We start from the raw sequence: 144,179 nt of genomic DNA on the forward strand, positions 1-144,179 counted from the left end.
TCTGGACCTTGCACGGCCATGCAAGGTCCGCCGAAACCGGCGCTCAGGTGACAGACAGAGGGACAAACGGACACAGATGATGCTCACCGTTGCCAATCTTGTACTGCGCTCTTCCTCTTCACTTACTGGTCCCTGTAAGGAGACAAACAAACAACAGTCGTGCAGGGCCTAACTCTACCCTAGTGTGCGTCCGCTACACTAGCTACATGAACAGAGCCCTCAAACTAGCTCAGGTGTGGGTGGTGCAACACAAACTTTATGCACAAACTTTAAAACAAATACTTTGCCCTGCACAGTAACAACAGGCATCACAATACAAGATCAAACGGTGCAGTCCCTTTACTCTCTGGGGAGTGGGCGCCGTACAGCCTACCCACCTCCCATACACTTACTTACCAGGGGCTCAGGCCATATGGGCTTGCCTACTTTAGTCACTTTGGAGTGGCCTGGGCCTAGCGCCCAGTACCACCCTTATTTACCTGTCGAGCCCTCCTTTTACACTGGGCTTAGTGCCCTCTTACTAGCCACAGGCCAGAGGCCTGACTTTACCCTCGGGCCTAGCGCTCGCCTAACTTGGAGCCCGTTGGGTGACCTAGGCCTAATGCCCAGGGTCACCTTATATCCCTAAGCAGCCGCAAATTAACTAGGGCCTAATGCCCTCTAATGTAGCCACATGCCTAATGCCTGATATTACCCCACAGGCCTAGTGCCCGCCTGCTGCGCCACAGGCCTGTGGCCTGACTGTCCCCATGGGCCTAATGCCCAATCCCTGATGGTCTAGGGAAGGGGGGTAGGTGACAGATGCCCTCACCGAGGGCCTACCTGTCCGTTGGGAGATGCACCAGGGGGGAGCTTTGTTAGCTCTTTTTCATTCCTCCCCTGGTGGCCTCTCCGGGTCCTCAGCCGCACTCTTCTGCCGCTGGCCCGTCCTTGCCAGCGGCGCCGCCGACTTTTCTTTGACGCTGAACATCTTCCTCCTGGATGCAGGCATCTTCTGGCCTGTTCCGCGGCCACCGGAGCTCTTCCCGCGGTATCCTCTTCTGTTCGGTGCCGCCCGGCTCTTCTGCGCCGTCTACCGTCTTCTCCTGGTCCCGGCAGCATCTGACATCACACGCTGGGGCCTATGACACGGCGAGCGGCGATTGGCTCACCGTGCCCGCTTCCCATTGGCCGGCACCCCGCAAGCCATGATTGGCTCACGGACGGCGCCGGATTCAAAAGCCCTCCGCCGGAGCTTCCAATTGGCTGCCAAAACGGTGCCAAGTTTGATGCACCGCTGCGGCAGCGCTGCCCGTCGCCGTTTCAGGTCCGGTGCAGAGAACCAATACGCGTTCCCTGCACCGGACACCCACCGCTGCTGCTCCACCAACACTGGGGACAGACAAGCTGCCCCAGCGCTGTCCACAGCCAGGAACTGCAGGGGACACAGATCCCCTGCCCTCTGCTGGGAGCCTGGCGCTGGGAGCGGACACACCGCTGCAGCGCCTGCACACATTCCCACAGGAGGAGATTGGAACACATGGAGGAAACCCACGCAAGCACACGACAAGTATGCAAACTCCACACAGTTAGGGCCATGGTGCAGAGCCATAACTAGACATTTTGGTGCCCTGTGCCAGATAGAGAATTGGTGCCCCCCCCCCCCCCCCCCCCCCTCCTCGATATGCAAATCAGGGACAGTGAGCGCCGTAGGCACGTGGCAAAAATATGGGGGGCGTGGCATCATGGGGAAGAGGCATGGTCACAAGATAATACCAATTCCTATTACGCCGCACAGTAGTCTCCATTATTCAAATTACACCACACAGTATTGTCACTTATACACATTATGCCAGGTGGAGTCCCCTTTTATGTATTATGCCAGGAAGAGCACATTATATATATTACTCCAGGTAGAGCCTCCTTATACACATAACACCAGGTAGAGCACATTATACGTATTACGCCAGGTAAAGCCTCCTTATACACATTACATCAGTGCTCCTTTTATGCATGACGCCAGACAGGGCCACCATTACAATGCCTTGGAGGAGGGGGGGGGGGGGGGGAGAAGAGATAGAGAGAGAAAGAGAGCGTGTGTGTGAGTGAGAGTGTGTGTGTGTGTGTGTGTGTGTGTGTTAGTTACACTTACGTTTGGCTCCGTCTTCCAGCCGGCTGTCTCTGTCCTTCTCCCCCGCCCTAACGCTATGGCTCTTCGCAGCACAGGGCACTGTAGGTGGGCTGGAGGCGGATCTGCCAGAAGACGTTAGTGGGGGGGAAGTGAAGGGGGAGGAGGGGGGCAGAGCCGGAGACAAAATCCTGCAGCACTGCCTGGCTACCTATGTGAGAAGAGGTAGCCGGGGTGCCAATGCAGCTGAGTTCAACATTGATCAGGGAGGCGGCCGGACGGACAGATTCCATAGTGCAGCGGCGGTGGCGGCGCAGCCGAGCGGGTGTTGCCGGTGGTCCTGCACCCACAGTGTATATGCATATGCGCTGTGTGCCAGGCACCACTGGATGGAACCTAGTTACTGCCCTGCCATGGTGGGACTTCCCATGCTGCAGCCCCCATAAGCTGCACCACAGCATGGCGGGGGGGGGGGGGTGTAGTGCAGCATATTAAGGGAGTGGCATTGGCCCCACAGGCTGCGGGAAGCTGTGTGCAGTTGCAGTGGGGTACAGGCAGGTGGTGGCTGTCTGGGAGACATGCCCACTCTTTTGGGGGGGAGCACCACCTGATTTTCGGGAGGCACCAATCATTCCTGGGGAGTAGGTAAAGTCTGACTCAACGATGTGTGTACCTGGCGATATCGGGGGCAACGGGACCTGGCGGCAGTGGTGATCAGGGCCATGCTGTGTTTGGCAGCATGGACTCGCTAGCGCCATCCTCCTAAGCACTAACTATCTGAAAAATCACACCCACGTGGTCCACCTGTGAAGCTGTGATGTGACTGCACTAGAATGTGGAGGAATAACCCTGTACACAGCATATACCTGCAGACTCTCCCTAGTGCTACACAATATTCACGTCAATGTCTTTCATTTGTGCATGAGTCACTAAATATCACACAGCCCATGTGTCCCATGACGGTAGCATACAAAGTCGCAGGAATGTGCTGGACATTCTTAGGCAGTGATGTGGAGGTGGCGATTCAGCTGCACAGAGATGTACCATATTATGGGGGTGTTATGGTGTGTCACGAGCATCCTTGGTTCCTGGAGATACTGCAAGGGCTGAAGTGGCAAGACTAGGAGAGGGACTGAATGTGGGGTTTGAAGGAGAGGGCTGAGCCAAAGATAACTCCAAGACAACAGACTTGCAGTATAGAAGAGATGGTGAGGCTGACGATGGACAATGAAAGCAAGGGAGGTGAGGGGACTTGATTGGGTGGGAAGACGATAGACATGCTAAGTTTAAGAAAGTGAGGAAAGAGCAGAGATACAGCTGGAGACATGAGTGAGGATAGAGGGGAGAGATCAGCTAGGAGAGGTCCATCTGAGTATCATCAGCAGAGAGATGAAAGAGCTGATAAGATCACCCAAATCACAGCACACTCACCTAAATTAAAGCCAACCAAATTATGGGTATGATTCAGACCTGAGCGCTGGGCTGCTAATTTTGCTGTCCTGCGATCTGCGTCGCCGCCCAAGGGGAGTGTAAATTTGCCCGTGAAAGTGTGCGATCCTATGTGTACACCGTGTTACAAATATTCCTCAGTCAGCGGACAGCTGCAAATCCGTTCGCACCTCACTCACCATCTAATGTTTTTTTCCACTGTGTGCAGTGTGTACGCAGCCCAGGACTTCCTCCTACAGTGCGATGAGAACAGGCTGATGGGGGCCGGAGCTGACATCACACACCCTCCCTGAAAACGCTTGGGAACGCCTGCGTTTTCCCTGACACTCCCAGAAAATGGTCAGTTTCCACCCACAAACGTCCTCTTCATGTCAATCAGCATGAGAATGGCTGTGCGATTGAAATTTTCGCACCAGCTTGTCGCTGTTCGGCGATGCCTGTTGTTATTTGGCGATGTGCATGCACATTGCAGGGCCTATGCATGCGCAGTCTATCAATAATCACCTGCTGTGCGAAAACGCACAGCAGCGGTCAGGTCTGAATCGGGCCCTAAAGTATGATCTAATTGTATGCATTAGCAATAAATCCCAAAACATAATCACTTGGAATTCATTGCACAATTTATATTGTTAAAGTCTGAAAACATGCCACAATTTCCAAAGAAGCAATACTTAATATTTATGAGAAGGAGCTCGGTACTCCTCTGAAGTTCTGCCACAGGCGGCCACTCGTATGAATTTCCTTGAATACAGAGATTTTTGATGACTGATTCCGCACAGCTATTGCCTGGTAGACTACCCGAGAAACTTATCTAACTTTTAGGAACAAAGGGTCATTACACATTCAGCATTATTGCTACTCCTGTTTTTAATTATTTAGTAATTCTAGTGTGGGTGGTTGTGGAGGTAAGAAGGAGAAAGGGATTTACAGTAAGATAGCTCTAGACTTCCCTGCACTATACTATAAGACTATAAAAATATATTACAACCTAATGTCCTGCCAAACGCACAGTCTACAAAACTATCTGCAATAATCATTAGCCTAAAAGATAAAGGGGTCTATTTATTAACATTATTTTTACTAAAATAATGTGAAAAGTGGTGTTTTCACACCCTTTCCACATTATTTTATTATCTTCTGAATGTATTAAAGGGCATTTGGAGCAGTTTTCATGGAAAACTGCTCCAAACCCTTTTTTCACTTTTTTTAGTAACCCACATCACATTCCCCATACTTATTATAATGGGAATTGTGATGTGGCCAAATTTACTAAAAAAAATTTTTTTTTAAAAATACTGCAGTGTGCCCTGTGACAATCTCGCCAGCTCAGGGCAGCACTGCGATAATGTGGCATTTGCCCAGCTTTCTCTGCCCCTGGCAGAGAAAGCTGAGCGGGGACCCGGCAGAGTGATCAGCTATGTGTGTCCAATGGACACACAAGCTGATCACAGTGTAAAAAGGAAAAATAAACAAAAACATACTCACCTGCCCAGGGAGCCGATGTCCGCTGCTCCGGTGAGCGCTGCCGGGCGCCCGGTCCCCATACGCTGCAATGTGACCCCGGTGCAGTAAAGTGACGCTGCAAAGCAGCAGCGCACTTTACAGCACCGGGGGTCACCGCAGCGCACAGGATCCGGCGCCGGGCAGCCCATCAGAAGCAGCGCGGACCGGCTCCCTGGACTGGTGAGTATATTGATCTTCTTGGGGGGAGATCCGCGGAGCGAGGGGGGTAGTATTTCCAAAAAATACCCCGATGATGCTGCGGAGTATCATCGCAGGGACAGAGCTTGACAGAGCGTCCCTGCACGCGTGTTGATAAATAGGCCTCTTAGAGGAAATACAGTATGTGGTTCACGGGCAAACACAGTGTTTCTACCAAGGAATTTCCCATTTCCAATACAACCATCTGGTAAAAGGTTACAGACGGCAGCCATTTTCTAGGTGCACTAGTGGGATGCAGGCAAAATATCGGCGCCGGAACTCCGACATGACTCCGAATGCCAATGCCAGAATCCCGACCGTCTACATCCCGAACACAAGTATGCCACAGAGTCCTAGGTTCAGGCTGCGGGTGGGAAGTTAGGTTTAGGCTGTAGTGGGAGGGTTAGGGTTAGGCTGTGGGGGAGGGGGGGTAGTTAGGGTTAGGTACACCCAGTGAGGGTTAGGCTGCAGAGAAGGGAGGGTTATGGTAAGGCTGCTGTGGGGGGGGGTTAAGGTTTAGGCACCACCTGGGATGGTTAGAGTTAGGCTGCAGGGGGGGGGGGGTTAGGGTTAGGCTGCAGAATGGGAGGGTTAGGGGGAGAGGGTAAGATACTGAATATCGGGATGCCTGTGTCGGTCCTATGACCGCCAGCACCCCAACTGCCGGTATACAGTATCACACCCGCACTGCTTACTTGGCTCCGTGATTTGACCAGTAATGTTACACTAGTAGAGGTACAGTACCATCCTATAATGGGTGTCACAAGCCTGACTTATTATTCTCATATTCTACTAGTTGTCTTGTGACTTACCACTGCCACCTGTTCTGCAGGCTAGGATATCCACATCTCTGCTCAGCGCACAAGCTGCTGCATGTGTCTGTATTGTTGTCTGCAGAGACTTAATTACAGCAGAGGTTGCAGTCCAGATAACAGTGCTGGTACTGAACTGCAGAGATCATGTGACTGTATTGCTTTCAGCCCTGTGGTGCTTGCTGCATATTCACAGTATGCTCCACTCCTGAATTCCCTACAGAATCAGTGATGGGCACATCCATGACAGTCTGGATCAGGTCATCGGTCAAACACCAACCAGGAGTCAGTCTGCGATCACATGATACTCCTAGCCAATCCCTAGTCAGCCAGGGGTATATAGGGAGCATCCTGGACACTCCTTAGGGGGCAGAGCAATGTTGTCTACAGCCAAGCTGTAGCCTTGCAAGTAAACTCCTGCATTTTACCTTGCTCCATTGCTCTAAGTGCCCAACTCCTCATTGCTGCATTATTGCTGCATTACTGCTCCTGTATCTTTGGTTCCAGTCTGATATCCTGAATCATCAGTTCCAGACCGATATCCTTAATCATTGGTTCCGAGTCCGATACCAATTACCATGGGTTCCAGTCCTATACATGCTACCATTGGTTCCAGTCTGATATCTAGCTCTATCAGTTCCAGTCTCCAGCTCACAGTCTGCAAGCTACATTCCCCAGTTTATCCAGTGCTAGCTCTGAGTGACCCAGACAGAGGGGCGCGTCCTGCTCAGTGGGCATGGCGAAGCCCAAAACTTGCTGGGGCCCCTAGTGAAAACCACCAGCGGGGTAGACTTTGCGCCCTTGCTCATGGTCCCACCCACCCACTCGGTGCTAGTTCTAATTCTCTGACCCTGCTGTACAGAATCCTGCTCCAGCTCCATACCTATGCTTACCATTCCACTGGCTGCACAGGTAGTTATAGCTCGTTCCTGGTTCCTGATTCTGCACCATACAGGTGGTACCAGTCCATCCTGGTTCTGTTCCAGATTATCCAATACCATCCATTTCGTGTTGGTCTGCATTCCAGTTCTGTTTCCATCTGGATGCTCCTGGGTCTTGGACTATAGCAACAATCCAGTACAAGCCTGGTCAATACACTGCCACTCCAGTATTTCTGGATTACAATCAACAAGCAAAGAGAGTGTTGTCATAACTACAGTATCAATCCAGTATCCAGCCTGGTTAATCTACTGCCACACTCTTCTCAGTAACATATACCATCACTATCATCAACATCTTTGTTGGTCTATAGGGGCATATCTGGCACTGTGGGGGACATATTTGTATCTGACACTGTGGGGGTGTATGGGTATCTGACACTGTGGGGGCGTATGTCTATTTGGCACTGTGGGGGCATATGTGTATCTGGCACTATGGGGTATATGTGTAACTGGCACTGGAGGGGCATATGTGTATCTGGCACTGTGGGGGCATATCTGGCACTGTGGGGGACATATTTGTATCTGACACTGTGGGGGTGTATGGGTATCTGACACTGTGGGGGCGTATGTCTATTTGGCACTGTGGGGGCATATGTGTATCTGGCACTATGGGGTATATGTGTAACTGGCACTGGAGGGACATATGTGTATCTGGCACTGTGGGTGCATATGTGTATCTAGCTCTGTGGGGTATATGTGTATCTGGCACTGTGGGGACATATGTGTAACTGGCACTGTATGGGCATATGTGTATCTGGCACTGGATTTTTTTGTAAAACCAATGCTAAAATGCATGGTTAAAAATTTTTAGTCTAAAAAAGTTCTTGTAGTAAGAATGTTTTCTACTTACATTGCTGCATACTGTATGCACTGCTTTGAGCTTAGAAGCTATTAATGTGGTGACTACGACTGTCTATGTGGTCTGTTTTTTTTACTTTTTGCGTTTTCTTTTTCCCTACCTTGACGTACAGATTTTTCATGCTCCAATTTTTGCCTGAGACCACAGCTGTTCCTGTCTGCTCCGTTTGAACAATTACTGTGTGTTCAGCTAGATTTCTCTCCTAGCAGCTATCTTCCCAGGAGGTTCCTGAGAACCAGTTCAGTTTCTTCACACTTGTACAAATTAATAATACCACGTGAATCTCACCAAGATGATACAGTAGCCTGATAGAGTAGAACTAACAGTTGGTATGGGAAAATGAGCGAGAACAGTGACCCGTACTAGGAAATGAACACAACAGTAAATAGCATTTGATGTCAAACTACAGTATAGGGCACATTTATAAAACAGGAGTTTACACCGAAGTGACTAATTGCCAGTGGTAAGTTTAGTCAGTAAACGCTTGCAGGGAGGTTAATAATTGAATATATTGTATCACTTGTTTTACCTGTTCTGCAATCACCATCTCATGATGATTATAACACACCAGGATCATTAAATACATGCTTTAAATTAATATTTATATACATAATTTTTTTTAGACATAGTAATTGGATAAACAGCGTAACTGTAACCACAAGCTGATGGTAACTTCATTTGCTGTAGACAAACATAGGCAAAATTGAGCAATATATATATAAATTTGCACTGTGCTTGTGCAGAAAAGTATAGCCCATACTTTTCTGCACAAGCACAGTGCAAATTTACATATATATAGCTCACAACAAGGGGGCATAGAGTTTACCCGCGGAGAAGGACAGGCAATCTCTCAGCACATGTGCACGCCTCTAAACAGTGCGGAGAAGACCCTAGGGACAGCCCAGCAGCTTGGATGGATCACTGGGCATGCCCCCAGAGTGACAAGGAATAAGGGCAGTACGCCATACTCATTTTATGGGTACAAGCAGAGGGCCCTAGCTCCGGTTTTAAGGATGTTGGGAAACGCAGCAGATATCTGACAAATCTCCTGTGTGTACAGCGAGGTACACACCTACAGATGTGTGCTGAGCGATCTATTACAGACCGCTCAGCACACATCTCTCCCCCCCGCTCAGCACTCAGCGCGATTCTGCATCCAATCTACACGTACACACCTGTCAAATTTTTTAGAATATCCCCAATCAGCATCTGCTGAAACATTCTGATGGAAAGATTGTATCACTGTCCGCACAGTTCCAAACTTTGCCACTCTCACACACATTTACCAGTGCCATAACTAGCAGGGCCGGCAACAGAAATCTTGGGGCACCATACAGTGACATCACTGGGGCCCGCCTCAGATTTTATATATAAACTGTTAAAAATAAGAATTTACTTACCGATAATTCTATTTCTCGTAGTCCGTAGTGGATGCTGGGGACTCCGTCAGGACCATGGGGAATAGCGGCTCCGCAGGAGACAGGGCACAAAATTAAAAAGTTTGACCACTAGGTGGTGTGCACTGGCTCCTCCCCCTATGACCCTCCTCCAAGCCTCAGTTAGGATACTGTGCCCGGACGAGCGTACACAATAAGGAAGGATTTTGAATCCCGGGTAAGACTCATACCAGCCACACCAATCACACTGTACAACTTGAGATCTGAACCCAGTTAACAGCATGATAACAGAGGAGCCTCTGAAAAGATGGCTTCCAACAATAATAACCCGATTTTTGTAACAATAACTATGTACAAGTATTGCAGACAATCCGCACTTGGGATGGGCGCCCAGCATCCACTACGGACTACGAGAAATAGAATTATCGGTAAGTAAATTCTTATTTTCTCTGACGTCCTAAGTGGATGCTGGGGACTCCGTCAGGACCATGGGGATTATACCAAAGCTCCCAAACGGGCGGGAGAGTGCGGATGACTCTGCAGCACCGAATGAGAGAACTCCAGGTCCTCCTTAGCCAGGGTATCAAATTTGTAGAATTTTACAAACGTGTTCTCCCCTGACCACTTAGCTGCTCGGCAGCGTTGTAATGCCGAGACCCCTCGGGCAGCCGCCCAAGGTGAGCCCACCTTCCTTGTGGAGTGGGCATTTACAGATTTTGGCTGTGGCAGGCCTGCCACAGAATGTGCAAGTTGAATTGTGCTACAAATCCAACGAGCAATCGTCTGCTTAGACGCAGGAACACCCAGCTTGTTGGGTGCATACAGTATAAACAGCGAGTCAGCCTTTCTGACTCCAGCCATCCTTTAAATATATATATATATTTTTAAGGCTCTGACAACGTCGAACAACTTGGAGTCCTCCAAGTCGCTAGAAGCCGCAGGCACCACAATAGGTTGGTTCAGGTGAAACGCTGATACCACCTTAGGAAGAAACTGAGGACGCGTCCGCAGTTCTGCCCTGTCCCAATGGAAAATCAGATATGGGCTTTTGTACGATAAAGCCGCCAATTCTTACACTCTCCTGGCCGAAGCCAGGGCCAGTAGCATGGTCACTTTCCATGTAAGATATTTCAAATCCACCGATTTGAGTGGCTCAAACCAATGGGATTTGAGAAATCCCAAAACTACATTGAGATCCCACGGTGCCACTGGAGGCACAACCGGGCTGTATATGTAGTACTCCTTTGACAAAAGCTTGGACTTCAGGAACTGAAGCCAATTCTTTCTGGAAGAAAATCGACAGGGCCGAAATTTGAACCTTAATGGACCCCAATTTGAGGCCCATAGACAATCCTGTTTGCAGGAAATGTAGGAATCGACCCAGTTGAAATTCCTCCGTCGGAGCCCTCTCCTTCAGGATCCGGCGTTCAACCGCCATGCCGTCAAACGCAGCCGCGGTAAGTCTAGAGGTAGAGTGCACGGATCCTCCGTGCGCATCTCTTGAAGTTCCGGGTACCAAGTCCTTCTTGGCCAATCCGGAGCCACGAGTATCGTTCTTACTCCCCTTCGCCTTATAATTCTCAGTACCTTGGGTATGAGAGGCAGAGGGGGGAACACATACATTGACTGGTACACCCATGGTGTTACCAATGCGTCCCCAGCTATTGCCTGAGGGTCTCTTGACCCGGCGCAATACCTGTCCAGTTTTTTGTTGAGGCGGGACGCCATCATGTCCACCTTTGGTTTTTCCCAACGGTTCACAATCATGTGGAAGACTTCTGGGTGAAGTCCCCACTCTCCCGGGTGGTGATCGTGTCTGCTGAGGAAGTCTGCTTCCCAGTTGTCCACTCCCGGAATGAACACTGCTGACAGTGCTATCACATGATTTTCTGCCCAGTGAAAAATCATTGCAGCTTCTGCCATTGCCCTCCTGCTTCTTGTGTCGCCCTGTCTGTTTACGTGGGCGACTGCCGTGGTGTTGTCCTACTGGATCAACACCGGCTGACCCTGAAGCAGAGGTCTTGCCAGGCTTAGAGCATTGTAAATTGCCCTTAGCTCCAGTATATTTATGTGAAGTGAAGTCTCCAGGCTTGACCACACTCCCTGGAAATTTCTTCCCTGTGTGACTGCTCCCCAGCCTCTCAGGCTGGCATTCGTGGTCACCAGGACCCAGTCCTGAATGCCGAATCTGCGGCCCTCCAAAAAGGTGAGCACTCTGCAACCACCACAGAAGAGACCCCCTTGTCCTTGGAGACGGGCTATCCGCTGATGCATCTGAAGATGCGATCCGGACCATTTGTCCAGCAGATCCCACTGAAAGGTTCTTGCGTGGAATCTGCCGAATGGAATCGCTTCGTAAGAAGCCATCATTTACCCAGGACTCTTGTGCATTGATGCACTGACACTTTTCTTGGTTTTAGGAGGTTCCTGACTAGCTCGGATAACTCCCTGGCTTTCTCCTCCGGGAGAAAAACCTTTTTCTGAACTGTGTCCAGAATCATCCCTAGGAACAGCAGACGTGTTGTCGGGATCAGCTGGGATTTTGGAATATTTAGAATCCACCCGTGCTGTTGTAGCACTACTTGGTATAGTGCTACTGCGACCTCTAACTGTTCTCTGGATCTTGCCCTTATCAGGAGAACGTTCAAGTAAGGGATAATTAATACGCCTTTTCTTTGAAGTAGAATCATCATTTCAGCCTTTACCTTGGTAAAGACCCGGGGTGCCGTGGACAATCCAAACGGCAACGTCTGAAACTGATAGTGACAGTTTTGTACCACGAACCTGAGGTACCCTTGGTGTGAAGGGCAAATTGGGACATGGAGGTAAGCATCCTTGATGTCCCAGGACACCATAAAGTCCCCTTCTTCCAGATTCGCTATCACTGCTCTGAGTGATTTCATCTTGAACTTGAACCTTTGTATGTAAGTGTTCAAAAGATTTCAGACTTAGAATAGGTCTCACCGAGCCGTCCGGCTTCGGTACCACAAACAGCGTGGAATAATACCCCTTTCCTTGTTGTAGTAGGGGTACCTTGACTATTACTTGCTGGGAATACAGCTTGTGAATAGCTTCCAACACCGTCTCCCTGTCGGAGGGAGATGTTGGTAAAGCAGACTTCAGGAATCTGCGAGGAAGAGACGTCTCGAATTCCAATCTGTATCCCTGTGATACTACCTGCAGGATCCAGGGGTCGACTTGCGAGTGAGCCCACTGCGCGCTGAAATTCTTGAGACGACCCCCCCACCGGACCTGAGTCCGCTTGTAGGGCCCCAGCGACATGCTGAGGACTTTTCAGAAGCGGGGGAAGGCTTCTGCTCCTGGGAAGGAGCTGCTTGCTGCAGTCTCTTACCCTTTCCTTTGCCTCGGGCAGATATGAATGGCCTTTTGCCCGCTTGTTCTTATGAGAACGAAAGGACTGAGGCTGAAAAAACGGTGACCTGAGGTAGGAGGTGGGAGGTGACCTGAGGTAAAAAAGGTGGATTTTCCGGCTGTTGCCGTGGCCACCAAGTCCGATAGACCGACCCCAAATAATTCCTCCCCTTTATACGGCAAACTTCCATATGCCGCTTGGAATCCGCATCACCTGACCACTGTCGCGTCCATAAACTTCTTCTGGCAGAAATGGACAGCGCACTTACCCTTGATGCCAGAGTGCCAATATCCCTCTGTGCATCTCGCATATAAAGAAAATGCATCCTTTAAATGCTCTATAGTCAATAAAATATTGTCGCTATTCAGGGTATCAATATTTCCAGTCAGAGATTCCGACCAAACCCCCCCAGCACTGCACATCCATGCTGGGGCGATTGCTGGTCGCAGTATAACATCAGTATGTGTGTATATACTTTTTAGAGTATTTTCCAGCCTCCTATCAGCTGGATCTTTGAGGGCGGCCGTATCAGGAGACGGTAACGCCACTTGTTTTGATAAGCGTGTGAGCGCCTTATCTACCCTAGGGGGTGTTTCCCAGCGCGCCCTAACCTCTGGCGGGAAAGGGTATAATGCCAATAACTTCTTTGAAATTAGCAACTTCCTATCGGGGGTAACCCACGCTTCATCACACACTTCAATCAATTTATCTGATTCAGGAAAAACTACAGGTAGTTTTTTTTTCACACCCCACATAATACCCATTTTTTTGGTACTTGTAGTATCAGAAATATGTAACGCCTCCTTCATTGCCGTGATTATGTAACGTGTGGCCCTACTGGAAAATACGTTTGTTTCTTCACCGTCGACACTGGAGTCAGTGTCCGTGTCTGTGTCTATGTCGACCGACTGAGGTAATGGGCGTTTTAAAGCCCCTGACGGTGTTTGAGACGCCTGGACAGGTACTAATTGGTTTGCCGGCCGTCTCATATCGTCAACCGACCTTGTAGCGTGTTGACACTATCACGTAATTCCATAAATAAAGCCATCCATTCCGGTGTCGACTCCCTAGGGGGTGACATCCCATTACAGGCAATTGCTCCGCCTCCACTAACATCGTCCTCATACCTGTCGACACACACGTACCGACACACAGCACACACACAGGGAATGCTCTGATAGAGGACAGGACCCCACTAGCCCTTTGGGGAGACAGAGGGAGAGTTTGCCAGCACACACCAAGGCGCTATAATTATACAGGGACAACCTTATAGTAAGTGTTTTCCCTTATAGCAGCTTAATATATATTAATATCGCCAAAATATGCCCCCCCTCTCTGTTTTAAACCTGTTTCTGTAGTGCAGTGCAGGGGAGAGCCTGGGAGCCTTCCCACCAGCGGATCTGTGTGGGAAAAATGGCGCTGTGTGCTGAGGAGATAGGCCCCGCCCCCTTCAAGGCGGGCTCTTCTCCCGGTTTTTTCTGTAATCCTGGCAGGGGTTAAATACATCCATATAGCCCAGGGGCTATATGTGATGTATTTTTAGCCAGTAAAGGTAATTACATTGCTGCCCAGGGCGCCCCCCCCCCCAGCGCCCTGCACCCTCAGTGACCGCGGTGTGAAGTGTGCTGAGAGCAATGGCGCACAGCTGCAGTGCTGTGCGCTACCTTAAGAAGACTGGGACGTCTTCAGCCGCCGATTTCTGGACCTCTTCTTTCTTCAGCATCTGTAAGGGGGCCGGCGGCGCGGCTCCGGTGACCCATCCAGGCTGTACCTGTGATCGTCCCTCTGGAGCTAGTGTCCAGTAGCCTAAGAAGCCAATCCATCCTGCACGCAGGTGAGTTCGCTTCTTCTCCCCTTAGTCCCGCGTTGCAGTGAGCCTGTTGCCAGCAGGACTCACTGAAAATAAAAAACCTAACAAACTTTTATTCTAAGCAGCTCTTTAGGAGAGCCACCTAGATTGCACCCTTCTCGGCCGGGCACAAAAACCTAACTGAGGCTTGGAGGAGGGTCATAGGGGGAGGAGCCAGTGCACACCACCTAGTGGTCAAACTTTTTAATTTTGTGCCCTGTCTCCTGCGGAGCCGCTATTCCCCATGGTCCTGACGGAGTCCCCAGCATCCACTTAGGACGTCAGAGAAATATATATATATATATATATATATATATATATTTATATATTTATTTATACAAACATATAAATGTGTATATCTCTCCTTCCTCCCCCCTACACACCACAGTCTGTGTCTTCCTCTCTCCTTCCTCCGACACACCCCACAGTCTGTGTCTTCCCAATGACTCCATGCTGCATTCCCAGCTCCCCCAGCTTACCCCAAAGCCCGGTATCCCCTCACCAATCCACTCTTACCCCGGGGAGCGACTAATGTGTGCTGCAATCCCCAGATCCAAATACTGCACAGCAGACCCTACCAGAAGAGGCTAGTGCAGGGCACGGGAATCCTGGCCAGCGGAGCTGCTGCCATGTCCCATAACTGCCTGCAACAGAGCAGAACCTGGAAGAGCGGATGCACACCCACTCCGCACAGTCACTCTGTGTGAGAAGCTACTGCCGCTCTGAGGCTGCAACCACACTGCCTACAGCTCACTGCCCTATTTGGACAAGATGGCTCACATCCCTGTCCGGTACTTGTCAGCATATACTTGGGGCCCCACTGATGCTTGGGGCCTGGTACAGTTGTCCCCTTTGTATCCCCTTGTCACTGGCCCTGGTAACTAGACATTTTAGCACTGTGTGAAAGAAACGGTATCAGCACCCCCCCTTATGTAAAATAGGGGCAGTGCGTGCCGTGGGTGCACGCAAAAAATAGAGGGGTGTGGCTTCATGGGGAAGGGGTGTGGCCACAAAATAATACCAATTCATATTATGGTGCACAGTAGTCTACATCATTCAAATTACGCCGCACATTAGCGCCACTACACCAGGTACTGTAGAGCCCCTTTTACACATTACGGCGGACAGATTCCCCTTTTTGCACATTACGGCAGCCAGCGTCCCCCTTTTTACACATTACAGCAGCCAGCGTCCCCCTTTTTACACATTACAGCAGCCAGCGTCCCCCTTTTTACACATTACGGAAGACAGTCCCCCTTTTTACACATTACGGCAGACAGCGTCCCCTTTTTACACATTACGGCAGACAGCTTCCCCTTATTACACATTACGGCAGACAGCGCCCCCTAATTACACATTACGGCAGACAGCGTCCCCTTTTTTACACATTACAGCAGACAGTATCCCCTTTTTCCACATTATGGCAGACAGCGTCCCCTTTTTACACATTACGGCAGACAGCGTCCCCTTATTACACATTACAGCAGACAGCGTCCCCTTATTACACATTACATCAGACAGCGTCCCCTTCTTACACATTACGGTAGACAGCATCCCCTTCTTACACATTACGGCAGACAGCGTCCCCTTCTTACACATTACGGCAGACAGCGTACCCCTTTTTACACATTACGGCAGCCAGTCCCCCTTTTTACACATTACGGCAGACAGACTAGATAGATAGATAGATAAATAGATAGATAGATAGATAGATAGATAGATAGACAGAATAGATGATACTTACTGTCTCTCCGCTGGCTCAGGCAGTAAGGCTCCTCGTTGCAGCAGCTGCTGGCAGATCCCGGGCAGGCAGGGAAGGAGGAGGAGGGAGGGGGAGGAGGGAGCCACAGCAGCACACTGTAATTGGTGGCACCGCCGCATGCAGCTGTCCCTCTCCTTCCACATTGGCTGGCCGCCGCCGCTGTGAATGCTGGGATGAGTGAAGTGCATCCCAGCATTCACAGCAGCAGCGGCCAGCCTGTGTGGAAGGAGAGGGACAGCTGCAGCGGCGCGGCCACCAATGACAGCGTGCTGCTGCGGCTCCCTCCTCCTCCTTCTCACCTGCCCCCGGAGCTGCTCCTCTCCTTGATCGGCACACAGGCGGCTTGTAATGAGTCAATTTGACTCATTACAATGCCGCTGACTTTAGGGAATGCGGGCAGTTGCGCCCTCAGGACAACTGCGCTGTGTGCCAGGCACACCTGGCAAACACGTAGTTACGGCCCTGACATCTACATAATAACAGGCAGAACTGCATGGCACAGTATCTGTGCAGGTTTAATAAAAAGATAAACTAAAAAAAAGAAAACAAGTGTGGTGTGCTCTTGTGTCTAAAATACACAAGGGGTCCGCTCTTTCCTGTCACCCTGTTCACTAAGGCAGTTTAGAGTTTCTTTTGCTATCTGGCGCCTGCATTTCCTGAGGTAAATTATATCCAAAAAGGCTTTTGCTTGTCATTAAATGGACTCCCCTGTTGAAAGGTACAATATACTGTCCAGTACTCTTAATAGCTGTGTCAAGTAAAAGGAAGAGCATATCTCTCTCTCTCTCATCTGACCCCTATTCAGCTGTGTATGCAGAGCTGGGTGACTGGGTTTCTCACTGAGGGCATTAGTTGGAGTGTGTGCGTCAGAGGTAGGTACCTGCTATCAGTGGCCTCACCCACTCCCCTCTATCACCTGAGACCTTTCCCGGCAACTTCTCTCAGTACTGGGCAGGCTGATGTCACTGCAGAGTCTGGCGGCTCTCACAGCGGTCTCCTCAGCAGCGCCTCCGCTCTTCACAGCGTGTCTCCTCTCACACACACTGGTGCGAAACCCGCCTCCTCTTTTTCCCGCTCTGCCACAGTTAATCAAAACTCCATCAGCCTTCTCACTCCCTCCTCCATTATAAGTAAGTCCAAGGGTCCTGGCGTCTCCCAGACAACAGCAGAAGGCATTGTTAACCCCTTCAGCATTAACAGGATGGGTAGTAATGGAAGGTCAGCAAGGGTAAAATTAGGGGACCTTACTCATGTCTTATCCAGCCCGACAGTTGCCTGCAATGCATACCCTTTGTAGTACAAATTAAGGGGGTCCAGTTCAGAGTGTCACACATACTGTGTAGCACATTTTCCTGTCTATATTTTGCAATTCTTAATAAAAGGATGAGGCTCACACTCAGAGCGTTTAGACCACATATCTCCCCTCATCTATATAATGTATTTGATGTGGTTACACTACAGAAAAAAAGTGATTATAACATATACTGTAGGTACAACTTCTCACCCACATCCAGATAATGTTATTACACAATGGGGGTGATTCAGACCTGATTGCTGGGCTGCTAAAATTATTGTGCTGCATTCACATAGTCTCCGCCCAAGTGGAGTGTATATTCGCCGTACAAGTGTGTGATGGCATGTGTACGCCGAGCTGCTAAAAATCCCTCAGTCAGCGGACAGTTGCAAATCCGTTCGCACCTCACTCACCATTGAATGATGGTCAGTTACCACCCACAAATGGCTTTTTCCTGTCCATCAGCACGTGAATGGCTGTACGATTGAAATTTTCGCAAAACAGCCTGTCGCTGACTGGCGATGCCTGTTGTTGTTTGCCGACGCACGTGCGCATTGCGGTGCATACGCATGCGCAGTCTATTGTTGATCACCTGCTGTGCGAAAACGCACAGCAGCGATCATACCTGAATCACCCCCAATATCCTTTTAATCAGGTTTTTCTTGCCATGTGGAAATAGCACATTTTCCTGGTGTAAGTACATTTATAATTTTGCTACAAACTGGGGGCTCTTCTCTCAACTTATATTGGCTTTCGGGTTGATCTACTGCATTACACTTAGGATATGTAAACACCAATCGCCTACCTCATTTAGTCAAGTGTGTACTTACAATGGCTCGCCGTCGTTGGTCGCATGTGTCGTCCTCTGGTCACCATGCTGCATAGTCAGTCAGACAATATTGTATGTGGGACTGTGCAGTGTAATTAAGGTATTGTTGCGTCATTCATTACATCGTGTAGTGTGTAGGTCAGTCTCACATGGTTCGGTCTGAATTCCCTTCAGGACAATTGACCATCGCTCTAGTGTGTACCCATCCTTGAGGTGGGCAATCCGGCCGATGGTTGGGCAAATTCCCTACAGCCTAGTCCATGCCAGATTGCCCTAACACTAATTAGCCCCAACAGTGATGCCCCAATGCCCTGTCCAGCTGGCATCCCGGCAGGTGCAGGTTATTCCCATAGACTCCTGATAGCATTGGAAGGGGAGTGCAACTCACATGCTAAAAATACCATTTTTTTTCCTGGGTGATGGATCTCCGCTCTCAGCTCTGGTGCAGTAGGGTAAGCACTGCAGCTCCTTGGGCACCTTTCACCACTGAGAGATCCACTATGTCAGACTCCGTTTATGTATCTCCAAGTGCTGGGCTGCTGCTCCATCCAGGGATCAGTATACTGGTTGGCTGATCAGCGGTCTGGTCTCCTGATTTTTAAGCAGATTTAAAAAATCTTTTGACTGACCAGGGTGGGATGAAAGCAGCAGGGGTCAGGTGAGGGTCCACACTCTTCCAATGTCAGACCAACTGGGTGATCAGGGTTGGATGGAATGGCACAGGAGTCTGACTAGGGCCCTTTGGTACTCAGCGGGCCCGCCATCAACCTGTTGACTTCACAATGTTATGTATTGAAATTGAACTATATTTTGTCCATCAGGGGGTGGGGGTGGTCCGGTTATATGGCCTGTTAAGTGTTAACATGGTTGTGAGCTGTAAATGTGGGGAAGTGAACGTGGGCAGTGGTACAGCAGCTGAGGTCCCTGCAGCTTATAGTCACAATTTGGGGTCCATGTACTATCCGGGCACTTACCGCAGAGTAAAAGCAGCTCCTGCTTTGCGTGCTACCACTGCCATCATTGCGGGACCGATGAATGGCCCTCTCTGCTCCCACCTCCTCAGCTGACTGTCCATATGGGGATATTGCTACAGGTAATTACTACTCACTAGCACCCCTTCCAAGTTTGTCGGCAAGACATGGGGGTCCTGGAAAGCTTCAGATTTTATAAACATACTGTAGTTTAAAAACCAATATTTATCCAGGCGCTAATTACCGCTAGATATCACTGTTCTAGAATGTACAACTTTGATCATTTAGCTGCAAGGTTCAATTGGTATCCGGTCTCTAGGTCGACCACACTTAGGTCGACAGTCAGGTCGACCACTATTGGTCGACATGCAGTAGGTCGAAAGGGTTTCTAGGTCGACACGAGTTATTCACAATTTTTTTTTTAAAAATTTGAACTTTTTCATACTTTACGATCCATGTGGACCACAAATGGGAACGATCGCTCGCCATGCGAGGGGACACGGTGCACTAATCGGGATTCCCCATTACTCTATGAAGAAAACGACACAATTTAAAAAAAACTCATGTCAAACTTTTGTCATGCCGACCTTACTCAGGTCGGCATATTAATTGTGTTGACCTAGTTTGGGTGTTGACTTAGTTACTGTCGACCAATAGTGGTCGACCTAGACACTGTCGACCTAAGTGTGGTCGCCCCTATGAACCACATCCAGTCAGTTTTGCCTGTGCTTGCATAAAAGAGTTTTGTCTCCACAAAACCACATAAACGACTATTAAGATACCTTGTGCTGCTAATTAGAGAACACACTCTTTTGGGTGAAAAGCACTCAAAGAAGCACAAATATTTATATTTTTTGGTTTTATTTTCAAATTTATATATTGCACATACACAAAATCATCCCAGGGTGCCACAGCACACAGTTTGATAACCACTGGTGTAAGTGATATACTGTGGGTCTGTATAGGACCAATTTGTTTATTTCATCAAAAGACTGTGCCCATGGGTCTAATCCAAGGTTGATTGCAAAATAACATATTCCTCTAATAGGCAAACCCATGTGAACTGCAGGTGGGGCAGATATAACATGTGTAGAGAGAGTTAAGCGCCCTACACACTTGCGATCCGCCGCCGAGCTGCCTGACGGCAGATACGGCCGACGGGCGACCCGGCAGTGGGGGGGGGGGGGGGGTTTGCTGCCTCCACACTCAAAGATATGAACGGTATCTCGTTCATTAATGAATAATGAACGAGATCGTCCATATCTTTCAGTTTTATCGCCCAGTGTGTAGGGCGCATTAGATTTGGGTAGGTTATTTTGTTTCTGTGCAGGGTAAATACTGGCTGCTTTATTTTTACACTGCAATTTAGATTTCAGTTTAAACACACCCCACCCAAATCTAACTCTCTCTGCACATATTATATCTGCCCCATAGGCGTGCGCAGCGCATTTTATTAGGGGGTGCACCATCGGAGGGGTGTGTCTAGCACCATCTATTGACGGTCAACGTGATATAAAATATCCACCCTTGTACCAATCCTAATAAAGCAGATACATTGTCAGATGTGGTGGTGTGCACCAAACAAACACCCATGATGGCACTCACTGCAATTACAGTGCTCCTCCTCAGCCTGGTCTGGCTCCCCCTCTCTTTCCCCTGCAAGCTGCAGCAGCTTACTTACAAGTCAGTAACTAAGCTGACACTGACAGTCACAGACTAGTACTGCTGCTGCTGGAAAAACGAGTGACGTGTCAATGATGCTGCCGGACTTCTGCCAGTATTGAATTTGTCTTCCTAAGAGGAACGCTGGCTGCATGCTGATCGTCATCAGTGGCTGGCATTTGCATAGCATAGAAAGAGAGAGGTGGGCATGTGGCAGGTGGGCGTGCGAGCATGTTTTTGTACATGGAGGTGGAGCCGGGAGTTTGATAGCCGGTGGCAGTGGCACCCTTGATTAACCCAGGCGTCCGGTCAGTAATGCAGTCCTGAGAGGATGCAGCACAGAGGGGACAGTAATCAGCCTGCTCGGCGATCATTGCATCAGGCATGTGAGATTGGGGTGCCAGACATTAGGGGGTGCCTGTGCGCACCAGGCACCCCCCCCTGCGCACACCTATGATCTGCCCCCCCCTGCAGTGGACATGGTTTTGCCCATAAGAGGAAAATGTTTTGCAGTGAACCTTGAAATAGGCTCCATATACCAATTTGCCTGGAGTAGAGGAACTTGATCAAAACAAACTTTTTTCCCTACAACTCAGATATAGGCTGACATAGAAATCCCGTTTTTATGCATTTTATCTATTTCTCGTTTGTTACATGCATGCATGGTAATAAGATTAATCCACCTCCTAGGGCGAAGAGTTGTAGTTACTGTCGACAATAATATTATTATTTTTAAGTGTGTATATCACGATTTTGTGTATGTGTAATATATAAATATAAAAATAAAACCAAAAATATAAATATTTGTGCTGCTGTGTTTTTCACCCAAATCAGTGTGTTTTCGAATTATCAGCGCAAGGTATCCTAATAGTCATCTACTGTAGTTTGGAAGCATATACTGTATCTATAGGAACCCCCCCCCCATCCCCAAGCCACCACGGCTCTCATTAGCTATTGCAGCAGATGAACCGTTCCCTGGATCGGCCTCTAATTCCTCTGCTCCCGAGTGACATAATGTAATGTATGTGATCATTTGAGGCCAGTCGACCGTCTCCAAGAAAACATGATTATTTTTAATGAATATCTGAACTCATGTGAGAATGGGTTAAATATCTTACAGAGCAATGGGCAGCAGCAGAGAAGTAAGGAAATTTCAAGAATTCCAGGAAGGCAGATTAACATGATTTAACCCGACCTGTTATGGAATATTCTGGATGCTGAGTGTTCATTTGTGGTCCTGACATGAGACATGTCCCGTATTAGACAGAGCAGAAACGAAATCTCACCTCCTGGTTGTGATAAATGTTACGCTCATGGGAAAAATAGATTATTGGTCTGTGCAACAAATCTCCATAGAAAATCATTTAAACTGCTACATTTCTTAAATAATGTTATTCTGTTGTTTCTCCCCTAGGAAGGAAAGCGGAAAATAAAAGGAATAAATTCATATCATACTGAAAAATAGAAATAAGTACAAATGGTAACTCATTTTTAGTATTTTCTTCTACAATATTACTGCAATGTAAAATTTCTATCTGTCAATATGCCAACGTGTGTGTGTGTGTATGGAATATGGGGGTCATTCCGAGTTGATCGCTCGCTAGCTAGTTTTAGCAGCCGTGCAAACGCTATGCCGCCGCCCACTGGGGAGTGTATTTTAGCTTAGCAGAAGTGCGAACGCATGTGCAGCCGAGCTCTGCAAAAACAGTTTGTGCAGTTTCAGAGTAGCCCTGAACCTACTCAGCGCTTGCGATCACTTCAGCCTATTCGTGTCCGGATTTGACGTCATACACCCGCCCAGCGAACGCCCAGCCACGCCTGCGTTTTTTCAGACACGCCTGCGTTTTTGCAAACTCTCCCTGAAAATGGTCAGTTGACACCCAGAAACACCCCCTTCCTGTCAATCTTCTTGCGGCCGCCAGTGCGACTGAAAACTTTGCTAGAACCTGTGCAAAACAACTAAGGACTTTGTACCCGTACGACGCGCGTGCGCATTGCGGTGCATACGAATGCACAGAAATGCCGTTTTTTTCACCTGATCGCTGCGCTGCGAACAACGGCAGCTAGCGATCAACTCAGATTGACCCCCCCATGTACTGATTACCAGCGGACAGGATCCCGGCTGTCATGATACCGCCAGTGGAATCCTGTCCGCCAGTATGGCGGCAGCGGGGCGAGCATTAGAAAGCCCCTTGTGGGCTCATTGCGCTCGCCACACTGTGGGCACGGTGGATTTCTGCGCCACAGGTTATATTCTCCCTCTATGGGTGTCGTGGAGACACACCGAGGGAGAATAACCTGTGTCGCCGGTATTCCAGCGGCGGCATTTCACCACCTGTCAGGATTCCGGCGTTTTGACTGTCTGGATCCCGACTGGTGGTATTGGGATTGCCTCCCGTTTGTGTGTATTGAGACTTGTAGCTGAAAGCTGTATATGCTGTAGACACACATACTGTGATGCATTGTTTGGAATAGTGTGGGGCCATTTGTAAAGAAGACTGTTCCAGGAACAAGAAAAGATTTGTTGAATGTAAACGTGCCAACGCTGGGAATAAATATGGATGAAAGTCATGCGAGCACTGGTTGACCAGAAACACCGCTCCTTAGCACTTGAATTACATTTTCTGGATGAGGCCTCAGAGATGTGATGCAATGTCTATTGGTATGGACGTACCAATGTGAGCCATGCTATAATTTCCTCACTGTTCAGCAGCTCCTCCCCTCCTGTGTTCCAAGCACCGAGCTGCAGGCTCCACAAGGAGTGTGAATTTGCTGCAAGGCCTGAAACTTCTCTTCACAGGAACAGACTTGTCAGATCCTAGCTGTCCTGCTGGAGTATAGAATAAGAAGAGAATGCCTGGATTAGAGATGAGCGGGCCTGGTTCTCTAAGAACTTGGGGTTTCCCACTTACTTGAATCCCAAAATGAGGCAAAACATCGTATTCCCGCTGTCGGATTTGCGCGGGTTTTGGATTGCATATAAAGGTCCTGGTGACGGGCACTATTTCACTCCAGCGGTGGCGCTTGTGCTGTGTTGTTCATCCAGGGGCTGTCCATCCAGGAGTTTGTGCTGTGTCCATCTAGGGACTGTTGTGCCTCCAGGGGCTGCTGTTGTCTGTGTCCATCCAGGGGCTGCTGTTGTCTGTGTCCATCCAGGGGCTGCTGTGCCGCCAGGGGCTGTTGTTGTCTGTCTGTATCCATCCTACATGGCTCCTGTTATCTGTGTCCATCCAGGGGCTGCTGTTGCCTGTGTCATTCCAGGGGCTGCTGTTGTCTGTGTCCATCCAGGGGCTGCTGTTGTCTGTGTCCATCCAGGGGCTGCTGTGCCGCCAGGGGCTGTTGTTGTCTGTCTGTATCCATCCTACATGGCTCCTGTTATCTGTGTCCATCCAGGGGCTGCTGTTGCCTGTGTCATTCCAGGGGCTGCTGTGTCCATCCAGGGGCTGCGCTCCAGTGTTAAAAAAAAATGGGGAATGAAAGGCAAACCAGCCCTAACGCAATGAACGGGAAGACAGGCTGTAACTTTCCTTACCTTAACCTCCTGCAATCTCGGGTAGTTTTGTAGGCTGCTTCCCTTGCTGTCCACAGCTGGGGACTGTGCATCTGGTCGGTTGGCCGATAGTGATGTCCAGGGCTGCCATCAGAAATTGTGGGGCCTGGGACTAACAAAATAGACAGCCCCCCACCCCACCCAAAATATAAAAAAGATTCTGCCATACTGCTCTACCTACCCCTATGTGATGTTACAGCCCACTGCCTGTGCAGCTCTCCAGGTATAGGCTGTAGGAGCCGGGAGCGGGCCCCCATCTCTATAAGGGCCCAGGTCTCCAGTCCCCGCAGTCCCCCCATGCTTAATCATGCTACAGAATATTATAATAACCCTTGGTTACTTACTACAGCTCTGGGCATTTAATGCTATACAATAAACACACAGAATGGAGAGACAATCAGTAGCGGATCTTGCCACGGGCAAGCAGGACTTTTGCCCGGGGCGCCGGCGCCATCCGGAGGGCGCCGCACCATGGCAAGATCCGCTACTGTGCCCCCTGCTGCTGCTGTGTCCCCCGCTGGTCCCCCGCTGTGAAGGGAACTAGACGCTACCCGTCTAGTTTCCCTTCGTGGAGAGGACCTTTGCTGTGCGGTGCGCGATGACATCATCGCGCACCGCACAGCATTGTGGGACTGGCACAGACGCTAGGGGTCATAATTGTCCTCTAGTGTCTATGCTGTGCTATGGGAGAGACGTCATGACGTCTCTCCCATAGATCTGAGGAGAGGAGCGGCGCCGGTGGAGGTCTGCAGAGGTCGGGAATCAGGAGCGGGGATAGTAAGTATTGTTTGGGTTTTTTTTTTTATCTATCAGCGGCACTACTCTACAGGGGGCACAAATGGGGGGCATAACTGACCACGCCCCATAGGAAGCCACGCCCCTATTTTTTGCCCGGGGCGCCGCAAGGGCTAGAACCGGCCCTGGAGACAATACACACAATAAGAGGAACTGTACAGAGGTCTACCACAAAACCTGCTGCGACAGCCCACAGGCTAAGGAACTAGGGTTACCACCTCATCCCTTTAATTCTGGACACATATTAATTACACAGGTTCTGTGGCTGATTAAAATCAGGTGAAATGGAGTCTAGAAGTCAGCCAGCCACAGAACCTGTGTAATTAAAATGTATCCAGAATTAAAGGGATGAGGTGGTAACTATAAGGAACAGATACCAAAGCCAGATTCTGTTGCTAGATGTAATATCCTACGTCTGTATAGAGCAGTGAATTTCAACCTTTTTTTACTCGCGGCACACCGAACAATATTTTAAAATTGACAAGGCGCACCATCAGTTCCCCACAGAAAAAAACATACACACATTGGCCCTCACAGAAAAAACAATCCCATTGCTCCCCACATAAATCATGTTGCTCACACATAAATCAATCACATTTCTCCCCACATAAATCCTATTGCTCCCCACATGAATTATTCACATTGTTCCCCCCATAAATCCTTATTCTCCCCACATAAATCCTATTGCTCCCCATGGGTGGGCTGGCTGGGTGGTGAGATGCGGCGTCCGTGACCTATGATATCACACCGCCGCGTCATCAAGGCACAGGTCACGGCCGGAGCATGACTGATCCTCTAAGAAGAGCCTGGGCCAACAGGTCACTCTGAAGGTACAGGAAGCTGCTCTGGCTCCGCGGCACACCTTGCAAATGGTCGCGGCACACTAGTTGAAAAAGCCTGGTATAGAGAGTGAGGGCGGGATGTATTAACATACATCGCCGCCCCTCGCCGGTTACCGCAGCGATGTTGATCGCGTATGTACTAACATATGCGATCAACATCGCGATGCGGTGACGGAGGCCCCCCGCGATACCTGTTAGGTGGTCTGCGGGGGGTCTCCGTCACCTCCCCGGGGTCCCCACACTGGCTAGATGCCGGGAAGCAGCAGCAGGCTGTCCCCGGCACCTCCTCCTCCCCCCTGCAGCCGGAAGGACGTCCGGCTGCGTTGCTAGGGGGAGGAGGACACTACCTTCCGGGTCCAGGGCAGCCTGGAGGAAGGTAAGCCAGGGGGAAGGGGGGTCGGCGTCTGCGGCGGGGGTCGACGGTGTCGGCGGGTTGCGGCGGTCGGCGAAAAGAAGCCCATAGGCTTCTATAGGGTTTCGCCATCCAGAGATGGCGAAACCCTGGACGCCGAAAACGCTGCGGTAGGGTCTTAGTAAATATGAAAATGCGGTAAAACCCCCGTTTTCGGGGGTTTTACCGCATTTTTGCTTTAGTACATCCTGCCCTGAGAGTGATGTATTAAAATCAACTTATGTAATTATGGGTATGTGAAGTGCTCCATTGTATACCAGTGTCCAGATCATGTGTAGCTCAGCTGCGTATTATAGAATTCTATTGTGACTCTGGAGACTGCTCATGTTGGGCAGGTGATGTTCTTTAAGTCTTTATGCAGAACTGTATTGCGTAATGATGTGATCAATAGGTAGAATGTACCATGCAATGTCCTTCTCCTCTACAATTCATCTTTGCAATTTGTTTTTCAATATTGGCAGGCAAGGTCATAGTATGACATTTGTACTGGAACCTGCTGAAATTGCAGCCAGTGGTGCTTTACTGAAGACACATGTGTTCTCACATTAAGGGGGGTATGCAATTAGCTCAGTTTTTTCGCCTAGGTGAAAAAATTGATCTTTTTCGCTATTTTTAGTGTGAATAGGGATTCACCCTATGCAATAGCATGGCCAGATTTTCGCCTAGGTGAAAAATGTTACAGGGGGTTGGCTAATCAGACGCAGCTGTAGCGTAGTATGGGAGTGTTACAGGAGTGATATGGGCCTGTTGCTGAAAGTGGTTTTGTACAGAGACCCTGAATTGCTGACACCAGTGACCATACTCAGAGGGATGATCTGCACCCAGCATAGGGCTGGTAAAAGTTTCAATTGTGTGACCAATGGAGGCATCTAAAGACGTACAGAGCCTGATTGCAGCATACTGACAGTGGGCGTCACAGTCCTTGTACATTCGGACGAACAGATGTACACCAGGGAAGGGCTCTGTAGCGGCATTAGAGTGAAGCTGCAGACACAACTGCAGGAAAAGACGCAAGGAAGGCTGCATCAGTGTTCAACGCAGAGGAGGGATCTCGCCCCCATAAGGGCTGCTACCAGGCCCGGCGCTACCCGCTCAGCGAAGGGATGCAGTGCAGGGAGGCGCTGGGACGGATAGGCGCTTCCCCTACTCTGCATCCCTTCCCTGCTGCGCCGTCCTGTCCCCCCTGCTGCTGCTGCTGCCACTGCTGTGTCTGTCACTGTATGACAGGCACTGGCAGCGGGCACCTGCAGCATGATACGCCTCCTCCCTCCCCTCCCCTCATCTGTGTGACAGCGCCGAGTACGGGACAGAAGGGGGCGGAGCTACGTGGGACGGTAGGGGGCGTGGCTAAACGGGTCATAAGGGGGCGGGGCTACACGGACCTGGCTGCTGTACAGAGGGAGACTGGATTAGGTAAGTGGAGGGTGAGAGAGAAGTGTGTGTGTATGGTGGGTGTGTATGTGTGTGTATATATGTGTGTGTGTGTGTGTGTGTGTGTGTGTGTGTGTGTGTGTGTGTGTGTGTGTGTGTGTGTGTGTGTGTGTGTGTGAGGTATGTCTGTGCGCGCGCTCTAAGGACACCACTATGTATAAGGAGTGGACGCTATTACTACAGGGGGGCATTACGTATAAGGACGCTATTACTACAGGGGGGCATTACGTGTAACAACGCTACTACTGGGGGGGCCATTACATGTAAGGACGCTACTACTACTGGGGTGCACTACGTATAAGAAAGCTACTACTACTACTGGGGGGGCATTATGTACAAGGACGCTACTATTACCGGGAGGGCATTACGTATAAGGATGCTACTACTACTGGGGGGGCATTATGTATAAGGATGCTACTACTACTGGGGGGGCATTATGTATAAGGATGCTACTACTACTGGGGTGCATTACAAATAAGGACGCTACTACTACGGGTGGGGCATTACGTATAAGGACGCTACTACTACGGGTGGGGCATTACGTATAAGATTAATAAGATTGTGCTACATTGTGGCGTAATTTTAAATGGGGGTACTACTGTGTGGCCATGCCCCTTACTTGTGAGACCACACCCCTTTTCCCGGCGCGCGCCAAAGGAATATGGGAGGGCGCAAATTTATAGTTTGCAGGGGGGCGCCGAACACCCTAGCACCGGCCCTGGCTGCTACCATAAATTTCTCGGCTGGTTTTGCTCCCCAATCCGGTTCTGGCACCGCTTCATGTATTTCTAATATGCCTGATACAGACATGATTTGGATACGATAAAACAAACCTCATCTACTATAAGCCCACCCGCAGACTCATGTGAGCCAATGGGAATCAGGGAGTGGGCTTATAGAAGCTGATTGACAAGCATAGTGCTGTCTCCTGTCCTTCGGCAGTCCTCAGGTCGGAGATACACACCGCAGCGGCTGCTGATCCCTGAGTAAGGCAGCCAGCACATATATTACATACAACATCACATGCATGTTTATATGGGTTCACTACGATCTGCCGGCGGCCGGCCTCCCGGCGACCAGTATACCGGCGCCGGGAGGCTGGCCACCGGCTTACCGACAGTGTGGCGAGCGCAAATAAGCCCCTTGCGGGCTCACTGCGCTCACCACGCTACGGGCAAGGGGACGCGCTACGCGCGCCACACTATTTTATTCTCCCTCCAGGGGGGTCGTGGACCCCCACGAGGGAGAATAAGTGTCGGTATGCCGGCTGTCGGGCTCCCGGCGCTGGTATGCTGGTCGCCGGGAGCCCGACCGCCGGCATACTGAAGACCACCCCTTTATATGTGCTGACCGGCTCTCCCCTGCAATGTAGGGTCAGAGCTGTAGCCCAGGGGCAGCAGCCATCACTGCTAGTATGTCAGAGAAGGTCCCAGAGAGTATAACAGACAGAAACCCTAACATATTTCTTCCCATCACCGGGATTTCCTCCGAGGGGTGTATCCCAAACCATATGTTGGTGCAGGTAATATATCCATCCCAATTTATTAACAATTTGCACCTTAGTAAACACTTACAAACTACAAAACTTCAGCATTATCATCCAAAGGGGATTTGGTGAAACTCAACGTGTGTATAAAATATATATACTGTATACTGGTAATTCAGATCTGATCGCTGGGCTGCGTTTTTTGCTGTCCTGTGATCAGATAGTCACCGCCTACAGGGGGAGTGTATTTTCGCTGCGTCATCAGTGAAATCAGTTTGTGCAGTGTCTGTGCAGATCAGGACTTACTCTTCGAGTGCAATAGAATCCTGCTGATCGGGGCCGGAGCTGCCGTCAGACACCCTTCCTCAAAACGCTTGGGCACACCTGCGTTTTTTCGGACACTCCCTGTAAACAGTTACCACCCACAAACGGCCTCTTCCTGTCAATCACCTTGCGTATGCCCGTGCGAATGGATTTTTCGCACCATCCCGTCGCTGTCCAGTGATGCCCATTGTAGCTGTCCGACGCGAAAACGCACAGCGCCGATCAGATCTGAGTTACCCCCATATTGCAGAGCAGTGCATAAACTGCTAGATGCAGCCAACTAATTATTAGATCTTTCGGGCATGCTGGGCATTTCCAATAGACCGTGGTTGGTCACAGAAATACAAAGTACAATTATCTGGTTGATCCGCTGATATCCAGCGGATAGATAATTGTATGGTCAGCATAAGAGAAATTGATTTAAAACAACATTCATGACATTTGTGTTGTTTTAGGAGCATGGGTGTAACTATAGTGGGTGCAGGGGGTGCCATTACTGTGGGGTCCAGAGGTGTAGGGGGGCCTTAATGCAGGTTATAAAGTTGCATACCAATTACCCAGATTTGCCTGCTAAGCAATTGGGTCTGACCCATTGTCCAGCCTGGATTGTGTGACATTACATTGTCAGTGAGAGGAGTGTGTAGTGGATGTTATAATGGTAAGGGGGCACTGTAATGTGGCATTATATGAACTGGATGCCACTATAATGTTACATAATAAAAGCTGGGGCACTGTAATGTTGCACAATATAATACGGAGGCACTATAGTGTGGAATAACATGCACTTGGGACACTGTCATTATGTGAATTGGGGGATACTGTGTGGCATAATGTGTACTGGCAGCCCGACAATGTGACATCATTTAAGCTAGGGCACTACTGTGTCTCAGAAAATAAACTATGTCACTACTGTGGTTCAGAAGATGATTAAGACCTGCTGCTGCATAGTTGCCGACATCCCCTCCCGGGGAGCAGCCAGGTCGGCTCAGCAGGGGGCAGGGCTTGGTGCAGGTATGAAGAATCAAGGCGGTGGGGTGGAGGTGGAATGGGGGCATGGTGACCGTGATTGCATCATTGTAGCCACACCCCTGCTCTATAATGCCGAGATTTCCAGCACTATACTGTGGGGGGTGTAGCTATGATGATGCATTTGAGCCAGAATTGCATCATCGACTGGCCGGACCACCCACTTTACTCACTAAGTGGGCAGCCGGGCAGGGGGGTACCGTCAAAATCGGGAGACTTGCCTGTTCGTTCGGGGGGTCGAGAGGGTCACCCGATTTTCGGGAGCCTCTCGGCCATTCCGTCAGAGTAGGCAAGTACGTGCAGCTGAGAGGTGTCTCTCAAGAAGCATTGGGACAGGGGCCCCTTCAATATGTTGCTATGGGGCCATAAAGATCTAGTTACGCCCCTTATTAATGAATTTATTACAAGACACTTGACTGATTTGTCATGCTTCTCTTTTAATACACTGAGATTCAGGATGTTTGAGCCTGATTCAGTGATGTACACAGATCACACCGCCGCTACAGTATGTCTTTGCATGCAGCGGCTGCGCAATAATGTGCTAATGCTGTAAATAAACGCCTCCTGATGGGCTCTCTGATCAGCTGCTGTGGCCGAAGATGCAGCATCGGATCATAGGGGTCATTCCGAGTTGATCGCTCGCAAGCAGTTTTATAGCAGCCGTGCAAATGCATTGTCGCCGCCCACGGGGGAGCGTATTTTAGCTTTGCAGAAGTGCAAACGCCTGTGCAGCCGAGAGCCTGCAAAATCTTTTTGTGCAAAACAAGACCAGCCCTGTAGTTACTCTTCATGTGCGTTGATTCTAACGACGGAGGGACGGCATTTGACGTCACACACCCGCCCAGCCACGCCTGCGTTTTTTCTGCCACGCCTGCGTTTTTCTAAGCACTTCCTGAAAATGGCCAGTTGACACCCCAAAATGCCCACTTTCTGTCAATCTACTTGCGACCGGCTGTGCGATTGGAATCGTCGCTAGAACCAGTGCAAAACCACAATGGACTTTGTACCCGTACGACGCGCTTGTGCATTGCGGTGCATACGCATGCACAAATTAGCCGTTTTTTTTTCACTGATCGCTACGCAGCGAACAACGGCAGCTAGCGATCAACTCGGAATGACACCCCACCCATGTGCGTAAACATTGATCATCTGAGTGACCCTCAACTTGCTGAGGATGAACGGGGAAGATTCACGCTGCTGGGGCCAATGAAGCTGCCTCCAAGGAAACAGCCACTAGCCATGGCATGCCCAGAAACCAAGGCCAGCATGCCCCAGTTTTCTGCAATTGCAATGCTGTCTGTTGCCCCTCCCCCCATTAAACACCAGCACATACAGATGTGTCCTCTTACATCCTTGCTGCAGTCACTTTAAACAGACCTTGAAGTTGCGCCATGCCGTGGCGGGACTCAGTAGCATAATAATATGCACAAGCAGCTTCTGCTGCTTAAAATGATATGCAGCATGCCTATGAGGACGATTCAGACCTGATCGCTGCTGTGCGTTTACGTACAGCGGGTGATCAGATCTGAACTGCGCATGCGTATGCACTGCAATGCGCAGGTGCGATTGTCCGCAGCGATGGGGAGCACTGGGCAGTGACAGGATGGTTCGAAAAATCCCATCGCACCGGCGAACGCAAGGAGATTGACAGGAAGAGGGCGTTTGTGGGTGGTAACTGACCGTTTTTGAGGAGTGTCCGGGAAAACGCAGGAGGGACCAGGCGTTTGGAGGGAGGATTCCTGACGTCAGCTCCGGCCCCGATCATCGCAGCGGATGAGTAATTCCTGGGCTGTGCAGAAACTGCACATGCGATCACACACCTGCACAGCGAATTCCCCCTCTCCCTGGGGCGGCGACGTCCTGATCGCAGGGATGCAAAAAATGCTGCCCAGCGATCAGGTCTGAATTACCCCCACTATTCTGTGTGTAATTGTGGCTCTATCTGCATCCGAAATGCCACGTTTCATGAAAACACTGTAGCATAGCATTTTGTATGCAAATACAGTCGCAGCCACACACAGAATATAGGCATGCAGTGGCGGTTCTTGCCACGGGCAAGCGGTACTTTTGCCCGGGGCACCGCCTACCAGAGGCGCCGGCGCCATCCGGAGGCAAGATCCAGGGCAAGATCCGCCACTGTGCCCCCCGCAGTGCCCTGCTGTGCCCCCCCCCCCCCGCTTTGAAGGGAACCAGACGCGTAGCGTCTAGTTTCCCTTCATTGAGAGGACCTTAGTTGTGCAGTGTGCAATGACGTCATCGCGCACCGTACAGCAAAGGTCCTCTCCATGAAGGGAAACTAGACGCTACGGTCTAGTTTCCCTTCATGTAGAGGACCTTTGCTGTGCGATGCGCGATGACGTCATCGCGCACCGCACAGCATAGTGGCACAGACACTAGGGGTCATAATTGACCTCTAGTGTCTGTGCTGTTCTATGGGAGAGACGTAATAACGTCTCTCCCATAGATCGAAGAGAGGAGAAGAGCGGCGCCGCCGGCGCAGGGGGTCTGCAGCGGTCTGGATCAAGAACGGGGATGGTAAGTATACTTTTTTTTTATTTAATTTTTTCTTTCAGCGCCGTGACCACGCCCCCATTTGAAGCCACGCCCCTATATTTTGCCCGAGGCGCCACAAGGCCAAGGACCGGCCCTGTAGGCATGCCGCACATCATTTTAATCAGCAGGAGCTGCTTGTGCGTACTATTAGAATACATTTTGCAGAAAAACGCAAATAAAGATGCTCTGTGCTGCCGAGTCACATGGCACGCACGCATTATGTGTAACACGACATGTAGCGCACGGAGCAAAGATGTAACAGGACATTTCTGTGCTTGCTTACTCTAAAACCGGGTGGGCAAATCTCCTGCATCCTACTTGCACCCGCCCGCCCCCCCTGTTCACCGCCCGCTCACATTGGAAAAGTGACGCATCATTGTGGCCCCGCCCCCTGCTTTACAATGCCGGTAATATGGTCATTGTATAGTGGGGTATGGGACCACGATGACAAAATGGCATCCACGCCCCTGGACCACCCACTATTCTGGAATCACACCATCCCCTGTTCTGCTGACCAGGCTGCTCCCTCCACTATAAAGCAGGGTTGCCTACCCTCCCGCATTCTACAGGAGGCTCTCATTTTTTACTTGACCCTCCCGCTGCCCCGCTAAACCTCCGAGTCCTCCTGGTTTTTTAGTACTGACGCCGAAAATGCGGTCTGCGCATGCGCGACCTGGAATGACAGGGGGCGGGACCTGCACCGCAACGTCATTAAGTAGATCCTCACATTCCCGCCCGCGGTAGCTCATTTCAATAACATGCCACCCATATAATGCCGGCCTCTGCTTCCCACATACCCGTCCTCTGGTTTCATCTGAATAAGATGCCGCCCTTATCGCCCCCAGCATTCCGGACTCACGCATGCGCACATTGCATTTTTTTAGAGTCCTGAATGCTGGGGGTGAGGCCTGCACGGACGACGTCACGATAAGGGCGGCATCTTATTCAGTTGAAACCAGAGGACGGGTATGCGGGGAGTAGAAGCCGGCATTTAAATAAAGTCAAGAACACCTCATGACGTCACGGTGCGGGACCCGCCCCTTGTCATTCTGTACTCGCGCATGCGCAGGTTGCATTTTTGCGAGTCCTGAATGCTGGGGGTGGGGCCTGCACGGACGACGTCATTATAAGGGCGGCATCATATTGAAATGAGTGAAAGCGGGTGGGAATGTGGGAGCAGAAGCCCGCATTTAAATAAAGGACATCCCCCTCATGACGTCACTGTGCTCCCTTGTCATTCCGGACTCGCGCTTGCGCAGATTGCATTTATGCGAGTCTTGAATGCTAGGGGTGGGGCCTGCATGAGTCACTTAAATACCGGCCACTGCGGGTTTCTGGCTGGGTAGCGGAGCCGCATAAGGTAAAAAATCGATGGTCACTAGCATTGGGTAGAGGCAGGAGCCAGTTGCGTAAGTTCGCCCCAGTCGCCCGGAGGCATGATAAATGTTGGTGCCACCCCTACATACTGTATACACACACACCCCCTTCATATGTAGCTATCCGGCACTCATGTTGAACAGTAGTAGCGTGCTCAGGTGCCTTTCCATATAGTAATATAGATACACATAGAAAGTGGACGCACTCCAAGTCAGTCATTACAATAAAATAGACAACAGCATACCATTATAGCACACCTACAGTACTCCCTCACCCAACAGCGTGTCACAATGTAGATGTTTTGGCGCAGTGGTGTGCCGATATACAGTATATATATATATATATATATATATAAAAAACACACAAACACCTCTTTCACTTAAACACAAACGCCACTTTCACTTAAACACACACACGCCTCTCACTTACACTCACGCCTCTTACTTACACATGCCTCCTTAGCTTAAACACACACATGCCTCCTTCGCTTACACACACGCCTCTCACTTACACACACGCCTCTCACACACACGCCTCTCACTTACACAAACGCCTCTCACTTACACATGCTTCCTTCACTTAAACTCACACACCCGCCTCCTTCATTTAAACTCACATACATACACACACACACACACACACGCGCGCTTCCTTCACTTAAACACACAAACATGCCTCTTTCACTTACACACACACACACACACACACACCTCTTTCACTTAAACACACATATGCCTCTCTCACACAACATACGCACACATACTTCTGCCTTACACGCACACACGCCTCTTTCACTTAAAAACACACACACAAACAAAAACAAACACATGCTACCTTCACTTACACACACACACACACACACACACACACACACACACACACACACACACACCTCACTTAAACATGCACACATAAAACACAGTGCTGCCAACATTTATTAAAGACCCCCCAGCACCCCTCCCCTTTCCAACTACACACACCCGCACAGTGCAGCTTGAGGCAAGTGCTGCCAGTGCCTACCTGCTGCTATCAGCCCTACGGAAGAACAGAGAGCATCACTTGGCCAGCTCATCTGGAAGGGCCTGGCAGGAGCTGCGTTCTGGAGCTCCCCCTAGCTGTAGCCACAACCAGCTCTCTGTATATACAAGGAGGCAGCTTCCGTGTCACTGACACGAAAGCTCCTCACAGCGAACGATCTTCAGGGTCAGGCAGCTGGAGACAATGAAGGTGATCTGCCCTCTTGATGTCAGGAGCCCGGCGGCAGCCGACTCCACTGCCGCCCCTGGCAGTAGCAGAGTGGTGGTCTCTCTTTCACCCCTATAGAAGTATATACTATTATTATAATTAAAGTGTAAGTTAATTAATTTAAACTGCATCATGGAACTGCATGATGGCTGGGGTGGGCTGTGATGTCGCCTGTGCAGTCCCCATCCCTGGCGCATCGCAGTTCGTTTTTTCCGCGAGCTTGGAATGCAAGGGGCGAGTCTTCACGGGCAACGTCATGACGTGGATGGTATTTTATGGAAATGTCTCCCACCGCGGGATTCCGTGCACTGGGCAGCGGTAACCACTTGGAAGCGGCTTTTCTGGTGGGCGGCAGTTTCACCAGCAGAGGAGGCAGCAGTGGGGGTCTCTTCCTCCCCCCCCCATGGTAGTCTCAAAAAAAATCTCAAGATATTAAATTGTGTCACAGTAGGCATGTGCGTTTTCCGGTTCTGGTATGAAGGTCGACAGTCATTACGTCGACCACTATTGGTTGACATTGACATGGTCGACACATGAAAAGGTCGACATAGATTTTTGAACTGTTTTTGGTGTAATTTTTTCTGTAACATGACCAGGAACCCGAATTAGTGTACCGAGTCCCCTTTTGCGGGCAAGGTGCCTCGCTCTGCTACCACTGCGCTCAGAACAGGTTGCTGTTCCCAATCGTAGTCCACGTGGATGGTAAAGTATGAAAAAGTAAAAAATCTAATATTTTCTTTTTTGTAAAAAAAAGCCTTTTCATGTGTCGACCTGTTATGTGTCACCAGTAGTGGTTGACCTAATGACTGTCGACCTTAACATTGTCGACCATCTGAACAGATTCAGAGTTTTCCATATGAATTAATAAAATATATATATATAAATATATATATAGTTTTTTTGCATACTGCTGTAACTCTTGAGTGTAGAAAGTAACGGTAGTTGTCACAGACAGTCGGAGTCGGGAGACTTGTGTACTGGATACGCAGTCGTAGATGACCAAGGCACCATAGAAGCAGAACCGCTAGGCCCACCTCACTCAGCCCAGGTTGCTGAACTGGTTGCCCTAACCAGAGCATGTGAATTGGCTAAGGGCAAGTCAGCCAATATCTACACCGATTCTAGATACGCATTCGGGGTAGTCCATGATTTCGGAGCCCTATGGCGCCTCAGAAATTTCATGACGGCAGCTGGTACACCGGTAGCGCATGCAGCTCACATCAAAAGGCTTCTAACAGCGATACAGGAACCCGACAGAGTGGCTGTTATCAAGTGTAAAGCACATACATATAGCCAAGACCCAGTATCACTTGGTAACAGCCGAGCAGACGAAGCTGCTAAGTTAGCAGCTGGTACCCCCAGACAGACAGACACCACACAACTGATGGTATTTAATACCATCAACACACAGAAGTTGTGTGAAATGCAAAATTTGTGTTCCACACAGGAAAAGGCAGTCTGGAAGGCAAAAGGATATGGCCAGGAGTCCTCAGGACTCTGGACGGATGGACAAGGTAAACCAGTGGCCCCCAGAGCATACCTTCCATGTTTAGCTGAAGCAGCACACGGGCTGACTCATCTGGGCAAGGAGGGAATGTGCAAGTTGGTAAGAGCATATTGGTGCGCCCCAGGATTTTCATCTCATGCAGGTAAGAGAGCAATGTCATGCCTTACCTGTTTGAGGAAGAATATCGGAAAGGCAATACCAACAGAACCATCTCATATCCCACCTACAGGCGGCCCTTTTCAGGTAATACAGATTGACTTTATTCAATTACCCCCTTGTCGAAGTTTGAAATATGTACTTGTTTGTATAGATGTATTCTCAAATTGGGTCGAAGCATTTCCTGCGGCCACAAATACCGCTATGTTTACTGCTAAGAAAATTGTGCAGGAATTTGTATGTAGATACGGTATCCCTAGAATAATCGAAAGTGATAGGGGTACCCATTTTACAGGTGATGTCTTTCAAGGAATGTGTAAGTTAATGGGAATTGATAGTAAGCTGCACTCTCCGTATCGCCCCCAGGCGAGTGCAAAGGTGGAAAGAGTGAACAGCACTATTAAAAATAAACTGAGCAAAGTTATGGCAGAAACAGGATTTACATGGCCAGAAGCTTTACCCATTGTACTATACAGCATCAGAACCACTCCCAGGTCCCCTCTTAATCTGTCCCCCTTTGAAATCTTGTTTGGTCGACAACCGCATGTTATGATTAACCCTCAGGATGATTTGAAGTGTAACAATGAAGTGACTGTAAAGTACCTGGTTAACATGAGTAAACAGCTAAGGAATCAAAATGACAATCTGAAGTTAGTGATTCCTGATTTGCCAGATAGTAATTGTCATGACATTGAACCTGGAGATTATGTAATGATACAGAATTTTCTACGCTCAGGTTGCCTTATTGACAGATGGGAAGGACCATACCAAGTCTTATTGACTAGCACTACAGCACTGAAAGTTGCCGAGAGAGAGACTTGGGTTCATTCGTCCCATTGTAAGAAGGTTGCTGATCCAGAGAGGTCCCGTGATAAGGAACAGACGGTAGAGGAAGTTGTATCACTGGAGTGTCTGTTTCAGGAGGACTGAGGCGGCACCTGAGCATTGAAAATCATAAGATCGAAAGCAGTTGTCGATTCCCTGTTCCCTTTTATTGTTTTTCTCCACTTCCCATCCCCTCTCCCTCAAATTATTTCTTTCCCCCTTCTCATTCTTCTCCGTTTCCTCCTATAAGATGGACTTGCCCCAAGAGACTGTGATCCGGATTTTCCTGTTGACCATGATGTTGACCAGAGCAGTCTGTTCCGGCGAGAGTACCATGGAGGTCGAGAGAGGTTCTGGAATGGGTTCTGATGACAAAGATGGAGGCGTAGTTTTCCAAGAGCAACTTAATCAACAAGTAAAGGCGAGTATCAGAAAACGATCCGATAGCATTGACAATAGAAGGAATTGTGAAGGATTGTTAGCATAGGAAAATTGTATCTGTAGGCTCTGTGACAATGTAGTTGAGGATGGATGCATCAAGAAATGCCAATCCAGTTTTAATATCCACATGGATCGGCATCCATTGAGCGACTATCACTCCTTAGTGGGTAATGTGTTAAATCAGACAGATTGTTGGGTATGCTCTCAAGTACCTCAAGGTCATAGCAAATCAGGGCTAGTACCATTTCCTTTAACGATAGGGGAGGTACTTGAGCTAAAGGGTGGGAGACCGGTGGACAGGAGGTTTAATATCTCCAGCCCTCCTAGTTTGAAGCTCCACCAATATCATGTGGATAGGTCCCTAATATGTTTTAACATTTCCAATCCCCGAAAGCCGGGAAATTGGGAAGTGTCATGGAGTAACCAAACCACGACCTTTTCATATAGAGCAGATAGAATGCCTACAGATACAGAGCTTATACGCCACATAGCCAGTAGAGAAAAATCTTTCCGATATAGGTATACCCTAGGAAATAGGATCATGAGAGTTGGAGAGGTATCACCAGGATACTGTGCACATATCATACAAACAGATACGTGTACTAGACAGATGGGAGAATTAGGGTTAGGAGATTTCACATGGAAGATGTGTAAAATGGTAATGTCCTACTCCGTCCCATATGTTCTCCCCGATGATGCATATTTCATATGCGGGAGGAAGGCGTATAAGTGGCTTGCCCCAAACTCTGAAAGATTGTGTTATATTGGAAAAGTACTGCCTGAGGTAATGACTGTATCACATGCCAAAATGAAAGATATACACCGTGGTGCCCAAGCTCCTTATACTCACACTCATTACGAGCACGTAGTTAAAAGGCAACTGACAGAAAGGACAGAGCATCCGGCCTCTGATCTGATCCACGAATCCACCGGGATTCAGGTTCTACTTGCGTTAGATTTCACTCGCACCGCTAGAGGAGTGCTGAACTATAAGTATATCTCTGCGCTTGCTAATTTGTTAGACAATATCACAGAAATGTATGATGACACTTTTAGGTATACTGGAAGGGAGCTTCAAGCTTATAAAACAGAACTGGTTCAGCATAGAATGGTTCTTAGTTATCTCACAGCAGTGACAGGTGGATATTGTCTCACACTGGCAACGCAGTACGGCGTGAAATGCTGCACTTATATTACGAATAGTACCGAGGACCCGGTCGAGGTCATAGACCAAAAGATGGACGATATTCTCCAATTAAAGTGGGAATTTCGCAGGAGACACAATCTCACCCTTGCTGCTGTGGGAAATGAGCTGACTGGTTGGGTGTCATGGTTGAACCCGCGAAATTGGTTCTCTGGTTTAGGAGAATGGGCTCAAGGAGTCATAATGGATGTAGGGAAGTTTCTTCTATGTATCTTAGGTGTTGTCATATCGATTGGCTTGATATTTAGATGCGGTCAGGCTTTAATGAAGTGCAAACGTAGTACCAGGGTAATGAGTCTAAGGAGTGAGGAAATTGTAATTCCAATGAATTTAATTTATGACCCAACGATAGAGACAATGATGTGATGAAAATGCGATTATACGGTCCGTTTCTTTCACCTGTTTCTCCGTTTTCTCCAAGGTAAAAAGACCCACTTGGACGAGGAATTTGACGATCCTGTATACAGACAAACAGATGGATTAAAGAAGAAGTTTTGACAACCTTGTACACAGATAATTGATGAACTATGCCATAGACCCCCAGTTTCCCTAGAAATTTTAAATTTACGCTAGCCCAACACTTTTGTAAGTCTATGGACATTGACAAAGCTTTTTGCTCGCACTTTTTGGCAAAAGCCCAAAGAAGACTGCATTCAACAGACACCAGACAAGACTTCAACCGACAAATGTTCATTAACCTGACATAGAATATCACTGCATTTACCATAATTGTTTCTTATCTTCATCTCTACAACCTTCAGGTAAAGCACACACATAGTCGATAGGGAATACAGGCACAGATATCAGCAATCACATATCCCCCCCATTCATGTATCATCAACTAAAATGTGCTCCCCCATTTTGTTGCAACCAAAAGCCGAAAAGAGCTCGGTAACGTTTGACAGCCCATCCACAGACCCGTACCGCGGGATAAGAAGGAATTCAAATGTATACTTCGCAATACCTCGAAGCTTGATTTAAAACACGTACGGCACGATGATACATGACCCCCCCAAACATGGATTCATACACACATGCTTATGCTATCTCACTAGGTCATACCCTCTTCTCACCTTCTCCTCTCCTCCCCTACCCAACCATAGAAATATTTACACATGACATATATTTTTCTCTTTTTGAAATGTTTTAGGAAGTGGCAGTTATTGGTGACTGCCAAAGGGTGGACTGTCAAAGTCAGAAAAATATCATGATGCACACTACCATATTTGCACCTCATGCGTGTCCCCGCTGCGCGTGCCCACGCTCTCCCGTGCGTACGCATACCCGCTGGTGCGTGCACCCGCAGGCGCACGGTATGCGCATTTACGGTAGAGTTTGTGTGCGTCTAGCGGGCGACTCGATCGTTACATATTTTTAACATATAACGTATTTTGTAGATTATGGTCCCTTTGATAGAATCTGAAAGTTTAGTTAACATAGCATGTTCATGGACAAAGAGATCCCTCTTTGTTTGATACGAAGGGTCAGACAAGGGTTATACAGTGGTGTTTAGTATCCATCGGAAGAGTATTTAATTAGCAATATTCTGGTGTTGGTTTGAAGCGAATTAATCGCTCGTGCGAATAGTTATGGACATAAGAAGTTTATGTACTTTTACTATTATTTGCACTTACTTATCCATGCGGCGGGAAACCTAGTTTCCCACCCACCTGAGCAGTTGGAAATAGTCACAGCCCACCTGTATGAATCAACCTATGACCTTTTGTTTTAGTGCGAAGACGAATTCCTGTGTCCAATGAACAATAAGAATATAGGGACCATTGTACTGTATTGTGTGCAGTGTATATAAGGGTCACCGTCCCCAGGCCAGCCGGTACTCTCTCTTCAACAGTTATCGCTGATAATTGGAGGACTGGATTCCGGTTGCGCCTGCGTGTGTTCCCCGTATGGTATGTTTCTCTGTTGCCACTTTGTTACCCGTATGTTGTTAGCCATTCACACTTAGTCTATGTATTTGTAATGCGATCGTTCTCTATTGTGCATGTTACTGTCTAGATACTCTGTTAGAATTATGTGTTAGTTTGCAGCGTATGACTTGTGAACTGTTTTCCCCTTTTTAAATTAACTTAAGACTCGTGATAGTAAAAGGTGTTGGACCCTTAACACGGTATTGTGTGTTCATTATATTGTAAGGGGTAATAGGAGCGTCACAATCGCTCAAACAGCTTTAGTATTAACAAAGTCAAACAGCGTTATATCGCTACAGTGTTTTAGTACAAGGTTTACAGCATAAGAATATCCTTTCTGTGTGTTACATACAAGGTTTACTGATTGTCATCTTTTGAGCGTCTGCGCCGCTCGTGATCTCCTCGTGGTCTCAGCGTATCATTACGGTAGTCGCTCACCTATAGTGTGCCCGATACCAACAGCGTATTCTCGCGAGCGTTTGTGTCGCTCGAGCGGCTCGCTCCCGATACAGCTTCCGCTACGCAAAGAGCGTACCCTTACGGTACTACATACTCCAATAGCGTATGAAGTCTCTAAACTTCTTAGAGTGTTTAATAAGGTAATCAAATCGACATTCTCAGGGGCATGTCATGTCTATGTAGCACTGCTGGGGGGCATATCATGTCTATGTAGCACTGCTGGGAGGCATATCATGTCTATGTAGCACTGCTGGGGGGCATATCATGTCTATGTAGCACTGCTGGGAGGCATTTCATGTCTATGTAGCATTGCTGGGAGGCATTTCATGTCTATGTGGCACTGCTGGGGGGCATACCATGTCTATCTGGCACTGCTGGGGGGCATACCATGTCTATCTGGCACTGCTGGGGGGCATATCATGTGTATCTGGCACTGCTGGGGGGCATATCATGTGTATCTGGCACTGCTGGGGGGCATATCATGTGTATCTGGCACTGCTGGGGGGCATATCATGTGTATCTGGCACTGCTGGGAGGCATATCATGTGTATCTGGCACTGCTGGGGGTATATCATGTGTATCGTGCACTGCTGGGGGGCATATCATGTGTATCTGGCACTGCTGGGGGGCATATCATGTGTATCTGGCACTGCTGGGGGGCATATCATGTGTATTTGGCACTGCTGGGGGGCATGTCATGTGTATCTGGCACTGCTGGGGGGCATATCATGTGTATTTGGCACTGCTGGGAGGGCATATCATGTGTATCTGGCACTGCTGGGAGGCATATCATGTGTATCTGGCACTGCTGGGAGGCATATCATGTGTATCTGGCACTGCTGAGAGGCATATCATGTCTATCTGGCACTACACTGGAGACATTATGTGTAAGGAACACTACTGTGGCTGTTATGGGTAAGGCTGATAATTGTGTGTGCAGAGGGGGTGTGAAAATATATTTATTAATTGTTTGATAATATGAATTTGCGAGGCCACTTTTCCAGGAGCGCGTGCGCCTTTGGCGCGCACATGGGGGGGGGGGGGGGGGGTGCTTCGAAAATGTTTTTTACTCAGGTTGCTAGTAGGCATGGAGCCAGCCCTGGAATATCACATGATACATGATTGCCATCTTCGACTATACAACTTCTGGAAGTATGCTACACATACACATACCTGCTCTGATGGTATGTTGCTCTTCGGAATTTAGTTTTCACCTGCTACTGCAGGACACACCCCTGAGTGGAAATAGAGACGCCCAAAGGTGGAGCTAGACACGCCCCTTAGGTGGAACATGACACGCCCACTCAATTCTGCTAACATCTACAATCTCCCTGAAACTACTTTTCAAAAGTAGGCAAGTATGCTATAAAGTCGTCAAGTATACACCAGCAGCATGTCAACTATGCGGTGGCATCTGGGGCACTGTGAACAACATCACAGACCCAAATCTACGCATGTACATAAATATCGGGTTTGCGTCATCTCGGAATTAGGCCATTTGTGATTAGTTATGATGTCTCATTCACTTAGTAAAGAATGATTTATTTTTCTATTATTAATACAGCACGCGAGATGATTTGGGAGATTGCATGTGTGGGAGATCTACATTAAGGGAAACATTAAAATATGGTGTTTCTATAGCAATAAACAGGTGTTTTGTTTGACATTATCTCTGTGACTTCTCTTTGTATTCCCTTCAGAAGCAACAGCGCCATCTGCTGATTGCAACCATAGATGCACATCCAGACCTTACAGCAGCTCTGAGAGAGTATGGCCCTCATCCCGAGTTGATCGCTCGCTAGCTGTTTTTAGCAGACGTGCAAACGCTAAGCCGCCGCAGGTGTGCCCAAGCATTTTCAGGGCGGATGTGTGACGTCAGCTCCGGCCCTAATTAGCCTATTTGCATCGCACTGTAGGAGTAAGTCCTGGGCTACGCACAGACTGGAAAAACCGTTCAATGGTGAGTGAGCTGCGACCGGATTTGCAGCTGTCCACTGTCTGGCGAAGTTTTCACGCGGCGTACGCATGCATTCGCACATTACACAGGGCGGGTTTTCACTCTCTATGGGCGGCGACTATCTGATCACAGACCTCTGCAAATTTGCAGAGGAGCGATCAGGTCTGAATTAGGCCCTTAATTTGGTGGTATTTAAAAACCCCTTCCTGCGAGAAGTCCGGAGAGTGGACGCAGCATGTCATTGTGGGGTGCATGGCCGGGGCTGCACATCACTAAGCTCCTGCCCCCAACACACCAGAATTTGCGGCTCTGCGGGCAGTGGGGCGAGGCTTATTGTGTCATTTACCCACACCCTCTCCATACGAACCCGCAATTCCCTGTATGATTTCCTGTCTCACCTCACCGCACGTCACTGCTATACTTAAAGCCCAACACCATCTTCCCAGTGATGTCTTCGGAAAGATGGCATCCGCACATTGAAAGCAAAGACTTTGGCACTGTTCACATGCTCCATCTTTCCAAATTTCACTGGAAAGATGGCTCAAGCTGGGGAGGAGGGACCAGCTCGCCACAAGCAAGAAAGAAAGCGGGTGTCCTCCCCCTTGTCCCTTCCCCCCTGGATTAGAATTGTGCCCCCTGTGAAAGCACGCCCCACAATTATTAAATTATATGTTGTATTATATTTAGGGGGCGTGTAATTGCGCCCCCCCCCCCACACACACACACACACTTAAGACACCCCACTCCACCCGTTCATTACTGGGGACCATCATGGCTCTCCACGCCCCTGCACGAGATTTAGGAAGAGCCGCGAGATATCATTTTATAGTGTGGTGCATATGTGAACACTTTTTGAACACAAGTGTTTATATTTATGATGTAAGGAGAGAGAATTGACAGCATAGGAAAGGAATGAGTTAAACATCTTGTGAGGGGTGGACCTAGCTGGAAGGAAAGTACAGCCCTTGGGAAAAGGGGAGGGTTAGTATATATAGGGAAGGATAGGCCATTTTGTCTCTCTCTGGTTGGTGAAATTGCCTTGTTGTGTGGGTGAGTGCTGCAGTGCAGAACTTCCCATTTTATTCACAGTTTCCCTGCGTTTTCTTTTAGATTTTGGGGTGTTACTTCAGTTCCCTGCATCCCTACATTAACTGAAAGCGTATAGCTCCCCTGCATTTCTTTTGTAAAAATGGCTTCCCGCCCTCGACGTTCCGCCGGGCCCCAAGCTCGGTACCGCACTCATGGCGGTGGAGCTGGACCGGGGGAAGGGGTGGCAGGCCTGGGGAACGGGGCTCCGTCCCCCGGGGCCTCAACGGGCTCGGGCGGGAGCGCAATGCGGCGGACCAGGTCGGCCTCGCCGCTGGGGTCCGGGCCGGCTTTGCCGGGCGGGCGGCGGGGTGGGCCTCCGGGAGCGGCAGCTGAGGCGGCGGTGTCCGACGCCCGCGGGCGCGCGCAAGCGCGTCGCGGTGGACGCCCGGCGGGGGACCCACATGCGGCCTTTATCAATCCCCCCTTGCCGCGGCCGGGTGGAGGTGCCGGGTGGGGTGGGGGAGGCCAGACGGGGGTCGGCTGTCCGCCGTGCGGGGCTTGTTACGGAGCCTCGCGCGGTGGGTGCTACAAGTGCGGCAGGCGGGAGCTCTGTGGCTGAGAGCAGTGGGACGCGCGCACGAGGTGCACGCGCGCCCACGCTCGCCTCCGGCGGCGCCTGCCGCGCACGTGTGCGCGCAGCCAGCCCTGCTGTCTCCTCTGATATCTCCCCGGCAGCCGGAGTCCGGCGGGGGCCGGGGGGGAGGAGAGGCAGGGCACTTTATGATGCAGGGGACTGGCAGGGGCGTGCGGGATCGGCGCAAAGGGGTGCGGCAGTGAGAGGTGACGGGGCACACGCACGGGATGCGCGCGAGCCCGTGCTCACGGCGAGCGGCGCCGTGCGCGCGCAGCTGCGCCGCAGGTTTCCCTGTCTCCCCAAATCACTCCCCTGGAGCCGGAATCCAGTGGCCTGCGGGGGAGGAGGGGGGACAGGGAATGGGTTAGTGGCCGCAGGGCTGCTGCACGCGCCGCTTGGTCTTGCGGCGGCTCCCTCCCAGCGGCGAGGGATAGTTCCGATCCGCAGGAGGAGGGGGCGTATTCGGAGGGGGAGAGTGAGGGCAGTGCGGGCACCGACAGGGGTGCCCCCGCTTTCCCGCCGGGGCAGCGGGCGTCGGGTGCCCGGTTCATGGCGGTCGGGCGGTGGTCACGTGCGGGCCCCGAGGCCGCGTTTTGGGGCGGTCACGACCCCTCCGGAGCGCTGGCGTCGGCCCTGGCCACGATGGTGGAGGCATTAGGGCCGCTAGCCGTGGCTGCCTCCCCGAGGGCGGTTGCAAGTTCCGGCGTGCCTGCGGGGGCAGGCGGGTCCGGCGGGTCCGGCGGGCGGCGGGCTTCGGCGGCACAGCGTGTGGCACGCACCTGCCGGGAGCTCGAGGCGGCCGCCGCGGAATTTGAACATGGTCCGGGGCAGGAAGCGCAGGGGCGCACGGAGGGCGCGGCATGCGCCGCGAGTGCTGGCTGGGTCCTCCGCTTCTTTCTCTTTTACAGGGGATCGCGGGGAAGCGGAGATGGCAGAGTACGAGGAGGAAGACGTCGGGTTGGCCACGCCGGAGGATTCCATGTCGGGGCAGTCGGCGCTTTCCGGCTCATTCAGCATCTTTCTTACCCGTTGGGGGCGTCGGTCAATGACGCAATACCGCCGGCTCATTGCTCGGTGGTGTATCAGTCGTTTGACGAAGCGTTGGAGATGGTCCGCAGTTACGGGACTGGGGCCCTCATGGCTAAGATGGATGTTGAGTCCGCTTTTCGGTTGCTGCCATTACATCCGGACTCATTCCGTTTTATGGGTTTCCGGATTGGAGCGGAGTATTTCATCGACAAATGTTTGCCGATGGGATGTTCCGTTTCATGCTCATATTTCGAGCGTTTTAGCACGTTTCTACATTGGTGCGTGGAGTCTTCGTCAGGGGGTCACGGGGTCGCCCATTACCTCGATGACTTCCTGTGCGCGGGTCCGGCAAATTCACCACGGTGCGGCGACTTGCTTTTCAGCATCCGAGCGCTGTTTTTCCACTTCGGCGTTCCGGTGGCCGAGGATAAAACAGAGGGCCCGTCCTCCTGTTTGTCCTTTTTGGGGATTGAGATTGACACGGTGGCAGGAGCGTGTCGGCTGCCTCGGGACAAGGTGGTGAAGCTCCGCGACGCTATTTGCCGGTTTGAGGGGTCGCGTAAGGTCACACTGCGGCAGGCGCAGTCCTTGCTGGGCATGTTGAACTTTGCTTGTCGGTTAATCCCGATGGGCAGGGTTTTCTGCCGGAAGCTAGAAAGGGCGACTGCGGGGTGTGTCAGACCACACCATTTCGTGCGTTTGTCCTCAGAGATTAAGAGGGATTTGGCCGTATGGGCCTCGTTCCTGGAGGACTTTAACGGGGTGTGTATATGGCAGGCCCCAATGGTGGACAGCGCTAGGTTGCAGCTGTTCACCGATGCAGCGGGTGCCTCTGGATTCGGTTGCTATCTGGAGGGATCTTGGTGCGCGGCCTCGTGGCCGGCGGAATGGCATCGTGAAGGTTTAACTAATGACCTTTTGCTTCTGGAGCTTTTCCCCATTATGGTGGCGCTGGAGGTATGGGGCGATCGGCTTGCTCATCGCAGCATCTTGTTTAGATGTGACAATCTGGGCGTGGTGCATGCAATAAATAACCAGAGGGTGAAGTCGCAGGTCGTTCTGCGGGTGCTGGGGCAGTTGCTGTTGACATGCCTACGTCGAAACGTGTGGTTCCGCGCGCAGCACGTGCCGGGGCTGGAGAACGGAATTGCTGACGCGTTATCACGAGGGCAGTGGGAAAGATTTTGTTTGTTGGCACCCGAGGCCGACGAGCAAGGTTTTCATTGTCCCGGTTATGTTTGGCAGGTGATCGGGCCGGACTTGAGGGTCTAGTGTTGCGGTCAGTCGCGCCAACCACGCTTAAGGCTTACAGGCAAGCTTGGAGCGAGTGGGAGGAGTTTGTTCAAGGACGGAATTCACAAGGTAAGAGCGGGCATCGGATGATGCTTTCTTTTATTTGGCAGCTGTATGTTTCGGGTAGGTCCAGAGCGGTGGTAGCCCGGTACTTGGCAGTAAAGGAAAGGAATGAGTTAAACATCTTGTGAGGGGTGGACCTAGCTGGAAGGAAAGTACAGCCCTTGGGAAAAGGGGAGGGTTAGTATATATAGGGAAGGATAGGCCATTTTGTCTCTCTCTGGTTGGTGAAATTGCCTTCCCGCCCTTTGTAGAGGTTCTGGCACGGAGTGCCTTGGCATGGAATTGTTGGCTGGTTTTATCGTTGGCTATTTATTGGCGGAAAAGAACGGCAGTTTGTAGTTGTATGGCAAGCTGTAGTGATTTACAGTTTGATTTGGTTTAGGTGCACTCACCTCCATCGACTTATTGGCCGCTCGACCACCCGACCGGGAGGCAGCGGAATGGGCACCCATCAGGGTGGGAAGTCACTGTGGGGGTTGAGCTAGCACCTATTACCGTTTTGATAGTTTGTAGTTAAATTAGGATGGTTTTGATTTCAGCATTTTAAGGTTAGCGTTAGTTTAATAGAGCCGTTCTTTTTTCTGCCACCATATGCCGACTGAATCGGCATCTTAACAAAGTTTTCATTTACAGGTTTGCTATGGTTAGGGTCAAATAAATAGCTAGCAATTTTTCTGCCAAATTCAAGTCTCCGTGTCTTTATTTCTTGGTATTAGAGGTAATGAATGCTTTACTTAGAATGAAGGGGTCCACCAAATGTCACTAGGATGTTTAATAAAGTTTTATTTTATATTGAAATACAAAACCACTGAACACTTACAAGTCTGCACTTGTGCCATAACCGTACGGCACCACATCCCCCATATAGGAATAAACTGATGATTTTAATTTTTTTTAATCCTGACAAGTTTTCAATAGAATAAATTAAAAAGTAACAAACTAGAGAAATTACCACCTTCCGGTGACAGTCTGTCAGCTTACAAAAATATCCTACAGAGAAACTTCAGAATAATTAAATGCTTTTTGTGTTCTTCTTTTGCAAATCTTCTGCAGATGCTGTCTTACTTTTTTCATTTTCCTGGTTAAAACTTTTTTTTGTTTTTTTTAATTCATATTTATTTTTAAAAACCCCTTGCAGTTCCGAAAAGCTCTGGGGTTGTCATGCAAACTCAGACACAATTTACGCAGAGACAACTTCCGCCTCTTTTACCTTTGTGTTTTGTGTTTGCAAATCTCGATTACTTTGAAGCAGCGGTGTAACGGGGGCAGTGCACCCTGTGCCAACCGTGCCCCCTGCATGCATGGTCTTATGATGTCCCGCCGAGGGGGCGGGGCCGATAGGACAGAAAAAGGGCAACACTGCTTGGAGTGTCTAAAGATTGCTCTGGACGGCACTGCAACAGCAATACTGGTGCCACCCCAGGACCCTGCCCTCTGCGCAGTGGCAGCGCTAGTACACCACAGTCTGAAATAACAAGGAACCCTATCTCACGTTCAGGTCCATATTGGAATATCACTATGGTGGTAAAGAAAAGAAAAAAACAGAACTATGCTTAGTGTTTTTATGACGCATCATGCCCAGTAATCACATAATCTGGCATTGTGGTAACACTTGTTCTCACAGGAAATGTTCTCTAGATATTTTTTTTTTACCTGTGGTCATACAGCACAATGCTTCCTGTGTGACCCACACGCGTGACACTCATGTGATGCTCAATAAACCCAATCATGGGATGCCCGTGGCTTATCTGTATCATATGCCCAGCGGTGATCTTCCTGATGCTCCTTTGAAGACAGCAGACAACTGACAATATAAAAACTACATATTAACCATTCATAAAAACACAGAATGTCCTCTACTCTACGACATTGCAGAATGCAGTACAGAAAGGCTTCAGAGTTCTTCATATACTGTACAGTAATATCCTGTACAACCTACTCATGAGGCTGTGTATCATCTGAAGTACTGGGGTAGTTCTATCTATGTGTACTGCTGACATACCTGCAGATTATGTGGTTACATTTCTACTACAATCAGCATACATGAGGCAGTACGGATGGTGTAATGGTTAGCATTGCTGCCTCACAGCACTGAGGTCATGGGTTCCATTCCCACCATGGCCCTAACTGTGTGGAGTTTGTATATTCTCTCCGTACTTGCGTGGGTTTCCTCCGGGTACTCCGGTTTCCTCCCACAATCCAAAAATATACAGGTAGGTCAATTGGCTGGCTCCCAACAAAATTAACCCTAGTGTGAATGTGTCTGTGTGTACATGTGAGAGGGAATATAGAGTGTAAGCTCCACTGGGGCAGGGACTGATGTGAATGGGCAAATATTCTCTGTAAAGCTCTGCGGAATATGTGTGCGCTATATAAATAACTGGTGGTAATAATAATAATTAATATTAATAATACATAAATTGACTGTCTAGAAAAAGTTTATATTGTAGGTCGTGCTGATTATTTATTCCACTAATTAATTATAAGGGGTCTGATTCTGAGTGGGATGCAAGTGGAAATGCAGACAGGTCTCGTGGTCATCTGCAAACTGCGCATGTGCTGTACAGAGTGATTGCGTGTGTACTGGACCATTGATTTGTGCGCAGGCGGAGATTGCAAGTGTGTACAGATTGCTTGTCCAGATGGGACTGACTAGGAGTGTTGTTCTGAGCGTGCGGAAGGAGATGGGACGCCTTTTTCAGACGCATCCTTTACATCCAGTGTGGGGTGGGTGAAGGTCCTGATACTAATGATATTGCCCACAGACATATGCCCGGGGTGTTTGGGTCACAGCGCATATTTTGTTAATTCTTTGAAACTAGATGTTCATTACTGCATATGGACAAACAGTGGGTAGGGCTAGCACAACCTTAACCCATCCTGAGCGTTGCAGTGTAATATCAGCTCAGATTACAATAGCCAGGCCAGCTCCGGAGCAGGAGGGGCTCAGGCCAGCATTATAATTATGCACCATGGGCCTGAGTCACACATGTACGCTAATGCTTTCGCAACTGCGAATTTGTGTGCAGATAATGGGGGTCATTCCGAGATGATTGTAGCTGTGCTAAATTTAGCACAGCTCCGATCAGTCACACTGACATGCGGGGGGATGCCCAGCACAGGGCTATCCCACCCTGCATGTCAGTGTCGCCTCCCCCCCTCCCCCCACAGAAGTGCAAAGGCATCGCACAGCGGCGATGCCTGTGCACTTCAAGAGTAGCTCCCAACCAGCGCAGCTTTAGCATGCTGGCCGGAAGCTACTCATCGCTCCCCGGCCCGCAGCGGCTGCGTGTGACGTCACGCAACCCCGCTGTGGCCCGCCCCCATTCGTTCCGTCCACGCCTACGTTGGCCGGACCATGCCCACGAAACGGCGACTATCAGGAACTGGACTGCGGGTGCTCCTTCCAGCACTTGCAGGGGGCGTGCAAATGGTGGAAGGCGCATGCTCTTCACGTCCAGTGTTGGGAAGGTCATGCATCGCAACCGACACAATTGGACTCTCCTTGTGGATTTGGGATTTCGAAGAATGCACAGTTCTTTGCTGTGCTGCTTTTGCCAGCTTGAGTCTTTTCATTTTTCTAGCGAGAGGCTGAGTGCTTCCATCCTCATGTGAAGCTGAACCACTAGCCATGAACATAGGCCAGGGCCTCAGCCGTTCCTTGCCACTCCGTGCGGTAAATGGCATATTGGCAAGTTTACGCTTCTCCTCCGACAATTTTATTTTAGGTTTTGGAGTCCTTTTTTTACTGATATTTGGTGTTTTGGATTTGACATGCTCTGTACTATGACATTGGGCATCGGCCTTGGCAGACGACGTTGCTGGCATTTCATCGTCTCGGCCATGACTAGTGGCAGCAGCTTCAGCACGAGGTGGAAGTGGATCTTGATCTTTCCCTAATTTTGGAACCTCAACATTTTTGTTCTCCATATTTTAATAGGCACAACTAAAAGGCACCTCAGGTAAACAATGGAGATGGATGGATTGGATACTAGTATACAATTATGGACGGGCTGCCGAGTGCCGACACAGAGGTAGCCACAGACGTGAACTACCGCACTGTACTGTGTCTGCTGCTAATATATAGACTGGTTGATAAAGAGATAGTATACTCGTAACTAGTATGTATGTATAAAGAAAGAAAAAAAAACCACGGTTAGGTGGTATATACAATTATGGACGGGCTGCCGAGTGCCGACACAGAGGTAGCCACAGCCGTGAACTACCGCACTGTACTGTGTCTGCTGCTAATATATAGACTGGTTGATAAAGAGATAGTATACTCGTAACTAGTATGTATGTATAAAGAAAGAAAAAAAAACCACGGTTAGGTGGTATATACAATTATGGACGGGCTGCCGAGTGCCGACACAGAGGTAGCCACAGCCGTGAACTACCGCACTGTACTGTGTCTGCTGCTAATATATAGACTGGTTGATAAAGAGATAGTATACTCGTAACTAGTATGTATGTATAAAGAAAGAAAAAAAAACCACGGTTAGGTGGTATATACAATTATGGACGGGCTGCCGAGTGCCGACACAGAGGTAGCCACAGCCGTGAACTACCGCACTGTACTGTGTCTGCTGCTAATATAGACTGGTTGATAAAGAGATAGTATACTCGTAACTAGTATGTATGTATAAAGAAAGAAAAAAAAACCACGGTTAGGTGGTATATACAATTATGGACGGGCTGCCGAGTGCCGACACAGAGGTAGCCACAGCCGTGAACTACCGCACTGTACTGTGTCTGCTGCTAATATATAGACTGGTTGATAAAGAGATAGTATACTCGTAACTAGTATGTATGTATAAAGAAAGAAAAAAAAACCACGGTTAGGTGGTATATACAATTATGGACGGGCTGCCGAGTGCCGACACAGAGGTAGCCACAGCCGTGAACTACCGCACTGTACTGTGTCTGCTGCTAATATATAGACTGGTTGATAAAGAGATAGTATACTCGTAATAACTAGTATGTATGTATAAAGAAAGAAAAAAAAAACACGGTTAGGTGGTATATACAATTATGGACGGGCTGCCGAGTGCCGACACAGAGGTAGCCACAGCCGTGAACTACCGCACTGTACTGTGTCTGCTGCTAATATAGACTGGTTGATAAAGAGATAGTATACTACTAATATTATATATACTGGTGGTCAGGTCACTGGTCACTAGTCACACTGGCAGTGGCACTCCTGCAGCAAAAGTGTGCACTGTTTAATTTTAATATAATATTATGTACTCCTGGCTCCTGCTATAACCTATAACTTGCACTGCAGTAGTGCTCCCCAGTCTCCCCCACAATTATAAGCTGTGTGAGCTGAGCAGTCAGACAGATATATAATATATATACTGATGCAGCACACTGGCCTGAGCCTGAGCAGTGCACACAGATATGGTATGTGACTGACTGAGTCACTGTGTGTATCGCTTTTTTCAGGCAGAGAACGGATATATTAAATAAACTGCACTGTGTGTCTGGTGGTCACTCACTATATAATATATTATGTACTCCTGGCTCCTGCTATAACCTATAACTGGCACTGCAGTAGTGCTCCCCAGTCTCCCCCACAATTATAAGCTGTGTGAGCTGAGCAGTCAGACAGATATATATAATATTATATATAGATAATAGATGATGCAGCACACTGGCCTGAGCCTGAGCAGTGCACACAGATATGGTATGTGACTGAGTCACTGTGTGCTGTGTATCGCTTTTTTCAGGCAGAGAACGGATTATAAATAAAACTGGTGGTCACTGGTCACTATCAGCAAAACTCTGCACTGTACTGAGTACTCCTAATGCTCCCCAAAATTAGTAAATCAAGTGTCTCTCTAATCTATTCTAAACGGAGAGGACGCCAGCCACGTCCTCTCCCTATCAATCTCAATGCACGTGTGAAAATGGCGGCGACGCGCGGCTCCTTATATAGAATCCGAGTCTCGCGATAGAATCCGAGCCTCGCGAGAATCCGACAGCGTCATGATGACGTTCGGGCGCGCTCGGGTTAACCGAGCAAGGCGGGAAGATCCGAGTCGCTCGGACCCGTGAAAAAAAACATGAAGTTCTGGCGGGTTCGGATTCAGAGAAACCGAACCCGCTCATCTCTAATCGCAGCAGGAATTTTTTTTAGCAGTTGGGCAAAACCCTGTGCACTGCAGGGGAGGCAGATATAACATGTGCAGAGAGAGTTAGATTTGGGTGTGGTGAGTTCAATCTGCAATCTAATTTGCAGTGTAAAAATAAAGCAGCCAGTATTTACCCTGCACAGAATTAAAATAACCCACCCAAATCTAACTCTTTCTGCACATGTTATATCTGCCTCCCCTGCAGTGCACATGGTTTTGCCCAATTGCTATCAAAAATCCTGTTGCGATCAACTTGGAATTACCCCCATTGTGTGTACAATTTTGAGGGGGAAAAATAAATATATTCTATTTTGGAATAAGGCTGTAACATAGCAACATTTGGAAAAAGTCAAGTGCTGCGAATGCTTTCCAGATGCACTGTACATATATACAGTATATATATATATAGAGAGAGAGAGAGAGAGAGAGAGAGAGAGAGAGAGAGAGAGAGAGCATAAAGGGGCACTCCCCAGAGTTTTGGACGTAAAAAGCATTGATTTTTAATTTATACTTATCAAGGTGATTTCACAAAGAGAGAGTTCTTTCAACGTTTCGATCCCTCAGGATCATCGTCAGGAAAATACAGCAAAGGCAGCATGTACAAGAAGTTGCATCTGTTCATATACACCAGATGCTTTTTACGTGCAAAACTCTGGTGAGTGCCCCTTTATGCTGTCTCTCTATACGTTGACGTCTGGATTAATACTCTGGACCTCTTGGGAGTCACCCCAGTCGATGTTATATTTTTCCTGTGCGAGTGCGACCACATCTGTAACTATATATATATATATATATATATATATATATTTCTTTTTTTAAATAGAGAACAATACATTTGTCTAAGAGTTGCCTCTGGCAAATGGCAATTGAACATTTTGCTATTTACAGTTTTTTTTTTAAACTGGTAACACAGGGCCTGGTTTCGAGGGGCATCACTCCCATTCCTCCATCTGTGAAAGTAGCCACTGCGTCACTATCGACGCACATTTGTACCAGCTCTATCCTTGGCGCAGGCAATCTAATATGAGCTGTATCTCAGCATATGGTCACTAATGAAAAGCTAGCAATTCCATCTACTGTACATGCCCATGTCACGTCCAAAGGACATTTATCCTACAGTACATTCACAATCCCAGCAGCTGCCCAGTTACACCCACTCAGGACCAGGTGGAGATGTGTAAAGCTTAATTTACATATGCGGGCTGACACTTGCGCAGTTGCTAACAATCATGTGCTCTGATCCGGGTCCACAATGTGAGGAATTGGTGGCAGTTTGGTGGTAGGTCATATGCTGGTGGAACTCTGAGACGATTTCAATTATTATTTTTTTAATTCATATTTTAACAAACATTCACATTGTAGTATTATACAATGCATAATAAGTATAAATAGGAGGTATACAACCTGCATATGTAAGAAGGGGAATGGGTCTGGCGCAAATGAAATGTCTAATCAAGAATGTTTTTGCTGCTGTAGAAAAAACATACTAAATCTCATACAGTACATCCAGATTTAAGATTGTAAACAGTCATGCAATTATAATGGACATAATGATATCATAAAATATACAGTATTCTTAAATACAATGTTGCCAAATATGATATTCTTTGTGCCTGGAGTGACAGAGGAAGGGGGGTGCCAGCAGAGGATCCAGCATTGCAGCTGCCTCAGCAGGTTGAGCAGAGAGGGGGAGATCAACACAGTAATCCCCACCCAGGTACCATGCTCTGCAGCAATAGGCTGCACGCCCTTTGTCTCCATTGCCTATCTCTGCATGGCTCTACCTACTAATAAACAGCAGCAGCCTTGATGGGACATTCCTGACAGGCAGCTGCTTCCTGGGTACTGACTGAAGCTGCTAGAGCAGAGTGACATACTTAGCAGAAGAGATCTCTAGCACGTTAGTTAGGGTATTGGGTAGGAGGGGGTTTAAGTATAGTTTATATAGTTTATGGTAGGTAACACTAAGAATAAGAGTGCATATGGGTTAATGAATAATTGGGGTTATTTAGAATTAAGGCATTTTATGAAGCTGAGTGATGTACTGTAATTAGGAGCTTAAAGTACACAAATGTAATTGTTTTATGATAATTAATAATGGGCATTAACAATGGGCATCATGAAAGTTATTGTTGTAAAGGGGTTAATTTTGTTAAATAGTGTTGTTACTATGAAGGTGAAGTAGTTAATGAATTTAAGGAGGAATTAATTATTGATGAGGGAATTATGTTGTACAAAAGACTCTCTGTATTGTATGACGGTCAATGTTCTCTGTATAACATGGTGCCCACTGATGCTCTTGGGGTTATAGGGTGATCACTGATGCTTTCTGTAATATATGGCGGTCACTGATGTCTTCTGTATTATATAGTGGTCATGGTGATGTTTTCTGTTTTATATTGTGGTCATGGTGATGCTCTCTGTGTTATATGGCATTTACTGTGATGTTCTCTGTATTATATGGTGCACCCTACCTCTCTTTGTATTATATGGTGGTCACTGATGCGCTTTGAATTATATGTCAGGCACTGTGATGTTCTCATAATTATATGGCAGTCATGGTGATGTTCTTTGTTTTATATGGTGATCATGGTGATGTTTGCTGTATTATATAGTGGTCAGGGTGAGGTTCCCTGTATTATATGGCAGTCACTGTGATGTTCTCTGTATTATTATGGTGGTCATGGTGTTGTTCTCTGTCGGAACCTTATGCTGTCTGTTGTATACAGTATGTAGGTTATTGAGGTAGAGGATGACTGCTTTTCTTAAACCTGATTGTATGTGTCTGGATACTCCTTAACCATCTATTAGATAGCAAATGCTCATAAATATTCTGACAAGGGTGGCTATTTTCTGATCTAAATTTGTTTGCCTTTACCATACTCCTTTTCTATACATTTCCTCCAAATGAGACAGTGATTGACCAATCACCATAATCCTGTGTGCCCTGTTCTTATGGGCTTCTATAGAGCTTAAATATGTGTTGCTCACTGATAAGTGTTGACTGTGGGTGAAGGAGCCCCTGTGCAGTCTCCATGTGCACTCTCCATTTGTCTTACAAGCACATTCTAAGAGTAGACTCTGGTAATGTGCCAGATCCTACTACCTATACGTAGATATCTGAGAACATTACATGGGCGCCATATTGCCAGTGATTTCTCTGCTGCGCATGCATATCTTTTGGTGACAAAAGAACCTGCATCATTTTCCTGAAGATATCATTGGGTGACATTCAGAGAGATATAGTAGCCCATGGGTGCAGAGTAAACAGTGTGGGTCCCCCTGGTTCCAAGGGCCCATGTGCACCACATACCCTGCACCCAATATAGATACACCCTTGGTCATGGCTTCGATGCCTATGGTTCCATTCATGACACTAGCTTATGGATTATCCTTGGTACCCTGTAACAGATTTCTGCTTGCTCCTTGTTTGTACTCCTATGTACTAAAGCTTGTTCCTTGTTTCTACTCCTATGTACTAACCTGGCTTGTACTGTGTTTAATACCAGATTCTATCTGCTCCCCATTGGACTGCTCCCCTGTCTGTGTACCTGTGTACTGAACTGCTGGCTTTTGGACTCTGTTTAATCTTGTAGCTTCCAGCCTTTGGGATCCAACCTTTGTATTCGCATCACTGCAGCCCACAATCTGAAGTTTCTCTAATATTGGTGGATATTCAATTGTTTGAAATGTCGGTTGGGTAACTGTTTTTTTCTGTCTATTAGAGAGGAAAAAACAGACACCCAACTGACTTTTCAAACAATTGAATACCCCCCATTATGTTCACACTTTTCACATATATTATCTTTGATATTTCTCGATGATTTGTTAAAGATGGTAATAACATGCAATGTATATCAAATAAACATACATTGCATGGTACAGATGAGATAGAGATACTGTAGAAGAATTTTTATTTTTTCTTGATATAATATTTTGATTGGAACGGACATAGAGGGAGAGGACAGACTAAAGTTTAAAGGTTCTTAAAGTTGTATTCACAAGTGAAACTGAATACATGCCAGGTCAGATATTACAATGGGTCACTTGTTGCCGAAGTGCCATCGGTCAAATGACTGTATAACATAAAATAATATATTCTGGTATAAGTGCTTCCTAGAGAAAAGTGTATACTTGCTGTAACCTTCAAGTATCTGTCAGAGAAAGTTGCATCAAGCCAGTCTTGCTTCCGCTGAATTAGTTTGTATCCTGCCTGGATGTACCTGATCTGTCAATCATCCGGAAAGGATTGTGGTAAAGTCACCTTCTAACAAACTTTGTCAAAAAGTATTTGCACAATTTCCGATAACAATAAATTGATTCCATTTATTAGTAGCAAATCTATTTATAAGTTGCTATTCGTATAGGGCGGGATGTACTAAAAGAAAAATGAGGTAAAACCCCCGTTTTCGGGGGTTTTACCGCATTTTGAAATGTACTAACCCCCAGCCGCCCATATATCAATGGGGAGGGATCGTCACCTTTTTATGGTGAAACCCTATAGAATCCTATGGGCTTCTTACTACATTCCGCTGCCTCTGCCGCCCCAGACCGCTGTTACCGACCACCCTTACCTGCGTCTGGTCAGCCTTGTGGTACGGTTCCACAACCCCCCAACCTCCTCCTCCCCCGCAACACAGCCATGTCTCCTTCCCGCTGTAGGGAAGAAGAGGAGGAGCCCAGGGACTCCCTGCACACGTCACCTCCCGGGGCTGGTGTCGCAACAGGTTGCAGCAGGCCTCTGTCTCACAGTGTTGCGGCAGGCCTCTGTCATCGCATTGCGATGCTAATCGTATATGTTAGTAAGATGTATGTTAATACATCCTGCCCATATTCTTTATAGGTCCAGCGCTGGAGCAGGGTGATCTTCTGCACTGTGCTAGCCTCATCCCATGAAGATGTGACATCATGGTGTGACTGAAGGGGCTGCAGGCACCTGGAAGTACAGAAATCTGCAGTCTCTACTGGCTGAAGGGTACCATTGCAGACACCCTAGACGCCAAATGTGTTCCCCCAATTAAAATGGATTATATTGACCACTATATAAGGCAGATTCCTACTGAACAATACTGACACCTCTGGGCCTGACTCTGATTTGCACAACAAGTATCCACAAGCCCGGACGGCCGCGGCAACCAGATTTAGGGGGTAAATGTACGAAGCAGTGAAAAGAGTAGCGAAGTGAGCCAGCGGAGAAGTTTCCCATGGCAACCAATCAGCATTGACGTAACATTTTATAATTTGCGTACTATAAAATTATACAGAGCAGCTGATTGGTTGCCATGGGCAACTTCTCTACAGGCTCACTTCTCCACTCTTATCACTGCTTCATACATTTACCCCTTAGGGGGACATGTACTAAGTATTTATAAAAGTGGAGAAGTGAGCCAGTGGAGAAGTTGCCCATAGCATTAGCAACCAATCAGCTGCTCTGTATACTTTTATAGTATGCAAATTATAAATATTACCTCAATGCTGATTGGTTGCCATGGGCAACTTCTCCACTGACTCACTTTTATCACTGCTTAGTACATGTCCCCCTTAGTGTCATATGCTAATGCTATGCAAATGAGTATAGCCACACCACCCACTGCACCTCCTGTTGTTTCTTTCCGCAACCTGTATGACTTTTAGATATGTTGCGCATCCAAAAAGGGGGCATAACATCCATATTAACCCTTAATTGGGTAGGGCAGAGTAGGTTCAATGAGCCTTCTCAATGCTGGTAATAATCAGTAGCTGATAAGTTAAGGCACTAAGTGTAAACAGCAGAAACGGGTAAGGGTCTTTGGGTCAACTCAGATTAGGTCGACAGTCATTGGGTCAACCACCAAGGGCGTAGCTACCATAAGTGCATGGGATGCGGCTGCTATGGGGCCCGAGTCATCTCTGGGGCCCGAGCCTTCCCCTGCACCTAGTTTCTGAGCCCCTGTGCTGGCAAACTTTAACCTTACAATTGTGCAGTCACACCTGTTGACCCTGCCGGCTGCGCCTCCTGTGTACTAATGCTGGGAGGAGGCGTGGCTGAGTCTGCAGGGACATCCCTCGACCACGGCCAAGCCTCCTCCCAGCTTCTGTGAGGAGACATGAAGCCGGGGCGGGAGAGCGGAAGAGACATCAGTGCAGATGAGGCGGAAGTGCAGCAGCAAACTGCTGGCAGCTTTAAAAACAAACGGGGCCCCAATGGTGAGTACTGCGTGTGGTCCACTGAAGAAGGCGATCCTAAAGTAATCCACCATAGGGGGGCGGACGTGTCTCGTGGGGGGAAGGAGGGATGCACGCGCATGAAATTATGCTGTGGGACCTCGACTGGCATAGCTACGCCCCTGTCGACCACGATAGGTCGACATGTGTTAGGTCGAAAGGGTAACTAGGTCGACATGGTCATTAGGTCGACCTGTACTAGGTCAACAGGTGACTAGGTCGACATGAATTTGGGGATTTTTTGTGTGTAATTTTCTTCGTAAAGTGATGGGGAACCCCAATTAGTGCACTGTGTCCCCTTGCATGGCGAGCGAACTTCGGGCAAGGTGTCTCACTGCACTTGGCACAGGTTACCATTCCCAATTGTAGTCCACGTGGATCGTACAGTATGAAAAAGTCCAAAAAATGTATTTAAAAAAATAAACCTCATGTCAACCTTTTGACCCGTTGACCTAGTACAAGTCGACCTAGTGACCATGTTGACCTAGTTACCCAGTCGACCTAATGCATGTTGACTTATCGTGGTCGACCCAATGACTGTCGACTTCAGTTCAGTCGACCTAACAACCGTATCCCGTAGATACAGACTGAGAAGCATTGGAACACCTTATAGGCCCTACACACTGGTCGATCTGACTGAAAGATATGAACGATCTCGTTCATTAATGAACGAGATACCGTTCATATCTTTCAGCATGGAGGTACAAGCGATGAACGATGCGCGGCCCCGCACTCGTTTATCGCTCTGGTGCCCCATCGCCTGTGCATGCAGGCCAATATGGACGATCTCGTCCATATTTGCCTGCACTTCTATGGAGCTGGGAGACGGGGGGGAGTGAAGGAACTTCACTCTCCCCGTCACTGCCCCCCCCCCCCCCCCGCCGGGTCACCCGTCGGCCGTATCTGCTGTCGGGCAGCTCGGCGGCGGATCGCTCAATGTGTAAGGCTTTTAACTCTACAACTCTCTTTATCACTGCCTCTTTTTCAAATCCAGACAATAATGTACAACATTTGTAAGGAGGGGATGAGACATTATAGATGCATTAATGTTCAGGTGTAGCTAATAAAGTGTCCACTGATTGTGTAATATATTCACTAAAGCTCAGATATATTAAAACAAATGTAATACTTTAACTTAGTCTTTTATTAAATCTCCATTTAATACAATAGTTATGTGCCAAGAGTAAGTTATTCCCAATAACCACACACATTGGTAAAAATTAGAGATGTGCACTTGAAATTTTTCGGGTTTTGTGTTTTGGTTTTGGGTTCGGTTCCGCGGCCGTGTTTTGGGTTCGACCGCGTTTTGGCAAAACCTCACCGAATTTTTTTTGTCGGATTCGGGTGTGTTTTGGATTCGGGTGTTTTTTTTTAAAAACACTAAAAAACAGCTTAAATCATAGAATTTGGGGGTCATTTTGATCCCAAAGTATTATTAACCTCAAAAACCATAATTTCCACTCATTTTCAGTCTATTCTGAATACCTCACACCTCACAATATTATTTTTAGTCCTAAAATTTGCACCTAGGTCGCTGGATGACTAAGCTAAGCGACCCTAGTGGCCGACACAAACACCGTGCCCATCTAGGAGTGGCACTGCAGTGTCACGCAGGATGGCCCTTCCAAAAAACACTCCCCAAACAGCACATGACGCAAAGAAAAAAAGAGGCCAAATGAGGTAGCTGTGTGAGTAAGATAAGCGACCCTAGTGGCCGACACAAACACCGGGCCCATCTAGGAGTGGCACTGCAGTGTCACGCAGGATGGCCCTTCCAAAAAACACTCCCCAAACAGCACATGACGCAAAGAAAAAAAGAGGCGCAATGAGGTAGCTGTGTGAGTAAGATAAGCGACCCTAGTGGCCGACACAAACACCGTGCCCATCTAGGAGTGGCACTGCAGTGTCACGCAGGATGGCCCTTCCAAAAAACCCTCCCCAAACAGCACATGACGCAAAGAAAAAAAGAGGCGCAATGAGGTAGCTGTGTGAGTAAGATAAGCGACCCTAGTGGCCGACACAAACACCGTGCCCATCTAGGAGTGGCACTGCAGTGTCACGCAGGATGGCCCTTCCAAAAAACCCTCCCCAAACAGCACATGACGCAAAGAAAAAAAGAGGCGCAATGAGGTAGCTGTGTGAGTAAGATAAGCGACCCTAGTGGCCGACACAAACACCGTGCCCATCTAGGAGTGGCACTGCAGTGTCACGCAGGATGGCCCTTCCAAAAAACACTCCCCAAACAGCACATGACGCAAAGAAAAAAAGAGGCGCAATGAGGTAGCTGTGTGAGTAAGATAAGCGACCCTATTGGCCGACACAAACACCGTGCCCATCTAGGAGTGGCACTGCAGTGTCACGCAGGATGGCCCTTCCAAAAAACCCTCCCCAAACAGCACATGACGCAAAGAAAAAAAGAGGCGCAATGAGGTAGCTGTGTGAGTAAGATAAGCGACCCTAGTGGCCGACACAAACACCGTGCCCATCTAGGAGTGGCACTGCAGTGTCACGCAGGATGGCCCTTCCAAAAAACCCTCCCCAAACAGCACATGACGCAAAGAAAAAAAGAGGTGCAATGAGGTAGCTGTGTGAGTAAGATAAGCGACCCTAGTGGCCGACACAAACACCGTGCCCATCTAGGAGTGGCACTGCAGTGTCACGCAGGATGGCCCTTCCAAAAAACACTCCCCAAACAGCACATGACGCAAAGAAAAAAAGAGGCGCAATGAGGTAGCTGTGTGAGTAAGATAAGCGACCCTAGTGGCCGACACAAACACCGGGCCCATCTAGGAGTGGCACTGCAGTGTCACGCAGGATGGCCCTTCCAAAATACATTCCACAAACAGCACATGACGCAAAGAAAAATTAAAGAAAAAAGAGGTGCAAGATGGAATTGTCCTTGGGCCCTCCCACCCACCCTTATGTTGTATAAACAGGACATGCACACTTTAACCAACCCATCATTTCAGTGACAGGGTCTGCCACACGACTGTGACTGAAATGACGGGTTGGTTTGGACCCCCACCAAAAAAGAAGCAATTAATCTCTCCTTGCACAAACTGGCTCTACAGAGGCAAGATGTCCACCTCATCATCATCCTCCGATATATCACCGTGTACATCCCCCTCCTCACAGATTATCAATTCGTCCCCACTGGAATCCACCATCTCAGCTCCCTGTGTACTTTGTGGAGGCAATTGCTGCTGGTCAATGTCTCCACGGAGGAATTGATTATAATTCATTTTAATGAACATCATCTTCTCCACATTTTCTGGATGTAACCTCGTACGCCGATTGCTGACAAGGTGAGCGGCGGCACTAAACACTCTTTCGGAGTACACACTTGTGGGAGGGCAACTTAGGTAGAATAAAGCCAGTTTGTGCAAGGGCCTCCAAATTGCCTCTTTTTCCTGCCAGTATAAGTACGGACTGTGTGACGTGCCTACTTGGATGCGGTCACTCATATAATCCTCCACCATTCTTTCAATGGTGAGAGAATCATATGCAGTGACAGTAGACGACATGTCCGTAATCGTTGTCAGGTCCTTCAGTCCGGACCAGATGTCAGCATCAGCAGTCGCTCCAGACTGCCCTGCATCACCGCCAGCGGGTGGGCTCGGAATTCTGAGCCTTTTCCTCGCACCCCCAGTTGCGGGAGAATGTGAAGGAGGAGATGTTGACAGGTCGCGTTCCGCTTGACTTGACGATTTTGTCACCAGCAGGTCTTTGAACCCCAGCAGACTTGTGTCTGCCGGAAAGAGAGATCCAAGGTAGGCTTTAAATCTAGGATCGAGCACGGTGGCCAAAATGTAGTGCTCTGATTTCAACAGATTGACCACCCGTGAATCCTTGTTAAGCGAATTAAGGGCTCCATCCACAAGTCCCACATGCCTAGCGGAATCGCTCCGTGTTAGCTCCTCCTTCAATGTCTCCAGCTTCTTCTGCAAAAGCCTGATGAGGGGAATGACCTGACTCAGGCTGGCAGTGTCTGAACTGACTTCACGTGTGGCAAGTTCAAAGGGCATCAGAACCTTGCACAACGTTGAAATAATTCTCCACTGCGCTTGAGACAGGTGCATTCCACCTCCTATATCGTGCTCAATTGTATAGGCTTGAATGGCCTTTTGCTAATCCTCCAACCTCTGAAGCATATAGAGGGTTGAATTCCACCTCGTTACCACTTCTTGCTTCAGATGATGGCAGGGCAGGTTCAGTAGTTTTTGGTGGTGCTCCAGTCTTCTGTACGTGGTGCCTGTACGCCGAAAGTGTCCCGCAATTCTTCTGGCCACCGACAGCATCTCTTGCACGCCCCTGTCGTTTTTTAAAAAATTCTGCACCACCAAATTCAAGGTATGTGCAAAACATGGGACGTGCTGGAATTTGCCCATATTTAATGCACACACAATATTGCTGGCGTTGTCCGATGCCACAAATCCACAGGAGAGTCCAATTGGGGTAAGCCATTCCGCGATGATCTTCCTCAGTTGCCGTAAGAGGTTTTCAGCTGTGTGCGTATTCTGGAAAGCGGTGATACAAAGCGTAGCCTGCCTAGGAAAGAGTTGGCGTTTGCGAGATGCTGCTACTGGTGCCGCCGCTGCTGTTCTTGCGGCGGGAGTCCATACATCTACCCAGTGGGCTGTCACAGTCATATAGTCCTGACCCTGCCCTGCTCCACTTGTCCACATGTCCGTGGTTAAGTGGACATTGGGTACAACTGCATTTTTTAGGACACTGGTGAGTCTTTTTCTGACGTCCGTGTACATTCTCGGTATCGCCTGCCTAGACAAGTGGAACCTAGATGGTATTTGGTTACGGGGGCACACTGCCTCAATAAATTGTCTAGTTCCCTGTGAACTAACGGCGGATACCGGACGCACGTCTAACACCAACATAGTTGTCAAGGCCTCAGTTATCCGCTTTGCAGCAGGATGACTGCTGTGATATTTCATCTTCCTCGCAAAGGACTGTTGGACAGTCAATTGCTTACTGGAAGTAGTACAAGTGGGCTTACGACTTCCCCTCTGGGATGACGATCGACTCCCAGCAGCAACAACAGCAGCGCCAGCAGCAGTAGGCATTACACTCAAGGATGCATCGGAGGAATCCCAGGCAGGAGAGGACTCGTCAGAATTGCCAGTGACATGGCCTGCAGGACTATTGGCATTCCTGGGTAAGGAGGAAATTGACACTGAGGGAGTTGGTGGGGTGGTTTGCGTGAGCTTGGTTACAAGAGGAAGGGATTTACTGGTCAGTGGACTGCTTCCGCTGTCACCCAAAGTTTTTGAACTTGTCACTGACTTATTATGAATGCGCTGCAGGTGACGTATAAGGGAGGATGTTCCGAGGTGGTTAACGTCCTTACCCCTACTTATTACAGCTTGACAAAGGCAACACACGGCTTGACAAATGTTGTCCGCATTTCTGTTGAAATACTTCCACACCGAAGAGCTGATTTTTTTTGTATTTTGACCAGGCATGTCAATGGCCCTATTCCTCCCACGGACAACAGGTGTCTCCCCGGGTGCCTGACTTAAACAAACCACCTCACCATCAGAATCCTCCTGGTCAATTTCCTCCCCAGCGCCAGCAACACCCATATCCTCCTCATCCTGGTGTACTTCAACACTGACATCTTCAATCTGACTATCAGGAACTGGACTGCGGGTGCTCCTTCCAGCACTTGCAGGGGGCGTGCAAATGGTGGAAGGCGCATGCTCTTCACGTCCAGTGTTGGGAAGGTCAGGCATCGCAACCGACACAATTGGACTCTCCTTGTGGATTTGGGATTTCGAAGAACGCACAGTTCTTTGCGGTGCTTTTGCCAGCTTGAGTCTTTTCAGTTTTCTAGCGAGAGGCTGAGTGCTTCCATCCTCATGTGAAGCTGAACCACTAGCCATGAACATAGGCCAGGGCCTCAGCCGTTCCTTGCCACTCCGTGTGGTAAATGGCATATTGGCAAGTTTACGCTTCTCCTCCGACAATTTTATTTTAGGTTTTGGAGTCCTTTTTTTACTGATATTTGGTGTTTTGGATTTGACATGCTCTGTACTATGACATTGGGCATCGGCCTTGGCAGACGACGTTGCTGGCATTTCATCGTCTCGGCCATGACTAGTGGCAGCAGCTTCAGCACGAGGTGGAAGTGGATCTTGATCTTTCCCTAATTTTGGAACCTCAACATTTTTGTTCTCCATATTTTAATAGGCACAACTAAAAGGCACCTCAGGTAAACAATGGAGATGGATGGATACTAGTATACTTATGGATGGACTGCCGAGTGCCGACACAGAGGTAGCTACAGCCGTGGACTACCGTACTGTGTCTGCTGCTAATATAGACTGGATGATAATGAGATGAAATCAATATATATATATGTATGTATATATAATATCACTAGTACTGCAGCCGGACAGGTAGATAATATACTTATTAGGTAATGATGACTGATGACGGACCTGCTGGACACTGTCAGCTCAGCAGCACCGCAGACTGCTACAGTAAGCTACTATACTATAGTAGTATGTACAAAGAAGAAAGAAAAAAAAAACCACGGGTAGGTGGTATACAATTATGGATGGACTGCCGAGTGCCGACACAGAGGTAGCTACAGCCGTGGACTACCGTACTGTGTCTGCTGCTAATATAGACTGGATGATAATGAGATGAAATCAATATATATATATATGTATGTATATATAATATCACTAGTACTGCAGCCGGACAGGTAGATAATATATTTATTAGGTAATGATGACTGATGACGGACCTGCTGGACACTGTCAGCTCAGCAGCACCGCAGACTGCTACAGTAAGCTACTATACTATAGTAGTATGTACAAAGAAGAAAGAAAAAAAAAACCACGGGTAGGTGGTATACAATTATGGATGGACTGCCGAGTGCCGACACAGAGGTAGCTACAGCCGTGGACTAACGTACTGTGTCTGCTGCTAATATAGACTGGATGATTGATAATGAGATGAAATCAATATATATATATGTATGTATATATAATATCACTAGTACTGCAGCCGGACAGGTAGATAATATATTTATTAGGTAATGATGACTGATGACGGACCTGCTGGACACTGTCAGCTCAGCAGCACCGCAGACTGCTACAGTAAGCTACTATACTCTATAGTAGTATGTACAAAGAAGAAAGAAAAAAAAAAACCACGGGTAGGTGGTATACAATTATGGATGGACTGCCGAGTGCCGACACAGAGGTAGCTACAGCCGTGGACTACCGTACTGTGTCTGCTGCTAATATAGACTGGATGATAATGAGATGAAATCAATATATATATATATATGTATGTATATATAATATCACTAGTACTGCAGCCGGACAGGTAGATAATATATTTATTAGGTAATGATGACTGATGACGGACCTGCTGGACACTGTCAGCTCAGCAGCACCGCAGACTGCTACAGTAAGCTACTATACTATAGTAGTATGTACAAAGAAGAAAGAAAAAAAAAAACCACGTGTAGGTGGTATACAATTATGGATGGACTGCCGAGTGCCGACACAGAGGTAGCTACAGCCGTGGACTAACGTACTGTGTCTGCTGCTAATATAGACTGGATGATAATGAGATGAAATCAATATATATATATGTATGTATATATAATATCACTAGTACTGCAGCCGGACAGGTAGATAATATATTTATTAGGTAATGATGACTGATGACGGACCTGCTGGACACTGTCACCTCAGCAGCACCGCAGACTGCTACAGTAAGCTACTATACTATAGTAGTATGTACAAAGAAGAAAGGAAAAAAAAAAACCACGGGTAGGTGGTATACAATTATGGATGGACTGCCGAGTGCCGACACAGAGGTAGCTACAGCCGTGGACTAACGTACTGTGTCTGCTGCTAATATAGACTGGATGATTGATAATGAGATGAAATCAATATATATATGTATGTATATATAATATCACTAGTACTGCAGCCGGACAGGTAGATAATATATTTATTAGGTAATGATGACTGATGACGGACCTGCTGGACACTGTCAGCTCAGCAGCACCGCAGACTGCTACAGTAAGCTACTATACTCTATAGTAGTATGTGTACAAAGAAGAAAGAAAAAAAAAACACGGGTAGGTGGTATACAATTATGGATGGACTGCCGAGTGCCGACACAGAGGTAGCTACAGCCGTGGACTAACGTACTGTGTCTGCTGCTAATATAGAGTCTAGACTGGATGATAAATTATTGATAATGAGATGAAATCAATATAATATCACTAGTACTGCAGCCGGACAGGTACTATATATATTTATTATGTAATGACTGATGACGGACCTGCTGGACACTGTCAGGTCAGCACAGCACCGCAGACTGCTACAGTAAGCTACTATAGTAGTATGTAAAAAGAAGAATGAAAAAAAAAAAAACCACGGGTAGGTGGTATACAATATTATATATATATATATATATATATATATATATATTATATACAATTATATATATATATATATATATATATATATATATTAAACTGGTGGTGATTGATTATTAAACTGGTGGTCACTTCAGGTCACGTTGCAACTTGCAACTAGTACTCCGAGGCCTAAGCAGACAATCACAAAATATATTATTATACTGGTGGTCAGTGTGGTCACAACAATGGCAGTGTGGCACTGACTCTGGCAGCAAAAGTGTGCACTGTACGTTATATGTACTCCTGAGTCCTGCTCTCAGACTCTAACTGCTCCCCACTGTCAGTGTCTCCCCCACAAATCAGATAATACACTTACAGTCACACTATCTATTATCTAATCTAGTATAAATATCACTTCAGCAAGTAGTATAGTAGTATACAGTATAGTAGTACTCCTCCTAATAATGCTCCCCAAAATACTGTGTCTCTCTCTTCTCTAAACGGAGAGGACGCCAGCCATGTCCTCTCCCTATGACTCTCAATGCACGTGTGAAAATGGCGGCGACGCGCGGCTCCTTATATAGAATCCGAGTCTCGCGATAGAATCCGAGCCTCGCGAGAATCCGACAGCGTGATGATGACGTTCGGGCGCGCTCGGGTTAGCCGAGCAAGGCGGGAAGATCCGAGCCTGCTCGGACCCGTGTAAAAAACCTGAAGTTCGGGCGGGTTCGGATTCAGAGGAACCGAACCCGCTCATCTCTAGTAAAAATGCAAGTTATTTAAAAGCTTTAGTCACACACCTTTGGTTGTGACATCTGGTTTTACTGGCATTTGAGCTTGCATTAGGAAACACAAATCAAATGCCAGTGACCACAGGTCAAAGTCAGCAAAATGAAGTGGCAGCAAAATGAGTGGATCAACAGTGTGCAACATTGCAGCCAGCCCCACACAATGGAGTATAACGAGTCGTAGATATATGGGTATTTTAGGACATATTGCAAGTTATGTTTTTATTTTCATGCTATGTCTTCCCCACACAGATCAATAGAAAGACTGCGTAGGTCATGTAATATGGCAGTAACAGCATAAACTCACCGGCTGTGCCTGCGGCACGCCTCTTAATGCATCACTCTAGCACGGAAGGGGTTACAGTTTTTGTGGGAGGAACGTAAGAAAACCCGCATGGATTGGGATTGGCTGGATTCTGTATAGGGGCTGGTCTGACATACATATAGTCTTCAGACCTAGGACATCCTGCCCCTTTTTCCAGTTTTTCCGTGACCCACCCTCCCGCCCTGGGGAGTTGGTTTTTGTTGCTACAGTGTGGTTACTTGTGTCGGCTTTTCGTGGCCGGTTTCTGAACGGTTATTTTAGTTTAACTTAAGGAGTTTATTGTTAGTAAGTTCGGGTGAACTTTTAGGTATTTTTATAGTCTTATTATTAATTGATGGGCACCAACGTACCTGGTGGGGCCCATATGATAGATCATAAACATGTGTGGATATCAGGGCCGGAGGCCCAATTTTTTACCCCGTAGGGGCGGAGCGTACCTCCGTCCCAACAACTGTTGGTGGGCAGGGGTAGTGGCAGAAGGTCGACCCCTGGCCTTGGATTTTGGATTTCCGATGTCTGGGATGGAGGCAGGAGGCCCCCTCACACATATGTTTTTATTGCCCGGGATGGAGGCAGGAGGCCGATCCCGGAACATCTGGGGCAGAAGGCCCCCTCACACACATATGTTTATTGCTCTATTTTGTCATATAATTTTGGATCACCTTTATTAAGTTGTTTCTCATGATTAACCGTTCTTCTCCCCGCCACCTTAGTTAGAGAGGGAAGTCTGCATTTTTAGTTTTAGTATTAATAGGCCTTCCTCTCAGTCAGAAAATAAAAGCTGATCCCTTTCACGCCAATTACGGTTGTTGTGTCTTTATTTATTAAGATAAGTGTGCTTGAGTGGCGTGCGAATGCATCTGACGTGTGAAGTTTATGATAATTACATTCATGTTGCCTGGTGTAGTTCATTGGTATGTATATTAACTGTTAGCAGGAAAATGCAAATACCTGACAGGACATTGGTAAACAAATCTTTTATTGTATGTATGCATATTGATGAGGTGAGGGTGCCTGCCTGACTCCTTGCACAGGAGGGGATAAACAAAAGGTGTATTCAGACTTCACACAGGAGCAAAGCATTGCCTTATTTTATCTTTTTTTCTGCTGCAAGGTACACTGGGCTCCACAAGGATAGATATTGGGGTGTAGAGTAGGATCTTGATCCAAGGCACCAACAGGCTCAAAAGCTTTGACTGTTCCCAGAATGCATAGCGCTGCCTCCTCTATCACCCCGCCTCCCTGCACAGGAGCTCAGTTTTGTAGTTGGTGCTTGCAGTAGCAGGCACGTTACAGGAGGCTGCTCCAGGCAGCCCTAAGAAGAGCTTTTTTTGAAGAAAAGTGAAGTCTATAAGGGCTGCAGCAGAGGTTGGATGTCAGGAGACATTCCCTGCTGCAGCTCCGTCTCTCCCCCAGCGGCGCTGTACACTCCCGCGCCCTGGTTGCCGGGTACACACAGCAGGAGGTTCCGGTTTTCTTCTAGTCAGACACACACGACTGGGGCTCTCCAGGACCCGCGTTTTATCGCGATCCGGCACAGGCGTGGACACTGTGACAGTACAGGGACCCCACTAGGCCACCAGGGCAAGGGCACAGGTCGGTTTCTCTTATAAACCGTTTTTCATGCAGCCCACAGTACCGGTGGTGAAGTCCAGCAGCGGGATAAGACTTAGACCTGTTGCCCCTCCCCCAGGCCCAGGGCGCCATTTAGAGTAAATGTTCCCGCCCTAGAGCTGCATATCTCTCTCCCTCACTCCCAGCAGTGTTTGGGCGCCATTACACTCATCTACACTGTTCCTGGGACTGCATGGGCAAATCCTCCTCTGTAAAGCCGCCTGATAGTCAGCGCTGTGCATTTTACAGGACACTTAAGTATTCTACATGTCTGTTGACAGTGCTAGTTAAGAAAGAGTGCATTTAGTCAGGGTTATTAAGTACAAGTACCCTGTGATATACATCCGGTCTTTACTGTGCATTGTTATATCTATTTTCTATATAGCTATATTGAATGGCTAGTCCAGTGCAGTATTATTGCCTGTCATAACTTCTGCAATGTACAACTGTGACTATATGTGTGTGCATTTGCCTGCTGTGTGACCTCCATTTCGTGTTTCTCACTCAGCTTGCTATCCCTATATTCTATAAGCTGAGGGGGCTAGGTGTGTCAGGTTTATCATTAATATAGCATACCTCCCAACTTTGGCCTTGCAGTAAGAGGGACACTCCCAAAAAGGAGGTGTGGCCTACGAAAAGGGGGCATGGCTTCGCGGAGGACCCGCGATCGCGAGCCACGCCCCGTTGTCGTCACTGAGGGGGCATGCCCAGCGCTCTGTGAGCCGCTGGCATGCCCCCTCACCCTCTGCTAAGCAGGGCAGCAAATGCAGGAGCCTCCCAACTGCCCCCCCCCCCCCCCACCGCAGGACACTGCGGCCCGCGGGTGGGACAGCGGGACAGTCCCCAAAAAACGGGACTGTCCCACGAAAATCGGCACAGTTGGGAGGTATGATATAGGATATTCACAAGATACCCTCAGTGTGTATTTTTCTCTGTGATTTTAGTCACGTATCTCTCCTAAGTTCCTGTTAATGCTGACTACACTGCACAGGGGTTTGGGTCAGGTATTGTGCTGCTGATATTGGCTCTCATTCCGAGTTGTTCGCTCGCTAGCTGTTTTTAGCAGCAGTGCAAACGCTAAGCCGCCGCCCTCTGCGAGGGTATCTTAGCTTAGCAGAAGTGCGAACGAAAGGATCGCAGCGCTGCTACAAAAAAAATCTGTGCAGTTTCAGAGTAGCTCGAGACTTACTCCTAGCTTGCGATCACTTCAGACTGTTTAGTTCCTGTTTTGATGTCACAAACACGCCCTGCGTTCTGCCAGCCACTCCCCCGTTTCCCCAGCCACTCCTGCGTTTTTATCTGGCACGCCTGCGTTTTTTCTTACACTCCCCGAAAACGGTCTGTTACCACCGAGAAACTCCCACTTCCTGTCAATCACTCTGCAGTCAGCAGTGCGACTGAAAAGCGTTGCTAGACCTTGTGTAAAACTGCAATGGCTTTTGTGAAAGTACGACGTGCGTGCGCAGTTCGCACCATACGCATGCACAGAAGTGCAGATTTTTTGCATGATCGCTGCGCTGCGAACAAAAGCAGCTAGCGAACAACTCGGGATGACCCCCATTGTACTGTGTTACCTTAGATTGCGATTTATAACATGTCCACTTAAAAGGGTAACGGTTCTGGGGCTGATCCCAGTGGGAGTGGTGATGAAGTCGCAGATACATTTGAGGAAAACGTAGCAGCGGAGGGTTCTGGTTCTGGGGGTTCCTTGCCCCCCAGTGGGACTGTAGCAACTGGGGTTCAGAATGACCCACCGTAGGCTACCTTCTCCATGCTACTGATTACGCTAGTTACCAAACTAACGCCCCCTATGGGAGCTTCTGTGCCGTTGCAACCGTTCCCTGACTACTAAGAAGTCTAACCCTCGCCCGCCTAAGACCAAAGGGTCCTCTTAGCGGGTCATTAGTTCTTCACAATCCACTGCTGTTTCTGACACCTCGTCTGATGAGGATGGCATTTATACTGACCCCACAGATTCCGATCCTGATCTATCTGATGGGGAGGGCGTTTCACAAGTGGATGTTCCTGATTTACTGGAGGCTATACGGTCAATTCTTCAGATTACAGATGAACCGCAACCATCCGCTCCTCCTAAGAAACCGGATAGATTGAAGCGTCAGAAGGTGGACAAACTAGTTTTACCTCACTCTGATCATCTGGTTGATATACGTCAGGAATCCTGGGAAAATCCAGGAAAGAAGTTCTCGCTTGCTCGCTATCCTCTCGCACCTGAGCTGACTAAAAATTGGGAAACACCTTCGCCAGTGGATTCACATGTGGCAAGGATGGTGGTCTCCTCAGCTCTACCTGTCACTATTGTTACGTCTCTAAAAGAGCCTACGGATAAGCGTCTGGAGGGTTGTCTAAAAGCGATTTATACCCTTGCGGGCACTGTGCATAGGCCCACTATTGCAGCGACATGGGCTGCAGAAGCTATTGAAGCGTGGGCCCAGGAGTTGGAAGCTGAAATCTCTTCTGACCATGCTAGACAATGCTTATCGTATATTGTCACGGCTTCTCACTATATTAAAGAGGCGGCTTCTGATGCCGGTGTTCTGGCAGCCAAGGCTTCGACTATGTCAGTTCTGGCTCACCGGATCTTGTGGCTGCGGTCCTGGTCTGTGGATCTGGACTCTAGAAAAACCCTGGAGGTACTCCCTTTTAAGGGAAATATCCTTTTTGGAGAGGATTTAAATAAGATAGTGGCTGATTTGGCGTCTGCTAAAACAGCCTGTCTACCAAGTACTGCTCCTTCTATACCGAAGGCTTAAGTACTTCCTTTCGTCCCTTTCATCCTTCAGGAAAAGCAAAAGGTCAGATGTACACCAAACAGGGTCGCATTTCCAAACCTGGCAAGCGAAAGTCCAAACGAGCCTAGTCTGCCCGTCAGCCAGCTTCCAAGACCGATAAGCCTGCAGCATGATGGGGCAGGCCTCCCCCTGGGGGACCCCAGGGTGGGGGGCCGGCTTCTAGGGTATACCCAGGAATGGTTAAAGACCACTTCAGATGCCTGGGTATGGGAAGTCGTCACTCTAGGTTACACCATCACCTTCAAAAACCGTCCCCCTCATCGATTTTGCCTGACAGACGTCCCTCCGGATCAATTAAAGGCAAGGACTTTTCATTCGGCAGTACAGACGCTCCTGGCAACTGGAGTGGTAGTACAGGTGCCTCTTGCTCAGAGGGGCCAAGGGTACTATTCACCGCTGTTCCTAATCCCGAAACCGAATGGGTCCTCCCGGCCCATTCTCAACCTCAAGGCGTTGAACAAAATTGTGAAGGTCTCCAAGTTTCGTATGGAAACTCTTTGTTCTATTGTCCTGGCCTTGGAACCTGGGGATTATATGGGCTCCCTGGACATACAGGATGCTTACCTGCATATTCCTATAACAGTGTCGCATCAGCAGTACCTGAGGTTTGCGGTTGGCAACCTCCATTACCAATTTCAGGCGTTACCTTTTTTGACCACGGCTCCTTGAGTCTTCCCCAAAGTCATGGCGGTAATGACGGCTGTACTCCACCGTTAAGGGGTCAGGATCCTACCGTACCTGGACGACTTGTTGATCCTGGCAAATTGCCCAGAAATTCTCCTACGTCATCTGGATCTGACTGTCTGGTTTCTGCAAGCCCACGGGTAGCTCATCAACTGGAAGAAATCCTACTTGGTCCCTGCTCAGAGCATGGTGCACCTGGGAGCTTTATTGGACACTTACAACCAACGGTTGTTCTTGTCTCAGGAGAAAGTCCTGAAGCTTCAAGACAGGATTCAATGCTTCTTATCTCGTCCGCAAGTGTCGATACATTCGGCGATGCAAGTGCTAGGCCTCATGGTGTCGGCTTTAGACATGGTGTAGTATGCTCAATTCCATTCTCGCCCCCTCCAGAGGCTAATTCTGGCAAAGTGGGACGGCCTGCCTCACCAGATCAGGTCTCACTTGATCTCTTTAACTCTGGAGGTTCGTCTGTCACTGTGCTGGTGGCTCCAGGACCAACGGTTGTGCAGGGGTCGTCCCTTCTGTATATCCAACTGGGTCCTGCTGACGACGGATGCCAGTCTGCGAGGTTGGGCGCAGTGTTGGAGCAACACTCCCTTCAGGGTCGGTGGACCAAGGAGGAGTCTCTGCTCCCGATCAACTTTCTGGAATTGCGGGCAGTATTCAACTCATTGAACCTGGCCCGGCATTTAATACAGAACCGACCTGTTCAGGTTCAGTCGGACAACACCACCACAGTGGCTTACAAAAATCATCAAGGCAGCACTCGAAGTCACTTGGCAATGAAGGAAGTATCACAGATTCTTCAATGGGCGGAACGCCATCTACCGGCCACATCGGCGATATTCATTCCGGGCGTCCTGAATTGGGAAGCGGACTTTCTCAGTCATCAGGACGTAAACGCCGGAGAGTGGGGCCTCCATCCAGAAGTGTTTCAACTCCTAGTGGAAAGGTGGGGCCTTCCAGACGTGGATCTGATGGCGTCTCAACAAAATTACAAGATTATGCTCTTCGGAGCAAGAACAAGGGATCCTTAAGCAGCGTTCGTGGATGCGCTGGCGGTTCCATAGAACTTTCGGCTGCCGTACGTGTTTCCTCTGGTGTCACTCCTGCCCAGGGTGATTTGGAAGTTCAAGCAGGAAGGAGGAATCCTGCTTCTCATAGCTCCAGTGTGGCCCAGACGGCACTGGTTCTCAGACCTCCAGGGCCTCTCGCTAGAGTGTCCTCTTCTACTTCCACAACGACCAGACCTCCTCGTTTAGGGCCCCTGTGTCTACCAGGACTTGACCCGGCTGGCTTTGACGGCGTGGCTCTTGAAGCTTCCGTCTTGAGGGCTAAAGGTTTTTCTGAGACTGTCATTCAAACTATGCTGCGGGCCTGAAAACCGGCTTCTGCTCAGATTTACCATAGGGTCTGGCATTCTTACTTTGTTTGGTGCGCATCTAACTATTATGACGCTTCCAAGTTTAGTACGGCCAAGCTTTTGGCTTTTCTTCAGCAGGGCCTAGACTTAGGCCTGCGTCTGGCTTCCCTCAAGGTTCATATTTCTGCCTTGTCGGTTTGGTTCCAGAGAAAGATTGCGACCTTACCTGATGTACATACCTTCACTCAGGGTGTGTTGCGAATCCAACCTCTCTATGTCCCGCCTGTGGCTCCTTGGGATTTGTCGTGGTTTTGGAGGCATTACAAGAGTCTCCGTTTGAACCTCTTGATTCGGCTGACCTTAAGTGGCTTTCTCTTAAGGTGGTGTTTCTGCTGGCTATTGCCTCTGCTAGAAGAGTGTCGGATTTGTGTGCCTTGTCTTGTAGTTCCCCATATCTGATTTTTCACCATGACCGGGCGGTTCTTCGGACTCGTCCCGGGTATTTACCTAAGCTGGTGTCTTCGTTCCACCTTAATCAGGAGATCGTGGTTCCTGCCCTTGTCTCTCCTGACTTGTCTCCCAAAGAGCGGTCTTTGGATGTGGTATGGGCTCTCCGTATCTATGTGAGGAGGACTGCTTCCATCAGGAAGTCTGATTCTCTCTTTGTTCTGTTTGTTTTTCACAAACGTGGCTGGCCTGCTCACAAGCAGACCTTGGCCAGATGGATTAGAATGGTGATTGCACATGCTTATGTGAAGTCTGCTCTGTCCGCTCCTGCTCACATTAAGGCCCATTCTACTTGGTCCGTTGGACCTTCTTTGGCGGCCCGCCGTGGTGCGACCCTTGAAGAATTGTGCAAGGCGGCTACATGGTCCTCAGTGAACTCATTCATAAGGTTCTATGCCTTCGATACTGCTACTTCCCAGGAGGCTTCCTTTGGACGCCGGGTTCTTGTGCCGCTACTGTGCTTCCCCTCCCATAAGGAACTGCTTTTAGGATATCCCCAATGTCTATCCTTGTGGAGCCCAGTGTACCCCGCAGCAGAAACCGAGATTTATGGTAAGAACTTACCTTTGTTAAATCTCTTTTTGCGAGGTACACTGGGCTCCACAAGGTGCCCACCCTGACGCACTTAGCTTTTTTGGGTTGGTATGGCATTAGCCGCTGACACTTTCTCCTGTGGTGAAAATGTGATGTATATGGCTATAACTGTTGTCGTCTCTTTTACCTGCTACTGCATTGGGCTTGTTAACTAAAAACTGAGCTCCTGTGCAGGGAGGCGGGGTTATAGAGGAGACAGCGCTATGCATTCTGGGAACAATCAAAGCTTTTGAGCCTGTTGGTGCCTCGGATCAAGATCCTACTCTACACCCCAATATCTATCCTTGTGGAGCCCAGTGTACCTCACAGAAAGAGATTTAACAAAGGTAAGTTCTTACCATAAATCTTGTTGTGTTTTTTTTATAGAAAATTGATATTGCTATAATAGCTGAGGTTTCCTAAAATTCTAGAAATATATACGAAGGTTATGTGAGATTTGGGAATCACTAGGATGTATGGGTTGGGAGAAATTAGGTATCTACGCAATAAAAAAACTCCAGCTATGTCGTATTTACACACCTGTTATATACAGTATAGCTTAACCCAGTAGTTCCCAAACTATTTTTAGTCACAGCTATATTATCTAGAGTATCAGAATTTTTTTTATGGCACCACTAGGCCAAAAGTTCGTTGAGAAATTCAGAAAAATATTAAACAAAGTAAATTGTGCCTATAGGTCATTTATAGGTTTAGATTTGTGGTGAGGGACAGAATTAGTTTGTCCACATATTTTCTGATTGGTAGCAACTAGCACTGTTTTTGCCTATTATATTGACCATAAATAATTTGAATTGGTCCTGGAACAGATGTAACCATGTCAGTAAAAGTCCAGCCTGGTGTGATTGCATCTGATGTGACCACGCCAGGCAAGTGGTTGAATAATAGAGATTAATGTGAACATACTATAATTTATGTAGTTATTACACAGGGGACTTTATGTACTGTTATTTGCTTTAAAGTAAAAAATTATGTGGGCAGTCCTACTGTGGATACTGATTTCATCAACACGATAAAGGGAGAAAAGCTGATAAAGGGTATGGAATATTTTGTTCTGTGTCAGACTTAAGTAAGTATTGCACTTACTTTGTAAATAAAGTATTCCTTTATTAGTCTATTTCATGTATGCTCCAGACCCAGTCTATGATGAAGTTATTAAATTGCTAATGTTACACTATGTTATTGATTTCTAGAAGTAGGGAGTGACCAAACTAAAGCCCCTTTCACACGGGGAGAGATGTGTTCTGAGCGATCTAGCGCAGATCTCTCAGCACACAGCATGGTGTGCTGAGCGAGGGGGAGATGGGGGCGCTCATTTCACCCAGCGGTGAAATGAGCGACCTGCTAGATTGTGCCTGCATGCAGGCCAATCTAGTACCGGCGATAGCATCGCGCGGGGCCGCGCATCACTATCTCTGTGAGGCATACACACGGAGAGATCCGTGCTTCCTTCCAAGCAATCTAGTCAGATTGCTTAGAATTTAAGCACGGATATCTCCATGTGTACCCCCCTTTACTGCATGGTAGTTTGTGATGCCGAGATTGCACAATTGCATACCTCCCAACATGACCTTCTCCAGGAGGGACAGAATACTCTTCTCCTGGACTTTTCTCTTAATGTATGATTGCCCTCATCTGTGCTGAAACACCTTTCTTATCCATTACCTGTTCAGCACAGGTGCAGATAATTATACATTGAGAAAAAATCCAGAAGCAGAGCATAGTGTCCCTCCTGGAGAGGGTCATGTTGGGAGGTATGCAATTGTTCTAAGTGTTTGGGGACCTGTGACCCCAATGTTTTCATAAGTGGTGGCAGTTAAAGAGATGTTTATATTTGGCTGCATTAAGACTTGGTTATGTGTGCAATTGCAGCCCTGGCGCTAGTGTGATACAGTCAAGGTAATTCAAATGACCAACTCTGACCATAATCAGAGTACAAACTCAGGTATACCCTGCTAGCGTCCCTGGGATAAGAGCTTGCCTGATTATGAAGAGAATTTCCTTGATAAACCAGCCAACTGCTAAGTCTGAAAGAGATGGATTATGTCTGGCAGTTATGCCACAGCCCCCAACGTGACCCCCTCCATCTGTTAAAAAAAATGGTCTGCTGCTGGACTACCCACTTAATTTCTGATTGCAGGCAGCTGTGTTAAAACACATTTTTTAAATCAATTAACTAGTTTAACACAGCTGACTGCTATCATAAGTTTTCCAGGGGGAAGAGAATTTTGTACCTGGTAGTAGGAAGAATGTCATACTTACCTATTCTCCCAGAATTTTTTGGGATTCCCATGGACTCCCAGAGAAGGAGGTCACCTTCTCCCACCCTACCCACTTCCTAGTGAAATGGGTGGGATAGGGGTGTGATGACACAATTCTGTAATGAAGAGAAGTGCCCTGCCCCTGCATCTCTGCTGGAGTCATATAGAAGTTCAGATAGAAGTTGTGAGGGAACCCAGAGGATTGAGGTTTAGATGCACTATAGTGGCAGCACTTATCATGGCGCTGTAGCTCTGTCTGCTTCACCCCTTACCGAGGCGAAGCAGGAAGCAATACCCACAAGATGTGTTACCATCTTAGCTGCTGGAGTGGGGAACTGAAAAAACTCCCCCCTCCGGCAATCCCTGCCAGTGTCTCACCGCCTGTCCATCTCCACTGCACATGTGTGACTTCTCGCAACCTTCGCAAGATCTCCTGTGTGCAGTCCAGACCCCAGCAACCGCCACAGGTCAGCACATATACCGGCAGGTAACACCTGGCAATATGTGAACCTTATTAGTTTTTTTAATTCATCTGAATGATCTTCCGCCTTCATACAATAGTATGGTGATGCCATACTTACCAACTTTTTGGCTGCTCTCTCCGGGAGAGAGCAGCTAGGTCGGATCAGCAGGGGGCGGGGAAGGGTAGTGACCAGCAGAGGGGGCGGAGCAGAGGCAGAACGGGGATGGGGTGAAGGCAGAACCGGGCGTGGCCGATGTTTCACGTCATTTAGGCCACGCCCCCGTTGTATAATGCAGCTATTACCGACATTATACTGCAGGGGGCGTGGCTATGATGACGCGATTCAACAAGAATCGCGTCATCGACTGCCGAGACCGCCCATTTTACTCACTAAGTGGGTGGTCCGGGCAGGGGGAAGCACGGAAATCGGGAGACTTGCCTGCTTTTCCGGGGGGCCGGGAGGGTCACCCGATTTTCGGGAGCCTCCCAGCCATTCCGGGAGAGTAGGCAAGTATGGGTGATGGTGAAAACTTTAGCTGTTTGCAGATAACGTAGAGAAAGGTGATTTTTCTCTACGTTATCTGCTTTCATACAAGACATACTATTACTGAGTGTCACTGTTACAAAGAGAAGTAATAGGAAATCTTACATGTACTGTAAGTTGTGTGTATTGCAGAGTACCCAGTATCCGGGCAGAGCAAGTTTAATAGCTCTTAGCTGTCCATTTCCACAAAGTTTTGAGAATGACACACTATGGGTGGTGTTTGTCCATTTGGGGTAGGAGCGGGGTGTAAGACTTTCCCTATATGCAGAAGTGAAATGCTGCATGGTAGAGTATGCATTCCTTCCTAATAGATCAGACATTATTATTGATACATGGACGTTCTGACCATATCAACATTCTCATATCGAGGTTATACTGTAAATGTCAGCGTTGTCACAGTCAACCTAATATACTGAACCCATTTACAGCACAATGAACTTTTTTAGTTAATCGGTTCACATGTAAGGTGATTGAAACGTTGTATATTTATATCCTTGGTGCTGCAACAAGAACTGCTACAGTACTCACTCTCTTTCTGTTTCTTTCCAATGCACAGCCCAACTCTGGGGTTGTAGAGCTTCAGGCTATTGTAGGATACTGGCCATTCAGAGAACACAGGGCATCTTCATTGGCAGGTCCTATAGATGTTTATATAGATGCCGGCAGTGTGTGATGGAGGTTAGGCCTCACTATGAACAACTTAACCAGCTATTTGGTTTAATAACCAGGTAGAGTAGGTTGCAGGACAGCATGGGGGTTAATACTGGTATGTACAACAGGTAGACAATGCAGGCTTGTAACAGATGCAACAAATCCAGCCAGGAACGTGCGGGTTTAATGCAGGTGGTATGCAGATAGAGTAGTGGTGGCAGTGGAGTATGCACCCACTTACATACAGCGGTGGTGACATTGAGGGTTATGTAAGGTCTTTCCTATGTATAGGCTGTCTCTCTGGGGAGAGTCTTGGGCACATCCCTCTTTTATGGAGGACGGAGCTAAAGATCGCGTGGTTTCCACCTTGTTATTGCTGGGTCGCAGCTTGGTGGAAAAAAGTTCTTTAATGATAACCCTGGAATCTGACCCAGGTGGCTACCAGGGTCAGCCTCGGGAAGGAGTGGGTAAGGGCATAAGGTGAGCATTATTCACATTTAGATAAGCAGACCCTAAACTGGCTAATGTCCAGTAAAGCACATTTAAATTAAATGAATCTAATGGAGACCACTAACAGGTTGAACTCGATGGACAAATTGTATTTTTCAACCTCAGAAACTATGTTACTATGTTACTATGATAGTGTTATTTTTATTTTTTTATTTTTTAGGAAACTGTAATTGTATAGTATAAATTGTTTCAAATATATTCAGCCATGTGCATTTCTTTCAGAGACCACTAGGATGTCAAGGTAAAAGAACCCATGGAATTAATTTCAGGAGGCCACAAAGAAAATCCTTTCCTGTATTATTTTGAAGGGAAAGCCCATGATCCAGAATGCTTTTAGGCTGAAGACAAGCCCAAGAGTATAACCAGAGACTGTGATTGAGAATTCTGTACAAATGGATGCTTAAAGATAAACATAAATTAGCATTTTTAAACTCGCTGTATTGGATTTGATGAAAACCCTTTCCACAAAAAGAAAGAGCAGAGCATCTAACTGAGGGTATCTGGTCAAATTGATGACAGTTACTACGGGTAAGGGTCGTTGGGTCGACTCAACTTAGGTCAACAGTCATTATGTCGACCATGGAAGGTCGACATGCATTAGGTAAACATGCATTAGGTCGACATGGCCATTAGGTTAACAGATCAAAAGGTCGACATGGGTTTTTGGACTGTTTTGGTGTCGTTTTCTTCGTAAAGTGATGGGGAACCCCAATTAGCGCATTGTGTCCCTTCGCATGGCTCGCTTTGCTCGCCATGGTTCGAGCAAGGTGCCTCGCTCCGCTACTGGTGCGCTCGGCACAGGTTACCATTCCCAATTGAAGTCCAAGTGGATCGTCAAGTATGAAAAAGTCCAAAAAATGAAAAGAAAAGTGAAAAACTCATGTCGACCTTTTGACCTGTCGAACTAGTACATGTCGACCTAATAACCATGTCGACCTAATGCATGTCGACCTTCAGTTGTTGACCTAATGATTGTCGACCTAAGTTGTGTCGACGTACCAACTGTATCCCGTTACTACGGTGACATTCATAAGGTTGACACCACAATGACGTAATCAAAACGTCAACATGGTTCAAACTGTCAACAGGCACAAGATCGAAATCCTCAAATTGTTGATTAGAGTTAGGTGCTTCCGCAAGAGTTAGGGTTCGGCTGCAGGGGGAGGTTAGGGTTAGGCAGTGGGGAGGATGGTTAGCGATCAGGACTATGGATGGGGGAGAAATACTACCAAATACTCCACTCCAACATGTCTTGATTGTCACAGTTCCACCAGGACATGGAAGAAGACTCTGGAGCCGCTGCCGCTGGGAGAAGGTAAAAAGCCACTAGACCACCAGGACCGGTTTGTCAACAGTTCATTATGTCAACATATCATCTGGGTAGACCCGATGAGCATCATCATGGTCACTGCCAACATCCTGCATGTCAACAGTTGACTGTCGACAAGTTATATCACACCCAGCATTGAGATAATGAAGATGTCTGTACAAGCTTGCTAAGATGTAATATATTTTATATCATTTTTATACCAACATTATTTTGTGTGAATAACTAATAATATATAAGCATACCTCCCAACATGACCCTCTCCAGGAGGGACAGAATGCTTTGCTTCTGGACTTCCCTCTTAATGTATGATTGTCTGCACCTATGTTGAACAGGTTAATAGATAGGAAAGGCATTTCAGCACAGGTAATGGCAATCATAAATTAAGAGGAAAGTCCAGGAGCAGAGCATTCTGTCCCTCCTGGAGAGGGTCATGTTGGGAGGTATGTATAAGTTAAGTCATTCCTGTAAATCATTTTAAGATGACATGGTGAAATGGAAAACCACTAAGAAACAGAAGAAATAAATGCTGTAGTAGATGATATGGGTAGTTGTACCAAGAAAAGTAATCATAATTAGTAGTGATGTGCACCGGACATTTTTCGGGTTTTGTGTTTTGGTTTTGGGTTCGGTTCCGCGGCCGTGTTTTGGATTCGGACGCGTTTTAGCAAAACCTCACCGAAAATATTTTGTCGGATTCGGGTGTGTTTTGGATTCGGGTGTTTTTTTCAAAAAACCCTAAAAAACAGCTTAAATCATAGAATTTGGGGGTCATTTTGATCCCAAAGTATTATTAACCTCAATAACCATAATTTCCACTCATTTTCAGTCTATTCTGAACACCTCACACCTCACAATATTATTTTTAGTCCTAAAATTTGCACCGAGGTAGCTGTGTGACTAAGCTAAGCGACCCAAGTGGCCGACACAAACACCTGGCCCATCTAGGAGTGGCACTGCAGTGTCAGACAGGATGGCCCTTCAAAAAAATACTCCCCAAACAGCACATGACGCAAAGAAAAAAAGAGGCGCAATGAGGTAGCTGTGTGACTAAGCTAAGCGACCCAAGTGGCCGACACAAACACCTGGCCCATCTAGGAGTGGCACTGCAGTGTCAGACAGGATGGCACTTGAAAAACATACTCCCCAAACAGCACATGACGCAAAGAAAAAAAGAGGCGCAATGAGGTAGCTGTGTGACTAAGCTAAGCGACCCAAGTGGCCGACACAAACACCTGGCCCATCTAGGAGTGGCACTGCAGTGTCAGACAGGATGGCACTTGAAAAAATCCTCCCCAAACAGCACATGACGCAAAGAAAAAAAGAGGCGCAATGAGGTAGCTGTGTGACTAAGATAAGCGACCCAAGTGGCCGACACAAACACCTGGCCCATCTAGGAGTGGCACTGCAGTGTCACGCAGGATGGCCCTTCAAAAAAATACTCCCCAAACAGCACATGACGCAAAGAAAAGAAGAGGCGCAATGAGGTAGCTGTGTGACTAAGCTAAGCGACCCAAGTGGCCGACACAAACACCTGGCCCATCTAGGAGTGGCACTGCAGTGTCAGACAGGATGGCACTTGAAAAAAATACTCCCCAAACAGCACATGACGCAAAGAAAAAAAGAGGCGCAATGAGGTAGCTGTGTGACTAAGATAAGCGACCCAAGTGGCCGACACAAACACCTGGCCCATCTAGGAGTGGCACTGCAGTGTCACGCAGGATGGCCCTTCAAAAAAATACTCCCCAAACGGCACATGACGCAAAGAAAAAAAGAGGCGCAATGAGGTAGCTGTGTGACTAAGCTAAGCGACCCAAGTGGCCGACACAAACACCTGGCCCATCTAGGAGTGGCACTGCAGTGTCAGACAGGATGGCACTTGAAAAAAATAGTCCCCAAACAGCACATGACGCAAAGAAAAAAAGAGGCGCAATGAGGTAGCTGTGTGACTAAGATAAGCGACCCAAGTGGCCGACACAAACACCTGGCCCATCTAGGAGTGGCACTGCAGTGTCACGCAGGATGGCCGTTCAAAAAAATACTCCCCAAACAGCACATGACGCAAAGAAAAAAAGAGGCGCAATGAGGTAGCTGTGTGACTAAGATAAGCGACCCAAGTGGCCGACACAAACACCTGGCCCATCTAGGAGTGGCACTGCAGTGTCACGCAGGATGGCACTTGAAAAAAATACTCCCCAAACAGCACATGACGCAAAGAAAAAAAGAGGCGCAATGAGGTAGGTGTGTGACTAAGATAAGCGACCCAAGTGGCCGACACAAACACCTGGCCCATCTAGGAGTGGCACTGCAGTGTCACGCAGGATGGCCCTTCAAAAAAATACTCCCCAAACAGCACATGACGCAAAGAAAAATGAAAGAAAAAAGAGGTGCAAGATGGAATTGTCCTTGGGCTCTCCCACCCACCCTTATGTTGGATAAACAGGACATGCACACTTTAACGAACCCATCATTTCAGAGACAGGGTCTGCCACACGACTGTGACTGAAATGACTGGTTGGTTTGGGCCCCCACCAAAAAAGAAGCAATCAATCTCTGCTTGCACAAACTGGCTCTACAGAGGCAAGATGTCCACCTCATCATCATCGTCCAATTCCTCACCCCTTTCACTGTGTACATCCCCCTCCTCACAGATTATTAATTCGTCCCCACTGGAATCCACCATCTCAGGTCCCCGTGTACTTTCTGGAGGCAATTGCTGCTGGTGAATGTCTCCACGGAGGAATTGATTATAATTCATTTTAATGAACATCATCTTCTCCACATTTCCTGGAAGTAACCTCGTACGCCGATTGCTGACAAGGTGAGCGGCGGCACTAAACACTCTTTCGGAGTACACACTGGAGGGAGGGCAACTTAGGTAGAATAAAGCCAGTTTCTGCAAGGGCCTCCAAATTGCCTCTTTTTCCTGCCAGTATACGTACGGACTGTCTGACGTGCCTACTTGGATGCGGTCACTCATATAATCCTCCACCATTCTTTCAATGGTGAGAGAATCATATGCAGTGACAGTAGACGACATGTCAGTAATCGTTGGCAGGTCCTTCAGTCCGGACCAGATGTCAGCACTCGCTCCAGACTGCCCTGCATCACCGCCAGCAGGTGGGCTCGGAATTCGTAGCCTTTTCCTCGCACCCCCAGTTGCGGGAGAATGTGAAGGAGGAGATGTTGACGGGTCACGTTCCGCTTGACTTGACAATTTTCTCACCAGCAGTTCTTTGAACCCCAGCAGACTTGTGTCTGCCAGAAAGAGAGATCCAAGGTAGGTTTTAAATCTAGGATCGAGCACGGTGGCCAAAATGTAGTGCTCTGATTTCAACAGATTGACCACCCGTGAATCCTGGTTAAGCTAATGAAGGGCTCCATCCACAAGTCCCACATGCCTAGCGGAATCGCTCTTTTTTTAGCTCCTCCTTCAATGTCTCCAGCTTCTTCTGCAAAAGCCTGATGAGGGGAATGACCTGACTCAGGCTGGCAGTGTCTGAATTGACTTCACGTGTGGCAAGTTCAAAAGGTTGCAGAACCTTGCACAACGTTGAAATCATTCTCCACTGCGCTTGAGACAGGTGCATTCCACCTCCTTTGCCTATATCGTGGGCAGATGTATAGGCTTGAATGGCCTTTTGCTGCTCCTCCATCCTCTGAAGCATATAGAGGGTTGAATTCCACCTCGTTACCACCTCTTGCTTCAGATGATGGCAGGGCAGGTTCAGGTGGTTTTGGTGGTGCTCCAGTCTTCTGTACGCGGTGCCTGTACGCCGAAAGTGGCCCGCAATTCTTCTGGCCACCGACAGCATCTCTTGCACGCCCCTGTCGTTTTTTAAATAATTCTGCACCACCAAATTCAAGGTATGTGCAAAACATGGGACGTGCTGGAATTTGCCCAGATGTAATGCACGCACAATATTGCTGGCGTTGTCCGATGTCACAAATCCCCAGGAGAGTCCAATTGGGGTAAGCCATTCTGCGATGATCTTCCTCAGTTGCCGTAAGAGGTTTTCAGCTGTGTGCGTATTCTGGAAAGCGGTGATACAAAGCGTAGCCTGCCTAGGAACGAGTTGGCGTTTGCGAGATGCTGCTACTGGTGGCGCCGCTGCTGTTCTTGCAGCGGGAGGCAATACATCTACCCAGCGGGCTGTCACAGTCATGTAGTCCTGAGTCTGCCCTGCTCCACTTGTCCACATGTCCGTGGTTAAGTGGACATTGGGTACAACTGCATTTTTTAGGACACTGGTGACTCTTTTTCTGAGGTCTGTGTACATTTTCGGTATCGCCTGCCTAGAGAAATGGAACCTAGATGGTATTTGGTACCTGGGACACAGTAGCTCAATCAAGTCTATAGTTGGCTCTGAAGTAACGATGGATACCGGAACCACGTTTCTCACCACCCAGGCTGCCAAGGCCTCAGTTATCCGCTTTGCAGCAGGATGACTGCTGAGATATTTCATCTTCCTCGCAAAGGACTGTTGGACAGTCAATTGCTTACTGGAAGTAGTACAAGTGGTCTTCCGACTTCCCCTCTGGGATGACGATCGACTCCCAGCAGCAACAACAGCAGCGCCAGCAGCAGTAGGCATTACACTCAAGGATGCATCGGAGGAATCCCAGGCAGGAGAGGACTCGTCAGACTTGCCAGTGACATGGCCTGCAGGACTATTGGCTTTCCTGGGTAAGGAGGAAATTGACACTGAGGGAGTTGGTGGTGTGGTTTGCGGGAGCTTGGTTACAAGAGGAAGGGATTTACTGGTCAGTGGACTGCTTCCGCTGTCGCCCAAAGTTTTTGAACTTGTCACTGACTTATGATGAATGCGCTGCAGGTGACGTATAAGGGAGGATGTTCCGAGGTGGTTAACGTCCTTACCCCTACTTATTACAGCTTGACAAAGGCAACACATGGCTTAAAACCTGTTGTCCACATTTCTGTTGAAATAATTCCACACCGAAGAGGTGATTTTATTTGTATTTTGACCAGGCATGTCAATGGCCATATTCCTCCCACGGACAACAGGTGTCTCCCCGGGTGCCTGACTTAAACAAACCACCTCACCATCAGAATCCTCCTTGTCAATTTCCTCCCCAGCGCCAGCAACACCCATATCCTCATCCTGGTGTACTTCAACACTGACATCTTCAATTTGACTATCAGGAACTGGACTGCGGGTGTTCCTTCCAGCACTTGCAGGGGGCGTGCAAATGGTGGAAGGCGCAAGCTCTTCCCGTCCAGTGTTGGGAAGGTCAGGCATCGCAACCGACACAATTGGAGTCTCCTTGGGGATTTGTGATTTCGAAGAACACACAGTTCTTTGCTGTGCTTTTGCCAGCTTAAGTCTTTTCTTTTTTCTAGCGAGAGGATGAGTGCTTCCATCCTCATGTGAAGCTGAACTACTAGCCATGAACATAGGCCAGGGCCGCAGCCGTTCCTTGCCACTCCGTGTCGTAAATGGCATATTGGCAAGTTTACGCTTCTCCTCAGACGCTTTTAATTTTGATTTTTGGGTCATTTTACTGATCTTTTGTGTTTTGGATTTTACATGCTCTGTACTATGACATTGGGCATCGGCCTTGGCAGACGACATTGATGGCATTTCATCGTCTTGGCCATGACTAGTGGCAGCAGCTTCAGCACGAGGTGGAAGTGGATCTTGATCTTTCCCTATTTTTTTAACCTCCACATTTTTGTTCTCCATATTTTAATGCGCACAACTAAAAGGCACCACAGGTATACAATGTAGTTGGATGGATACTAATATATACTTATGGACGACGAGTGACGACACAGAGGTAGGTACAGCAGTGGCCTACCGTACTGCTATATACAGTATAATGGACCTGGTGGACACTGTCAGCAGACTGCGTTTATAGTATAAAAAAAAAAGACACCACAGGTATACAATGTAGTTGGATGGATACTATAGTATACTTATGGACGACGAGTGACGACACAGAGGTAGGTACAGCAGTGGCCTACCGTACTGCTATATACAGTATAATGGACCTGGTGGACACTGTCAGCAGACTGCGTTTATAGTTATATAGTATAAAAAAAAGACACCACAGGTATACAATGTAGATGGATGGATAGTATACTTATGGACGACGAGTGACGACACAGAGGTAAAGTACAGCAGTGGCCTACCGTACTGCTATATACAGTATAATGGACCTGGTGGACACTGTCAGCAGACTGCGTTTATAGTATAAAAAAAAAAGACACCACAGGTATACAATGTAGTTGGATGGATACTATAGTATACTTATGGACGACGAGTGACGACACAGAGGTAGGTACAGCAGTGGCCTACCGTACTGCTATATACAGTATAATGGACCTGGTGGACACTGTCAGCAGACTGCGTTTATAGTTATATAGTATTAAAAAAAAAAGACACCACAGGTATACAATGTAGATGGATGGATAGTATACTTATGGACGACGAGTGACGACACAGAGGTAAAGTACAGCAGTGGCCTACCGTACTGCTATATACAGTATAATGGACCTGGTGGACACTGTCAGCAGACTGCGTTTATAGTTTAAAAAAAAAGACACCACAGGTATACAATGTAGTTGGATGGATACTATAGTATACTTATGGACGACGAGTGACGACACAGAGGTAGGTACAGCAGTGGCCTACCGTACTGCTATATACAGTATAATGGACCTGGTGGACACTGTCAGCAGACTGCGTTTATAGTTATATAGTATTAAAAAGAAAAAGACACCACAGGTATACAATGTAGATGGATGGATAGTATACTTATGGACGACGAGTGACGACACAGAGGTAAAGTACAGCAGTGGCCTACCGTACTGCTATATACAGTATAATGGACCTGGTGGACACTGTCAGCAGACTGCGTTTATAGTATAAAAAAAAAGACACCACAGGTATACAATGTAGTTGGATGGATACTATAGTATACTTATGGACGACGAGTGACGACACAGAGGTAGGTACAGCAGTGGCCTACCGTACTGCTATACACAGTATAATGGACCTGATGGACACTGTCCGCAGACTGCGTTTATAGTTATATAGTATAAAAAAAAAAAAGACACCACAGGTATACAATGTAGATGGATGGATAGTATACTTATGGACGACGAGTGACGACACAGAGGTAGGTACAGCAGTGGCCTACCGTACTGCTATATACAGTATAATGGACCTGGTGGACACTGTCAGCAGACTGCGTTTATAGTATAAAAAAAAAGACACCACAGGTATACAATGTAGTTGGATGGATACTATAGTATACTTATGGACGACGAGTGACGACACAGAGGTAGGTACAGCAGTGGCCTACCGTACTGCTATATACAGTATAATGGACCTGGTGGACACTGTCAGCAGACTGCGTTTATAGTTATATAGTATAAAAAAAAAAAGACACCACAGGTATACAATGTAGATGGATGGATAGTATACTTATGGACGACGAGTGACGACACAGAGGTAAAGTACAGCAGTGGCCTACCGTACTGCTATATACAGTATAATGGACCTGGTGGACACTGTCAGCAGACTGCGTTTATAGTTTTAAAAAAAAGACACCACAGGTATACAATGTAGTTGGATGGATACTATAGTATACTTATGGACGACGAGTGACGACACAGAGGTAGGTACAGCAGTGGCCTACCGTACTGCTATATACAGTATAATGGACCTGGTGGACACTGTCAGCAGACTGCGTTTATAGTTATATAGTATTAAAAAAAAAAAGACACCACAGGTATACAATGTAGATGGATGGATAGTATACTTATGGACGACGAGTGACGACACAGAGGTAAAGTACAGCAGTGGCCTACCGTACTGCTATATACAGTATAATGGACCTGGTGGACACTGTCAGCAGACTGCGTTTATAGTATAAAAAAAAGACACCACAGGTATACAATGTAGTTGGATGGATACTATAGTATACTTATGGACGACGAGTGACGACACAGAGGTAGGTACAGCAGTGGCCTACCGTACTGCTATACACAGTATAATGGACCTGATGGACACTGTCCGCAGACTGCGTTTATAGTTATATAGTATAAAAAAAAAAAAGACACCACAGGTATACAATGTAGATGGATGGATAGTATACTTATGGACGACGAGTGACGACACAGAGGTAGGTACAGCAGTGGCCTACCGTACTGCTATATACAGTATAATGGACCTGGTGGACACTGTCAGCAGACTGCGTTTATAGTATAAAAAAAAAGACACCACAGGTATACAATGTAGTTGGATGGATACTATAGTATACTTATGGACGACGAGTGACGACACAGAGGTAGGTACAGCAGTGGCCTACCGTACTGCTATATACAGTATAATGGACCTGGTGGACACTGTCAGCAGACTGCGTTTATAGTATGAAAAAAAAAGACACCACAGGTATACAATGTAGTTGGATGGATACTATAGTATACTTATGGACGACGAGTGACGACACAGAGGTAGGTACAGCAGTGGCCTACCGTACTGCTATATACAGTATAATGGACCTGGTGGACACTGTCAGCAGACTGCGTTTATAGTATAAAAAAAAAAGACACCACAGGTATACAATGTAGTTGGATGGATACTATAGTATACTTATGGACGACGAGTGACGACACAGAGGTAGGTACAGCAGTGGCCTACCGTACTGCTATATACAGTATAATGGACCTGGTGGACACTATCAGCAGACTGCGTTTATAGTTATATAGTATATAAAAAAAAAAGACACCACAGGTATACAATGTAGATGGATGGATAGTATACTTATGGACGACGAGTGACGACACAGAGGTAGGTACAGCAGTGGCCTACCGTACTACTATATACAGTATAATGGACCTGGTGGACACTGTCAGCAGACTGCTAAACTAGTATAAAAAAAAGCCACCACAGGAGTGTTTTTCAGGCAGACAAACGTATACTGGTGGTCACTGTCAGCAAAACTGTGCACTGTACTCCTGCTATAACTGCTCCCCAGTCCCCACAATTAGGCAGTGTGAGCACTCAGCACAGATATATATCATGCAGCACACTGAGCACAGATATGGTATGGAGCGTTTTTTTCAGGCAGAGAACGGATAAAAAACTAGCAAAACTCTGCACTGTACTCCTCCTAACAGCTGCTCCCCAGTCCCCAATCCTCCCCACAATAAGCTAAGCAATCAGATCAACTGTGTAGTATACTATTAATAATAATTAACTATATAAACGGAGAGGACGCCAGCCACGTCCTCTCCCTATCAATCTCAATGCACGTGTGAAAATGGCGGCGACGCGCGGCTGCTTATATAGAATCCGAATCTCGCGAGAATCCGACAGCAGGATGATGACGTTCGGGCGCGCTCGGGTTGGCCGAGCAAGGCGAGAGGATCCGAGTCTGCTCGGACCCGTGTAAAAAAAGGTAAAGCTCGGGTGGGTTCGGTTTCTCGGAAACCGAACCCGCTCATCACTAATAATTAGTAGGAATAAGACAGAGGTAGCCAACCCTGGTCCTCGAGAGCTACCAACAGTTCACATTTTCCAGGTCTCCTTTCAGAATCGCAAGTTAAGTAATTAGCTCCACCTGTGGATCTTTTAAAATGTAGTAATGACTACACCTGTGCACCTGCTAGGTTACCTGGAAAATGTGAACTGTTGGTAGCTTTTGAGGACCAGGGTTAGCTACCACTGGAATAAGATGATGATGTGGGTGGTGTCCACATAAAGAATAGTAATGTATGAAGATGAGGAGAAGAATAATACCAGTTGCATTAGACAGTGTAAGGCCAAACCTCTAGCTTAGGTGGACACAGTACTAATGATCAGCATCGTGTACGGGTGGTGTAATGACTGAGTAGTGCTATAGAGACTGAGTAGTTCTGGAAACCTGGTGGGTTCTTGAAATATGGATCAAACTCCTGGATGGGTTACACAGAAACATAGAATTTGACGGCAGATAAGAAACACTTGGCCCATCTAGTCTGCCCTTTTTAAAAAAACTTTTGGTAACCTCGAACCCCTAGTTCTTTGTAAGGATATTTTCAATGGCTCTCCTCAATACTGTAAGTCATAAGGTAAAACTAGTATCAAAAGCAGATATCTGACTGTAACAAAGAGAACTTATCAGGATACTCTGTGAACAAGTGCAGCAGGCTGAACTTATTCTGGAACTTTAGTCTTGACCTAAACTCTCTATGAACCTAAAACATTGCCTGGACTCCCTGCGGACCTCTTGCAGCATACTTTCTGACATTGGCAGACTCCCTTCAGGGAGTGGAAATTCCCTTTCTCTGTAAGACTGGCAGCTTTCTCTAAGTGGTTTACAGCTATTTTGACCACATTGAATCTCCCGGGGATGGTGTTACCGCCTCTGACTTTCTGCACCATGCTTTTCCACAGTACTTACTCTCCCAGTGATTCTCACGGTCTGACAGATTCAGTGGAATAATACTGGGTACACACCAGACAGATATGCCGGTGGACCCGCCGTCGTGCTGTCAGAACAGCCGATTCAGATAAGTATGCACACTTACAGATTGGCCGCTCAGTGTGTCACCCATGAACACAGCTAGATGTGTCAATATATCTTTAAATATATAGATATATCAGCCATCAGGCTGTGCTGCACAGCTGGCACGATATGTTTATGAACAACATCATTCATAGGCATATTATGTGTACACACCCAGCAACAAGTTGCAAAACAGTATATCAGGCTTTCACACAAACGGCCACTATATCACTTAGTGTGTGTACCCACCCAGCTTAAGCTACATTTTTCTGCCTCCATTAGCTCCACTCATTAAGGCTGTGGTTCTTACAATGGGGGTCATTCCGAGTTGATCGCACGTAGCAACTTTTTGCCGCTCGTGCGATCAACTTGGCGCCGCCGATAGGGGAGTGTATTTTAGCATAGCAGGGCTGCGATCGCTTGTGCAGCACTGCTATGCTAAAAAAGTTTCCTGCAAAACAAGACCAGCCCTGCAGTTACTTACCCTGTGCGACGGATCCAGCGATGAAGGTCCCGGCTGTGACGTCAGACATCCGCCCTCCAAACGTCTGGAAATGCCTGAGTTCGCTGCACCACGCCCGGGAAATGGTGAGTAGATCCCCTTATCCTCCTTCACGCTGACAATCTTCTTGCGATCGGGCCTGCAATCGCTTTCTTTGGTCTTGGCGTTGTTGCCCGTGCAGCCGCAGTCCCAACCCGTTCTCACCGCAGCGAAGAACCGCTGCATGCGAATGGGTCGGAATGACCCCCAATAGCCATACTTTCCTTCTCTCTGGCCACTTTTCTCCTCCTCTGGCTCAGAACTCCCTGCAACTGACAGTCTCTTCAGGCATGCTGGGAAGTGCTATTTCCAGTGCCCAAGAATGCACTGAACCGGTCAGTCTGTGCACTCCAGGAACCTGGCCTCCAAGGACAGGTAAACACTGTGTCTGGGGGTTATAAAAGATTCTAAGGTGTAAATTTACTAAAGGTTCTAAAAATGAAAAGTGGTAATGTTGCCCCTAGCAACCAATCAGATTCTGTCTATCATTTTCTGGGATGCAATAGAGAAATGATAGATAGAATCTGATTGGTTGCTTTGAGCAACATTACCGCTTTTCATTTTTCGAACCTTTAGTAAATTTACCCCAAACTATTCTGAATTAATCTCCAATACGGAATGCAGTCACAACGCCGGCTGTCGGGATCCCGGCGTTCAGGATACCGACGCCAGAATCCCGACAGAAGACATTTTATCGGCGGTCAGAATACTAACACCCACCCGTAATTCCCGCTCGGTTGGTGGGTCCAAGCCAAACTGGGCCCGATGCGTGGTGAGCGCAGTGAGTCTGTGAAGGGACTCGCTGCCGGTATTCCGGCAGGATACCGACAGCCGGCACCCCGTCAGACGGTATTACATACCGAATCCTCCAAAACATAGCTTTTTATTCTACTATTATCGCTGCTGAAGAATCATTTACTAACAGTAAATTAATGTTGTTGTAAGTTTTGGTCCAGCACTTTGGACGGGTTAATAGGCAAATTAGCACTGTATGTATGTACTTCTAGAGGTGCCGCAACAGGGACCCAGTATAAAAATTATATGATTACTGTGGCCCTGACTCAGAGTGGGACACTGTACAGATTCCCAATTATCGGGAATCTGTGGCTGCGTCAGGTCCATTCCGATCATACGCAGAACGGGCCTTGCGCTTTTGTACAGAGTTCCTCTGATTGACAGGTAGCAGCATTGCGGCGGTGGAAGGCTTACTCAGCTGCCTTCTACGGGGTTGGATCCCAACTTGTGACACCGGTCGCAGTGCTGGGATCATAGCTACATGCAGGAGGCGTCTCTTCTACTGAGATGTCTCCTGTATGCCCCTCCTAGACATCAGACTTCTTACATGCGGAATTGAACTTCTGTCTATCTCTGAATCAAGCCCTGTATTTCCTGAGGCAATGAGGCACTCTCTACTGTAGCACTTTGTTTCCTATATAAAACTTTTCTTAGGTCTACCAAATGCCATTGACTTTATGCCGTCAATTATTTTCAAGTAAGCAATGAAAACATGTTTTTTTGCATTTTAAATGTATATAATGTTAATTATTGCAAAATATTTCACTGTCTCATGCAAAATAAATGGTGATATGACAGACGTGCTGAATATTCATTGCACGGGCTACAATAAACACATGAAATATCAGGGGAATCCTGCAGAAGAAAACATTATTTTCAAATTATTCAGTACGACGTTAAATAATCCCAAACCCTATGAATAATGTTCAATGATATTTTCTTCTAAGTATTTGGAGGTTTTGTATTATTTTCAAAATTGCTAAAGGAAGTCTACAGAATTCACTTAAAATGCAAAATAGGTGACAGAAGTTTGTAAAACAAAATGACTTGGGGGAGAGGTATCAAATCGTCTATAGAGAACTTGTGGAGAAGTTGGCCATAGTAGCCAATCAAATTCTACCTATCATTTTATCGAATGTACTAGATCACAGGTTCTCAAACTCGGTCCTCAGGACCCCACACGGTGCATGTTTTGCAGGTTTCCTCACAGAATCACAAGTGAAATAATTAGCTGCACCTGTGGACCTTTTAAAATGTGTCAGTGAGTAATTAATACACCTGTGCACTTGCTGGGTTACCTGCAAAACATGCACTGTGTGGGGTCCTGAGGACCGAGTTTGAGAACCACTGTACTAGATAAATGATAGCTACTGTATTAGTATAATTATTATTATTAGCCGTTTCTTATATAGCACAGCATATTCCATTGCGCTTTACAATTAGAACAACAGTTATAGAACAAAACTGGACAAAAAGTCAAAAACAGACAGGCATAGAGTTAGGAAGGCCCTGCTCGCAAGCTTACGCTCTATAGGGAAATAGACATTGATACACAAGGATCGATGCTACCTGTTGCACAATGGTCCACCAGATTGCTAGGTTCTTAATGGGTTGTATGATATGATCACCCAGCAATGTTGGAAGACAAAATATGTGAGGTTATGTGGACTGTACAGAGAGGATGTAATTAGATAGGGAAGCATTGAAGGTTATGTCGGTGGGTCTAGAATTTGATAGGCTTGTCTGAAGAGGTGAATTTTTAGGGAGCGTTTAAAGGTTTGGAGACTAGAGGTGAGTCTTCTTGTGCCTGGTAGGGCTTTCCACAGAGTGGGGGAAGCCCAGACAAAGTCCTGTAATTTTGAGTGGGAACAAGTAATGCGTGTGGATGAGAGATGTAGATCTTGTGCAGAGCGCAGAGGTCTGGTAGGGAGATATTTTGAGATGAGAGAAGAGATATATGATGGTGCAGTTTGGTTAATAGCCTTACAAAGGAAGAAGGAAAATGAAGACTCTTTTGTTTGGGGGCACTCTTGAGTTAATAAATTTAAAACTTAACTTTTATTATATCCTTTCATAAAAAGCCATAATTGAAGACATATATACAAATAATGCTAAAGGGGAAAATAAAACAGAGAATAACAAATTACATCTGTTAGGGAAAATTCCCAAAATAAACGAGTCTTAATATTATCACAATTTGTCTTATTCAGGTATAAAGCTCATATACACTGCAAGGCAGAGAGCAGATATTCATCATATGTTCTGTATTTTCATCTATAGCATCATAATGCTGCCAAGTGGGTATTAACCACACTCAAATAGATGACAAAAGATGTCAATCCAATCATACAAACGGATGATACCAGATAATATGTGATAAACCAGAAAAAAGGTTCAAAGATGGAAAAAAAACACGCTGTCCTTGAGATCCAGAGTGGAATTGACTGTTCCGTACTACTCTATGGAACAGTATATGACAATTTAATTCTAAAAAATTTTAAGGCGATATTACTGTTAAAGAGATAGTTGTAGTACAGAAAAGCAGACGCATTTAGACGGAGTAGGGATCTGCTTTTGACCATGTGCTCGTCAGCAGTGAATGGCCAATGAGAGTCCGTAAAACTGATGCGTATGATAATGCAGTTTATCTGCTGTCAGCCCCAAAGAAATAAGGCTGATGAGAGTACAGACAGGCAGAATAGATAAGAGCAAGTGTGGTAGTATATTAGACTCGAATATATCACAAGAATTATATATGTGACCCCAATTTCAGGTGATAGTAAAATGATAAATTGCTATTTGTTAAAATATATCCATACATTAACTGGCAGCTTTATGTCCCTTTATATGATGTTATCACCATTGCAATACAAATATCCTTAATTAGTATGCAGAAATAATTGACCTCAGTAGAAACATGCTTAATGTTTAAAGTTTTAGAGTAAAAGATGAAAGATGAATAGGTCTCTGTTCCTAAACATGTAATGCACCCTATTGGGCATGTGCCAATTGGCAGTGAATGCACAAATGGTAGCAAATATGAAGTACTATGAGACACTAGCTATATACCCCTTTAATGAGGGTATGGTAACAATACCGAGTGAGAAAATTCTCACTACCCCCAGGGGGATATAGTGAAGGATATAGAGAAAAGTAAATACCTCCTGTGCTGCAGATGGGGCTTGCTGTCCAAAAAGAAGGGACCCGGTATGCGCACAACCGGAGTCCCTGCATTCCCTACACGTTTCACCCTATGTGCTTGGTCACAGTCAGTGCACTTCCGGGTAGATTGACCAGCATTTATAAGACCTCAAGTTACCTGATTGCTGTTACTGAGACCAATTGAAGAGTCAGCCTTCAGGAAAGCTTTTCCTCAAAGCCTGGAGTGATAAGTAAGTTGGCCAATAATGCTCATGTGGGCGTTGACCCATAATAATGGCCTTGTATGTATGTATGTAAGCAAAAGTATTTTATATTTAACACGGTAGAATACAGGTAACCAATGGAGGGACTGACAGAGTGGATCTGCAAACGAAGAACGTCTAGCGAGGAAGATTAGCCTGCATTTAAAATGGATTGTAGTGGTGAGAGCCTATGTTTGGGAAGACTTAAATGTATAAAAAAGTCACTTGGGGTTGGTGGCATGAGAAGAGATGAGAGATTGGAAATATGTCTGTTTGGCAGTATCCAGGGCCTGACGATAGGAGTGGCAGGTCTTATATGTGGGAAAGTCACTTGGATTCTGAGATTTACGCCACTGATGTTCTACTTTACGTGACAGATTTTGTAAGTGTCTTGTTGATTTAGAGTGCCACGGTTGGCATCTAGGAGCTGAATGGTTGGTATGGGCAACTAACCTTAGATTCTTTAGACGTTTTGATACAACGGACGGGATGTACTAAACGTAAAATGCGGTAAACTCCCCCCCCCCCCCCCCGTTTACAGCATTTGCCTAATGTACTAACCCCTGGCCGCCAGGTCAGCTTTTGCTGGCGATACCCCATAGAAGCCTATGGGCTTCTCTCCTCAGCGCTGTTTGAGGGATTTGATCGGATCCCTCCCAGCATGCTCCAAGGCCGGCCCTGTCATTCTGCATATGCGTAGAGTGACACAGGGAGACGAAATCCGGAAGTCAGGGAGACGCCGGAGATCGTGGAGGACAGCTCTCATCGGAAGAGCTGTCCTTCGCAATGCTATTAGCATATGTAAGCATATATGCGCTTAGCATCGTGATGAATGGCGGCAATGTCATTTAATACATCCCGCCCATTTTCCCCTTTTCTCACAAAAGCAGAAAGATGTAGTAAGTCTTGGAGAGATAAAGGGGTCTCTTTACTAAGCCTTGTAGTGAGACAAAGTGGACTGAGATAAAGTACCAGCCAATCAGCTCCTAGCTGCCATGTCACAGGCTGTGTTTGAAAAATGACAGTTATTAGCTGATTGGCTGGTACTTTTTCTCTGTCCACTTTATCTCCGTCCAAGGCTTAGTAAATAGACTCGAAAATACCAACCAGTCAGCTCCTGTCATTTTTTGATCACAGTCTGTAAACTGACAGTAGCTGATTGGTTGGTACTTTATGTCTTTCCAAGGCTTGATACATCTCCCCCAACATATGCTATAAGACATTTTGGGACCTACTCATTAAATGGAGTTTTTATTTATATAAAATTGGAGCCTGAGGAAAGGGGTGGTCTTCAGGTTGCCGACCTTCGGGAGCCCGGCCGCCGGCATACCATACTACACCCTGAGGAAAGTTAGGTCATCATTGTTTCTTGATGGCCCCTAACAACGGCTGGACATATGCGTGCTGCGATGACAGGACAGAAGACAACTAGGAACGAGATGGGGGAGCAGGGATGGAAGTGAGGATGGGACAAGAGGAGGCGGAGTGGGATTGGCTGAGATGACCCAGCAGATGTCGTGTTTATTTGTCCATTTACTAGTGTATATATTGTCCATTTACTAGTGTGTGTATATTAGTACATACAGTATATAGCTGCTAAAGGACATTTGAGTGGATTATTAATAATGGGAAACTTCGTACTTGACCTCAACCACTTTCTTCTTTCCATTTTCTATGCTATTCCACGTTCCGCTGAAACACTACCTTAGGCTTTGGACACTGAGAAGCCAACAGTGCTAGACGAGGTGTACAGGTCATAGAAAATTCAATGTAGTTTCCACCACGGAGACATATTTGTTTTAATTAGCATATAGTGACTTTCTAGCTAGTGTTTGCAGTCTGCCAAAGAAAACCGATGGTAAATGTATGTGTCGCAGTTCAGAAATTGATTTATCTAAATGTTAATGTAGGAAGATGACGTGGTCCACAGAAAGTGATAAATGGGCTTCAACACTTTGTACAAATTGCTATCCAAGAACCTTGTTTTATAAAACAAAAGAAAAAAAAGGAGCCATGTAACAACATTGTAGATACTGTATATTTTGGATTATTTCCTACTCGTAAGGAATAAAGCATGGTTAGTACTGCATCTTGGGAAGCAAAATGTGGAGTGTGCTGAAATTGGGTAATTTTTTTCTGGGCAATTAAAAATCTCCCCCCCACAAAAAAGGGAGTGGTGGGGTATTGAGATGCTTTAGGAGGTGCTGGAAGAGTCACTATGATACACATAGATGATACAGAGAAACACACTAAATTTCCTCATAGGGCCTTAATCAGCTTGGATTGCTACTAAGACAGAAATTGCGATTTTCCCAGAATTGCTTTTACTTACAAAAAAACGCATGTGAAGAGACGCCCAGAAAGGCAAAAGACGCCCACTGATCTCAGTCGCAAATTTGCATATGCATTTGCATAATTGCAATGCATATGCAGAAACAGAGTACCATCGACAATTTTGATTGACCCATGCATATGCAGGATATACGCGACTGCAGTCGCAGTGGTGTCCTGTTTTTCATAAAGCAATTGCAGCTGACGTCAGATGCATACACCGAAAATTATCATTACACGCCTGCGTTTTTCAAACCACTCCCCACAAACCCCATGAACCCTCCCACAAACAGTCACTTCCTGTCAATTGCTGTATGATCGCACTTTACTGGGCCTGAGATCGCTTTGTTTCTGCGTGATGTGGTCGCAGCGCACGCACAGTTATCCGATTTGCGAATTTGCAGTTTTGCAACTAAAGCTGATTAAGGCCGTTGTCCCATGTTTGAGGTTGACCCCCTGGTCAGATTTTTCCTGGCACTGCTAGAAGTATATACATACATAGGCATACATGCATGGCTGTATACCCGGGGATGTGACATTTGCTGGGATTCCCCGGGCTCCTCCTCCTTTCCCCTGGAGCTGGAAGCAGAAATGGTTGTGTTGCGGGGGAGAAGGAGCTGGGGGCTGCATGGACACAGGTGAGGGGGGATCAGCAGGTGCGGCGCTGGTCCGCAGGTGCGATGTTCGGTGGCGGGATGTGGTGTTGAGTGCGAAAGACGCCCATAGGCTTCTATAGGTTATCGCCATGAAAAGATGCGGCGGCCGGGTCTTAATACATATGAAAATGAGATAAAAACCCCCATAACGGGGGTTTTACCGCATTTTCCCTTTAGTACATCCCGCCCTAAGCCATTATTACGGTCTCAGAAATGGGAGGCGCTCGATATCCCGGCTGTCGGGATCCTGACGCTCTGCATACAGGCGCCGGAATCCCAACTGCCAGGATACCGTCAACTATTTTCCCTCTTGGGGTGTCCACGTCACCCCTGGAGGGAGAATAAGTAGCATGGGACACGTAGCGCGCCACCGTGCCCAGAAGGGGCTCTTTTGCGCTTGCCCTGCTGCCGGCATTCCGGCGGTTGGGATCCTGGTGCCGGTATGCTGGACGCCAGGATCCCAAGCGCCAGTATACCCCTCAGAAATGTATTGGAAATGTACTTTATTGGGGCGTTACTACTAGGCGGTGGCTATTCAGAGGCACAGAGGTCCATAGTATTACGGGGCCTATTATGTGACTGTCACTCTATGCCAAAGCTTAGGGAGATCAAAAGGGTGTCCATTTAGGTGGGAGGTTTTGAATGCAAAACATCCTTGCGGACCCCGTGCCCAGTTTTGGATTATTGCAGGTATTTGCACTCTTGATACCCACAGAATCCAATTTAAATAAATTTGTCACAGGTTTTTGCTTCGAAAATCCCACCAGGGTGAGAAAAAAAAAGTCACATACTTACCTGTATGTTCCAGCCAGTCTGGTGGTCTCCGCAGCTCCTGGTCATCTCCCCTCCATCTTTCCACTGCAGAGGAGGAGGATGGGAGAGGAGGAAACACACAGTGGGGTTCACACATACACACACATGGGGGGGTCACACATACCGGGGGTCACACACACACAGGGGTCAAACACCTGACAAGAGTCTTACACACACTCGCACAAACTCATGCATACGTACACACACACTGCTGCTGCTGCAGAAGGCCAGCCTATCGGAGGAAAAAGACATTACTTCAGCAGGTGAATAATTAAGGACTAATAAGCTAATTGGAAACTACCAATTCCTTCATTAGTCAGGGTGCCGCAGGGGTTCCAGAGCAAGTCCCATCAATATCCTAAAAATAAAGATTTTAGGAAAAATCAGACTTGCTCTGGGGTTTCAAGAAAAAAATAAAGACGCAGTGATTTCTATAGAAGTCACCGCTGCTCATTTTCTTCCCTTCAATTGAATAGGAAAAACCCAGCGGCTGCTGGAAAAAACTGCGCCTTGGGGATTTTGAAAAATATCCGCACAATTGGACACCCTACATATGTGTATGTGGTGTACAATATGCCATCAACAGTAGCTAAACAATTGCAGCCCCCTTAAGTCTAAAGGTAGCAGCTACCACTAGTAGTGACCAACATCTAATTGGTTCTATGATCAAACAATCTTGACCTATGCATCAGAGGTCTGCAAATATTACACATCATACTCCACTGTAACCAGAGACGTAACTGTTTTGTTCATATGTTTGTAAATCCAGTCATAAGGACACAGAGACATGTGAGTTCACTGCTGTGCTGTTTTTATGCCATCACCAACTCCAGGCACACTGCACACTGGACCACCCACCTCCCAGCATCCCCCTGGTCCCAGGGACCATCACTGAAGATTCAGGCTTACACATATTACTAAGGGAGTGTCTACAAATATTAAGCATTCTAATACACTAACATCACATCCTCTTTTCTTTAAAGATAAGCCCTGTACGCTTCAATGCAACAATTAACAACGTCATATTAAGAACATCATCTAACACGTTTCAATGAGTCTCTCAGGTCTGCGTATTTCCCTTTTGGGTCTTTCATACACAGTCTGTGTTTCATCTACCATGTTGGACCTTTCTAGAATCGTGGTTTGTTCACCATTATGAGGATCATCATACATTTCAGATGAAGGGTATTCTTCAGTCATGTTGTCTTCATTATGGTTAGGTTGAGATCTTAAATCCACCCAATTTCTTCTTACTTCCATTCCACGCTCTGTACGTATAGTATAAGATCTTGGTGCTACTTGTGCTTGCACAATACCTTTCTGCACCCAAATACCTTTCTCGTGATCTCTGAGACGGACTTGGTCACCCGATTTTAGATCAGATAAGCTTTTTGTTCGCCTGTCATGGAACAGTTTCTGTTTCGCCTGATGACGTTCCTTACTCAGTCTGACCAACGCTGAGTTATGTGTATTAAGCAGTTCATCATGTATCGGGAGATTTGCTCTAATCCTCCTTCCCATCAGCATTTGTGCAGGAGAAAGTCCATTCTGTAAAGGTGTACTGCGGTAGATTAAAAGACTTTTGTAGAAATCTTCTTGACCTTCTTGAGCTTTTTTTCATGAGACTCTACAGTTTTTACTGAACTTTCCACCAACCCATTTGAGCGTGGATAGTGGGGACTTGACGTAGTATGGACAAATTCCCACTCATCAGCAAATTATCTAAATTCAGCACTGGAAAACTGAGGACCATTGTCAGTGAACACTTCCATAGGAACACCATGCCTTGCAAAGATTGACTTCATGCAATTGATTACGGCTTTACTAGTAGTTGTATGTAGTGTCTTCACCTCAGGGTAGTTAGAGTAATAATCAGTCACGACAATGTATGTTTTCCCATTACAATCAAACAAATATGCGCCAACTTTCTGGTATGGTCTCTCTGGCACTGCGTGAGGACTCAGTGACTCGACTTGTTGTTTCGGTCTATACGTAAGACATAATTCACATGTAGCTGTAGTCTGTGCTATGTCTTGGTTCATTCTTGGCCAATACATAACTTCACGCGCTCTCCGCTTACATTTTTCTTCTCCTAAGTGGCCTTCATGTATCTTACACAGCATAGTTTTTCTTAGTCGTGCAGGTATGACAAACCTATTGCCTTTGTAAATAATACCATCGACAACTGTAAGATCACTGCGGTACATCCAATAATCATGGATAGACAGCAGGCACGCATGTTTTTCTGCTGGCCAACCTTTCAGAATGATATCTTTCAACACTTTCATTGTGTCATCTGTCTCAGTTTCTTTCCTAATCTGTTCTTGTCTTGCAAGAGACACTGGTAGAGAAGCTACGATCAAATTAACATAGGCTTCTATCTCTTCATCCGTCAGACTTTTAGAACCTTCACTTTTGTCCACAGCATGAGAAAGTGTATCAGCAATGTACATGTATTTGCCGGGACAGTACAGCAAGTGTACATCATATTTCTGTAGTCTGATAAGCATTCGTTGAATTCTCATGGGACAGTCATGTAATGATTTAGTCATGATAGCTACCAATGGCTTGTGGTCAGTTTCCACTATAAATGTTTGACCATACACAAACTGATGAAATCGCTCACATGCATATGTGATCGCTAGAAGTTCTTTTTCTATCTAAGCTTACCTTGTTTCAGCACTTGTCAGTGCTCTTGATGCATAGATTACTGGTTGCCATGTATCCTCATGTTCTTGTAACAGTACTGAGCCTAGTCCAAATTGCGAAGCATCTGCTGAAATTCTTATTCTTTTCGCAGGATCAAAGAATTTTAGCACTGGTTGCTCGGTAATGATCTGTTTCAAGTTTTGCCAACTTTCTTCTTGTTCGTGTGACTACATTCACTCATTATCTTTGTCCAACAACCATCTAAAAGAGGCTGTTCGTTCAGAGAGTTGAGAAATAAACTTAGTAAGTAATCATTCCTAGGAATCTTCTGACGTCGTCTTTGTTGTTAGGACGTTCCATGTTCACTATGGCTGATATTTTCCTTGGGTCTGGTTTTACACCTTGATCTGAGTCCACGTCGCCCATAAAAGTAAGTGTATTCACGCCAAATTCACATTTGTCCTTGTTTAGCTTTAGATTCACTTTCTTGACAAGTTCCATTACTTGTCTCAATCTAGAATCATGTTCTTCCTTTGTAGATCCCCAGACAATAATGTCATCCATCATTGTTTCAACACCTGGAATATGTTCAAAAATCATGTGTATCTCTTTGTGATATACTTCTTTATCTACCTTCTGGTGTATTAAATGTACAAAGCTTTGATCTGGTCTCATCTAGCTTCATTTGCCAGAATCCTGATGATGCGTCCAATTTACTGAACCATTTTGTTCCCGCAAATTGCGACATGATTTCATCTCTGGTTGGTAGTCTGAAATGTTCTCGTTTAATAGCTTTGTTTAAATCTCTGGGGTCTAGACATATTCTGAGTTGTCCATTTTTCTTTTCAACAATTACTAAGGAGCTTACCCATTCAGTAGGCTCATAAACTTTCTGTATCACACCCAAGGCTTCCATACGATTGAACTCTTGTTTCAGTTTTTCACTCAGCGCAAACAGCACTTTTCTACAGGGGTGTATCACTGAAGAAACTTGCGTGTCTATATTTATTTTATGCTCTCCAGGCAAACAACCTAGACCTTCAAACAAGTCTCTGTATTCTGTAAACATCGATTTGAAGTCATCTTCTAAGTGTGATGTCACCATAAAAGCTTTCTTTAGCAAGGTGTTTCTCACAGGAACTTAATCCTAGAACCAGTTGCACATTTTTATCCACAATCAGTAGAGATGATTTAAACTGTTGTCCCTTATATTTCAGTGTCACTAAGCATGTACCTTTCACAGGAATTTCCTCCCCAGTGTACCCTGTATCTTTCACTTTGGCTGGATGAATTTTAGGTTTTACTCTAAAAGTTTTATAGTCTTGAAACGATATTAAATTCACCTGCATGCCAGTATCAAGCTTAAGGAAAGGATAATCTCATTCACAGTTAAAGGGACAATCCATTCTTTCTTATCTGCACTGCAAAGTTCAATGCAATCCACAAAGAATTCCTCTGTTTGTTTAATAACATGCACTGTGATTTCACTTTTCATTTGGCAAAGTGATTAAGTCTACCACATTTCATGCAGGTTTTACCATAAGCAGGGCACATTTTAGGATTGTGAGCATTTCCACATCTACTACACATGTCCTTGTTAGACTGTGGCTAAGACTGCTTCATTCTTGAGAATGGAGGTTTGCTTGGCTCTGTTTTCTGCACTACCTGCACTACAGGTTTGCTTGGCTTTGTTTTCTGCACTACATCAGCTTCCTTGTGTAACTTTTTGGCTTGAAATCTGGTTATTTCTGCAGATCTGCACATAGTCACTGCCTTGTCTAGTGTTAGGTCTTGCTCTCTCAGCAGTCTCTCTCTGAGTCCATTATCAGGGATTCCACAGACAAAATGATCTCTAATCAGTGAATCCTTTAAATCACCAAACTCACAGGTTTTACTGAGCTCTGTAACATACTGATCAAATCCATCTACAGACTTCTGATCACATGTGAAAAACATATCTTTCATATGTCACTTTTTTCCTTGGCACAAAGTAATCTTCAAACTTTTGCATTATAGAAGATAGCACCATATTCTGCCCCTGAGCAAACTGAAAACTATTATAAATGTCCAGCACATCCTCTCCTATCACATGGAGGAAAATGGATGCCTTAGTTTTGTCAGCCTCTGTATCAGCTCCACATGCAGCAAGATATATATTAAACCTTTGCTTAAATCTTTTCCAGTTTTCAGACAAGTTACCAGACATCAGCATGCCGTTTGGAGGAGCCAGTTTATCCATGGTTACTCACTGTTTGAAGAGAGGAGCGCACGGCAGGCTTTGCAGACACTGAGTATCACAGCCTGACAGACTGCTGCAGGATTCTTTCACACTCTGAGAGCACTAGCAGTCCAAGTTAAACTTCTTCTGACACCATGTTTTGTTCATATGTTTGTAAATCCAGTCATAAGGACACAGAGACATGTGAGTTCACTGCTGTGCTGTTTTTATTCCATCACCAACTCCAGGCACACTGCACACTCGTCCACCGACCTCCCAGCATCCCCCTGGTCCCAGGGACCATCACTGAAGATTCAGGCTTACACATATTACTAAGGGAGTGTCTACAAATATTAAGCATTCTAATACACTAACATCACAGTAACTGTGGGAGGCAACAGAGTCAGCTGCCGCCGGGCTCCTGCTCTGAAGAGGGGCACTCTCCTCCCATTCCGTGTGTTCAGCAACACCATTTAATTAAGTTAATTGACAGCTAACACTTCCGTGGCCAACTCCCCCACTAGTCCCTACACCTTATAAATCACACCCTCTGTATTATAGATACACATTTTACAAATGTCATGCCCAGGATTAGAACCCACAACCTATTGCGCTTGAAGCAGATGCATTACTGATGGAGCTATTTGCTCCCGTGTAGGAAGCATGAGAATTCCAACTATATGAGGTTACTTCTCTGACAATTACATGTAACTTAATATAGTTAGAATTGTCATGCTTCCTATATAGGAACAAATAGCTCTATCAGTAAGGTGTCTGCTTCAAGTGCAAAAGGTTGTGGTTTCTAATCCTGGCTATAACACTTGCAAAATAAATTGTCAGATAAATAATCAGCATTGGGAGTGACTGAGCAGATCTACAGTATGTAGTGTGTGACTGCACACTACATAGGTCTGACTAGTTGCAATGGTTTTGAACTAATAATTCTTACTAGTAGCTTCATATAGTTAGAATCTGCAGGCTTGCTATGCAAGAGCAAATAGCTCTATCAGGTATCAGTAAGGTGTCTGCCTTAAGTGGAACAGGTCATGGGTTTCAATCCTTGGTACGACTACTGAAAAAAAAAAAATTCAGAACACTCCATATATATATATATATATATATATATATAAAACACAATGTACGGAGAGCACTCCAAGTGAAGAGATTAACAGTCCCGGTGCCAGCGGTAGGTATTTCTTGCCGAAATCCAATATAAGCATAAAGGTGATCCGCAGCACACGGTAATAAATGCAAACGAGAAATAGCAGAATAACTGCAACGTTTCGATATTTATTATATCGTCTTCAGGCACAATAACAGTACAAACATACAACTGACCTTATATCCCGTCAAACCCACATGGCAGGGATCGCGTCCGGAAACAGGGGGACGGCGCACAAAAGTGACGTTATCACCACCCGTCCATTGCTAAGAATCCGAGCCAAACAATAACATTAAAAACAAGATAAAATCAGCTGAATGTTACAAGCAGAAACATTGTATGGGAGTATAATGAGTGACATATCGTAAATGAAATACACACAATGGCATATAACAAAATCCAATGAGCACTTTAAATACACGCAGATATGCCTGAAAACTCATTCAAGCCCTTGGGAGATAAGGTTTGAAAACGGTGAATCCACCGAGCCTCACATTTCAACAATTTAGAGGCACGATCGCCCCGTCTAAAATCTATTGGTATATGATCAATGATCATGTACCGTAATGTAGCCAAGCTGTGCCCCGCCTGCATGAAATGACGGGCCACTGGTTGGTCACTGTGGTTAGTAGTAATAGCTTGTCTAATCGCATATCTATGGGTAGCCATACGTTCTCGCAGGGTGCGCTCAGTTTTCCCTACATAACTGAGTCCGCAAGGGCATGTAATAAGGTACACAATAAAACGTGTAGTGCAAGATAACCGGTGTCTGATATAGAATTTCTTGCCGCTGTATGGATGGCAGAAGCTATCGCCAACAACAAGGGAGCGACAGGTGGTACAATCCAGGCAGCGGTAGCACCCATTCTTGCGTTTAAGGAAACCTCTAGTAATCGGTTGTTGCTGTAAATCAGTGACATCAGTGCGCTTAACTATGTCTCTAATATTGCGGCCACGAGTATAGCAATTCATAACTCGCATCTGTGTAAGATTTAATGCTCCATCAGATTGGACAATAGGCCACAATTTCTTACTGATCTGGCTAATAGACCCACTAGCAGGATTGATCCTTCTCTTGCCCCTTTAGGGGTTCGTACCCGCCGTCAATTGCGGGAACCAAAAGGCGGTCCACGCGCAGAGGACGCGGAAGAGTCGGCAGACCTCCTCTCCCCAAGAGATCATAATTAATCTTTCTTCACGTTCATTGTCCTGTGCTGAATCTAGAGTTCTGAATCGGGGTTTGTCGTTTGTACCTGTATGTAAATTTGATAGCTTTAGCTGGGAGGTGGAGAAGTACAGGCTGAATAGGCAATTACGTTTGCATGAGCACTTTAAAGGTAGCAAAAATAAAGAAATGTTTGCACAAACTGAAACCATGATTCCCCCTCAATTACGGAAATTATTACCCAAATCAAGCTTTGAGCCGTTTACAAATAATGCATCTATTAAAACGTTTTCTCGCATGTTAGATCAGCAAGGCAATAATGAAGTTGTTAATAGTAATCGTAAATTTCAGAATAATTTATCTGCCTCCGAGATTCAGGCTTTACGTGACCTGTCCACATATACTGATATCATTATTCGCCCTGCCGACAAAGGTGGGGCGATAGTGATTCAGGATCTGTCGACATACAAAGCGGAGATTGAAAGACAGCTAGGTGATAAGTCTGTCTATAGATTTCTAGACTCTGATCCAACTGACTTATTTATGAGACAACTTAATCTTTACCTTGCCAATGTAGTCCAGGAGGGGAAAATACCCCAATCTTTGGCTGATGCTTTGGTACCTAAACATCCCACAGTACCGCTTCTTTACACCTTACCTAAGGTACATAAAGATTTGCTCTCACCTCCAGGTAGGTCCATTATTTCGGCCAGGGGCTCTTTGTTTCAAAATTGTGCTGTCTATATAGACTCTCTACTTCAGCCCTGCATAGTTGACCATCCATTTTATCTGCTTGATACTACCTCCCTATTAAATAGACTAAGCAAGTTACACGTTCCCCCAGGGTGTCTATTGTGCAGTGTTGACATCTCTAGTCTATACACTGTAATTCCCAATGATGCTGGCATTCGAGCTGTACGCAATCTGATACAATTACATCCTGCTTATAAAGGTCCTGATGTAGAATTGGTTTGTGATTTGCTCAGAATTATTCTTACCCAGAATTATTTTATTTTTGACGGTAGATTTTTTCTTCAGACATCCGGCGTAGCGATGGGATCGAATGTGGCCCCATCCTACGCTAATGCCTATATGTTTGAGATGGAACGTGATATTTTTTTCTCTAACCCTGATATCTCAAAAAATATTTTTCATTACATTCGTTATATAGATGATTTGTTCATCATATGGAGTGGCTCTAGATCTGATTTTGATAGTTTTATTTCCACACATAATGAATCTAGCAGTCCCATCAAATTTACTTATAACGCTGATGATTCCAGTATTCATTATCTGGATGTGCAGATTACGATACAGGGTTCTGAACTTGTCACTTCACTTTACCAGAAACCCAGTGATAGAAATTCTATTCTCCATGCTGGGAGCTTCCATCCCAAACCCCTTAAGTATGGTCTCCCTTTCTCTCAGTTTATTCGTGCCTGCCGTATATGCAGCAATAAAGAAACAGCCATAGCCAACATTGACAAGCAAATTGTTAATTTTTTGCAAAGAGGCTATGATTTGTGTCAACTTAATAAAGCTAAAGAGAAAGCATTACGCATTCCTCGTTCAAAGCTGTTACAATGTAACAGGAAGGGACCTACCAATTGTGTTATGCCATGGGTTAATCACTTCAATCCTGCTAGTGGGTCTATTAGCCAGATCAGTAAGAAATTGTGGCCTATTGTCCAATCTGATGGAGCATTAAATCTTACACAGATGCGAGTTATGAATTGCTATACTCGTGGCCGCAATATTAGAGACATAGTTATGCGCACTGATGTCACTGATTTACAGCAACAACCGATTACTAGAGGTTTCCTTAAACGCAAGAATGGGTGCTACCGCTACCTGGATTGTACCACCTGTCGCTCCCTTGTTGTTGGCGATAGCTTCTGCCATCCATACAGCGGCAAGAAATTCTATATCAGACACCAGTTATCTTGCACTACACGTGTTATTGTGTACCTTATTACATGCCCTTGCGGACTCAGTTATGTAGGGAAAACTGAGCGCACCCTGCGAGAACGTATGGCTACCCATAGATATGCGATTAGACAAGCTATTACTACTAACCACAGTGACCAACCAGTGGCCCGTCATTTCATGCAGGCGGGGCACAGCTTGGCTACATTACGGTACATGATCATTGATCATATACCAATAGATTTAAGAAGGGGCGATCGTGCCTCTAAATTGTTGAAATGTGAGGCTCGGTGGATTCACCGTTTACAAACCTTATCTCCCAAGGGCTTGAATGAGTTTTCAGGCATATCTGCGTGTATTTAAAGTGCTCATTGGATTTTGTTATATGCCATTGTGTGTATTTCATTTACGATATGTCACTCATTATACTCCCATACAATGTTTCTGCTTGTAACATTCAGCTGATTTTATCTTGTTTTTAATGTTATTGTTTGGCTCGGATTCTTAGCAACGGACGGGTGGTGATGACGTCACTTTTGTGCACCGTCCCCCTGCTTCCGGACGCGATCCCTGCCATGTGGGTGTGACGGGATATAAGGTCAGTTGTATGTTTGTACTGTTATTGTGCCTGAAGACGATATAATAAATATCGAAACGTTGCAGTTATTCTGCTATTTCTCGTTTGCATTTATTACCGTGTGCTGCGGATCACCTTTATGCTTATATATATATATATATATATAGAGAGAGAGAGAGAGAGAGAGAGAGAGAGAGAGAGAGAGTTCAAAGAATAGGGGTATAAGCGACCATATGGTGTTTTAAAAAAAATAATAATAATAATAATAACTCTATGAAGGATGGTAAAAACACTGCAGAGCAGTGGTGGTATTAATTACCTAGATATGCAAGTGGAGGCCGAACTGCATGTCTAGGTAATTAATACCACCACTACTCTCCAGTGTTCCTTTACCATCCTTCATAGAGTTGTTATTATTATTATTATTATTATTATTATTATTATTTATTTTTTTTTAAACACCATATGGTCGCTTATACCCCTATTCTTTGATCTATAACTTCCCAAATAGCATTTTACCCATGCTAAATACTTAGGGGTTAGCTGACACCCTATATTATTAGGGAGTGTCTTTTAGTCCACAGTGACATCTATATAGTGTTTTTTACACCGCCTGTGGCGCCTTACTCCTATTTCTTATATATATATATATATATATATATATATATATATGGGGAAGGCACCAATATTTATCTTGCCTCCGAACAACTGGGACGAACTTACGCCACTAACTGTATCCAATCAAACATGTTCAAGTGTCCTCAAAATAGTAAGGGGATAGTAATGGTAGGGTCACAGGGAACATTGGAATTATTTTTTTTTCTCATATTGGACTCCAGTGGTAGAGAAACATACTTAAATATGTCAAAATAAGGTGAGAAAATTGCCCTGGAAGAGGTAAAAAAAAAGTACTGCATGTTGCTCACTTGCGTAGAAATGTCAGGAACAAACAGTTCTTAGTTGGGCAGCCCAGGGTAAGTACACAGATTAGTGGGGGGGGGGGGGGGGGGGGCAACGACATCATGATATGTTGGAGATAAAGTGGGGAGAGATAAAGTACCAACCAAGCAGCTTCTGTCATTTTTCTGGCACAGTATGTAAAATGATAGTAGCTGATTGGATGATATTTTATCTCTCTCCACTCTTTCTGTATTCATAGCATAGCCAAATTAAGGGGTGGGGGTGCAGAGCATACTGTACCCTGGGCCCTCCTTTGTCAGATGACACTGACATCACTAGCTTTCCCTCTTATGTAGCAGCAGAACCAGACAGCCAGAATGTGAGCAGGACAGTATGACGTGCAGGCAGAGACACAGGAGTATAAGGTTTCATGAGCTACCAATGGAGTTCGAGCTTCCCGACCAGAAGATACATTAGATAGGAGGGGGCAGAGAGCTGTAAGTGACCCAGGTTCTCCTCCTCCCTACCTGGGTGTCTGGGTCCTGCATAACCTGTTAGCCAATGAGAGCATTTGGGGTCTAGCGAGAGAGACACACAGCGAGTCCTCCTGAATCCTGTCCCAGTGTGTAAGTAGTACAGAGGCTGCTAATATCCTTGCATGTGACAAGATAGCCTTGCTCATTGTGGCTACATGTGAGCCAAACATGCACTCTCAGCGTGGCTAAGCATACCCGCACCTAGCCTCGCCTAGCTGTGTATTTAAACGCCCCATGCATTGCGAATGGGGCATGTTAGCATCTAAGGAGCACTGCCTTAGATGTGCATGCAATCGCGCCGAGATGTAGCCACGATGAGTATGGCTACATCTGTAAATTTTCGTTTTCTATGTGTATTTTATGGTTATTTAAGTTGTCTTTGAAACATTTTTTGTATAAAATAGTTATCGTTCAATTAGGTGGTGCCATAAACACTACCCAGGCTTTATTACAGTATATTATTAGTTTAAATCTAATATACACCATTGGTTTAACTTTCATTTACACAATCCATACCAGGACTTCCTTCTTAAGTTATGATTGCCATCACCTGTGTTGAAACACCTTTCTTATCAATTAAACAGTTCAACACAGGTGACGCCAATCATATATTAAGAGGAAAGTCCAGGTAGAGAGCATTTTGTCCCTCCTGTAATGGGTCATGTTGGTATGTATGCACAATCTAATACCCCCCTTACCCCTCCACTTCCGCCGGGGTCCCCCATCTAAGTGTCCCGACTTAATCTGGCCCTGCTCCAAGGTTTGATAAATCTCCCCCAGGGATGAAGCAAAACATGATGGGGAAACAAAGTCCAAGGTCCGGGACCCAATAGCAAATATTTAGCAGACAATCCAGGTCATTGGGGGTAATTCCAAGTTGATCGCAGCAGGAATTTTTTTAGCAGTTGGGCAAAACCATGTGCACTGCAGGGGAGGTAGATATAACGTGCAGAGAGAGTTAGATTTGGGTGGGTTATTTTATTTCTGTGCAGGGTAAATACTGGCTGCTTTATTTTTACACTGCAAATTAGATTGCAGATTGAACACACCCCACCCAAATCTAACTCTCTCTGCACATGTTACATCTGCCTCCGCTGCAGTGCACATGGTTTTGCCCAACTGCTAAAAAAATTCCTGCTGCGATCAACTTGGAATTACCCCCAGTATACGGTAGTGCAGCCAAGGAGTATACAGAGAAGTAGTCAATAAGAAAGCTAAAGTCAGAAACTAGGTGAATAAAGTCAGAAACCATTTTCAAAGTTCATGGAGTGTGCACAGAACAATCACCTAGCATTTCCTGCTAGGGGAGATCCCATTATAACATGCTAAAAGATACAAGTACATACAGGTTGGCTGGTTATGCACATGCATATATATTCAAATAACGCCAAGACCTGGCTGAGAGCCATATCGACTGGCTGACTTACATTAGTGACGAAAGTGGCACATATTTTACATGTGCTTTGGAACATGTCATTGAACCCTTATTTGAGATGATAATTAAAAGAAGACTTTTCTATTTACGAATCAATTTCCTATTTGTAAGTAATTTCATGTAAAGCTTCATATTCTACTCATAAAAATATAATTTGTGATTTCTTACATTTAGGCTGACAGGCATCAACAGACATGGTGGAAGATAAGAGCTGTACATCTCCAGCCTAGAAGCATTGGCACAAGGGCGTAGCTGCCATAGGTGCAGGGAGTGCAGCTGCTATGGGGCCCAGAGCTGAGAGGGGCCACCTTCCCTGTCACACTTACATGTGTTATATACAAGGGCGTAGCTACCATAGGTGCAGGGAGTGCAGCTGCTATGGGCCCAGTGCTGAGAGGGCCCAACTTCCCTGTCACAGTTACATGTGTTATATACATTTTTTACCATTGGGTGGTACATAAGAGCCCTTACAATCTTTTGTCTTGGAACCTACAATTTATCTAGTTGTGTCCCTGAACCTGTTTATTGTAATGTGGTAGAAAATTAACTGGAGGGCATTATAATGTGGAGGCACTATAGTGTGGCATGATATTAACTGGGGACCAGGGCCGAAACTAGGGGGGGGCTAGGGGGGCAGGCGACCTGGGCGCCGGATTGGAGGGGGCGCCGAGACCCCCAAACACCGCCACGGCACTTTTAAACCCCCTTCTCCCGAGTGCCCAGCTCGGGGGGCGGGGTTTCGCGGAATGACGCGATTGCGTCGTGACGTCACGGCGCAAACGCGTCATTCAACGAAACCCCGCCGGAGGAGGGAGAACTGAAGGGGGAGCCCGGAGCCGCGCAGACGAGGAGGGAGAGGCGGCTGAAGAGCGGCGAGAACCGCTTCAAATGTAAGTCAGCCCCTCTCCCTTCCTCTCTCTCTCTCTCTCTCTCCCTCCCTCTCCCCACCACCTGCCGTAATGTTTAAAATGGGGACCTGTGCCTGCGTACTGTGTAAAATGGGGACCTGTGCCTGCGTACTGTGTAAAATGGGGACCTGTGCCAGCGTACTGTGTAAAATGGGGACCTGTGCCAGCGTACTGTGTAAAATGGGGACCTGTGCCAGCGTACTGTGTAAAATGGGGACCTGTGCCAGCGTACTGTGTAAAATGGGGACCTGTGCCAGCGTACTGTGTAAAATGGGGACCTGTGCCAGCGTACTGTGTAAAATGGGGACACTTGCCAGCGTACTGTGTAAAATGGGGACCTGTGCCAGCGTACTGTGTAAAATGGGGACCTGTGCCTGCGTACTGTGTAAAATGGGGACCTGTGCCTGCGTACTGTGTAAAATGGGGACCTGTGCCAGCGTACTGTGTAAAATGGGGACACTTGCCAGCGTACTGTGTAAAATGGGGACCTGTGCCTGCGTACTGTGTAAAATGGGGACCTGTGCCTGCCGCAATGTGTAAAATGGGGACACTTGCCAGCGTACTGTGTAAAATGGGGACACTTGCCAGCTTACTGTGTAAAATGGGGACCTGTGCCTGCGTACTGTGTAAAATGGGGACCTGTGCCTGCCGCAATGTGTAAAATGGGGACACTTGCCAGCGTACTGTGTAAAATGGGGACCTGTGCCAGCGTACTGTGTAAAATGGGGACCTGTGCCTGCCGCAATGTGTAAAATGGGGACACTTGCCAGCGTACTGTGTAAAATGGGGACCTGTGCTAGCGTACTGTGTAAAATGGGGACCTGTGCCTGCCGCAATGTGTAAAATGGGGACACTTGCCAGCGTACTGTGTAAAATGGGGACACTTGCCAGCGTACTGTGTAAAATGGGGACACTTGCCAGCGTACTGTGTAAAATGGGGACACTTTTTCCTGCCGCAATGTGTAAAATGGGGACACTTTTTCCTGGATATGAAATTTATGTTAGAAAAGGCAGTTTTTCAGGTTAAAAAGTTCTGAAAGATATATATATATATATATATATATATATAATATTTTTATTCATTTATTTATTTATTTATTTTTTTATGTTATTATTTTTATTTATTTATTGTAAAATAATTTTATTTATTTTTTGCGGGGGGGGGGGGGGGGGGGGGGTGTCAAATGACTACCTTGCCCCGGGTGACAGAAATCCTAGTTTCGGCCCTGCTGGGGACACTGTACTGTATGTAATGTAATGTGAATTGTGGATACTGTGATGTGTACTGGCAGCCATACAATGTGACATAATGTGAACTAGGACACTACTATGGGGCATAACATTAACGAAGACTCTTACTATGGATGATAAAATGAATTAGGGAACTATTATGTGGCTTAAAATTAACACCTGTTACGGAGAGGTGTCACTCAAGAAGCATTGGGACAGGGGCCCCTTCAAAATGTTGCTTTGGGGCCCACAAAGTTCTGGTTACGCCCCTGTATTGGCGTTTCTATAATGGGTGCACAGTGTGCGGTGCACATGGGCCCCTGCATCCAGGGGGACCCACACTGCACTTATTTTAATACTTACCTTTCCGCAGTCCAGCATTGGGCGCTGCGGTTGCGGCAGAAATCGCCTCCAAAATGGCCACCGTGCATGCACAGTAGCCAAATCGGTCTCCGGATCATGGCGGGCGCCATATTTTCGGAGACCTGCACATGGGCAGTAGACACCGGCACAAGGCCGGAGTCTACAGCGCCGTACAGAGGAGGGGGCCCACCTGGAGGTGCACACGGGCCCCCTCCTCTGTTGAATCGCCCCTGCCTAGAAGTATGTATTTATTGGGTGCAAGTGGCTATTCCGCCATTGGAGAGAACGAGGGTAGTCCAGATTCTCCGTCCCCCTCTCTCTGTCCATTCTCTAACCAGAAGTGGATGGAGGAACGACACTCACAGAGAATACACAATACCACGGCACTACCATTTCTATACAAACTCCAAGTAAAGAGTCATAATACCTAATTGCGAAAAGCTTTATTTCTTAATCTAGGCCAGTGTTTTTCAGCCACTGTGCCGTGATACACTAGTGTGCCCTGAGCAGTCTCCAGGTGTGCCGCCATAGAAGCACATCCAGGCCCATCAGTGTTTTGCCGCTACTGATGCCCTGGAACGATCAATACTGGTGGGTTTAGTGGTTGCAGAGCCAGTTCTTATTTAGGACCCGGGCAGTGTTGGGCTCTTCTGGCTTTCTCAGATGTGGCTCAGGCGTTACCTATGGAGAAGCTGCAACATGACATCCTAGGACATGCAACTGCACCATGCATCACCATTATATTTGAATGTGCCTTGGCAATACTTAAATCTTGTTCAGTGTGCCGCGAGTTGTAAAGGGTTGAAAGTCTCTGATCTAGGCTATCATCAGGGGAACCACACAACAGTGCTGGCCAAGTTACATAACATAAAAGGACACCAGAAATCACTGAGGTTTATTGTCTGACGTCATGTGATGGCAGCACCTGTATGCCTAACGAGTTCCCTAATTGAAAGTAACACAGGCTGGCATGTTTAGACACAGCATGTCTGGGACACATAATCAAATACAGTGTGTTATAAGCATCATTACAGGAGTTACAACACACACACACACACACACACACACACACACACACACACACACACACACACACACACACACCACCACCACCACCACCACCACCACCACCACCATCACCACCACCACCACCACCACCACCACAACATTGTGATACAGTTTTGCAAAACTAATGAGTGAGAAACATTTACAGCATACTTGCCTACCTGACCCTCTCCATGAGGGAGAAAATGCTCTGTTCCTGGACTTTCCTGGTAATGTATGATTGCCATCACCTGTGGTGAAACACCTTTCTTATCAATTAACTAGCTCACCACAGGTGATGGCAATCATACATTACCAGGAAAGTCCAGGAACAGAGCATTTTCTCCCTCATGGAGAGGGTCAGGTAGGCAAGTATGATTTACAGTGCAGTGTAAAAACAAAACAAATAAGCCATAGAAAGGGAAAAAGCAGCAATTGCTAAAACAGGGATATTCTGAATAGCTGCTCCACACACAGCAATAGACCACAATACGACAAAAGAAAGTGAATGTCAGTAGTGTATGAACATTATAGGAACAGACGGCTGGTTGGCGGCATATTGCAGGAATAAGTACACAAAGTTAACAGTCAGCATCTGCTATATCAGTAATCAGTTCTGATGCATCTAAATAATAGTTCTGTCGATGCGTCTAAAACGCAGCATCGCCTGTGTGTCTCTATAACAGACAATGCAATTTAAATGTTGCCGTTGCGTCTAAGTAGTAGCCCTGCCGCTGCATCTTAATAACAACAGCCCTGTCAATGCACATAGAGAACTGAGTATATAAGAGTATCTATAGTAACACTGTCACAGCATCAAGTAAGCACTCAGTGTTATTGATACAAAATTAATACTACACTGCCCCTGATGTAACCCAGCATTCATTAATGTCCATGCATCAAGAAGTATGTATTTATTGGGCGCCAGGGGCTATCTCACCATTTGAGGGAATGAGGGGAGTCCAGATAGCCCCCCTTCCCCCCCCACCCCCCAAAAAAACGTGGAAGTATGGAGGAGTAAGTAATTCTGTCTGTCCATACTCTAACTTGAAATGGAGGAAGAGAATACACAATACCACACTACCATCTATATACAAACGCCACATAGGGTTATATTCATGAAGCAGTGATAAGAGCGGAGAAGTGAGTCAGTGGAGAAGTTGCCTATGGCAACCAATCAGCTGCTCTGTACAATTGTATAGTATGCAAATGATAAATGTTACTTCAATGCTGATTGGTTGCCATGGGCAACTTCTCCACTGGCTCACTTCTCCACTCTTATCACTGCTTCATGAATAGACCCCATAATAGCTAATAGAGAAAATCATTAGGGGTCTATTCATGAAGCAGTGAAAAGAGTGGAGAAACAGACCATTGGAGAAGTTGACCATGGCAACCAATCAGCATCTCACTTACATTTTATAGAATGTACTTGATAAAGGCTTCCTTCAAAGCTGGTTGGTTGCTATTGCCAACTTCTTCATTAGTCCTTTTCTCCACTCTTTTCACTGCTTCGTGAATCGACCCCTTACTCTTTTACTCTCATCTCAGAGAAAGCGGGTAAATACTTACCAGAACATCAGAGCACATGATTGCCAGGACCCATTAGACACCACTGGAGCTTCCAGGAGTAGGTAGGTCACCTCTGGGCTACCAGGGATGAAATGTGGACCTTCTAACATTTCACATTCCATCACTGTCCACATGATGAATGACAACATTTCATGGCCAACCCATATATTTCTCTTTTTCTTCGGTAAACCTGAGCACAAAAAGAATTTACCCTCCATGGTCAATATCAAACAGCAATACAATTTGCATAACATTAACTCTATTTTAGTGGTATGTCGACAAAATAACATTAATTGTGACACGATACACAATAAAATAAATCCAGGTTTGGGGTTATTTTTGTAAAGTAGAGGCTAGAGTTCCTCCCAGTTTAGTCATAATCAACTCCTGGTTCAATCAGCAAGTACTGTAGGTGTGCAGAGGCAATGTGAGACTGTTTGGGGAGGTGAGTGAGAAACATCGGGAGCAATTAGCTGTAAACGTTTTAATCAATACGCTAAATATTATATAGTGATGTGCGGTTTGGTTCTCCAGAAATATAAATCCACCCGAATTTTGTGAATCTGAAGCGAAACAAAGCCCAGTCCGGAACTCCCAAGGAGATCCAATCTGGACCGTGTCCCGGTTCGGATCTTCCAGCAGTTTGGATTTGGGGTTTTTAATCCAAATTTCATGATTTTAGATTGCAAGAATTACACGATTTTAGCAGTTTTTATCGATTTTTATCAATGATTATCTTTTTAGCGATTTTTAACCAATCCGAATCCGAAACAAAACACTTGAGGGTGGTTCCACCAAAACACGATAATGAATTACAACCAAAACCAAACCACAGAGGTCAGCACATCTCTAATATTAAGTTTTATAAAAATAACAAAACAAAAAAAAGTAGTGCTTTTACATGGATTCTAGTAGTGGTTCTACACGCATTTCTCCACCTATGGAATAGTGTAGCACTAATTCTATTTGGTGGTCATCTTTAGTACTGTCTGGAGAATGTTTCCAAGAACAAATAAAACAGTGGAAAGAAGTATTTGTTTCAAAAAATGTATAAATGCTAGCAACTGGAACAAGATACAGTAGGTGACAGGATACAGTAGGTGGGTAGCCACGTGGGCTTGGATGCTACCAATGTGTCTCAGTCCGTGGTTCTGGCTTCCTCTCTGGGCAATCTGGCTTCTGTGCTGACTGTTGTCCCATTTATTTCTATTACATGTTTTTCTCATTAGTCTGATGTTCTGTAAAATACTCCAACAATGATCTCAGGTGAGAGCAATGATCTGCAGATATCTAGAGGTTAATAAACTAATATTTTTCTGATTAGTAAAAAAAAAAAGTTTCTCTCTGCGCAGGAGATAATAGATTAATGCATTCTGTTTCTTTAATTTTATAGAATGCACTTGATAAATGTTACCTCAAAGCTGATTGGTTGCCATGGGCAACTTCTTCACTGGCTCACTTCACCCTTTTCACTGCTTCATACATCTCCCCCTGAGTTCACAGACGGTTCAGTGACACAGCCATAACATATCCATAAAGCGCCCATAACACAGTGCATCTCCATAACCACCTCCCAGTCACTGCCCAGGAATGGCCAATGCATTTCACACACCATGGGGTAAATTTACTAAGATTCGTATTTTCCCGTTTGAGGTCAAAGTTCAATCACGAATGACATCGAAAGTGTAAATATGCAACTTTTTGAATTGATTACGACTAATTTACTAAGCTGCCGTATTCTGCATTGTCGGGTTTTCCGATGTCGATGTCATTCGTTTTTTTTGGCAGTGTTTTACGTGAGTGACTTGTAAAACACTGCCGACTTTAATACAATGAATCTCGGCCGGATCTGAGAGATCCGTGCTGGGCTTCATTGTGCACCTTGTAAAAAAAAAAAAAAAGTTAAATGTAAAAAAAAAATTGCGTGGGGTCCCCCCTCCTAAGCCAAACAAGCCTTGGGCTCTTTGAGCCGATCCTGGTTGCAGAAATATGGGGAAAAAATGGACAGGGGTTCCCCCATATTTAAACAACTAGCATCGGGCTCTGCGCCTGGTCCTGGTTCCAAAAATACGGGGGACAAAAAGAGTAGGGGTCCCCCGTATTTTTGAAACCAGCTCCGGGCTCCACTAGCTGGACAGATAATGCCACAGCCGGGGGTCACTTTTATACAGTGCCTTGCGGCCGTGGCATCAAATATCCAACTAGTCACCCCTGGCCGGGGTACCCTGGGGGAGTGGGGACCCCTTCAATCAAGGGGTCCCCCCCCCAGCCACCCAAGGGCCAGGGGTGAAGCCCGAGGCTGTCCCCCCCCATCCAATGGGCTGCGGATGGGGGGCTGATAGCCTTTGTTCAAAGTGAATGATATTGTTTTTAGTAGCAGTACTACAAGGCCCAGCAAGCCTCCCCCGCAAGCTGGTACTTGGAGAACCACAAGTACCAGCATGCGGCGGAAAAATGGGCCCGCTGGTACCTGTAGTAGTACTACTACTAAAAAAATACCCCAATAAAGACAACACACACACACCTTGATAGTATAACTTTAATACATCCATCCACACCTCCATATACACATACTTACCTTATGTTCCCACGCAGGTCGGTCCTCTTCTCCAGTAGAATCCATGGTGTACCTGTAGAAAAAATTATACTCACATAATCCAGTGTCTTAGGCTCCTCGGTAAATCCTTTTGTAATCCACGTACTTGTAAAAATAAAAAAACGGATACCCGACCTCGCACTGAAAGGGGACCCATGTTTTCACATGGGTCCCCTTTCCCCGAATGCCAGGAACCCCCTCTGACTTAAGTCCAAGAAGGTTCCATCAGCCAATCAGGGAGCGCCGCGTTTGGCACCCTCCTGATTGGCTGTGTGCTCCTGTACTGACTGACAGGCGGCACACGGCAGTGTTACAATGTAGCGCCTATGCGCTCCATTGTAACCAATGGTGGGAACTTTTTGCTCAGCGGTGAGGTTACTCTCGGTCAACCGCTGAGCTATAAGTCACAATCGGGACCTTAGTAAATATACCCCCATGTATCTCAGTCACTACTGTGTCTCTGCATACAAACAGCGTGCATGCACAGTAGGAAATTTTAGGGATTTTCACACATGCGCAGTCGAAAAAAATTCACTTAACTCCGTGACTCATAATCAGGCCCTCAACGTCTGATTCCAAATGGGTTGGTGTCGATATCCCGGCTGTTGAAATCCTAGCATTGAGAATACTGACAGTGCCATACCGACATTCAGATTCCCGATGGATCCTGGTGAGTATTTTAACCCTAATCTTAAACACACACACACCCCGCAGCCTAACCCTAAGCCACCCCACCCAAAGCCTAACTAGAGCCTTTTCTAGACATTTTGTCTCCCAGTGCGAACAGTGAAAAAAAATGCCCCCCCTAGACATTATAAAATATGGCCTCGCTAAAGTGGGTGTGGCCTCACTATAAAAGGCATGGCCTTGCAAGAAAAGACCTTACAGCAGTGGTTCCCAAACTTTTTGGTATCACGGCGCCCTAGAGCATCAGAATTTTTTTCAAGGCACCTCCAGGACAAAAGCTTTTTATTGAGAAGTTTAGAAAGAAATATCAAATTAAGTAAATTATGTTTATATGTCACCCATAAGTTCAACTGTGTGGTGAGGGACAAGCTTTACTTCTGTTTGTCCACATGTTTTATGATTGACAGCCACCAGCACTGATTTTGCCTATTACATTAACCATAAATAATTTGAATTGGTCATGGACCACCAATCCAAGGCACCCCTACAAGTGTCCCGAGGCACCCCAGGGTGCCTAGGCACACAGTTTGGGAACCACTGCCTTACAGGAAAGAAAAGAATTCCACCATATTATGACCCACACAGTAATGCCCCCTGCACCATATTATACACCATACAGTAATGCCCCTGCACCATATTATACACCATACAGTAATGCCCCTGCACCATAATATGTCCCACACAGTAATGCCCCCTGCACCATATTATGCATCACACAGTAATGCCCCCTGCACCATATTATACACCATACAGTAATGCCCCTGCACCATAATATGTCCCACACAGTAATGCCCCCTGCACCATATTATACACCATACAGTAATGCCCCCTGCACCATATTATACACCATACAGTAATGCCCCTGCACCATAATATGTCCCACACAGTAATGCCCCCTGCACCATATTATGCATCACACAGTAATGCCCCCTGCACCATATTATACACCATACAGTAATGCCCCCTGCACCATAATATGTCCCACACAATAATGCCCCTGCACCATATTATGCATCACACAGTAATGCCCCCTGCACCATATTATAGACCATACAGTAATGCCCCCTACACCATAATATGCCCCACACATTAATGCCCCCTGCACCATAATATGCATCACACAGTAATGCCCCCTGCACCATAATATGCCCCACACAGTAATGCCCCCTGCACCATAGCGCTCTATGAGCTGCTGGCATACCCCCAGGCCCCCCTGTCTCCTGTGAATAGACGCTGTGAGTATATGCACACTCGCACAGCATCTATTCACCACTGCTATGCTAAGAGAGCAGCGGGTGACAGGGAGCCTCCCAACTGCCCCCTCCTTTACTTTGCCTGGAGTGCCCAGACCCCTAGGTATGGCCCTGCACAAATCCCATTTTTTGTTTTCAAAAGCTCCCATATAGTAGAAAAGAATGGAGGGCGCTGTCAATAGCCGCTGGTGTAGGGGGTGGTAGTCCCCAATATGTGGAAACACAGAAAAAACAAAAAACACCTGCGCTCTGTTGCTGATAAAAGGGGTATATCCCTCTAATAGATTAAATAAAAATTAATTAATAATCAATCAAGGACGGTAGGTTTAAGTTGAATTAATATATAATCAATTTAATTAGAATAATGTCTAAAAACATAAGATGTCTTTCACATAAAATCATCTCAATAAATAAATTCATAGGTCAAAGAACATTCACCAATCCCCTTAGGAGAAATATATCATACCCCAGGCTAGGATTCCCTCCAGAATATAGTCCACGAATATAATTGCAAGTGAGTGGTAGAGTTCAATAGGTCCCTTTTAAGCACAAAGTGCAAGCTTTTCCATGCAGGTAGGGATGTCTCCAATCTCACCGTAAGTGGTAATGTCCAAAGGAGAGAGTCCAATCGGTGCCGTCCGGGTAAAATTTGAGAGAAAGTTCTCCAGTTCCAAACGCGTTGAGACGATATTGCTGGACATTTCACAAATATCCCCTCTTTGGAACTGGAGAACTTTCTCTCAAATTTTACCCGGACGGCACCAATTGGACTCTCTCCTTTGGACATTACCACTTACGGTGAGATTGGAGACATCCCTACCTGCATGGAAAAGCTTGCACTTTGTGCTTAAAAGGGACCTATTGAACTCTACCACTCACTTGCAATTATATTCGTGGACTATATTCTGGAGGGAATCCTAGCCTGGGGTATGATATATTTCTCCTAAGGGGATTGATGAATGTTCTTTGACCTATGAATTTATTTATTGAGGTGATTTTATGTGAAAGACATCTTATGTTTTTAGACATTATTCTAATTAAATTGATTATATATTAATTCAACTTAAACCTACCGTCCTTGATTGATTATTAATTAATTTTTATTTAATCTATTAGAGGGATATACCCCTTTTATCAGCAACAGAGCGCAGGTGTTTTTTGTTTTTTTCTGGATCTCCCATACAGTATCTCCCATACAGTAACACCCATACAGTAGCTCCCATACAGTATCTCACATACATAGCTCCCATACAGTATCTCACATACATAGCTTCCATACAGTATCTCCCACAAAGTATCTCCCATACAGTATCTCCCACACAGTAGCTCCCATACAGTATCTCCCACACAGTATCCCCCATACATAGCTCCCATACAGTATCTCCCATACAGTATCTCCCATACAGTAGCTCCCATACATAGCTCCCATACATAGCTCCCATACAGTATCTCCCATACAATATCTCCCAGACAGTAGCTCCCATACAGTATCTCCCATACAGTATCTCCCACACAGTAGCTCCCATACATAGCTCCCATACATAGCTCCCATACAGTAGCTCCCATACAGTATCCCCCATACAGTAGCTCCCATACAGTAGCTCCCATACAGTATCCCCCATACATTAGCTCCCATACAGTATCCCTCATACAGTATCTCCTATACAGTATCCCCCATACAGTAACTCCCATACAGTATCTCCCATACAATATCTCACATACAGTATCTCCCACACAGTAGCTCCCATACAGTCTTTCCCATACAGTAGCTCCCATACAGTATCCCCCATACAGTAGCTCCCATACAGTAGCTCCCATACAGTATCCCCCATACATTAGCTCCCATACAGTATCCCCCATACAGTATCTCCTATACAGTATCCCCCATACAGTATCCCCCATACAGTAGCTCCCATACAGTAGCTCCCATACAGTATCCCCCATACATTAGCTCCCATACAGTAGCTCCCATACAGTATCCCCCATACAGTAACTCCCATACAGTTACTCCCATACAGTATCTCCCATACAATATCTCACATACAGTATCTCCCACACAGTAGCTCCCATACAGTCTTTCCCATACAGTAGCTCCCATACAATATCTCCCATACAGTAGCTCCCACACAGTAGCTCCCACACAGTATCCCCCATACAGTATCTCCCATACAGTAGCTCCCATACAGTAGTTCCCATACAGTATCCCCCATACAGTAGCTCCCATACAGTAGCTACCATACAGTAGTTCCCATACAGTATCCCTCATACAATATCTCCCATACAGTAGCTCCCATACAGTATCCCCCATACAGTAACTCCCATACAGTTACTCCCATACAGTATCTCCCATACAGTATCTCCCACACAGTAGCTCCCATACAGTCTCTCCCATACAGTAGCTCCCATACAATATCTCCCATACAGTAGCTCCCATACAGTAGCTCCCACACAGTAGCTCTCACACAGTATCCCCCATACAGTATCCCCCATACAGTATCTCCCATACAGTAGTTCCCATACAGTAGCTCCCATACAGTAGCTCCCACACAGTATGTCCCATCCAGGATCAGACCCTTTCTGACCCAGGATGCTACTAAGACTCTTATCAACTCACTGGTCATCTCCAGACTGGACTACTGTAATCTCCTCCTGACTGGCATTCCTGACAAACACCTCTCTCCACTCCAATCTATCCTCAATGCTGCTGCCAGGCTCATTTTCCTCACCAAACGCACTACGTCTACCTCTCCTTTCTTACAAGACCTTCACTGGCTCCCCTTCCCTTTCAGAATCCATTTTAAGCTTCTCACACTCGCTTACAAAGCCCTCACCCACTCCTCTCCCATCTACATCTCTGATCTTATCTCCCTTTACACTCCCACCCGTCCTCTTCGCTCTGCTAATGCGCGATGACTCTCCTGCCTACGGATTACTTCCTCCCACTCCTACCTCCATGATTTTTCACGTGCTGCACCACTTCTCTGGAATTCCCTACCTCTCCCCCTCAGACTCTCCACCTCTCTACAAAACTTCAAACGGGCTCTCAAGACCCACTTCTTCACCAAACCCAGCCAAATCTCATCCTAACCCTCTGTTCCACGTTCTCTATGTACCCCATCTGTGTCACCCCTGTCTGTCTACCCCTCCCATTTAGATTGTAAGCTCTCACGAGCAGGGCCCTCTTCCCTCATGTGTTTATCCTTTGTCTTACTTTAATAATCCTCAAGTGTACCACATCCAGCTGTCTTCTGCCACCTGATACTTATTCCAGTGTCATCTGCTGATGTAACTATGTTTATTTACCCTGTACTTGTCCTATACTGTTATCAACTGTAAATTGCTGTTTTCCTGTTTGATTATTTATGTAATCTGTAATTGGGCGCTGCGGAACCCTTTTGGCACCATATAAATAAAGGATAATAATAATAATAATAATAATAATAATAATAATAAATAATACAGTAGCTCCCATACAGTATCCCCCATACAGTATCTCCCACACAGTATCTCCCACACAGTATCTCCCATACAGTAGCTCCCATACAGTATCTCCCATACAGTATCTCCCACATAGTAGCTCCCATACAGTATCTCCCATACAGTAGCTCCCATACAGTAGCTCCCATACAGTATCTCCCATACAGTAGGCTTGTGACGCTTTGTGTTCTGGAGCTTGACCTTGGTAACTAACACTACAGTATCTCCAGTGGGCCTTAGCCAGTGTAGCCTATGGGCGGCATTCAGTAACATTTATCAGGAAGGCTAATGCGATCACTTTACAAACATCTTAGGGGTGGGCTATCCGGGCCCCCAGTGACGTGCGGTGGGGTGAGGCAGGTGAGGCAGAGCCTTTCCTGTCATACTAACGTTTGTGCCAGAGTTTTGACTGTATAAAGTATATGAAAAATACAAAGAATATGTTTGAAATTTCTTCTTTGCATTATTCTAATAATTTTTATAGCCAAAACTCTGGAGTAAAAAGTCTATGGCAGGTGGGGCAATGCCTCACCTGGCTAATTTTTCCGCACATCTCTGATCAAAACTCACCAAATTTCCAGGAGTTTATACTGCTGCACCTGTGTATAATGCCCAGATGTACCCTTTGGCTCATATATTGCATGTAAATCTGGCTCTGGTGCTAGCCAATGCCTCCTGAGCTATTTAGCTCACCGCACGTCCCTGCGGGCCCCTGCCCCTGGGTGTGTTTTTTCATACATTCGGTCGATATCCAATTCCTTATTGCTGTGATAATTATCGGGACCAAGGGGGTAATTCCAAGTTGATCGCAGCAGGAATTCTGTTAGCAGTTGGGCAAAACCATGTGCACTGCAGGGGAGGCAGATTTAACATGTGCAGAGAGAGATAGATTTGGGTGGGGTGTGTTCAATCTGCAATATAAATTGCAGTGTAGAAATAAAGCAGCCAGTATTTACCCTGCACAGAAACAAAATAACCCACCCAAATCTAACTCTCTCTGCAAATGTTATATCTGCCCCCCCCCCCTGCAGTGCACATGGTTTTGCCCAACTGCTAAAAAATTTTCCTGCTGCGATCAACTTGGAATTACCCCCCCCCCCCAAGTCCTGATAATTAATAAATATGCACCTAACTAATGTATAGGAAATGTGAAAATAAGAGGATAGTGCTGCCACCTAAGGCAATGGACTATGAATCCTATCTAACTCACTATTTAGTTCAGTGTAATTTGGAAACAGCTATGACATGTCTCCCATGTATTTAGGGGTAATAATCATTAACATTGTCCTTTAAACAGTACCCTTTTCTGTTTCCTATGATGCAAACAAAAAAAACGATATACTCATTTCAAAGTCTTAAGCTGCATACACACTAGTCACTCTATGAGCGATGTCGTCTAGTGTTTCCCCTCCCGGGCCGGGCGGTCAGCGGCTGCCTGTACACACTGCGCGATAAGACCGTTCATATTGCTCGGTGATGTCACGCAGCGGCCGGCCGTGCATGCAGCTCCTGGATGACAGTCCAGATTGAGCATGCATGCACCGCCGACAGCGACGATCGCTGCCGACCCGCGGGGCCGCGCATTAATTGTCACTGGCGACATACACACTTACCAAGAAAATGAGCAACGTCGCTCAGGAGAGGGAAAAATGAGCGACGTCGCTCATTTTCTCGCCAAGTGTGTATGCACCTTTACCTTCGTATCTGTTTGCTCATAGTATACGCCAGAGGTTCTCAAACTCGATCCTCGGGGGCACACACAGTGCATGTTTTGCAGGTCTCCTCACAGAATCGCAAGTGAAATAATTAGCTCCACCTGTGGACCTTTTAAAATGTGTCAGTGAGTAATTAATACACCTGTGCACCTGCTGGGTTACCTGCAAAACATGCACTGTGTGTGCCCCCGAGGACCGAGTTTGAGAACCTCTGGTATACGCAGTCTTGTTTTAATACTGTGTTTGCTTGCAAAGTGTTACAGTACACTGCTTGCCTGCACTGTATAAAGAAATGGTAAAAAAGTATAGGTAGCGTATACATTTGGAAGAGCACCACTGCCACCTATTGGTCAAAATTAAACATGACTAAAGCTTATATAATAAATGTTATAACCTGCCATTAATGCTAAATTCCCAATTGAACTATGCATCTTTTCTTTATTACACAGAACTGTGGAGTTGTCAATAGAACTAGGATCACCTCTGTCTTTATGTAAGCTGCTCGTTATCCATACTGTATGGCTTACAATACTTACAATCAGGGATGGATTGGGAACAAAAAGCGGCCCTGGAAAAATTTGTACTAGTGGCCCCACTTGAGCAGCACCAGAGGTGTAAAGGTGCATACACACGGAGAGATTTTGACTATGAGAGATTTTGACTGAGCGATTTCCCTTGAACTGGCAGTAGGAGATTTTGACTAACTTTACCAGAGATTTTGGTTATGGGCAATTTTGGCTAACTCATTCAAGCAAGGGGATGCTTTTCCTTTTCCAGCGACCTAGCCAAAATTGACTTGCCTGCACAGTCTATTTTTAGCAGCGACAGCGACCTGGCGGGGACGCGCATCTCTATCGCTGGCTGTGTACACATGGAGAGATATGCACTAACTTTCTGAGCGATTTTGACTATATAGTCAAAATCGCTCAGTTATATCGCTCCGTGTGTATGCACCTTAAGGTCTAGCCATGGGGCATGGCAGCAGCACCCTCACCCCAAGACTTTCCAGATAGTGAGGATGTCCAGCATCAAGGGGAAGTTAAAAGGAAATAAAACTAAATATTATGAGCACATTATATGATACACCTTTAGAATTTAGGAAACTATATAATTCTTTAGAAATATATATGTTCTTGCTTATTACACCAACCGTATCCCAATCACTATTCACTCAATCTTATATGTCAGCTAAGCAGGCAGACAGAGCATACACTAGATCATCTGCAATCACAGGCTAAGTGGCAAAGTAATTTTCATATATGCAAATTGTTTGGCATCTCATTCATTATCTCTATAAATAGTAGAGATGAGCGCCTGAAATTTTTCGGGTTTTGTGTTTTGGTTTTGGGTTCGGTTCCGCGGCCGTGTTTTGGGTTCGAACGCGTTTTGGCAAAACCTCACCGAATTTTTTTTGTCGGATTCGGGTGTGTTTTGGATTCGGGTGTTTTTTTCAAAAAACACTAAAAAACAGCTTAAATCATAGAATTTGGGGGTCATTTTGATCCCAAAGTATTATTAACCTCAAAAACCATAATTTACACTCATTTTCAGTCTATTCTGAATACCTCACACCTCACAATATTATTTTTAGTCCTAAAATTTGCACCGAGGTCGCTGTGTGAGTAAGATAAGCGACCCTAGTGGCCGACACAAACACCGGGCCCATCTAGGAGTGGCACTGCAGTGTCACGCAGGATGTCCCTTCCAAAAAACCCTCCCCAAACAGCACATGACGCAAAGAAAAAAAGAGGCGCAATGAGGTAGCTGTGTGAGTAAGATTAGCGACCCTAGTGGCCGACACAAACACCGGGCCCATCTAGGAGTGGCACTGCAGTGTCACGCAGGATGGCCCTTCCAAAAAACCCTCCCCAAACAGCACATGACGCAAAGAAAAAAAGAGGCGCAATGAGGTAGCTGACTGTGTGAGTAAGATTAGCGACCCTAGTGGCCGACACAAACACCGGGCACATCTAGGAGTGGCACTGCAGTGTCACGCAGGATGTCCCTTCCAAAAAACCCTCCCCAAACAGCACATGACGCAAAGAAAAAAAGAGGCGCAATGAGGTAGCTGTGTGAGTAAGATTAGCGACCCTAGTGGCCGACACAAACACCGGGCCCATCTAGGAGTGGCACTGCAGTGTCACGCAGGGTGTCCCTTCCAAAAAACCCACTCCAATCAGCACATGATGCAAAGAAAAAGAAAAGAAAAAAGAGGTGCAAGATGGAATTATCCTTGGGCCCTCCCACCCACCCTTATGTTGTATAAACAAAACAGGACATGCACACTTTAACCAACCCATCATTTCAGTGACAGGGTCTGCCACACGACTGTGACTGATATGACGGGTTGGTTTGGACCCCCCCCAAAAAAGAAGCAATTAATCTCTCCTTGCACAAACTGGCTCTACAGAGGCAAGATGTCCACCTCATCTTCACCCTCCGATATATCACCGTGTACATCCCCCTCCTCACAGATTATCAATTCGTCCCCACTGGAATCCACCATCTCAGCTCCCTGTGTACTTTGTGGAGGCAATTGCTGCTGGTCAATGTCTCCGCGGAGGAATTGATTATAATTCATTTTAATGAACATCATCTTCTCCACATTTTCTGGATGTAACCTCGTACGCCGATTGCTGACAAGGTGAGCGGCGGCACTAAACACTCTTTCGGAGTACACACTTGTGGGAGGGCAACTTAGGTAGAATAAAGCCAGTTTGTGCAAGGGCCTCCAAATTGCCTCTTTTTCCTGCCAGTATAAGTACGGACTGTGTGACGTGCCTACTTGGATGCGGTCACTCATATAATCCTCCACCATTCTATCAATGTTGAGAGAATCATATGCAGTGACAGTAGACGACATGTCCGTAATCGTTGTCAGGTCCTTCAGTCCGGACCAGATGTCAGCATCAGCAGTCGCTCCAGACTGCCCTGCATCACCGCCAGCGGGTGGGCTCGGAATTCTGAGCCTTTTCCTCGCACCCCCAGTTGCGGGAGAATGTGAAGGAGGAGATGTTGACAGGTCGCGTTCCGCTTGACTTGACAATTTTGTCACCAGCAGGTCTTTCAACCCCAGCAGACCTGTGTCTGCCGGAAAGAGAGATCCAAGGTAGGCTTTAAATCTAGGATCGAGCACGGTGGCCAAAATGTAGTGCTCTGATTTCAACAGATTGACCACCCGTGAATCCTTGTTAAGCGAATTAAGGGCTGCATCCACAAGTCCCACATGCCTAGCGGAATCGCTCCGTGTTAGCTCCTCCTTCAATGCCTCCAGCTTCTTCTGCAAAAGCCTGATGAGGGGAATGACCTGACTCAGGCTGGCAGTGTCTGAACTGACTTCACGTGTGGCAAGTTCAAAGGGCATCAGAACCTTGCACAACGTTGAAATCATTCTCCACTGCACTTGAGACAGGTGCATTCCACCTACTATATCGTGCTCAATTGTATAGGCTTGAATGGCCTTTTGCTGCTCCTCCAACCTCTGAAGCATATAGAGGGTTGAATTCCACCTCGTTACCACTTCTTGCTTCAGATGATGGCAGGGCAGGTTCAGTAGTTTTTGGTGGTGCTCCAGTTTTCTGTACGTGGTGCCTGTACGCCGAAAGTGTCCCGCAATTCTTCTGGCCACCGACAGCATCTCTTGCACGGCCCTGTCGTTTTTTAAAAAATTCTGCACCACCAAATTCAAGGTATGTGCAAAACATGGGACGTGCTGGAATTGGCCCAGATTTAATGCACACACAATATTGCTGGCGTTGTCCGATGCCACAAATCCACAGGAGAGTCCAATTGGGGTAAGCCATTCCGCGATGATCTTCCTCAGTTGCCGTAAGAGGTTTTCAGCTGTGTGCGTATTCTGGAAAGCGGTGATACAAAGCGTAGCCTGCCTAGGAAAGAGTTGGCGTTTGCGAGATGCTGCTACTGGTGCCGCCGCTGCTGTTCTTGCGGCGGGAGTCCATACATCTACCCAGTGGGCTGTCACAGTCATATAGTCCTGACCCTGCCCTGCTCCACTTGTCCACATGTCCGTGGTTAAGTGGACATTGGGTACAGCTGCATTTTTTAGGACACTGGTGACTCTTTTTCTGAGGTCTGTGTACATTTTCGGTATCGCCTGCCTAGAGAAATGGAACCTAGATGGTATTTGGTACCGGGGACACAGTACCTCCAACAAGTCTCTAGTTGGCTCTGCAGTAATGATGGATACCGGAACCACGTTTCTCACCACCCAGGATGCCAAGGCCTCAGTTATCCGCTTTGCAGTAGGATGACTGCTGTGATATTTCATCTTCCTCGCAAAGGACTGTTGAACAGTCAATTGCTTACTGGAAGTAGTACAAGTGGGCTTACGACTTCCCCTCTGGGATGACCATCGACTCCCAGCGGCAACAACAGCAGCGCCAGCAGCAGTAGGCGTTACACGCAAGGATGCATCGGAGGAATCCCAGGCAGGAGAGGACTCGTCAGACTTGCCAGTGACATGGCCTGCAGGACTATTGGCATTCCTGGGGAAGGAGGAAATTGACACTGAGGGAGTTGGTGGGGTGGTTTGCGTGAGCTTGGTTACAAGAGGAAGGGATTTACTGGTCAGTGGACTGCTTCCGCTGTCACCCAAAGTTTTTTAACTTGTCACTGACTTATTATGAATGCGCTGCAGGTGACGTATAAGGGAGGATGTTCCGAGGTGGTTAACGTCCTTACCCCTACTTATTACAGCTTGACAAAGGGAACACACGGCTTGACACCTGTTGTCCGCATTTGTGGTGAAATACCTCCACACCGAAGAGCTGATTTTTTTGGTATTTTCACCTGGCATGTCAACGGCCATATTCCTCCCACGGACAACAGGTGTCTCCCCGGGTGCCTGACTTAAACAAACCACCTCACCATCAGAATCCTCCTGGTCAATTTCCTCCCCAGCGCCAGCAACACCCATATCCTCCTCATCCTGGTGTACTTCAACACTGACATCTTCAATCTGACTATCAGGAACTGGACTGCGGGTGCTCCTTCCAGCACTTGCAGGGGGCATGCAAATAGTGGAAGGCGCATGCTCTTCACGTCCAGTGTTGGGAAGGTCAGGCATCGCAAACGACACAATTGGACTCTCCTTGTGGATTTGGGATTTCAAAGAACGCACAGTTCTTTGCGGTGCTTTTGCCAGCTTGAGTCTTTTCAGTTTTCTAGCGAGAGGCTGAGTGCTTCCATCCTCATGTGAAGCTGAACCACTAGCCATGAACATAGGCCAGGGCCTCAGCCGTTCCTTGCCACTCCGTGTGGTAAATGGCATATTGGCAAGTTTACGCTTCTCCTCCGACAATTTTATTTTAGGTTTTGGAGTCCTTTTTTTTCTGATATTTGGTGTTTTGGATTTGACATGCTCTGTACTATGACATTGGGCATCGGCCTTGGCAGACGACGTTGCTGGCATTTCATCGTCTCGGCCATGACTAGTGGCAGCAGCTTCAGCACGAGGTGGAAGTGGATCTTGATCTTTCCCTAATTTTGGAACCTCAACTTTTTTGTTCTCCATATTTTATAGGCAGAACTAAAAGGCACCTCAGGTAAACAATGGAGATGGATGGATTGGATACTAGTATACAATTATGGACGGACTGCCACGGTTAGGTGGTATAAAAAAACCACGGTTAGGTGGTATATATTATAATAATAATACAATTATGGATGGACGGACTGCCTGCCGACTGCCGACACAGAGGTAGCCACAGCCGTGAACTACCGCACTGTACACTGGTTGATAAAGAGATAGTAGTATACTCGTAACAATTAGGATGACACTATGACGGTATAAAGAATGAAAAAAAAACCACGGTTAGGTGGTAGGTATATAATAATAAATAATACAATTCTGGTCGGACGGACTGCCTGCCGTGTGCCGACACAGAGGTAGCCACAGCCGTGAACTACCGCACTGTACACTGGTTGATAAAGAGATAGTAGTATACTCGTAACAATTAGGATGACACTATGACGGTATAAAGAATGAAAAAAAAAACCACGGTTAGGTGGTAGGTATATAATAATAAATAATACAATTCTGGTCGGACGGACTGCCTGCCGTGTGCCGACACAGAGGTAGCCACAGCCGTGAACTACCGCACTGTACACTGGTTGATAAAGAGATAGTAGTATACTCGTAACAATTAGGATGACACTATGACGGTATAAAGAATGAAAAAAAAACCACGGTTAGGTGGTAGGTATATAATAATAAATAATACAATTCTGGTCGGACGGACTGCCTGCCGTGTGCCGACACAGAGGTAGCCACAGCCGTGAACTACCGCACTGTACACTGGTTGATAAAGAGATAGTAGTATACTCGTAACAATTAGGATGACACTATGACGGTATAAAGAATGAAAAAAAAACCACGGTTAGGTGGTAGGTATATAATAATAAATAATACAATTCTGGTCGGACGGACTGCCTGCCGTGTGCCGACACAGAGGTAGCCACAGCCGTGAACTACCGCACTGTACACTGGTTGATAAAGAGATAGTAGTATACTCGTAACAATTAGGATGACACTATGACGGTATAAAGAATGAAAAAAAAACCACGGTTAGGTGGTAGGTATATAATAATAAATAATACAATTCTGGTCGGACGGACTGCCTGCCGTGTGCCGACACAGAGGTAGCCACAGCCGTGAACTACCGCACTGTACACTGGTTGATAAAGAGATAGTAGTATACTCGTAACAATTAGGATGACACTATGACGGTATAAAGAATGAAAAAAAAAACCACGGTTAGGTGGTAGGTATATAATAATAAATAATACAATTCTGGTCGGACGGACTGCCTGCCGTGTGCCGACACAGAGGTAGCCACAGCCGTGAACTACCGCACTGTACACTGGTTGATAAAGAGATAGTAGTATACTCGTAACAATTAGGATGACACTATGACGGTATAAAGAATGAAAAAAAAAACCACGGTTAGGTGGTAGGTATATAATAATAAATAATACAATTCTGGTCGGACGGACTGCCTGCCGTGTGCCGACACAGAGGTAGCCACAGCCGTGAACTACCGCACTGTACACTGGTTGATAAAGAGATAGTAGTATACTCGTAACAATTAGGATGACACTATGACGGTATAAAGAATGAAAAAAAAACCACGGTTAGGTGGTAGGTATATAATAATAAATAATACAATTCTGGTCGGACGGACTGCCTGCCGTGTGCCGACACAGAGGTAGCCACAGCCGTGAACTACCGCACTGTACACTGGTTGATAAAGAGATAGTAGTATACTCGTAACAATTAGGATGACACTATGACGGTATAAAGAATGAAAAAAAAACCACGGTTAGGTGGTAGGTATATAATAATAAATAATACAATTCTGGTCGGACGGACTGCCTGCCGTGTGCCGACACAGAGGTAGCCACAGCCGTGAACTACCGCACTGTACTGTGTCTGCTGCTAATATAGACTGGTTGATATTTAAAGAGATATTAGTAGTATACAACAATACTATACTGGTGGTCAGGCACTGGTCACCACTCCTGCAGCAAAAGTGTGCACTGTTAATTAATATAATTGTACTCCTGGCTCCTGCTAACAACCTGCAGTGCTCCCCAGTCTCCCCCACAATTAATTATAAGCTTTTAATTTATACATTGATGACTGTGCAGCACACTGGGCTGAGCTGAGTGCACACAGACTGAGTCACACTGTGTGACTGACTGTGCTGTGTATCGTTTTTTTTTTCAGGCAGAGAACGGATATAGCAGAGAGAAGTGAACGGATATATTATATTAAATAAAAGTTAACTAGCAACTGCACTGGTCACTGACTGTGGTAAACTAACTCTGTCTGCGACTCTGCACAATCTCTCTCTCTCTATCTAATCTATCTCTATTCTAATGGAGAGGACGCCAGACACGTCCTCTCCCTATCAATCTCAATGCACGAGTGAAAATGGCGGCGACGCGCGGCTCCTTATATAGAATCCGAGTCTCGCGATAGAATCCGAGCCTCGCGAGAATCCGACAGCGTCATGATGACGTTCGGGCGCGCTCGGGTTAACCGAGCAAGGCGGGAAGATCCGAGTCGCTCGGACCCGTGAAAAAAAACATGAAGTTCGGGCGGGTTCGGATTCCGAGGAACCGAACCCGCTCATCTCTAATAAATAGGACCACATGTCCTCAAACAAAACTGGCCCCACGGGTGCGTCGGCCCACTGGGAATCTTCCCTATGGACAATCCGCCTCTGCTTTCAATCTTCAGATGTGGATGGAAAGAGCAACGCTCACCACTTCTTCTCCATTCCTTCCTCACTTTGGGTGATGACAAAAGCCCTGTTCCTGCCACACAATTTCACAATGCACTCCCCCCCTCCCCCTTCCCCACCACCCACTATTTATTCCTGCTGCCCTACCACCACCTGTTATGAGCCACGGTAGTGGCTCATTCCTGTTTTGCATTTTGGTTATGTATTTTATGTTATACTTCTGTTTCTGTTCCCCGTGGGTGTCATGGGATGTCCGGAGTCCACCCTTAAGGAGAGGGTACTGTTATGAACCACAAGTAGTGGTTCATTCCTGTTTGCTTTCTGTTTATGTATTTTATGTTATAGTTCTCTTGCAGGCCAGGATTTCCTTTGCTCTGGTTTAGAAAGACTCTTGTTGGCCGCCGGTGGTGAGTCTGTGTAATTGCAGCCTGTTTCCATGTGTTTAGCCTCACCTGTCTGTTAATTGCACTTGTCAGTTTCGAGTCGTGCAGCAGGGCAGCTGCACGATATAATTAATTAGGGTCCCTGCTGTGATTGGAAGAAATCCTTTTTATATTCTGTCTCAGTGTATTACACAGACGCCGGTGATAGCTTCTGTCTAGCTGCTTCCTGCCTTGAAGCATTCCTGTCCAGGAGGCCTGTTTCTGATCCAGTGTCTGATCCAGTGTCTGATCCAGTGTCTGATCCAGTGTCTGATCCAGTGTCTGATCCAGTGTCTGATCCAGAGTCTGATCCAGTTTCCTGCCTTGAAGCGTTCCTGTCCAGAAGTCCAGTGGCTTTTTATGTTCCTGATCCTGATCCCATATCCTGTTCCTTGGTGTACACTGGTCTGTCATTGGAACTCTGCCTGTCCTCCGGTCCTGAGAGCCTGTGTCAGCTACTTTGGGGGTTCCTGTCCGTTTGCCAGTATTTGTACCGGTTTCGTGAGTAGCGGCTTTGCCGCGTCCGTCGGCCAAGGCCGTAGCTACTTGTTGCTTTTGCTTTGGATTTTCTGCAGAGGGTTCTACGTATGCTGTCACCGCCGGTACACAACTGTATTGTGTCGGCGTGTGGACAACATTTCCTTTGTTGTTGTTTATCCTGGCAGCTGTGCCGCACATACTTTATTTAAGTTCTGTAGCACCCCTAACTGGGTACTTCCTTCTCTAGTTAGAGGTTCCCCTTGTCATCACCCCGTCTCAGTCTACGCCTTGTCTCCAACTAAGACCGGGGGGCATCGGAGTTGGGCAGACATAATCCGCCCTTCAAACGCGGCTGCCGTGGGCCCAAGAAACCATAGTCACGCAGGCGTAGGCTGACAACGAGGGTGAGACAACGGAGTTAGGGATCCTTGGGGGTGCTGCTGAGCTCCGTATCTATTGCAGCTTTACGTTCCTGTACTTGGGGCTCATCCGCCCAGTTCCAGGAGTACCAAGTACAGTGAACGTAACATTATCACCGGCCCATACAACAAAAAAGAAACAAAGCTAAATAGTAGTTTTTTCTTTTTTGGCCCAGTCCAGAGTCCTGTCTAGAATCCAGTCGTGTGCAGAACCCAGTGTGCAGAACCCAGTCCAGTCTTGTCTTGTCTAGTTGTAAATTAAATCCGGTCTTGTCTTGTCTAGTTTGAAATCCTCCTATGCCAACTATGCAAGCCCTGCAGGCGTCTCTCTCAGCCCTGAACTCTTTTTTTCAGTGCTTTGAAACCTGAGCGGCTGGAAGTTTTGCAACAATCCTTAAAGCAACTGCAAAACCTTCTGACCAAAATTTTGATTATCTTTCCAACAGTCGTTGAGAGTTCATCTATCTCTAAAGAGACTCTTGTTCACAATATGGTGACAAGAGAATCCTCAGGTTTAATTGGAGAGAAAAGGTTTAAAAGTTTTCTGCGGCCCAGGCTCTCAGAAGAGGAGCGTCTGCGTCGCAGAAACTTAAATTTATGCCTATATTGTGGGGGTTTAGGCCACTATCTGCAGACCTGTGAGTTGCGCAAGCCAAAGTGTGGCGACAAGTCCTACCCTCTGGCCAAGTTGAGTCAGGATTTAAGACCTACTCCTGTCTCCACTGTGGCAGAGGTACTTGTCACAAAACCCACACTAAAAAGCACTCTGCCCTATAATTGGGGTCCTTGGGCTAGGGAGCCCCATTATAGATTCAGGAACCAAAGGAGAATGTTTCTCTCCTCTCTTGACTTTCCTGTTGAATCAGAGTTGCAAACCCCGGTAGTGGAATCCCAGAGTCCTGGAGCGGTACCCGATGCCCAGAGTCCTGGAGCGGTACCCGATGCCCAGAGTCCTGGAGCGGTACCCGATGCCCAGAGTCCTGGAGTGGTACCCGATGCCCAGAGTCCTGGAGCAGTACCCGATGCCCAGAGTCCTGGAGCGGTACCCGATGCCCAGAGTCCTGGAGCAGTACCCGATGCCCAGAGTCCTGGAGCGGTACCCGATGCTCTGGGTCATAGAGGGACATTGAGTATAATAGCTCAGGTGTCAATACCAGAAGGGGTCTCAGAAGCTGTTACCCCAGGTAGGGACTTGAAAAGTGCAACCCCAGAAAGGGTATCTAAAACCATAGTTCTAGAAGAGAACTCGAGAAGCAAAACCCCAGAAAGGATCTTTGAAGTAATATCCCCAAGTGGGATCTCGAGAGACACAGCCCCAGAGAAGGGTCTAGAGGTCGCTTCCCCAGGAAAGGACTCAAGAGGCATAGCTTTAGTGGAGGTTCTGCAGGTCATAGCTTCAGCATAAGTCCCGGAGGTCATAATCCCGGGATAAGTCTCGATAATTATCGACTCAGAGAGGGAGGCCGACGGTCCGGTCCCAGAGAGGGAGGCCGACGGTCCGGTCCTAGAGAGGGAGGCCGAAGGTCCGGTCCCAGAGAGGGAGGCCGACGGTCCAGTCCCAGAGAGGGAGGCCGATGGTCTGGCCCCAGAGATGGAGGCCGACGGTCCGGTCCCAGTAAAAGAATCCGAGGTGCTGACCCCAGCGGGGTTCCCGAAGGCCACTGCCCCAGCGGAGGTTCCGAGGGCCACTGCCCCAGCGGGGGTTCCGAGGGCCACTGCCCCAGAGGGGGTTCCGAGGGCCACTGCCCCAGAGGGGGTTCTGAGGGCCACTGCCCCAGAGGGAGTTCAGAAAGTCTCAGCCTCAAGGAAGGTCTGTAATGACTTGGTCACAGTGAAGCACTCCAGCCAGTCAGCACATAAATCACAGCCTATTACCATTGCTGCTGGATGTGCTTTCCTGTCTTCTCCCCACAGGAATTCTCCTAAAGTTTCAGTACCTAGGGGAATGGAACCAATCTATGGTCGGTTCTCAGATTCTGAAACTGATGAGATTTCTTATGTGCCTGGGCATTCTAGTAGGAAAGGGAAGAAACATCTGACTGCTCGACCTATATATTTTGAAGAATTTTTTGAGCCAGAGATGTTTTCCTTCCCTGGTGTCTTCAAGCAGGCACAGGGGAAAAAGTTGAAGAAGAAGAAAAAGAAAAATTGCTAACTCTTGCCTTGTTGTATATAAAAAAAAAGGATTTTTTTTCCTGTCTTGTGTCCAGTGGCCACCGTCAAGGGGGGGGGGGGGGGGGGGGCGGGGGGGCTTTACTGTTACAAGCTGTTGCCACAGCTTGTTTCTGTTTCTTGTCATTGTCTATTTGTTCCAGTGTCAGGTTTTTTAGTGTATCCCTTGTTTTGGAAAGTCTGAATTTTGGGGTCCGTTGACCCCTCCACAAGGGGGGAGTACTGTTATGAGCCATGGCAGTGGCTCATTCCTGTTTTGCATTTTGGTTATGTATTTTATGTTATACTTCTGTTTCTGTTCCCCGTGGGTGTCATTGGGTGTCCGGAGTCTACCCTTAAGGAGAGGGTACTGTTATGAACCACAAGTAGTGGTTCATTCCTGTTTGCTTTCCATTTATGTAATTTATGTTATAGTTCTCTTGCAGGCCAGTATTTCCTTTGCTCTGGTTTAGAAAGACTCTTGTTGGCCGCCGGTGGTGAGTCTGTGAATTGCAGCCTGTTTCCATGTGTTTAGCCTCACCTGTCTGTTAATTGCACTTGTCAGGGCAGCTGCACAATATAATTAATTAGGGTCACTGCTGTGATTGGAAGAAATCCTTTTTATATTCTGTCTCAGTGCATTACACAGACGCCGGTGATAGCTTCTGTCTAGCTGCTTCCTGCCTTGAAGCATTCCTGTCCAGGAGGCCTGTTTCTGATCCAGTGTCTGATCCAGTGTCCGATCCAGTTTCCTGCCTTGAAGCGTTCCTGTCCAGAAGTCCAGTGGCTTTTTCTGTTCCTGATCCTGATCCCATATCCTGTTCCTTGGTGTCCCCTGGTCTGTCATTGGAACTCTGCCTGTCCTCCGGTCCTGAGAGCCTGTGTCAGCTACTTTGGGGGTTCCTGTCCGTTTGCCAGTATTTGTACCGGTTTCGTGAGTAGCAGCTTAGCCGCGTCCATCGGCCAAGGCCGTAGCTACTTGTTGCTTTTGCTTTGGATTTTCTGCAGAGAGTTCTACGTATGCTGTCACCGCCGGTACATAACAGTATTGTATCGGCGTGTGGACAACATTTCCTTTGTTGTTGTTTATCCTGGCAGCTGTGCCGCACATACTTTATTTAAGTTCTGTAGCACCCCTACTGGGTACTTCCTTCTCTAGTTAGAGGTTCACCTTGTCATCACCCCGTCTCAGTCTACGCCTTGTCTCCAACTAAGACCGGGGGGGCATCAGAGTTGGGCAGACATAATCCGCCCTTCAAATGCGGCTGCTGTGGGCCCAAGAAACCATAGTCACGCAGGTGTAGGCTGACAACGAGGGTGAGACAACGGAGTCAGGGATCCTTGGGGGTGCTGCCGAGCTCCGTATCTATTGCAGCTTTACGTTCCTGTACTTGGGGCTCATCCGCCCAGTTCCAGGAGTACCAAGTATAGTGAACGTAACACCACCAGAAATGTATCATACCTTCTATAGAATGGAGAAGTGAATGAGTTGGCCATAGCAACGAATCAGCCTCTAGCTAGCATTTATCAAGTACATTCTATAAAATGATAGGAAGAAGTTGATGGGTTGCTATGGGTAACTTCTCCACTCTTTGGAATGTTCCCCCTTAGCCTTTGTCATTCCAATTCCCAGGCATGATGCTCTAAACAAAAATACTTATGATGGGGCGTGGCCTGGCAGGCAAGCTGGACAGACGTGCCTGTGTCTTGCTCCGGGTGCCTGGGGTGAAAATATAGCTACCATCCCTCTATTCAGCCCTTAACCCGACCAAACCGAGCCCTGACTGCTGTCTTGATCCCCCCCTGTACCCAGAGTGTCGAGTCCCGGAGCCGGGGGAGGCCTCCTGCCTCCTTGCAGGTTGGGGCCTACACGCCGAGCAGAAGCCGGGGACTGGATTTGTATTGAGACCCCGATCGCGGTGGATGTGCGCTGCACAGCCGGACGGAGCGACCCTCACCTTGCCAGGAGCAGCTCACCCTCTTGGAGACCCGCTCGCAGCCTCCGTGCACGCCGAGAGGCGCTCTGTGCCTGCCCGGCGGGACGGGAGACCTGGTGCGCGCGGCGGCTTGCCTCCGTCTGCCCGGACTGAATCCCGTGGTTGCCGGGGCGACCGCCGCGTCTTGCCGGGAGCGGGCGGCCGGCCCCCCAGCTGGACAAATAACATCTGAAAGCGGCTCTCCTCTACCGCGCTGGGACCCACGGAGTGCCTCACAGTA

Source organism: Pseudophryne corroboree, chromosome 1, assembly GCF_028390025.1.
Source record: "Pseudophryne corroboree isolate aPseCor3 chromosome 1, aPseCor3.hap2, whole genome shotgun sequence".
NCBI lineage: Eukaryota > Metazoa > Chordata > Amphibia > Anura > Myobatrachidae > Pseudophryne > Pseudophryne corroboree.